We start from the raw sequence: 121,896 nt of genomic DNA, 5'->3' as shown, positions 1-121,896 counted from the left end.
TTGGTTTAAACTGCCCAATAAAAACAGGTTTAAACTGGTACAGACCAATATAAACAGGTTTAAACTGGTTAAAACTGACCAATATAAACAGGTTTAAACTGACCAATATAAACTGGTTAAAGCTCGTACAGACCATTATAAACAGGTTTAAACTGGTACAGACCAATATAAACAGGTTTAAACTGACCAATATAAACTGGTTAAAGCTCGTACAGACCAATATAAACAGGTTTAAACTGGTTAAAACTGACCAATATAAACCGGTTTAAACTGACCAATATAAACAGGTTTAAACTGACCAACATAAACTGGTTAAAGCTCGTACAGACCAATATAAACTGGTTTAAACATGTTTGAACTGATCAATATGAACTGGTTTAAACTTATCAATGTAAACTAGGTTAAACTGGTTTCAACTAACCAGTATATACTGGTTTAAATTGGTTCAAACTGACCAATGAAAAACTGGTTTAAACTGGTGAAAACTGGTACAGACCAATATAAACTGGTTTAAACTGACCAATGTAAACTGGTTTAAACTGACCAGTGTACACTGGTTTGAACTGGATTAACCTGACCAATATGAGCTGGTTTAAACTGGCTTAAACTGACCAATATAAACTGGTTTTAACTGGTTTAAACTGACCAATATGAACTGGTTTTAACTTATCAATTTACACTAGTTTACAATGGTTTAAAGTGGTTTAAACTGACCAGTGTAAACTTGTTTAATCTGGTTTTAACCGACAAATATGAACTGGTTTAAACTGGTTTAAACTTACCAATTCAAACTGGTTTTAACTGATTTAAACCGACCAATATAAACTGGTTTAAACTGGTGTTACAACTGGTAGTCCTCATTAAACATTATCATCATCAGTCCGTTGTGTAGTTAGACATAATTATTTTATTAGAATCTGTTCTCTTTATCATCATCGTCATCATCATCATCATCATCATCATCAGATAGTCCTGTTGTCATTGTTACCAGGCTCCTCATTAGTCTGATTATAATCCTGTTGAAAACAGTCTCAGGATGTGGTGTATGTTATGTGTTGTGTATATTGTGTGTGTGTGTTCTCAGGATGTGGTGTATGTTATGTGTTGTGTATATTGTGTGTGTGTTCTCAGGATGTGGTGTATGTTATGTGTTGTGTATATTGTGTGTGTGTTCTCAGGATGTGGTGTATGTTATGTGTTGTGTATATTGTGTGTGTGTGTTCTCAGGATGTGGTGTATGTTATGTGTTGTGTATATTGTGTGTGTGTGTTCTCAGGATGTGGTGTATGTTATGTGTTGTGTATATTGTGTGTGTGTTCTCAGGATGTGGTGTATGTTATGTGTTGTGTATATTGTGTGTGTGTTCTCAGGATGTGGTGTATGTTATGTGTTGTGTATATTGTGTGTGTGTTCTCAGGATGTGGTGTATGTTATGTGTTGTGTATATTGTGTGTGTGTGTTCTCAGGATGTGGTGTGTGTTATGTGTTGTGTATACTGTGTGTGTGTTCTCATGATGCGGTGTATGTTATGTGTTGTGTATATTGTGTGTGAGTGTTCTCAAGATGTGGTTCTCCCTCTCCAGTTGTTGGTTCCTGTCTTGCAGCTCTCTGATTTGCTCCCTCAGAAGCTCCACCTCCTCTCTGACCGCCAGCATCAGGTGACTCTTTACCAGGTCCTACACACACACACACACACACACACACACATCGTATTAACAGAGATAGATGTGGGCAGATGCTCTGCTCCAATTCAGCCAGCAGAGGGCGCAGTCACACCACAGTAAAGTGACTGATTATTTTAATGTTAATAAAGAATAAAAAGATTTATATATGTACAGTACAGGCCAAAAGTTTGGACACACCTTCTCATTCAATGCGTTTTCTTTATTTTCATGACTATTTACATTGTAGATTCTCACTGAAGGCATCAAAACTATGAATGAACACATGTGGAGTTATGTACTTAACAAAAAAAGGTGAAATAACTGAAAACATGTTTTATATTCTAGTTTCTTCAAAATAGCCACCCTTTGCTCTGATTACTGCTTTGCACACTCAAGTACAATCTATAGTTGTACAATCTGGCACAAAGTAATTTTTATAAATATTTGCAAACAAGGACATACCTTACAAAATTTTTAGAAATGCCCCCTTTAATTACCTTTCTAAGCAAAAGTCATAATAAGAAAATAAAAAACTCGCTGTCAAAAATATACAAAATTCTGGAGAATAGTACGGACGCGGAAACAAACAAAACTCAACAAAAATGGACGTCTGAACTAGGACAGCAGGTTAACAAAGAAGAATGGAAGCAAATGTGCAGAGATTCACAAAACAACAAACTCTAAGTATTGGAAAGAATTTTCATGGAAACTATAAGATTTTTTATTACACCAGAGGTACATTCCAAAATTAACACATCTGTGACGTCGAATTGTTGGAGAAAGTGCGGGGAGACAAAGGCAAACCACTCACATATTTTCTTTTTCTGTCTTGTATTAAAAATATTTTGGCACTCAGTGATAACAACTATCATGAGTATATTTCAAATACAAAAAGCAATTAATCCTGTGCATATTATTCTAGGAAAATCTCCACCTGAGCTGTCACAGGAAAGAGATCAGTATCTCTATAGAATTCTGAGAACTGCAGCTATGAAACAGATCACAAGGATGTGGCTAAAATCTGGAAGTCCATCAATTAAAAGATGGATGTTAATCATAAGAGAGATTTGTGAAATGGAGAGGGTAAATTATAGAGTTAGAAATGAAGAATCCGAGCACAGAAGACGATGGATTAAGTGGACGAGCTATGAGGTCATTAATGAATCAAATGAATTAAATAATGAATTTTATGAATAAGACAGACATGATCATTGTATTGTGAATGGTTTGTGAAGCAGATTCACATTTACACAGGAACACACACACACACACACACACACACACACACCAACCCCACCCCCTTTATTTGTTTTTTGTTTTTTTGTTGGTTTGTTTTTTTTTTTGTTGGTTTGTGCCTTGGTTTTGCTTCTCATCTTTGTATTAAATCTGAATGTGTATACATATGTGCACATTTTTATGCTTATGATTATAAGCATACAGAGGTCCAGATAAGAATGTATGTATGCGTGTATCTGGACAAAGATAAAAACAGTTTGTTTCACTGGGTGTATATATATTATGTATTGGGGGGGGGGGAGAAAAAAAAGAAATTGCAATTAACATGTAAATATTGAATGGAATGTAGTTGTAAAATGCAACATGAATTTATTGCAATAAAAGTATTAAAAAAAAAACGTACGGTAGAATCACAATAAAACTGCAGTAGAATCAAATTAAAACTACAGTAGAATCACAGTTAGATTACATTAGATATCGGGGCACCGGTGGCTTAGTGGTAGAGCAGGCGCCCCATGTACAAGGCTGTTGCCGCAGTGGTTCGACTCCAGCCTGTGACCCTTTGCTGCATGTCACTCCCTCTCTCTCTCCCCTTCACACTTGTCTGTCCTATCAATTAAAAAAAGGCTGAACCCCCCCCCCCCCCAAAAAAAAAGAGATTACATTAGATCAAACTTACCATGGCTTGCTCGATTTTGTTGTCGATGGCAATCAGACTGTTACTGGAACTGCTGAAAGACACAGACAGACAGTAACTGACACTTCAACCGTCCACAGTGTTAACGCTTCAACTTTTTACAGTGTTACTGTTTACTGTTATCAGTGGGCAGGAATTTGAAGTTGTGGTGTCATATAAATATTTGGGCACCATACTTGACAATAAGTTGACTTTTGAGTGTAACACTGACTCTGTTTAAAGCAGTGTTAGTAAACGAATTAATATCAGATAATCAAATTGATTTACTCAGTCTCACTGAAACCTGGCTGTGTCAAGATGAATATGTCAGTCTAAATGAGTCCACTCCTCCCAGTCATAATAATACCCACATTCCTCGAGGCAGCGGCCGAGGAGGGGGAGTTGCAGCCATTTTTAACTCTAGTCTGTTAATCAGCCCTAAACCTAAACTAGATTATAATTCATTTGAAAGCCTTGTTCTTAGTCTTTTACATCCGACCTGGAAAACCTCGCAGCCACTTTTATTTGTTATAGTGTACCGTGCTCCTGGCCCGTATTCTGAATTTGTATCTGAATTCTCAGAGTTTTTATCCAGTTTAGTTCTTAAATCAGATAAAGTTATTATTGTAGGCGATTTTAACATTCATGTCGACGTTGATAATGACTCCCTGGCTACCGCGTTTATCTCATTATTAGACTCCATTGGCTTCAGTCAGGCTGTACATGAACCTACTCATTGTTTTAACCATACCCTCGATCTAGTTCTGACGTATGGAATTGAAATTGATAACCTAACAGTCTTTCCACAGAATCCCTCGCTATCGGATGATTATCTGATTACTTTTGTTTTTTTTTACTCGATTACATGCCACTCAGCAACAGTTACTATACTAGATGTTTATCAGATAGTGCTGTCGCAAAATTTAAGGAAATGATTACTCTGTCATTAAATTCAATACCAAGTCCTTCAGTAACAGAGGTTTCCCGTACCAACTTCATTTTGTCGATAGCGCCGTAGGCTCGCTGCGAACAACACTCGACTCTGTAGCTCCTCTTAAAAAGAAGTTAACAAAGCAAAGAAAGTTCGCTCCTTGGTATAACTCTCAAACCCGTAAGTTAAAACAAATATCGCGAAGGTTTGAAAGGAATTGGCGATTAATCAAACTGGAAGAATCTCGTTTAATCTGGACAGACAGTCTCAAAACTTATAAGAGGGGCCTCCGCAATGCCAGAGCAAACTATTACTCAGCATTAATAGAAGACAATAAGAACAACCCCAGGTTTCTTTTCAGCACTGTAGCCAGGCTGACTGAGAGTCAAAGCTCTATTGAGCCTTGTATTCCTTTAGCCCTTAGCAGTAATGATTTTATGAGCTTTTTTAATGACAAAATTCTAACTATTAGAGGCAAAATTCATGACCTCCTGTCCTCAGATAGTACCTATCTAACCTCAAACACAGCTGTAAAACCTAATATATATTTAGATTGCTTTTCTCCAATTTCTCTTCAAGAATTGACCGCAGTGATTTCTTCATCTAAATCATCAACGTGTCTCTTAGACCCCATCCCAACCAGGCTACTTAAGGAGGTCTTTCCTTTAGTTAACACTCATATATTAGATATGATCAATATATCCTTATTAACAGGCTATGTACCACAGTCTTTTAAGGTAGCTGTAATTAAACCTCTACTAAAAAAGCCCACCCTGGATCCAGAGGTGTTAGCCAACTATAGACCAATATCTAATCTTCCCTTTATGTCAAAGATCCTTGAGAAAGTAGTCGCAGGACCGGATGGCAGCGTGAAACCGCGAGACCACTGTGAGATTTTGAGATTCAACATGGCGGCGCCTAGCTGCTAGATTAGATATCAACAAACTAGCCAAACAAATATAATTACCTAACGGGTGACAACTCCAGCCTGCACCATCAGCCAGAGTGGAGGACCTAGAAGAGTTTATTGATCACTACTACTACGAGTGCGTCATGGAGGGTCCTGCCGACAACCCCAATAAGAGGAAGAAGACCGACTCAGCCACCAATACACAAGACTTATTATCCTCCGAATTTAGCATCTTGGAATCCATCAACAAGAAGCTAGAAGTGCTCGGTATGCTCCACCAGGAGATAAAAGACCTGAAGGTAAGCTTGGAGTTCACTTACCAGCAGATTAGCGACCTGCAGCAAAACAACACTGAACTCCGCTCCACCTTAGCGGCGGTCACTTCAGATGTAGATCTCCTCAAAAAGGAAAATAAACTCCTGAAGGAAACTGTCCTCGACGTGCAGTCCAGAAGCATGAGAGACAATTTAATCGTTTCTGGCATCCCGGAGAGCACACCAGACAACCCAGAAGTCCAGGTAAAAAAGTTCATGGTGATGGCCCTCAAGATCCCGACGGAGACTGTAAACAACATCACCTTTCACCGTGTCCACAGGCTCGGACCCCGAGGAGGTCAGCGTCCTCGTCCTATCATCGCCAAATTCGAACATTATCAGCAGAAAATGCTCGTTAAGAATAAAGGACGAGAGCTAAAAGGCACTTCGTTCGGTATGAACGATCAGTTCCCCAGGGAAATCTACGAGAGGCAGAAAGTGTTATATCCCATTTTAAAAGAGCACAGGTAGAGGGGAAATAGGACCTCTCTTGTGGTCGACAAATTATACATAGATGGGCAGCTGTTCCGCCACTCTACCACCACCCCATGGCTCTTCTAAGTGAGATAAGAGCCCCTAAAACCACAAAACAAAGTAGAACCATAGCTTAATTGTATCATAAAAGGGATAAAAAATAAATAAATAAAAAAAAGACCAAAAGATGTGTGTATGCATGTATATATACAGTACAGGCCAAAAGTTTGGACACACCTTCTCATTCAATGCGTTTTCTTTATTTTCATGACTATTTACATTGTAGATTCTCACTGAAGGCATCAAAACTATGAATGAACACATGTGGAGTTATGTACTTAACAAAAAAGGTGAAATAACTGAAAACATGTTTTATATTCTAGTTTCTTCAAAATAGCCACCCTTTGCTCTGATTACTGCTTTGCACACTCTTGGCATTCTCTCCATGAGCTTCAAGAGGTAGTCACCTGAAATGGTTTTCCAACAGTCTTGAAGGAGTTCCCAGAGGTGTTTAGCACTTGTTGGCCCCTTTGCCTTCACTCTGCGGTCCAGCTCACCCCAAACCATCTCCATTGGGTTCAGGTCCGGTGACTGTGGAGGCCAGGTCATCTGCCGCAGCACTCCATCACTCTCCTTCTTGGTCAAATAGCCCTTACACAGCCTGGAGGTGTGTTTGGGGTCATTGTCCTGTTGAAAAATAAATGATCGTCCAACTAAACGCAAACCGGATGGGATGGCATGTCGCTGCAGGATGCTGTGGTAGCCATGCTGGTTCAGTGTGCCTTCAATTTTGAATAAATCCCAACAGTGTCACCAGCAAAACACCCCCACACCATCACACCTCCTCCTCCATGCTTCACAGTGGGAACCAGGCATGTGGAATCCAGCCGTTCACCTTTTCTGCGTCTCACAAAGACACGGCGGTTGGAACCAAAGATCTCAAATTTGGACTCATCAGACCAAAGCACAGATTTCCACTGGTCTAATGTCCATTCCTTGTGTTTCTTGGCCCAAACAAATCTCTTCTGCTTGTTGCCTCTCCTTAGCAGTGGTTTCCTAGCAGCTATTTGACCATGAAGGCCTGATTCGCGCAGTCTCCTCTTAACAGTTGTTCTAGAGATGGGTCTGCTGCTAGAACTCTGTGTGGCATTCATCTGGTCTCTGATCTGAGCTGCTGTTAACTTGCGATTTCTGAGGCTGGTGACTCGGATGAACTTATCCTCAGAAGCAGAGGTGACTCTTGGTCTTCCTTTCCTGGGTCGGTCCTCATGTGTGCCAGTTTGTTGTAGCGCTTGATGGTTTTTGCGACTCCACTTGGGGACACATTTAAAGTTTTTGCAATTTTCCGGACTGACTGACCTTCATTTCTTAAAGTAATGATGGCCACTGGTTTTTCTTTAGTTAGCTGATTGGTTCTTGCCATAATATGAATTTTAACAGTTGTCCAATAGGGCTGTCGGCTGTGTATTAACCTGACTTCTGCACAACACAACTGATGGTCCCAACCCCATTGATAAAGCAAGAAATTCCACTAATTAACCCTGATAAGGCACACCTGTGAAGTGGAAACCATTTCAGGTGACTACCTCTTGAAGCTCATGGAGAGAATGCCAAGAGTGTGCAAAGCAGTAATCAGAGCAAAGGGTGGCTATTTTGAAGAAACTAGAATATAAAACATGTTTTCAGTTATTTCACCTTTTTTTGTTAAGTACATAACTCCACATGTGTTCATTCATAGTTTTGATGCCTTCAGTGAGAATCTACAATGTAAATAGTCATGAAAATAAAGAAAACGCATTGAATGAGAAGGTGTGTCCAAACTTTTGGCCTGTACTGTATATATTGGGGCTGCACTATTCTTGAAATAAATAAATATATGTATGTATATTTCATTCAAAGTGGCACTCTGACACATTTCTCCTGCAACAGATAATTAAGCATTCCTGCGATTGCAATGCAATTAATTGTGCGGCCCTGGTATATATGTATGTATGTATGTATGTATATATATATGCAGATGTATTTGTATGTACATGTGGATATATGGATATATATGTATATATAATGAACACAACACTGACTTAGTGAAAAGGAAAAAAAAATCTCACAGGGTGTGAATGTACACTTCACATACTCCACCCAGTATCCTCCCTTTCCTCCTCTTTGTTTTTCCCCTCCTTCATCTCCCCTCCCCTCTTCCTCCCCCTATCCCTCTCACTCACTCCCCCTCACCTCACACACAAATACACTCCATGTAACCCCTTTGTCTTTTCAGGTTCTCTAAATACCTCAAGGCGCAGGCGCTTCTGGTTGTTGAACATGCTTGTATTCTAATGCTCTGCTCCATAACTCTACGGTGCTTCACCATGGCACAACGGTTGACTGTAATACATACACTTAACAATTACATATACTCATGCAAAATCCACGCAGATAGAAACTCACTTAGAAACACACACAGATTATTCTCCATACCCACACACAGTATGATAAAACCCCCACTTTGTCAGTGTCACACCTAAACTTGGTTTCCTGGAATGTACATGGCATCCGCTCACAGGCGAAAAAAATTAAAGTGATGGACTTTGTCACAAGATTGAAAACAGATATTTTTCTCCTACAAGAAACCCACTTGCTAAAGTCAGAAGAAAAATCTCTTAAAGATCCAAATTTTAATCAAATTTTTTCATCCTGCTATAACAACAGACAAAGAGGTGTCTCTATCATGGTCCACAAGAGACTACCATTTACTTTAAACAGCACGGTAACAGACCCAGAAGGCCGCTACATCATTATTCAGGCAACAATCTATAACAAATTATATACAATCGTTAATCTGTATGCCCCTAATAATGATGATCCAGCCTTCTTTCACACAATCTTCTCTTTACTATCTAACCTGTCAGACAGCTCGACAACTATAATAGGAGGAGACTTTAACACAGTCCTAAATGCTTCATTAGACCGATCTAGTAACTCAGTACACACAAAGCAATCACAATTGGCTAAGGTAATACAGGAATATATGGATGATTTTGGGCTTGGCGATGGCTGGAGACTCAAATACCCATCGAAGAGGGAATATACTTTCTTCTCTCCTGTGCATCGCTCATTTTCAAGAATTGACTTTTTTCTCTTAAATAACTCCATCTCACAAAAAATGACCACAAAAATACACCCGATCATTATCAGCGACCATGCACCAATATCACTCAATCTGCAAATAGAAACCATCCATAAACGGCCCCCAACATGGCGCTTTGACAAAATGGTGAGACGGGAGTGGGCAAACTTTCTTGAAGACAATGACTCTCCAACTTTATCTCCATCTTTAATATGGGAAACTGGGAAGGCAGTAATCAGAGGAAAAATTATATCATACTCCTCCTACAAGAAGAAACAGGAATTGCAAGCAGAAAAACACTGAGGAAAAATTAAACAACTAACACAGGAATATGCAAACAATCCAAGTGATCAAGTATGGACCCAATTACAGTGTACAAAATCGCAACTGGACAATATTCTATCAAAGAAAACTGAATTTATCATACAGCAACTAAGATATAATAATTTTGAACACAGTAACAAATCAGGAAAATTTTTGGCTAATCAGCTCCAACGCAATAAAGAAAAATCTCTGATACCAACAATCCAGGGGCCGTCCGGAAATTATACACAATCTCCTCAGGAGATCAATCAGATTTTCTATTCTTTCTACCATAACTTATATTCAACAGTAAACAATCCAAACCCAGAAGATATTCAGGCTTTTCTCGATAACCTAAATTTACCTCAGTTATCCACGGAACACAGGAATATGTTAGACACCCCCCTGACTATTAATGACCTGCAGAGCGCATTAGACAAAATGCCAACAGGTAAGGCTCCAGGTCCAGACGGCTTTCCTGCCGAATTTATAAAACATTTCTGGACAATATTAGCACCACTTTTCATCAGGACAGTGACAGAGATCAAAAAGAACGGAGGTATAAGACCTCACATGAATACAGCAGCAATCAAATTATTACTAAAGCCAGACAAAGACCCCACACTTCCTTCTAGCTACTGTCCTCTATCACTAATTAACAGTGATATCAAAATTATCTCAAAGGCACTCGCTTCTAGACTGGAGAAAATAATCGCATCAATAATTCATAATCATCAAACGGGCTTCATTAATGGCAGACACTCAAGTAATAATGTCAGAAGAGTTCTTAATCTGATAAGTAAAGTACAACGCGTTAATACAAAAGCAATTATTCTGTCACTTGATGCAGAAAAAGCCTTCGACAAGGTCAACTGGTCCTTCCTATTTGCCACCCTGAGTGGATTTGGCTTTGGAGAGTCATTTATCCAGTGAGTATCAGCCTTATATAATTTCCCTAAGGCCACAGTCACCACCAACCGGATCACATCTAAAAGCTTCATTTTGCAGAGAGGAACCAGACAAGGGTGCCCACTCTCGCCTCTACTGTTTGCAATATTCATCGAACCATTGGCTATGGCAGTCCGTCAGAACAGCAAGATCATAGGTATCCATTCCGCCTATTCAGAGCATAAAATTAATCTATATGCCGACGACATTTTACTTTCACTTTACTCCGAAATCGTCTTTACATGAAGTATTTAATCTCATAACAAATTTTTCTAAATTTTCGGACTACTCCATCAACTGGTCCAAATCGACAATAATGCCAATAACGGAGAACTCTTGGAATCCTGCAGACCAAACATTTTCTCTCCCTGTGGGCAACATAAGATATCTTGGCATAAATATTTCACCCAAACTATCAGACCTGGTCCACCTGAACTTTAGCCCGCTGCTAGATAAGATCTGTGGTGACCTGAAGCGCTGGAATAATCTTCCCATCTCCCTCCTGGGATGAATAGCCACAGTTAAAATGAAAATTCTACCCCAAATTAACTATTTTTTTCCATGATTCCATTCACACCCCCATCGAAATGGTTCCTGTCATTAGATTCTGCAATTATAAAATTCTACTCAAAGAACAAAACAGCAAAAATTAGCCTAAGCACCCTTCAGAAAAACAAATTGGAAGGGGGACTGGACGCTCCTAACTTTAAACATTACTATTTAGCTAACCAGCTTCAATACCTATTGAAATGGTTATATCCTAACGAAGACTACAACTCCTGGCTTGAACTAGAACAGGCGGACTGCAACAATATAAAACTCTCTGACCTCCCATTTATCACCACTACACTCAGACGTCATAACTGTTTTAAGAACCCAATGATTGCTTCCACCTTATCAGCCTGGTGGAAAACACTAGAAATCTTTTAAAATGGGAAAAGGAGCTGGGACCCTGACTTCTGGACTCAGATATGCAAAAATACATTTAAGATGACAAGACACACCAATATACAACTTATCCAATTTAAAGTACTCCACAGAACACACATCACTCAACAAAAAATGAATAGAATGGGCTTTAGTCAATCTGACACATGCACTCAGTGTACTCAGAACACTGCAGACACCTACTTTCATGCACTCTGGTTATGTTCACCCGTCCAGCACTTCTGGTCAACAGTCACTCAAAAACTCTCCTCCATTTTGAACTGCAGGATCCCATTATCTCCCAACCTGTGCTTAATTGGTGACTGATGACAATTGACCTCCCAAACAGCCACTGCAACTCTCTTCTTGTAGCTCTCGCCATCGCCAAGAAAACAATCCTAGTCAATTGGAAAGATAAACAGACCCTCAACATCAACCATTGGCTGAATCTCCTTGTAGAACACATTTCGCTGGAGAAAATATCTGCTGGCCACAGAAACCAATTAACATACTTTACAGAAAAATGGTCACCATTTATCCACTCACTAAACGTGTCTGTATAGTGCCACTCAGCCTGTGAGCATATGCCACCTGTGCATATAAATATTACAACTCAAGAAAGACTGTTGTGTAATATGTAACGTGTTTCTGTTAATGATGTAATCCCTAATCCCTCTATCTCTCTCACCACAATACACCACAGCGGTTCATCAGAACTCAAGGTCTTAAGCATGTGTTAGGTGCACCTTCTTCCCTTTGAATCCGGGCCTGCTCCCTGGCTCTGTGGGGGATCGCAGGGCCGGGCGGTTTCCCTTGGGGGCGGGTGCGTCTGGACTGCTCGCCCTGTGTGCCTGGGGGGGGCGGGGTCTCCTCGTGCTCCCTGGGCCTGGGGCGGCGTAGCCGGTCCCCCCAGGGGGCTGTTTCCGCCCCTGTTGGTGTGGGGTGGGTGGGCTCCTCCCCAGCCCGGGGTGCTGCGCGCGGGGGGTGTTCTGGTGCTGCGCAGTGTGGGCCTGCCCTGACCGTGGGCGCTGGGGGCCTCGCGGCGCCGGGGCCTGGTTGGTGCCACCATGGTTGGCGCCACCTTCTAGCCCCTCCCATCCATCCCTCCAGCCCCCGGGCCGGGCCCACACTGGCCTGGCCTCCTAAACCACATTTAGTTCACTCACCACACATTCCACAGTTTTAACGCACCACATACACTCACTCCTCGAGGTGCAGACCACGGATGGACTGGGGGGCTACATGATGGGGCAGGCTATGGGACAGTGGTGTCCTGTAGCCCTCCATGCTGCCCCCCGGCCCATCCTTATCTGCTCTCCAATTTTAAAGCACCACATACACCTACATCTTGGGGGACAGATGGGAACAGGTTCCAGGTGCCTTATGGCTGCACGGGCTGCAGGACAGCAGTGGGCTGTAGCCATCAGCCTTGCCCCCACCTGTCTCCTATGTCCCTCAATTTTAATGCACCACATCACACTTATGGGCACTCACATTCACATTCACGGTGTAGGGTTAATGTTTCTCCGTCAGGGATCGGAGAATCATAGTAAGGGGGGGGGTGGTGGGTTTACACACACTGTAGATACGCATGGCATGGCTAGTGGGGCCCGGCCCTCCTGGGCTGAGGGTTGAAGCCAGGGAGCCCATTTACATCATGGTGGTCTGGTCCGGCGTCTGCTGGTGGCCGGCGCCTGGTGCGAGCTCGTCCGGTGCGGTGCTGGTTCTCTCCCCGGGGGCGGTGCCAGGCCCCCGCGCCTGGCTCCTTGGGTCGGGAGCGGTCCCTGGGTGCGTCCGTGTGGTGGGGGCAGTCCGCGTCGGGCGGTGGGTGGGCGGGCCCTCCTGCCCCGCCTGTCTGGGGTGTGTCTCTGGCTCTCTGGGGGTGCTGGCCTTCGCCGCCCTGGGTCCTTGGGCCTGCGTGGTGTCCTGCAGCCTCTGCGGCTCCCTGGTCTTGGGGCCTGGGCGCTCCTGCGGTCTTGGGGTGCCATACCACCCCCCTTCCCCCGCAGGGCTGGCCCTGGACCCTGGTGATGGTTTTCATAAACACATTGGGAGGGTTCAAATACGTGCATGCATGTTCGATACTTCAGCTCCGTGACGCATCGCAAAGAACCGATGGGAACACTCCAAAGGGGCCCACTTGCGTCTCAGACCTACCACACCACGCTGGCAACTCTTCTCTACAATCGGGCTCTCCCCCTCCACCAAGACTCTCACATTTTTGGTGTTCAGTATAGACTCTTTTGTTTTTGTTTTTCAGTACAGTATAGTAGACATGTATATGTTTATTTTTGATAATCTGCATGAAGCACAACCACCTCAAGGCCACAATACATCAGCTACACTGCCTGTTTCTCCTCTGTTTTTTTCTTTCGTTTGTTTATTTGTTTGTTTGTTTTTCCTCCTTCTTCTCCACATGCACTGTCACTATATAACTCAGGACTTAAGCACCTGCCCCCTCCCCCTTGCTTGTTTCCTTACTTTCCCCTTGACACACTTTGGTGTATCACGGCCCTCTCTGGCTCATATTAGGAAGTTTTTCCAATAAAGGCTGTTAGGCTAGTCTCCAGGGAGGGTGGGTGACGGTCACAACCACACATTATGGGTATAAAATACCTGACTGCAAGATTAACAGTGCATCAATCTTCACAAGAAGCTTACACTCTTTAGTGGCGCTAAGCTATGAAGACCAATGCAGACAAGTAGGAAGAAAAAAAAAAAGAGAAAGTAGTCACAGACCAACTGTGTGATTTTCTCCATGATAATAATTTATTTGAGGAATTTCAGTCAGGATTTAGAGTGCATCAGAGCACTGAGACAGCACTAGTTAAAATTACAAATGACCTTCTGATTGCTTCAGACAAAGGACTTGTCTCTGTACTTGTTTTATTAGATCTTAGTGCGGCGTTTGACACAATTGACCATCAAATTCTACTGCAGAGACTGGATCACTTAATTGGCCTAAAAGGTTCTGCACTAAGCTGGTTTAAATCTTATTTATCTAATCGTTTTCAGTTTGTTCGCGTTCATAATGAACCATCCTTACGTACTAAAGTTTGTTTTGGAGTTCCGCAAGGTTCTGTGCTCGGACCAATCCTGTTTACTCTATATATGCTTCCTTTAGGTAACATCATTAGAAATCACTCTATAAATTTCCATTGTTATGCGGATGATACTCAGTTGTATTTATCGATGAAGCCAGAAGAAAGTAATCAATTAACTAAACTCCATAACTGCCTTAAAGACATAAAAACCTGGATGAGCACCAATTTCCTGATGTTAAATTCAGACAAAACTGAAGTTATTGTTCTTGGCCCCAAACAACTCAGAGACTCTTTATCTGATGACATAGTTTCTCTAGATGGCATTGCTCTGGCCTCTAGCACTACTGTAAGAAACCTCGGAGTGATATTTGATCAAGATTTGTCTTTTTATTCTCATTTAAAACAAACCTCACGGACTGCATTTTTTCATCTGTGTAATATTGTGAAAATTAGGCCTATCCTGACCCGAAAAGATGCAGAAAAATTGGTCCACGCTTTTGTTACCTCTAGGCTGGATTACTGTAACTCTCTATTATCAGGTAGCTCTAGTAAGTCCTTAAAAACTCTCCAGCTAATTCAGAATGCAGCAGCACATGTACTGACAGAAAGGCGAGAACACATTTCTCCTGTTTTAGCTTCTCTGCACTGGCTCTCCTGTAAAATCCAGAATTGAATTTAAAATCCTACTGTTAACTTATAAAGCTCTAAATGGTCAAGCTCCGTCATATCTTAGAGAGCTCATAGTGCCATATTATCCCACCAGAAGTCTGCGCTCAGAGAATGCAGGGTTACTCGTGGTCCCTAAAGTCTCCAAAAGTAGATCAGGAGCCAGAGCCTTCAGCTCTCAGGCGCCGCTCTTGTGGAATCATCTTCCTGTTCTGGTCCGGGAGGCAGACCCCGTCTCCACCTGTAAGACTAGACTTAAGACTTTCCTCTTTGATAACGCTTATAGTTAGGGCTGGCTCAGGCTTGCCCTGTACCAGCCCCTAGTTAGGCTGACTTAGGCCTAGTCTGCCGGAGGACCCCCCTATAATACACTGGGCACCTTCTCTCCTTCTCTCTCTCTCTCTCTCTCTCTCTCTCTCTCTCTCTCTCGTATTCTATTACTGCATCTTGCTAACTCGGCCATTCTGGATGTCACTAACTCGGCTTCTTCTCCGGAGCCTTTGTGCTCCACTGTCTCTCAGATTAACTCATATCACAGCGGTGCCTGGACAGCGTGACGTGTGTGGTTGTGCTGCTGTGGTCCTGCCAGATGCCTCCTGCTGCTGCTGCCATCATTAGTCATTAGTCATACTTCTACTGTTATTATACACATATGACTATTGTCACACATGTATACTGCCAGATATTAATACATACTTTCAACATATTGTACCACAGTAACCAGAACTATAACTATAATATTATTACTTTCAATAATGTTGTTGTAAGCTACTGTCATTACCTGCATCTCTCTCTCTCTCTCTCTCTCTCTCTCTCTCTCTGTCTCATTGTGTCATGTGGATTACTGTTAATTTATCATGCTGATCTGTTCTGTACGACATCTATTGCACGTCTGTCCGTCCTGGAAGAGGGATCCCTCCTCAGTTGCTCTTCCTGAGGTTTCTACCGTTTTTTCCCCGTTAAAGGGTTTTTTGGGGAGTTTTTCCTGATCAGCTGTGAGGGTCATAAGGACAGAGGGATGTCGTATGCTGTAAAGCCCTGTGAGGCAAATTGTGATTTGTGATATTGGGCTTTATAAATAAAACTGAAATTGAAATTGAAAGTTTTAACACTTCAGCTGCTGACAGTGTTAACATTTCAACTGTTTACAGTGTTAATATTTCAGCTGTTTACAGTGTTGAGGCTTCAACTTTTTACTGTGTTAACACTTCAGCTTTTTCTGTTTTCAGCTGTTCACAGTTTTCAGCTCTCACTCTTCCACTCCTTTCAGTGTTTACACACCCACTGACAGTTTGCTCAGGAAATGAGGGGTCCGTTTCACAAAGCAGGTTTAGTAAAAACTCAGAGTCTGTTAACCCTGAAATGAGGGAAACTCTGAGTTGTCCGTTTCAAAAAGGGAGGTAACTCAAACCAGAGAAAGAGGGGTAACTCTAGTCTGTTTCAGAGAGAGAGGTAACTTAAGCTCTCGGTCAGTTACCGTAGTAACAGACTCTATGAACCTAACCTGGTCGGGACCAGGTTTTTCTCAATGAACCTTGAGTTTCTCTCTGTCTCCGCCCTCTTTCAGAGCCACACACTCCATCTGATTTCCTCATTCATTCAGTCAGCAGGCGAGTTTTGGCGTAGCCTAGTTCTGCCGTCTGTCATTTTAAAAAATCAGAGTCAGTATATTAGAAGTCCATTAGGCACAGTAGGTGGAGACTTTTTTCACTAACATGGCATGTCCTTTTGATAACGATCCCGTGGATGAAGGTGCAGCATTACTGCGCAGAGAATTAAATATTCGTCGGGAGATGGTTATCAGACCGCGCATAGATGTTCTAGCATTTCCACACAATTATCTTTTTGAGCTGTACCGTTTCACGTCACAGTCCATCATCTACATACACAACCTAATCCGTCCTTACATTTGCAACATTACCAGTCATAGTCATGCTCTCACATCCCAGCAGATATTGTGTGTTGCGCTGTGTTTCTTTGCGAATGGAAGTTTTTTGTACAATGTCGGAGATGCTGAGCACTTGAGTAAGGCAACTGTACATTTATGCAGGGCGGTCAGAAAAGTGTGCTCGTTTTACGGGCATCTGCCTTCTTTCTGTTGGCTGAGTAGAAGTCTGTGTTAGTTTAAATAGGCTTAATTATTTAACAGAACATGATATAGATGAGAAGACATTTATGTGTGTGAAAACAGCATTATGTTGGCGATACAACAACTGCACAGTCAAACAGCCACTTAATATTTACTTTACAATGTAAAACATGATCAAAATGAGGTACCCCCATGAGATTATGCCGAGGTCTTACCTGTTTGAACAGTGTTTTTATATTTCAATCTAAACTGCTGCCAAGTGCGCTTCTCCCCCGCGGGATTGCACCTAAATGAAATAAATTAATAGGCTACCATTCAAGACCCGAGCAGCAATGTTCTCCCACACCGTCTCCCTCTCTTTTGCAGCTGCAGCGGTGTTGCACTTCTTTTTGAAAACGTGTGCAAACTCGCTGTATGAGCGCATTAAGATTTCTAATTCTAGTGGGGTGAAAAACGCAGCCCTCCTCTTCCCCGTTGCCATGGTGACTCGTTGAATCGGGGCTCCATTGATGCTGGCTTTTTATAGTTGTGGTGCACGCGCTTAACTCCAGGTGAAACTACTCCGAGTTGATTAAACTGATTCAAATCAGCTGTTCTGGAACCGGAAACTCAGAGTTTCCTATCTCAGAGTAGATCAACTCAGAGTTCAGGATTAGACTCAGAGTTTGTTGAACCTGCTTTGTGAAACAGACCCCAGATCTATTACACACACAACAACAACAACGACAACAACAGAGGAGTTGATCTCCTCACAGCTCAGTGTATTTTTTATTTACTCTCCTCTGTATCTTTTGTTTGTTTGTTTCACACACAAACACAAGACATCATGTGTTTATAGGGAAATATGTATTTTGTTTACACGTTCATTTACCAGTTTTACTGCACATACACAAACTGGTTTATGTGATTAGTTGTTTGTTTGTCAACATGTTATGAGAACATATTAAGGTAACAGTTCCTGTGTTAATGAATCAGATTCTGTTGTTATTTATGTTTACAGAACGGTGTGTATCAGTTCTGAGGTTCTGTTTGTTTATGTGTTAGAACACAGTCCAGGTTGTTTACACCACGTGTGATGATGTCATACAGGTCAGTTAGTGACTACTATTATACTATACTAGTATAGTATATATACTACTATTCTGACTCTGTCTCTGACTCTGACTCTGTCTCTGTCTCTGACTGACTCTGACTCTGACTCTGTCTCTGACTCTGATTCTGACTCTGTCTCTGACTCTGACTCTGACTCTGTCTCTGTCTCTGACTGACTCTGACTCTGTCTCTGTCTCTGACTCTGACTCTGTCTCTGTCTCTGACTCTTTCTCTGACTGACTCTGACTCTGTCTCTGTCTCTGATTCTGACTCTTTCTCTGACTGACTCTTACTCTGTCTCTGTGACTGACTCTGACTCTGTCTCTGACTGACTCTGACTCTTTCTGTCTCCGTCTCTGACTCTGACTCTGTCTCTGACTGACTCTGACTCTTTCTGTCTCCGTCTCTGACTCTGACTCTGACTGACTCTGACTCTTTCTCTGACTGACTCTGACTCTGACTCTGTCGCTGTCTCTGATTCTGACTGACACTGACTCTGACTCTTTCTCTGACTGTCTCTTTCTCTGACTGACTCTGACTCTGACTCTTTCTCTGACTGACTCTGACTCTGTCGCTGTCTCTGATTCTGACTCTTTCTCTGACTGACTCTGACTCTTTCTCTGACTGACTCTGACTCTGTCTCTGTCTCTGACTCTGACTCTTTCTCTGACTGACTCTTACTCTGTCTCTGTGACTGGCTCTGTCTCTGACTCTGTCTCTGTCTCTGACTGACTCTGACTCTGACTCTTTCTCTGACTGACTCTGGCTCTGACTCTGTCTCTGATTCTGACTCTGACTCTGACTCTTTCTCTGACTGACTCTGACTCTGTCTCTGTCTCTGACTCTGACTCTTTCTCTGACTGACTCTGACTCTGACTCTGTCTCTGTGACTGACTCTGACTCTGACTCTGTCTCTGTCTCTGACTGGCTCTGGCTCTGTCTCTGTCTCTGATTTTGACTCTGTCTCTGTCTCTGACTGACTCTGGCTCTGACTCTTTCTCTGACTGACTCTGACTCTGTCTCTGACTTTGACTCTGTCTCTGTCTCTGACTGACTCTGACTCTGACTCTTTCTCTGACTGACTCTGACTCTGTCTCTGACTCTGACTCTTTCTCTGACTGACTCTTACTCTGTCTCTGTGACTGACTCTGTCTCTGACTGACTCTGTCTCTGTCTCTGACTGACTCTGACTCTGACTCTTTCTCTGACTGACTCTGACTCTGTCTCTGACTCTGACTCTTTCTCTGACTGACTCTTACTCTGTCTCTGTCTCTGACTCTGTCTCTGTCTCTGACTGACTCTGACTCTGTCTCTGTCTCTGACTGACTCTGACTCTGACTCTGTCTCTGTCTCTGACTCTGACTCTGTCTCTCACTCTGCCTCTGTCTTTAACTCTGTCTTTGTCTTTGACCCTGTCTCTGTCTTTGACTCTGTCTCTGTCTCTGACTGTCTCTCTCTCTCTGTCTCTGACTCTGTCTCTGACTCTGACTCTGTCTCTGCCTCTGTCTTTGTCTTTGACCCTGTCTCTGTCTCTGACTGTCTCTCTCTCTCTGTCTCTGACTCTGTCTCTGACTCTGACTCTGTCTCTGTCTCTGTCTCGGTCTCCGTCTCCATCTCTGACTCTGACTCTGACTCTGTCTCTGTGTCTGACACTTCCACACTTTGAGACATTTTAAATGCCTCTGATCACGTGTCCTCCCGTGGTCATTGACCCTAACCCATTGATACCTCATCAATAAAGCATCAGAGTGATTTTAACAAAGACGCCATAACCCCCCAGATTTTCAGAAGGCGTGTCAACCTCCAGGTGAGTCAGAGCCCACCCACCCCCTCCATGTGGTTGCCGTAGTTACCTGTGGCAGAACAGCAGCAGTGACATCATAGTGGCATCTGAGCCCCGTCCAGTGGGTGGAGCTCTAACGGGGACTGACCAATGAGGGTGAGGGGAAGCGGGCGGCAGGCCGGGGCGCGGAGCTGACGGGGTCACCTGAGGTTGTGGTTGGTGGGCAGTTCTGGGTTTCTGACCCCAGGAGGGCGGGGTCAGGGACCTCCGACTCGTCTTGTGTTTGGGCTCAGAGGCCATCAGCGCAGCGCCCGGCCAGGACTCCCTGACACCTGACACCTGACCTTTGACCCGCCTCCGATCCCGTAACACAACAGAAGCCTCTGGTTGCTTAGCAACAAGCTGTAGCGTCTTGCGAGGGAGGGGCGGGGTCGACGGAGGACGGCGCTGAGGACGAGGACAGGGGGTGGGGTCAGAGAGGGGAGAGGATGGCTGCCCTTGCCCCAAAATCATTTTCTTTACACTCCCAAACATGTCCAACCAATCACAGCCCAGCGTCAGTCATGTCCAGTCAGAGCTCAGCTACAGACCGCAGGAACCTGCTGACCAATCAGTAGTCAGATCATCCAACGAGAAGGTGATTCAAAGCAACTGCTTCAATGTCCACCCTCGTTAACGTCCACAGTCTTAGTTGTTCCCCGTTCCTGTCTCCTGTCCTCCAGACTGTCTCTGATTGGCTGCCTCAGGTCCCTGAGAACTTTGTCCAATCAGCAGCAGCTGTCTCAGGACGTCCACATGTTGACTGTTAGACTCTGAGTGTCTCTGAGTGTCTCCTCTAAACAACCCCGCCTCCCACACCCACACACTCTCTGCCCTCTGATTGGCTGCTGCCTCATTCCAGCCCCTGCCCACTCACTGTCAGCCAATAGGAACACTGCAGGGGAATTCTCCTATCGCCCACTCAGAGTCAGTCTGAACACAGAGTTTCATTCATTCATGTATTCATGTGTTCACACAGTCAGACTCAGACAGGTTCAGACATCAGCTGATACTGTAAATAAATAACTGTTTATATATCAGTGATTAATTATTATGAATCAAACTGAAACATGTTTTTACACCCAACTGCTATTATTATCACATTAATTCATTTATATATCAGTAATTTATATAATTTAAGATCCAACATGTTTCTAATCTCCTGGATGCTGCAACATATTAACTACAGACATACACAATATATGAATCAAACTGAAACATACAAACTCTTTATCAGTAATTAATGTTTATGACACAGATTTATTAACTAATCAAAAAGTAATTAACTGAATATGATTCAAACTGAAACATGCTTCTACACCTGCTGACTGAGATCAAATTCACTATTAATAAATCAGAAATTAATATATGAAAAATGAATTAATATATGAGAGTATTTAATATATGAAAATTATTAGTATTTCAGAATTTAACTAAACAAAATAAATAAATAAGATAACAGAGAATAATTAAAATATCAGAGTTTACTGAATATGACAGAGTTGTATTTATATATCAAAAAATAAGAAATATATTAGAAGTTAATTAAAATATTAGAAGCTATTTGACACATCAGAGGTTTTTAAATAAATTAAATATATATGAATTTATTTATTGATAAATCATGAAATAATAATTTTTTCTGATAATAAATATTTACAAATAATTCATCAGAAACTGATTAAAATATAAAAAAATGTTTAATACAACAAAATTCATTATCGTTATTATTATTGTTGTCATTATTATTATTAGTATTGTAGTTGTTGTTGTTGTTGTTGTTGTGTATGGTGGTGTTTACACAGTCTCATTGTTAGTTAATATTTATTTACATTTTTCTGTAAAAGTAAACATCAACATCCACAAAAAGTTTCTGAGGAGAATTTCAGATGTTTCATAAACAATCATCAACTATTTGTTTTTATGTATTTATATATTGTTGCTGCTGTTGTTGTTGTTGTTGTTGTTGTTGTTAGATCAGAACCTGGAGGGTTTCCAGCTGAGGGCTGGGCTGTGACATCATCAGTGGGTGGGTCTTATTCTACAGTTAACAGGTAATCAGTGCGATGCAGCATCTTTCTAGGACCAATCACTTCTGTCATGTCATGCCCCGCCCCCTGTTGATGACACAGCCCTGTTTACATTGGTTCTGATCCAAACTGGTGGGGATGTAGCTGGTTCTCACCTATAAGTTTCTAAGAGTCCTGAAAGGACCGGTTTCAGAACCAGGGTCAATCAATCTGTTGTGGAGACGGCCTGTGTTCGGGAATATTGACCGATAGACGTTTCGCTGTCTCTGAATCAATACGTCCTCTTTGTGTCTTAATCTGGCGTCCACACCATGAGTCTGTTCTCGCTGCTCTGAGATCAGCTGACGGTGCTCTGAGTGTGTGTGGTATGTAGGTCAGTGGCGTGTCACACTGGAGTTAACCTCCGCTCTGAGGGAACTGAAGTAATCTGCTCAGGAAGAGGTCAACGTCCACCACAGAACCCTCAGGGTTCTACAACAACAGACATGTTCTACAACCATAGACACGTTCTACAACCATAGACACGTTCTACAACAACAGACACATTCTACAACCATAGACACGTTCTACAACCATAGACACGTTCTACAACCATAGACGCGTTCTACCACCACAGACACGTTCCACAACCATAGACACATGCTACAACCACAGACACATGCTACAACCATAGACACATTCTACCACCACAGACACGTTCTACAACCATAGACACATGCTACAACCACAGACACATGCTACAACCATAGACACGTTCTACCACCACAGACACGTTCTACAACCATAGACACATGCTACAACCACAGACACATGCTACAACCACAGACACATTCTACCACCACAGACACGTTCTACAACCATAGACACATGCTACAACCACAGACACATGCTACAACCACAGACACATTCTACCACCACAGACACGTTCTACAACCATAGACACATGCTACAACCACAGACACATGCTACAACCATAGACACATTCTACCACCACAGACACGTTCTACAACCATAGACACATGCTACAACCACAGACACATTCTACAACCACAGACACGTTCTACAACCACAGACACCATTCCACAACCACAGACACCTTCTACAACCACAGACACATTCTACAACCATAGACACATTCTACCACCACAGACACATGCTACAATCATAGACACATTCTACCACCACAGACACATGCTACAACCACAGACACATGCTACAACCATAGACACATGCTACAACCACAGACACATGCTACAATCATAGACACATTCTACCACCACAGACACATTCTACAACCACAGACACATTCTACAATCACAGACACGTTCTACAACCACAGACACCATTCCACAACCACAGACACCTTCTACAACCATAGACACATGCTACAACCACAAACACATTCTACAACCACAGACACATTCTACAACCACAGACACATTCTACAACCACAGACACCATTCCACAACCACAGACACCTTCTACAACCACAGACACATTCTACAACCACAGACACGTTCTACAACCATAGACACATTTGACACCCACAGACACATGCTACAATCATAGACACATTCTACCACCACAGACACGTTCTACAACCATAGATACATTTGACAACCACAGACACATGCTACAACCACAGACACCTTCTACAATCACAGACACATTCTACAACCACAGACACCTTCTACAACCACAGACACATGCTACAACCACAGACACATGCTACAACCATAGACACATGCTACAACCATAGACACGTTCTACAACCACAGACACATTCTACAACCATAGACACGTTCTACAACCATAGACACATTTGACACCCACAGACACATTCTACAACCACAGACACGTTCTACAACCATAGACACATTCTACAACCACAGACACGTTCTACAACCATAGACACATTTGACACCCACAGACACATGCTACAATCATAGACACATTCTACCACCACAGACACGTTCTACAACCATAGATACATTTGACAACCACAGACACATTCTACAACCACAGACACGTTCTACAACCATAGACACGTTCTACAATCATAGACATGTTCCCTCAGTGTGTTCATGGTGACATAGAACATGACTCCATCATCCATCAATCATCAGTAGCTGTAGTAATGATTGTTCGAGTTGTATCTGTTCCCTGCAGCTGTCTGTCCACATGTCTCTGTCTGTCTGTCTGCAGCTAACTGTAGATGAGACACCTCCCCACAGCGGCCACACCCACCAGTGAGTCATGAATAACTTACCTGTCATCCCCCGACAGGCTGAAGATGGTTTCGTCCAGACTGAAGGCTGCTGGAGTTTGAATGGGGGTCAGAGTGGGATGGTACGGTCCAGCAGGGGGGGAGCTGGGCTGAGAGTGGGACAGCCTGAGGACAGACTGAGAGGGACAGGTGAGAGAGACAGGTGAGACAGGCAGATGAGACAGGTCAGTATAAAGTATCGAAACTGTTCACTTCATCCAATGAAATTGCTTCGTACCCGTCCTGCAGAATCGACGTCCAATCGTAGAGGTGGAGGGACGATTCGTGGGCGGGGCGAAGGAGGTGGAAGGGTGGATTCAAAACCCTGAGCTCCCATTGGGTCCTTGAGGTCCAGGAGCCGGATGTTGATTGGCTCTTGGTGTGTCGGAGAAGGCGGCCCGCTGTGCAGCACAAGCCCCGCCCCCTCCTTGCCACGGATTGGCTGAGCCAGCAAGTGGGCGGTGTCCTGAGAGTGGACTGCACCTCTGTCTATGTCCCGACCAATCATCTCCAGGGACTCCAGCGAGTGGGCATGTCTCATGGTGTCCATCACCCGCTTGAATACTGCCCCTTCATGACGCTCCACAAAGTCCGTGCACGTCCATCGTCCGCGGTGGTATGGCTCGCCCCGTCCACCGCTGCCGGCCCCGCCCACCGCCAGCCTCACCACCCTGAACCTGGAGGAAGACCCCGCTCCCTGCCCTGAGGCATCGTGGGAGATGTATTTCCTCTTCAGAGAGGGCGTGGTCGGCTGGGAGGAGCTTCCCTGAGCGCTGCAGGAGGAGGAGGCTGCTGATTGGACGACGGTCAGGACCACACTGGGAGCTGATTGGCCAGCCAGAGTCTGGTTGATGTCTGAGGTCACACTGGTGATCTGGAAGCCACTCCTCTTTTTACCACCGCTCATCCTCTTACTCACACACACACACACACACACACACACACACTACAGCCTCACTAAAACACAGAGAAAAAAATGGTTAATGTATGTTATTAGGACATTTCATTAACCCTTTACACTCTATGCAGTAGAAACAGTCCTCAGTGTCTACACTGGGGGTTTTCTTTGTGATGTCATTTCCTGGAGTATCTGCACAACCTGAGCTAAAGTTTGTTTGAGTGAATAATGAATTTTATTTTAAATGTCTTGACTATCACATGAATGACACAAAGAGACAGACAACCACACGCACATTGTCAGCTACGGACAATTTAGAGTCACCAATTAACCTGCATGTCTTTGGACTGTGGGGGGAAGCTGGAGCACTTGGAGGAAACCCACGCTGACACGGGGAGAACATGAGGGAGCACCTGGAGGAAACCCACGCTGACACAGGGAGAACATGTCGCAGCACCCGGAGGAAACCCATGCTGACACGCGAAGAACATGTCGGAGCACCTGGAGGAAACCCACGCTGACACGGGGAGAACATGAGGGAGCACCTGGAGGAAACCCACGCTGACACAGGGAGAACATGTCGCAGCACCCGGAGGAAACCCAAGCTGACACGCGAAGAACATGTCGGAGCACCTGGAGGAAACCCACACTGACACGGGGACAACATGTCAGAGCACCTGGAGGAAACCCACGCTGACACGGGGAGAACATGCAGACTCCACACAGAAGGGCTCGCTCACCCTGGGGTTCAAACCCGTGAGGTGACGGTGCTAACCACTGCACAACTGTGCTGCCTGTACATTATATAGTTTTTCAGCAGTGAAAAAGTGTTCCTGGTTCTTCTGGCATGACGTCACATGTGTGTTTCATGTGGGTTTTACACCTCATGTAATGTGGCATGATAATGTCATTATGAGTGTACAACATGTTGGTGGTGAAGAAGAAGCCTGAACTTCCTGCTGATGAAAGAATGAATGTTCTACCACAGTTTTAATTTCACATCAGTTCAAACAGAATCATGAGAGCAGCGACCATCACAGGGCAGATGTTTTCACCGCCATCAGAACATGTCAGAGCACCTGGAGGAAACCCACGCTGACACGCGAAGAACATGTTGGAGCACCTGGAGGAAACCCACACTGACACAGGGAGAACATGTCAGAGCACCTGGAGGAAACCCACGCTGACATGGGAAGAACATGTGGGAGCACCTGGAGGAAACCCACGCTGAGACAGGGAGAACATGTCGGATCACCTGGAGGAAACCCACACTGACACAGGGAGAACATGTCAGAGCACCTGGAGGAAACCCACACTGACATGGGAAGAACATGTCGCAGCACCTGGAGGAAACCCATGCTGACACGGGAAGAACATGTCAGAGCACCTGGAGGAAACCCACACTGACATGGGAAGAACATGTCAGAGCACCCGGAGGAAACCCACACTGACACAGGAAGAACATGTCAGAGCACCTGGAGGAAACCCACACTGACACAGGAAGAACATGTCGCAGCACCTGGAGGAAACCCACACTGACATGGGAAGAACATGTCGCAGCACCTGGAGGAAACCCATGCTGACACGGGAAGAACATGTCAGAGCACCTGGAGGAAACCCACACTGACATGGGAAGAACATGTCAGAGCACCTGGAGGAAACCCACACTGACACGGGAAGAACATGTCAGAGCACCTGGAGGAAACCCACACTGACATGGGAAGAACATGTCAGAGCACCTGGAGGAAACCCACGCTGACACGGGGAGAACATGTGGGAGCACTTGGAGGAAACCCACGCTGACACGGGGAGAACATGTGGGAGCACTTGGAGGAAACCCACGCTGACACAGGGAGAACATGTCGCAGCACCTGGAGGAAACCCACACTGACACGGGGAGAACATGTCAGAGCACCTGGAGGAAACCCACACTGACATGGGAAGAACATGTCGGAGCACCTGGAGGAAACCCACGCTGACAAGGGAGAACATGTCGGAGCATCTGGAGGAAACCCACGCTGACACAGGGAGAACATGTCAGAGCACCTGGAGGAAACCCACACTGACAAGGGAGAACATGTCGGAGCATCTGGAGGAAACCCATGCTGACACGGGAAGAACATGTCAGAGCACCTGGAGGAAACCCACACTGACATGGGAAGAACATGTCGCAGCACCTGGAGGAAACCCATGCTGACACGGGAAGAACATGTCAGAGCACCTGGAGGAAACCCACACTGACATGGGAAGAACATGTCAGAGCACCTGGAGGAAACCCACACTGACACGGGAAGAACATGTCGCAGCACCTGGAGGAAACCCACACTGACACGGGAAGAACATGTCAGAGCACCTGGAGGAAACCCACGCTGACACAGGGAGAACATGTCAGAGCACCTGGAGGAAACCCACACTGACATGGGGAGAACATGTCAGAACACCTGGAGGAAACCCACGCTGACACAGGGAGAACATGTCAGAGCACCTGGAGGAAACCCACGCTGACACAGGGAGAACATGTCAGAGCACCTGGAGGAAACCCACACTGACACAGGGAGAGCATGTCAGAGCACCTGGAGGAAACCCACACTGACACAGGGAGAACATGTCAGAGCACCTGGAGGAAACCCACGCTGACACGGGGAGAACATGCAGACTCCACACAGAAGGGCTCGCTCACCCTGGGGTTCAAACCCGTGAGGTGACGGTGCTAACCACTGCACAACTGTGCTGCCTGTACATTATATAGTTTTTCAGCAGTGAAAAAGTGTTCCTGGTTCTTCTGGCATGACGTCACATGTGTGTTTCATGTGGGTTTTACACCTCATGTAATGTGGCATGATAATGTCATTATGAGTGTACAACATGTTGGTGGTGAAGAAGAAGCCTGAACTTCCTGCTGATGAAAGAATGAATGTTCTACCACAGTTTTAATTTCACATCAGTTCAAACAGAATCATGAGAGCAGCGACCATCACAGGGCAGATGTTTTCACCGCCATCAGGTACGGTAACACAAGGTAATGACACGACGACACAGAGGACAGGAGTGTTTACGCTGTGTCTGTCACTGTTCTTATTTATATGTACGTATAAACAGAATGATGTAAACACAGGTCTGCGGCCGTCGGCAGGACGTCACAAGGTTTTAAAGGGTTAAAAACTGGAGTGTTCAAATAGACAAAACTTTATTAGTACCATGACGCTGACACAGGTGTACACTCTGACACTCTACCTGCTGTTGTCCCCAAACAGGAGATGAGTCCTCACAGTGTGGTACCTGCTTCATGTCCCCATAACGTATGAAAACAAACACAGTCTGTCTGCTCAGGTCCAGTCAAACGCAGAGTAACGACCCCGTCTCACTACACTTCCTGTCTGTCTGTCCCCTGCTACAGTCTGTGTCTCTCGTCTGAAACTGGTTTTCTTCTTCTGTGTTTCCTGTTTCCTCTGAGTCACCACGCTGCTACTGCTTGTTGTTGCCTCAGTCTGCTGCCTGTTGCACAACCTGGATTAACGTGTGTGTGTGTGTGTGTGTGTGTGTGTGTGTGTGTGTGTGTGTGCGCGTGTGTGTGTGTGTGTGTGTGTGTGTGTGTGTGTGTGCATGCATGCTCAGTTCAGGTTCTGCAAGATCTCAACTGTTGAAACAACAATCACCTTCAGTCTGTACATTTACTGCTACTCTCAGTACTCTGTACTCTCAGTATTTCAGTGTTGGAGACGTTCTGCTGTTCCACAGGTCAGATTAAAGTACATGTTCTTTGTTCTCTGACCACTGCAGGGTCTTCACACTCTCACATGTTTCTAACTGTGTTCCTGTGTGGGACACACGAGCTGCTCTGATTGGACCAATAGATGAACGTCTGCATGCCGATTGGCTAAACAATGATGACACTTCCAGCTGACAGAAACCTCCACTCCTTCATATACAGGCTGCGTTCACAGGAAGTGACCCTACGAGTCCCCCTGAAGTCACGTTCATGTCCTCAAAACTACAAATGTACTGAGAGACTCAAGTTCATGACTTCCTGTGTCGTAAATGTGAGTTCCACATGAACGCAGAAACACAGCAGTTCTGTGTCAACGTGATGATTCTTATTCAAACGTGAGGACACGGAGGAGGTAACTCTGAGATGGACGGGGCCAAAATAACCTCTGATTATAGAGACGACTGGATGTCCACTTGTCCTCCTGTCTTCAGGACACTTTGTCCAATCACAGGACATTTTAGAGAGGCCTTGTTCCTACTGGCTGCTCTACAGATGCAGATGAGCATGCACGTCCCTTCAGATGGTGAAAGTCTGAGTCAGTGGAGGAGAAAGTTTCTGTTCCTGCTGTGACAACAACTGTTTACACTGCAGAGCAACTCAGAGCTAGAGATGGGCGATATGGCTGAAAAGTATATCACAATATAGCTGGTTCATACTGATCGATAACGATAATTATCGATAATTCTTCAATAACCTACATGTATTTAAAATAAGGACCAGGAGAAAATAAATAAATTTTAACACTTTCTTCTGATTTCAATCACAGTCATCAGTCAATGCACACGGAGGAAAATGTATTGTCAACTAGGGCTGCACGATATTGGAAAAAACTGACATTGAGATTTTTATAATTTTTTTTGCAATATATATTGCGATATTAAAAAATACAAGAATTTTCACCAGATGACTTGAATAGCTCTATTTGGAAAGAATTAGGTTGGCCCACCATGACACCATTGTATTCATATAATGCCCTTCTATTAATCCAGGCTAAGGTCAGTGGTTGGATAATAAAATTAATCATTTGTAATTCAAAAACCAAAAAACAGTAAATCTGTTATTTGATTCAAAACAAAAAACGGAAAACTGATTTTGTTGTCAGAACCAAATAATGAAAAACCAATCAAACCCGGCCCGTTTTTATTTTTTGTTAATTCATTTTATCGTTATTCCTTTTTGGATTTAATATTGAACAGGTCTGCTTACATTCAGCCAATTCGTTTTCGCGTTTGAAACCAAAAACGGAAGTCACGTGTTTTTTTTCCTTTTCTTTCATTTTAAACCAAAAACGAAAAACTACTCAAACAAATTTCACTGTATGAACCTGAACTGTGTGTGACCTTTTGGATGTGTAGAAGAACACAGAACATTAATTAACATTAGATCCTGATACATTAGATCCAGATAATTAATGAAGTCAGACGCACTTATCGTTTCTGCTGCGGCCGCATCTCTGCAGGTATTTAATAAACTCAAAACGTTTTTTGGGGAGGGGGTGTTTAATAGTCAGCAACCCCACACCTCCAACTGAAATCATGTTCTCACGGATATATTTCATACAGTGAAATTTGTTTGAGTAAAGCAGCGTCCTCCTGATAAATCCTGAGCTCCATCAGAGCTGTCTAAATAAAAACTTCAGAAGCTAAAAGTTTAATTCCATGTTTCATAATACGGATGGTTGGTTTAAATATCATAGTATAAATGTCCTTTATGAAATTAAGTCTGTGTAACGAGTTAGTATACTGTTCAGGTCCGGCAGAAAATACAACAGTAGCCTACTGCTAATTCTCAAACAGTTTCAGTTGGACGCTGCATCTCAGCTGCTCACATGTGCCACCTGCTGGTTGTTGTTGCGCACTGCAGCTACTCCTGGATCAATTATTTCACCCCCTTCACTGTGGCTGCGGCACTGAAATGAGTAACATCTGTATGTGAAATGGTTAACAAAGGACGACACAGGCTATTTCCACATATGTAATTAATTAGGCTATTAATTCACACTACACAACTAAATAATATATCACACATTTTTTGGATAAAATATATTTCATAGGCATAGCATTTGTGGACCTATTTATTTATTTTGTTAGATCCTGTGCTTGCATAATGTTGGCTGTTACATTTTTAATAGAATGGCCATTCTATCCTCTTGGATTTTATTTTGACGTTTTTATACTTCACTTCTGCTTCCTGTCTGTCCACTGCACTACTGTCTGTCCCAAATGAGAAATGAAAAAAGGAATTTGCAAAAACCAAAATTGCACGGTCTTTTGAATTTGGTTTTCTGTTTTTTTTTGTTTGGAAACATAAAAGGAATAGATCACGTGATTTCGTTTTTCGATTTTTGGTTTAAAAAAAAAAGAAAAAAAAAACAAGTGACTTCCGTTTTTGGTTTCAAACGTGAAAACGAATTGGCTGAGTGTCCCGCAGACCTGTTCAATATTCAGTCCAAAAAGAAATAACGATAAAACAAATCTGCAAAAACAGGCGGGGTTTGATTGGTTTTCCATTATTTGATTCTGACACCAAAAATGGTTTTCCATTTTTTGTTTTGAATCAAATAACAGACTTACTGTTTTTGGTTTTTGAATTACAATGACAATTGCAATTACAAATGAATTACGAATTATCCGATGATACCCGAATGAGTGGCGTACAAGTATTTATTGCGAGACGATATGTTATCGTTTTATCACCCACCACTAGGCTGACAATGAACCACACAAACTGAATGTGAGGGCACATGAATCTGAATGTGAGGGAACATGAATCTGAATGTGAGGGCACATGAATCTGAATGTGAGGGAACATGAATCTGAATGTGAGGGAACATGAATCTGAATGTGAGGGAACATAAATCTGAATGTGAGGGAACATAAAAGCATTAAAGTATCCCAGATCATTTCCTGCTGTCAGGTTTCAGGGTCTCTGTGATTTAATCAAACCTGAACAAGTTTTAATAAAAACATAACAGACGTCTCCACATTGCTCCTGACTGTTTACAAACAACTAACGTCACAAACAACAAACTGCACAAACTTTACAAACAACAAACTTCACAAACAACAGTGAATCAAACCCTCTGACGTCAAAGTTGTAAACAAACACTCACATTCATGCGCTCAGCCGAGGCGCGCTCCCGACAGCCCTGGTTGTGATCTGGATCAGCAGCGCGCACCGGTCCTCCCTCTCTGTCTCTCCAGTGACGTCACCACCGGACCCAGTGACACAATCGGTCCATTATTATTCACCGAAGAAGAAAAAACAAAAACAGCTGTGGAGAAAGCATGCGCGTTACAGCCGCAGGCGGCGGGAGCGCGCGCAAAGTTCAGATAGGAAAAGGTTTGAAGAGGAACTCCTCCAAGTTCTTCTTCTACTGATCTGAGAGTTCTGTGAGTCCATCAGAGACCAGGACTACAGCGGGACGTCTCCTCTTCCTCTTTCTTGTCTTCCTCTTCCTCCTCTTCCTCTTCTCTGGAAAGAAAGAAACTCTTCTTCTTCTTCTTCCTCTCTGTCAGTCCTCCTTCAACCCTCCTCCTCCTCCTCTCTCTGTAAACAGCGCGCGTCACTGACATGTGGTGAAGACACGGGACGCGCGCGTGAACCAGCCCGGACCGAGCCGCGCGCGTGCGCTTGTGCGTTTCCGGCAGGGAGGTGCATGCGCTTAAAAGACGAGGAGGAGGAGAAGGAGTCACTGTTCGTCTGACACGTTGATAATAACGTTTTATTGAATGTAAACAGATTGTTGTTAATCAAGATGTTTGATCAGAGGCTCTGATGACAAATCAATAATCAATCAATCAATCAATCAATCAATCAATTTTATTTATAAAGCCCAATATCACAAATCACAATTTGCCTCACAGGGCTTTACAGCATACGACATCCCTCTGTCCTTATGACCCTCACAGCTGATCAGGAAAAACTCCCCAAAAACCCTTTAACAGGGAAAAAACGGTAGAAACCTCAGGAAGAGCAACTGAGGAGGGATCCCTCTTCCAGGACGGACAGACGTGCAATAGATGTCGTACAGAACAGATCAGCATGATAAATTAACAGTAATCCATATGACACAATGAGACAGAGAGAGAGAGAGAGAGAGAGAGAGAGAGAGAGATGCAGGTAATGACAGTATCTTACAACAACATTAATGAAAGTAATAATATTATAGTTATAGTTCTGGCTACTGTGGTACAATATGTTGAAAGTATGTATTAATACCTGGCAGTATACATGTGTGACAATAATCATATGTGTATAATAGCCATCAAAGTCTCCTGCAGTTATAATGGATACATTTGGTTGTGCTGAAAGAGAAAGACAATGAATGATATTTGCGCAAAGCTTTGGGCTTCTTACCACGTGCAGATCTATTGCTCAGGCTACACTCACAGAAGATCACAGAAGATAATCAATATATTTAAACTCTATTTAAACTCTGGTTCAGTGAAAACTCTGAGTGTGTTAACCCCGAGATTAAGGAAACTCTGAGTGTGTTAACCCCGAGATGAAGGAAACTCTGAGTTTTCAGCTCCAGACAGAGAGGTAAGTCAAACTCTGAGTCAATCACCATGGCAACTGAGTCTGTGAACCTAACCTGCTCGCTGACAGGTTTTCTATAAGAAACCCTGAGTTCTGGGAGAGGATCCTCAGACCACCATCATGGTGGTGTTCCCTGGGCACAAACCTCTGAGGAACATGAAAGAGGAGTTCCACAGGACTGCAGGTAACTGATGGAGAAATCAGACAGTATTCTAAAATCATATTGTGTATTCTATATTATATTTAATATTATGTTAGAGACATTCTGCTGCAACCTCAGACTGAGATCAGTTATTAGCTATTGTTTTAGTCTCATGGTGCATAGATGGCACCCAAACACCCATCACTGCTCCAGCAGAAAATGAGGGGAATGTGTTAATATGACGTCCTTCCACAGCATTAATGTTCAGGTACATTAACTAGCCTTTTATCTTAAAGTGACAGACTATACATCACAATATACAACTAACATGTCATCCTCTGCATGTCAAGATCAAATGTGATGCAACACATATCATCACTAATGTGGAGGCCAAGTGGCCAGGCTCCGTCCATGATTCCCGGATCTGCCATGAGTGTAGCCTGAGCAATAGATTTGCACGTGGTAAGAAGCCCAAAGCTTTGCGCAAATATCATTCATTGTCTTTCTCTTTCAACACAACCAAATGTATCCATTATAACTGCAGGAGACTTTGATGGCTACCTACGTGGGGACCGACGATATTTGTGGCCTCTACTGAATCGAGGTATCGGGGCTCCATTGATGATGGCTTTTTATTGTGGTTGTGCACGTGCTTAACTCAAGGTGTACCTACTCAGAGTTGATTAAACTCATTCAAATCAGCTGTTCTGGAACCGGATACTCAGAGTTTCCCAGCTCAGGGTAAGTCAAGTCAGAGTTCAGGGTTAGATTCAGACTCATTCTTCCTCAACCCCCCCGGAAGAAAATTTTGAACATTGTAAATTGAAATTGAAATGAATTTGTATACAAAATGTGCAGAAAGGTAAAATCATCAAGTTTTGAAAAAGTATTGCAATTTAATTTTGTCTTTAATGTTATTATCTTATATTATCTTTGTAATATGATTATCTTATATAATGTTATTACTATCCTAAAACATTCTCCAGGTCCTCTGTAACTCTGCAGGACTTATTTCCACCCTGCCCAGCAGCAGTACCGTGGCGAACGGTCCCTAACTGCGGGGAGAACGGAGCAGGTTTACCCGGAGGTCCGCCACTTTTCCCGGTCCCTCTTCTCCACACTTTGGGCTCTAGTTCCGCAGTCCGGGCGAGGTGGGGGCACAGCGCACCTGCGCTGGCCAGGTGGATTTTGCAAGTTTGGCACACCGTGTGCGCTGGCGCAGCTACTCCTCTTTCCCACCTCCGTCCCTCCTACCTGCGCAAGTCAGAAAGAGGGAGGAGAGAAGGCGTGGAGTGGGTTTTACACACATCACACCAATCAAATGAGCCCCTCTCCTCGCCCTTAAATGCACCGCGTGAAGGTGTAATGAGAGTTGACTCAATTCGCCATGGCAGAAGAGAGCAGCAGCGTCAGACAGCCAAACTTCTCCCAGGAGGAAACTGATGTTTTGGTCCGGGAGGTCCAAGCTCGCAGTGTCCGAATATACGGAACTGCGAGCAGACCTCCACGGGCTGATGGTGCAAAGGTAGCCTGGGAGGAGGTCACCACAATTGTAAATCAATGTTGTGTTTCTCTCGTGCGCGCACTCTCTCTTTCTCTCTCGCAGTCTCACTCTGTTTCTTTTCTTTTGACTTTTCTAAGATGACAGATGCTGAATATATACTCCCTATCTGATGCTGTGGCTGTTTGTGGTTGGCTGAGAGGGATGTGAACTCATTAGTTTGCAGCTGTGTTAATCAAATCAGGTTGGGTTTCCATTACGCGTGCCAAACCTGCCAAACGGTGCCAATCCCCTTTGATCTGACATCAGATGTGACGGGACAGTCGATATAGAGATACATGTATGTGCTGATTGCAGATAGTTGCATTGAATAGTGGTTTTTGGCTATTTATTGCATCATCAATGTGCCTGATATTCTGGAAACCTGCCTGTGAGGTTGTGGTGACGTGTGTGCACTGTCCGCCGGTCAGCCAAACTTCGGCTTACACCAGCTGCGCTCCACCTGCGCTGACAGTAGACCTGGTTTCAGCTGGTGAGCTTTTAGCGCACCTTCGGCAAAGCCTTTTGGCACAAAACCGTCACTGTGCCAAGCTGGATCTGTCGACCCCTCCCCCTGCTGTGCTGCCACACCCATCTCAGCGCACCTCGGTCTGCCAAACTACCAAACTGAGCGCGCCTCGGGTTGTGCTGCTCGAAACTAGCTCTGCGTGGGGTTCACCACCCTGCACCACCCTGCGCTGCGCCGGGAAACTAGAGCCCTTTGTCTTATCTCCACCCAGCCGACAGTGGGACTTATATTCATTGTGCCGACAGTGGCTTGGAAAACAGATGTTTACTAACAACATGTAAACAGATGTTTACTAACGACACATACACAGAAATTTACTAAAGACACATACACAGATATTTACTAACAACATGTAAACAAATGTTTACTAACAACACATAAACAGATATTTACTAATGACACGTACACAGATGTTTACTAAAAACACGTAAACAGATGTTTACTAACGACACGTACACAGATGTTTACTAACAACACGTACACAGATGTTTAATAACGAGATGTTTACGAACGGCACAGTCAGATATTTACTAACAACATGTAAACAGATGTTTACTAACAACACATAAACAGATATTTACTAACGACACGTTCACAGATGTTTACTAATGACACATAAACAGATGTTTACTAATGACACGTACACAGATGTTTACTAACGACACGTTCACGGATGTTCACTAACGACACGTTTACAGATGTTTACTAACGACATATTCCCAGATGTTTACTAATGACACGTTTACAGATGTTTACTAACGACATGTTCACTGATGTTTACTAACGACACGTTTACAGATGTTTACTAATGACACGTTTACAGATGTTTACTAACGACACGTTTACAGATGTTTACTAATGACACATTCACTGATGTTTACTAATGACATGTTTACAGATGTTTACTAATGACACATAAACAGATGTTTACTAACGACACGTACACAGATGTTTACTAACGACACGTTCATAGATGTTTACTAATGACACGTTCACAGATGTTTACTAACGACACGTTTACAGATGTTTACTAACGACACGTTTACAGATGTTTACTAATGACACGTTTACAGATGTTTACTAACGACACGTTTACAGATGTTTACTAATGACACATTCACTGATGTTTACTAATGACATGTTTACAGATGTTTACTAACGACACGTTTACAGATGTTTACTAATGACACGTTTACAGATGTTTACTAACGACACGTTTACAGATGTTTACTAATGACACATTCACTGATGTTTACTAATGACATGTTTACAGATGTTTACTAACGACATGTTCACTGATGTTTACTGAAGTAAAGACACGTTCACAGATGTTACTAACAACACGTAAACAGATGTTTACTTACGACACGTTCACAGGTGTTTACTAACGACACGTTCACTGATGTTTACTAATGACACAGCCACATATGTTTACTAACGTACACTCGTCTGTGTAAAGTTTCTTCTGATTTTTTAACCTCCCTCACCGTTCGTCTGTTTGGATGGAAAATGCAGAACTTGGGGAAGCGATGACATCATCTCACTTGATGCACGTCCATTGTTGTTTGGTGTGATGAGCTGATGGTACAAACAACAATCAACAACATACAACAACAGACAGAGACAGCTAACAAACTGCTAACAAACAGCTTACAGACAGCTAACAGACGGCTAACAGACAGTGAGTCATAGGCTAATGAAAAGCTAAGAAACAGCTTACAGACAGCTAACAGACTGCTAGTGGAGGCTAATGAAAAGCTAAGAGACAGCTTACAGACAGCTAACAGACTGCTAGTGGAGGCTAATGAAAAGCTAAGAGACAGCTTACAGACAGCTAACAGACTGCTAACAGACAGTGAGTCACAGGCTAATGAAAAGATAAGAGACAGCTAACAAACTGCCAGCAGACTGCTAACAGACTGCCAATAGACTTCTAACAGACAGCTAACAGACTGCTAATGGAGGCTAATGAAAAGCTAAGAGACAGCTTACAGACAGCTAACAAACTGCTGACAGACTGCTAACAGACAGCTGACAAACAGCTAACAGACTGCTAGTGGAGGCTAATGAAAAGCTAAGAGACAGCTTACAGACAGCTAACAAACAGCTAACAAACTGCCAGCAGACTGCTAACAGACTGTTAAACAGCTTACAGACAGCTAACAGACTAACAAACTGCTGACAGACTGCTAACAAACTGACAGACTGCTAACAGACAGCTAACAAACTGCCAGCAGACTGCTAACAGACTGCTATCAAACTGCTGACAGACTGCTAACAGACAGCTGACAAACAGCTAACAGACTGCTAACAGACTAACAAACTGCTGACAGACTGCTAACAGACAGCTTCCAGACAGCTAACAAACAGCTTACAGACACCTAACAGACAGCTTCCAGACAGCTAACAGACTAACAAACTGCTGACAGACTGCTAACAGACAGCTTCCAGACAGCTAACAAACAGCTTACAGACAGCTAACAGACTAACAAACTGCTGACAGACTGCTAACAAACTGACAGACTGCTAACAGACAGCTTACAGACAGCTAACAGATAGCTAACAAACAGCTTACAGACAGCTAACAAACTGCTGACAGACTGCTTACAGACTGCTAACAAACTGCTGACAGACTGCTAACAGACTGCTAACAGACAGCTAACAGACAGCTAACAGATAGCTAACAAACAGCTGACAGACTGCTTACAGACTGCTAACAAACTGCTGACAGACTGCTAACAGACAGCTAACTGCTGACAGACTGCTAACAGACAGCTAACACACAGCTACCAGAAAGCTAACAGGCAGCTAACAGACACCATTTCATTTGGATCTTTTATTGTCACTGTGATATCACATTAGACCTCTGCATGACCAAGCTGTCAATGTTACATCATCATGTAATTATTAAAGAAACATAACAAATACTCAATAACATGTTTACGTCGCTCTTCAACACAGTGAAACAGTTCAACAGTAAACATTATAAACGTCAACAGAAATAAAGTTTTACTTTCAAATCAACCAGCTCCTGTTGTCATGGAAATGTAGTAATGTTTATGTACACATCATAGGGAAAGTCATATGAAGGTCATGTGAAGGTGAGATGTGAAGATGAAGGTGATATGAAGGTCAGGTGTTTATGTGACGGTCATATGAAGGTCATGAGAAGGTCATATAAAGGTGAGATGAAGGCCATGTGAAGGTGATATGAAGGTCATGTGAAGGTGAGAGATGAAGGTGATATGAAGGTCAGGTGTTTATGTGAAGGTCATATGAAGGTCATGAGAAGTTCATATAAAGGTCAAATAAAGGTGAGATAAAGGTCATATAAAGGTGAAATGAAGGTCATGTGAAGGTCATATGAAGGTGAGATGATTGTTAGATGAAGGTGAGATAAAGGTCACGTGAAGGTCATATAAAGGTGATATGAAGGTCAGGTGTTTATGTGAAGGTCATATGAAGGCCATGTGAAGGTCATATAAAGGTCTAATAAAGGTGATATGAAGGTCATGTGAAGGTGATAGATGAAAATAAAGAAGTCACGTTAAAGGTGCTGGTGCTCCTGGAGGCCGTAGGTGTGTTTGTGCTGCTCAAACAGCTCAGTGAGACTCTGCAGGTAAACTTTATGGAGACACTCGATGTCCTCTCTGCTGGGACTGGGAGTCTGGACCACTGAGATCGGCCCTCCCACTGAAAACAGACAACACGTCAGATCCATCTGCTCCTCCCACTCCTCCCATTGGGCTAACGCTAACCTAACGTCAGGCTTACATTAACCTAACATAGGGCTGGGCGGTGTGACAAAATTTTCATATCACGTTTTTAAAAAAAAAAATCATATCGGTTTCACAGTATTTGACGGTATTTTGGTCGGGTTTGGCCCACTTGACATGCTGTTGTGTTGTGCTACTGCCTATTCAAGTGCTGGAATTTGTTATTTACGTGACAACGCCTGAACACAACACAGGCTGCATTAGTGCTGTGCTGCAGGTTCAGGCCGGACTCGGTTATAATTGTTGCGGACTCGGGTCGGCTTTGGTCAGGAAAATGCGGCCCGAGCCGTGTTGTAGTGTGCTCACTTGTATGTGTGTGTGCGCACGTGTGTGTGTGTGTGTGTGTGTGCGCGCGCGCGCATCGGGGCGAAACTCCACCGTGGGAGATATAGAGAGCAGAGGAGAATTGTAAATGCGCGACCATGTAGAGACAGAAATGACATGCCGTCATGTAAATAAGACTAATAAATAGATAACTTAATAACTTAAGGCTATTTAGTTTGTTTAATAAACGGACAAGGTATAGACCTGTTCGATAGGCCTGGATATGAAGCGTCTGTAGCGCCAAATAATATAACGGTACTTTCTAAAGAGCTAAGACGAAAAAAATGTTGATGTTGTTTGGGCTATTCACCTGTATTGCGGTATATGAAAAATTCATATCATAATGAAAATAAATACCGGTTGTTGGTACGAATGGGTATACCGCACAACCCTAACCTAACATTTACCTAACCTTTATCCTAACATCAGGCTAACATTAATCTAACACCAGGCTAACTTTAACCTATTATCAGGCTAACATTAACCTACCATCAGGCTAACATTTACTTAACCTTTACCCTACCATAAAGCTAACATAAAGCTAACGTCTGGCTAGCATTAACCTAACATCAGGCTAATGTTAACTTAACGTCAGGCTAACATAAAGCTAACATCAGGCTAACATTAACCTAACATCAGGCTAACATTAACCTAACATCAGGCTAACATTAATCTAACGTCAGGCTAACTTTAACCTAACATCAGGCTAACATTAATCTGACATCAGGCTAACTTTGGGCTAACATTTACTTAACCTTTACCCTACCGTAAAGCTAACATAAAACTAACGTCAGGCTAACATAAACCTAACATCAGGCTAATATTAACCTAACGTCACGCTAACGTCAGGCTAAGATCATGCTAACGTTAACCCAATGTCAGACTAACATCAGGCTAACACTGCGGTCTTACCGACAGTGTGGATGGGCTTCCTGTAGGGCATCAGACCAAAGCTGTACTGGAAAACTCCTCTGGCGTGAAACAGTGGCATTGCCACTCCCATGATGCTCTGCAGCCGGTTCTGTGGACACAGGATGACTGATGAGTGTGTGTGTCATGGTTTGTGTGAATGCAGTATGAACGTCGGTGTGACCTCTGACCTGCAGCCTCCTCAGAGACGAGCCGCTGGGATTCTCCATCTGATCAAACAACTCGTTTTCTCCAAAGGAAAAGACCGGGACCAGCTGAGCTCTGTGCACATGCATACACACACACGCACGCACGCACGCACACACACAAACACAAACACACACACACACACACACAGAGTTAGTGTACTGATTGAAGCCCCGCCCACCCACCCACCCCCCTTCCATAAGCCCCACCCACCCGTGTTTGAGAGCCAATTTGATGAAGCCCTTCCTGTTCAGGACCTGAAACACAGAAACAAACATGTTCAGTAAATATTCACATAAAATCCATTCCTTTGTTTTTAAGGCAACATGTGTTTGTTTATTTCATGTTTACTGCATGTTTATATGTTTACTTCATGTTTACATTTTTTATTAAATGGTTACTACATGTTAACTACATGTTTACCACTCAGGACGCTGTGACGGCGTCTCTGTAAACGCCACACGTCCATCTTATATTAATGTATTTTATGATTCATTTATTCAACGGTGGTGAAGCATTTGGGCATTGGTGCGTTTAGGTCACATGATGTGAGTGATGTCAGAGATCAGTTACATTATACAACCCTCTGATATCAAAGGCAAGTTGAAGCAGCTGAATGAATGAATGTGTTTATTTCAGTACATTTCAATAATCAATGTAACTGAAAGGGTGTAAGTAGAAGCCAAAGCTACCTACCCCTTTTACCTTCCAAAATTATACTCGTCATAACAATACACATACAAAAGAGCAACATGCAAGAATTTGAAATCAATCATATCAATAAACTTAAATTTTCCATCACAAAATAGAACGAATAGCGCACAGCGCACAAATTCGGAAATAATAGTACAGTCAGTAAACTTAATTGTCTTTACCACAGCAATAAATAATGTAGTTTTTATAGAATCTTTTAAAGATGTGTAATGTACAACATGATTTAATATTTTCGGGACAGTTGTTCCAGATCTTTACCCCTTTCACAGAAACACAGTTATTTTTAACATTAGTTCGGTTCTTTGGTTTATCAAATAATAATGTTCCCCTCAGATTATATCTGGTGTCTCTCATTTTAAACAGTTTTTGAGAGGTGGAGGCAGAAGTTCATTTTTTACTTTGTACGTGGTTTGTATTGGGATGCAATCAACTAAGTCCGTAAATTTCAAAATGTTTTTGCAAATAAATAGTGGGTTAGTTGGCTCGCGATAAGGTTTTTTTTTTGTTTTTTTTTTTTTTTACAGATACTTCTTACAGCTTTCTTTTGCAATAAAAATATAGAAGTTATATATAATTTATTGAATTTATATAACAAAGTATTTCTTTTATATGTGTTTCCCCAGACCTCAATACAATATGTCATATATGGAGCTATTATCAAGTGTAATTAGTGAATTTTGAGAGAGGAAATCATGGGCTTTGTACAAAATTGCAATGGATTTTGACATTTTTGATTTAACATAATTTATGTGGGATTTCCAACTTAATTTGTCATCAATAATATCAATCAATTTTATTTATAAAGCCCAATATCACAAATCACAATTTGCCTCACAGGGCTTTACAGCATACGACATCCCTCTGTCCTTATGACCCTCACAGCTGATCAGGAAAAACTCCCCAAAAAACCCTTTAACGGGGAAAAAACGGTAGAAACCTCAGGAAGAGCAACGGAGGAGGGATCCCTCTTCCAGGACGGACAGACGTGCAATAGATGTCGTACAGAACAGATCAACATGATAGCTCCAAGGAATTTTGTTTCAGATACAATTTCAGTATCAACATCATTTATTGTTAAACTTCTGCTTGAGTTCATGGACTTATTTCCAAATTATCACTTCACTTTGTTTTGCCAAAGTGAAGTGATAATTTGTTTAAATCAAACCATTGTTTGAATTTCTGCAGTTCCTTCTCCACTGTATCCAGAAGCTGTCCCAAATGATCCCCACAACAGAACACAGTCGTATCATCAGCAAATAAAATACAATTCAGTGACTTTGAAACCAAACTTATGTCATTAATATATAAAAGAAACAGCAATAGACCAAGGACTGAACCCTGAGGCACACCACATGTAACCTTCAAGTACTCTGAGTTTGTCTTATTAATATGAACATACTGATACCTATTTTGTAAATAGCTGGTCAACCAGTCATGTGCCAATCCCCTGATGCCATATTTTTGTAATGTGGTTAATAATAAGGTGTGGTCAATAGCTTTCTTTCAAATGCTTTCTGTAAATCAAAAAACACCCCTGCTGTATTGCTTTTTATCAATGGCATTTGTAATTTCTTCAGCAAAGTCCATTAGGGCTACCCTGGAAATCTAGAGTTCTTACGAGAGCACAATTTGAATTTGCTCAGCGAGTCACTCTGGCAATCAGAAATGATGCTCATTACCTATCCCCATGAAACCGAGCTGCACCAATCACATCGGTGTATCTGATATAGGCGGGCCAGAGGCGAGCTAAACAGATGACGACAGCGCTGCGACAACAAAGTCCAGAATCAGTCAGTAAACATTGCAACCAGTTGTATTACACCACGTGTTTGAAACGGCTTTGGCCGCTACAATGAACGAGTTAGACTTGGCTTTTTCTCTAAAAGAGGAACAGTGATATTTACAAATGCATGCTTGATGCCGCCCCTCGAGTTGGGCCATTTGCATTACTCATGGCCAGACCCTGAATCATTCTAGATTTGGGTCTGGATTTCCAGGCTACATGAGAGCTAGTGTTGTTCACAGAGTATTTGGTGCTTTGATAAGAAATCATTTAGCCTCTCCACAAATACCTTTTCCAAAATTCTGGAGAGCTGTGGTAGCAGTGAGATTGGCCTATACATGTTTGTCACCAGATTTAAACAGCAGTATCACTTTAGCTATTTTCATTTTTGATGGAAATTTTCCACTCATTAGAGACAGGTTACAAATATAATTTAAGGGCTTAACAATACAATCAATAATTTTCTTTATCAAAAACGTATCAAAATTATTAGAGTCCGTTGATTATTTTATCTTTTGATTTACGAGCTATATCAATTATTTCTTTTTCATCAGTTTTTTAATAAACATTGAATCCGATATTATGTTGATAGTATTGATGTTTTCCCAGTAAATATTTTTAGGGGATACAATAGAGTTGGCTAGATTTTTACCCACATTAACAAAGTATTCATTGAATCTATCTGCTATAGGTTTATTTTCCTTAATGATTGCATCATTTGAGTAAAAGAAAGATGGGTAATCTTTAACAACTTTTTTTCTTTTTGATAATTTCATTTAGAATCTGCCTTTAATATTAGTTCTGTTTTTTTCTAGTAATTCAATGTAATATAATTTCTTGCTAGATCTCATGATACAAGTTAATTTATTTTTGTATGTCTTATATTTGCTTTCAGCATCCTTAGTTCTAAGTTTTAGGAATTGCTTATACAATAGATTTTTCTCTTCACATGCATTCTGTAGCCCCTTTGTTATCCATGGTTTGTCTGTATACCGTTTGTTACCTGCTTTGGCCACAAGAGAGCAGTGTTTATCATATAACTTTGAAATAATGTAAATAAATTAAGATTTGTCAGTATCTGAAACGGGTGTGGTATGGACCCAAATTCTTCTGAGGCCTCCGTCCCAGCCTCCTCGTCCTCTTCAGAGACTGACCCCCATCTTCCTCCTCAGACCCAGATGCCTCAGATGCAAGAGGGGACTGAGGGTCGGTGTTGTGACCCCCTCGTGCCGAGGTGATGTAGGAGGGCTGATCAGGGTGTTGGCGATGGAACTCCTCAATGAGTCGCGCATCCAGAATCTGACAGGCCGGAACCCATGACCGCTCTTCCGGGCCGTACCCCTCCCAGTCGACGAGGTATTGCAGACCCCTCCCACGACGACGAGAGCGCAGCAGGCGGTGCACCGTGTAAGCAGGGGCCCCGTCAATGATGCGAGGAGGTGGAGGTGGCTGGGAGGCAGGCTGCAGGGGACTCTCCCGGAACCGCTTAATCCTGGAGACATGGAAGGTGGGATGAATCCGCATGGTGCGGGGCAGCTTGAGCCAAACAGCCACTGGGTTTACAGCCTTCTCAATGGGGAATGGTCCAATAAACTTGGGAGCCAATTTCTTCGACTCCACCCTCAGAGGAAGGTCCCGGGTTGACAGCCACACTTTCTGTCCCACCTGGTAAGGGGGGGCCTGGGAGCGGCGGTGGTTGGTGGCTGTCGAATAACGATCTGTGGCCCGTAGGAGAGCGGTCCTGGCCTGTGTCCAGGTCCGGCGGCAGCGGCGGATGAAGGCCTCCACTGACGGGCAGACGGTTTCCTTCTCCTGGGCAGGAAACAGGGAAGGCTGGTAGCCATAAGCGCACTGGAATGGAGAGAGCCCAGTGGCGGAGCTGATGAGGGTATTGTGGGCATATTCCACCCACAGCAGTTCTGTGGACCAGGAGGCAGGGTGCTTGGAAGCCATGCAGCGGAGCGCCGTCTCCATCTCCTGATTCATCCTCTCGGACTGGCCGTTGGATTGGGGATGAAACCCAGAGGACAGGCTGGTGGAGGCTCCCAGGAGGCGGCAGAATTCTCTCCAGAATGCAGAGGTGAACTGGGGGCCTCGGTCGGAGACCACGTCGGACGGGAGGCAGTGGAGCCGGAACACGTGCTGCAAGACCAGCTCAGCAGTCTCCTTGGCCGAAGGGAGCTTGGGCAGGGGCACGAAATGAGCCGTCTTGGTGAACCGGTCTACTACTGTCAGAATGGTGGTGTAGACTCCTGACAGCGGCAGCCCAGTGACGAAGTCTAATGAGATGTGGGACCAGGGTCGATGAGGCACAGGCAGAGGGTGCAGGTGACCGGCGGGGGCCCGTCGCGGGGTCTTGTTCTGGTTACAGACTGGGCACGCATTAACAAAGTCTCTGGTGTCATCATCCAAGGTGCCCCACCAGAACCGCCATTGCAGTACCTCCTTGGTTCGATGAATTCCAGGATGACAGGTGAGTCGGGAACCGTGGGCCCACTGCAGGACCTCAGACCTCAACTCCTGAGGGACGAATAGGCAGTCTTGGGGGCAGGAGCTGGGCCCCGGCTGGTCCTCCAAAGCAGCTCTTAACCGCTCCTCCACCTCCCAGGTGAGAGTGGCCACCAGACGGGAAGCGGGGAGGATGGTGTCTGGACTGGAGGGACCCTCTTCCCCGACCATGAACTGTCGGGACAGGGCGTCAGGTTTAACGTTGCGGGAGCCTGGCCGGTAGGAGAGGGTGAAGCTGAATCTGGCGAAGAACAGAGCCCACCGGGCCTGACGAGAGTTCAGTCTTTTGGCGGAGCGGATGTACTCCAGGTTCTTGTGATCAGTCCAGACGAGGAAGGGGGTCTTGGTTCCCTCCAACCAATGGCGCCACTCCTCCAGCGCCAGCTTCACCGCCAACAGTTCTCGATTACCGATGTCATAATTCCTCTCAGCTGGAGACAGATGCCTGGAGAAGAAAGCGCAGGGGTGTAGTTTCTGGTCCTCGGCAGAACGCTGGGAGAGGACGGCCCCCACCCCCACATCAGAAGCGTCAACCTCCACTACGAACTGTCTCTCGGGGTCAGGGATCAGGAGAATGGGGGCTGAGCTGAATCGCCCCTTCAGGTGCTGGAATGCCTCCTCGGCGGCCGAAGTCCATCGAAAGGGGACCTTGGAGGAGGTGAGGGCGGTGAGAGGTGCTGCCACCGTGCTGTAGCCCCGGATGAACCTCCTGTAGAAGTTGGCGAACCCCAGGAAGCGTTGCAACTGCTTGCGAGAGTCAGGGACAGGCCAGGAGGTGACGGCTGAGACCTTAGTGGGGTCCATCTCCATGCGGTCCTGGCCAATGATGTACCCCAGGAAGGAGACAGAGGAGGCGTGGAACTCGCACTTCTCAGCCTTGATGAACAGGGAGTTCTCCAGCAGGCGTTGTAGCACCGTCTGGACGTGATGTATGTGTTCTTGCTTGGACCGGGAGAAGATCAGGATATCGTCTAGGTAGACGAACACAAACTTGTTGAGCATGTCCCTTAGTACGTCATCGATGAGGGCTTGGAAAACAGCCGGGGCATTGGTGAGCCCGAAAGGCATCACCAGGTATTCATAGTGTCCTGTGGGGGTGTTGAAGGCTGTCTTCCACTCATCCCCCTCTCGGATCCGAACCAGATGATAGGCGTTGCGGAGGTCCAACTTGGTGTAGATGGTGGCCCCTTGGAGCAGCTCGAAAGCTGAGGCGATGAGGGGGAGAGGATCGCGGTTCTTTACCGTGATGTCGTTCAGCCCTCTGTAGTCGATGCAGGGCCTCAGGGAACCATCCTTCTTGTCGACGAAGAAGAACCCCGCCCCAGCAGGTGACAAGGAGGGTCGGATGATCCCGGCGGCCAAGGCATCACTGATGTAGGTCTCCATGGCCTCCCTTTCAGGTGCGGACAGGGAGTAGAGGCGACCCTTGGGGGGAACAGAGCCGGGAAGGAGGTCGATGGCGCAGTCGTAAGGCCGATGAGGGGGCAGAGAGGTGGCCCTCGCCTTGCTGAATACCTCCCGGAAATCGTGGTAGTCGGGGGGCACCGTGGAGAGGTCTGGGGTGGAGCAGGAGCTGGCAGGCGGCGTGGGTGCAACTGCCGGTCTGAGACAGATCTGTTGACAGGAGGGGCTCCGTCCCAGGATGGACCCCGTAGACCAGTCTATATGGGGGTTATGGCGGCGAAGCCAGGGGTAGCCGAGGATCAGGGGAAGGTTGGGAGACCTCAGGATATGAAACCGGATGGTCTCATGGTGTGTGCCGGACAGGAGCATCGAGATGGGGGTGGTTTGATGAGTGACGGTCCCCAGAAGATGACCATCCAGAGCGCTGGCCGGCATGGGACGAGGGAGAGGAACTTGACCAATGTCCAGCTGACGGGCGAGTTCCTCGTCGATCAGGTTGACATCTGCCCCCGAGTCGATGAAGGTGGCGAGGGTGTGGGACCCCCCCGCCAGCAGGAGCTGGACGTGAAACAGTGTTCTTGGGTTGGGGGCAGAGTTCTGGGACCGGCTCAGCAGAATGCCCCTTTTTACTGCTGAGCCCTCCCTTTTACTGGACACCGGGAGACAAAATGGCCGGCCTGACCACAGTAGAGGCAGAGATTTCCCCGGTGTCGGCGCTCTTGCTCCTCCGGCGTTAGGCTGGTGCACTCCACCTGCATGGGCTCTGCCCCCCCATGCATGGGTTCAGAGGAAAGGACAGGGGTGGCTGGAAACCCACGCTGACGGGCGGAAAGCCGATGATCTCCTCCCTCGTGGCGTTGCTCCGTCCTCCTCGCCTGTATCCGTCTGTCTAGCCTCGTGGTCAGCTGGATGAGCCCGTCCAGGGAGCTAGGGAGGTCGAACGAGACCAGCTCATCCTTAACGTAAGGAGCTAGTCCGTTGAGGAAGGCGTCACATTGTGCAGTAGCGTTCCAGTCACTGAGGTGAGCCCGGGTTCTGAAGTCTATGGCATAGTCTGAAACTGTCCGATCCCCCTGCCTCTGACTCATGAGTCCCCCTGTAGCATCAGAACCCAGGGAAACGGGTCCGAACACCTTGCGAAGCTCCTCTGAGAAGGCCTGGAAAGAGGCGCAGGCTGGCGTGCCTCTCTCCCACTCCGCTGTACCCCACAGACGTGCCCTTCCAGTGAGGTGGTTGATGGCGAAGGCGACTCTAGCTCCCTCTGTGGCGAAGGTATGGGGTTGCAGGGCAAACAAAATTGAACAGTTTGTCAGGAAAGGGTTGCAACCCTCAGGATCCCCAGCGTAGCGTTCTGGCGCCCCCACCTGGGGCTCAGATGTGGTGCTTGATGATGGCCCCGGGGTCGGAGCAGGAGGGGCTGGAGCTGAGGCAGAGGCAGCGTGTTGAGTCATGGAGGCCGCCATCTGTTGTACCTGGGTGGCTAGCGAGGTTAGCGCTCGTTCCAGAGCTGACGCTGACTGACGGGTCTCCGCCGCGTTGGAGGCTAACTGAGCCTCATGCTGCTGGAGCATTCCCTCCACCCGGGCTAGGCGAGACTGAGGAGAAGCGGGGTCTGCTGGGTCCATTTCTGGCCAGACTGTACTGAAACGGGTGTGGTATGGACCCAAATGCAATACACAGGCGCTCAGGAACAGTTGGTAATGACCTTTATTTTCACCACAGCAAACAAGGTACGGAGCAGATAGAATAAACACAGAATAAAGTTCGTTCTTCGGGCTGAAAGCCCTCACACAGTCTCTGGGGCTCAGACGAGGGGAAGAGACGTAACCCCGGCTCCAAACAGTTCAGTTCTCTTTTGGTGTGAGGGGAAGAGAAGTAGCTTATTTCAGCCGATGGCGACGAGGAGGAAGCTCCGTGGCCCGAAGAGCCGGCTGCACGTGTGGAGGTGCCGACGGGGAGAGAGCAGAGGAGTGGTCGGAGGCAGGCGGGGGGGTCGTAGCCAGATGAGCAGTCCGCGAAGGCAGAGGCACCGAAGAGGAGCAGGCAGGAGGATAAACGAGGACAGGCGGAGGAGTCGTTACCAGCCGAGCAGTCAGATGCCAGAAATGCTGAGGCAGAGCACGAGGTCAGGGACAGAAGGCAGGTGAGCAGAGTTGGGCTGATGAGGTGGGCGTGGCTGGCAGGTAGAGTGGAGCAGAGGGAGGGAGAGTGGAAAATCACTGCAGCAGAGTGACAGGAGGGGAATGAGAGACAGAGACTGTGACAATATCATCAACATAAACTTTGTTCCAGTTTTGATGCAGTAAGTCCTTTCTAAGATTTTCAATAGTTGCATCTGTTATTTTCCTTGTTAGATGTGCAGTCAGTGCAGGCAAATGGTCACTAACATCACTTATAAGTAAACCCCCAGTTAAGTTCCCTTCAGTGACATTTGTTATATTATCAATAGGTGTAGCTGTGTTCATAGTTATCCTGCTTGGATGGGTAATTGTTGGATACAATCCCATACAACACCCAGAGTTAATGAATTTCGTTATTTGTGATTGATTATGTGGATTTAGAAAATCTATACTGAAGTCTCCACAGACAAATAGAAGCTTATTGCTATTGATTGTGTTACACATTTCTGTAAGTTTATCCTCAAAAAGATCAATGTTTGACCCAGGAGCTCTATAAACACAGCTTATAATTATATTTTTTGATTTTTCACATTTAATCTCAACTGTAACACATTCCAAAATATTTTCTATTGAAAAGAACATATTTTTAACAATTTCACATTGGTGAGTTGAGTTAAAGCCGCTACAAGGAACTTTTAACTGGATATGCAAAAGTCTCTTGTTTCTGCTGATGTCTGTGCGTGACCTACAACATCGGTGTGAAGATAAGCTATTTCTATATAGTGTATATCCATACCTTTAGAAAACTGTCTCCGGGTCCGCCCCAGGTCGCTTCCAGGATGAAGCAATTTACGGCACTCAGACAGCACACGTCATCTTACCTAGCTGCTTACATTTATAGTGACTCTTATAAATAGTCGCTATTCCTCCTCCTCGACTCGACGTCCGCGGGGAGTTAAAATAGCAGCAATCATCGGGTAAAAGTTCTGTGAAAGCACTGGACTCACCAACAGTCAGCCACGTCTCAGTCACACAGAGAAAATCCAATCCTCGGGAAGTCAGGAAATCCTTCAGGATAAACGTTTTGTTCGCTAGCGATCTGGCATTTACCAGCCCAATCCTGGCAGGAGCCGGCGGATCCACGGCGTTAGCTGTCCGGGGAGCCACACACAGAGGCCGCAGGTCTCGGGGACGAGGAGAGCAGGGGCCGCAGGGCTGGAACACCTCATCCGGGCCGATGACAGGTACCAGCCAGGCGTCGACAGTGTCCAGCGAGTGCCGAGAAATAAAGAGGCGAGGCACTGCTCCATACTCAGTCCAAGAAGCTGTGGAAGTGCTCGCCAAACAGGCCTTCAGCCTTACCAGCTGACCACTGCGTTTACCCTGGCGGCAGTGGCGCTTACACCGGAGAGGTGAAGCTGGGGCGCGGCAGAGGTGAGCTGGGATCCCCGATAGGAGTGGGGGCAAAGTTTTCCCGTCTTGTTGTTTCATTCATCCCCAAAACAAACACATGCGCGAGCCAGGTAAGCGTCTTTACGGCAATACGCGCTAGAGCTCATGGGAAATGTAGGCTTCATTCCAGCAAAACACTACCGCTTTTGTCCACAGGGTCGCCAAAATCAACTCAAAATGAAAGTTCCTTGTAGGGGCTTTGACATTAAGTGCAACACCCTGCCCCTTTGATTCAACCACCAATCTGGGCGACATCCTCGTGGTCATCTTTTAACCATGTCTCAGAAATTGCAATAGCTGAAAAAAGTTTGTTGGATGTTTTTAAACAGTCCTAAATTTTTGGAATGTTCACAGAGAGACTCCTGCTATTAAAGTGTATAATTGAAAATGTTCCATCGGTCATAGGGCAGTCTTTAAACTGTTCCTCTGTGAAATATTTACACTGACGAGAAATGTTGTTGAGAAAAAAGTGATCCGGGTCTATATTATATTCAAAGTTGTGAAATCTATGTTCAGTGTTGTCAAAAGTTTTCAGACAGAGCTCTTGTGCAGAGGTAAATTGGATACAGTCAGTTGACGTCATGTAGGCCTAGTAATTCCGCATGCAGGATGCAGTCTATTGGCGTGATGTACAGTAGGCCTAAGCCTGAAGGAAGAATGCTCAGAGTTTGTCCCATGAAAAAAGAGAAAAGTTACTCAGTGTAGGCCTAAACAATAAAGAGTCGTTTTGGGCACTTATGTCCCAGAGGGAGCAGTCACTTGAACTTATCTACGTCAGAGAGCTCTCTTAGCATCATGACTTTCGCTTCCTCCGGAGTCCCATTTAATTTAATTTAATCCAAACTTTACAAGGTCTTGTCCAAGTCGTCTGTATTTTCTTTTGTTTCTGAAGGGCTCTGGCTTGTCTTGCTATATCTGCGTTCTTCTTGATCAGGTGTTCATTGACGTACACATCTGTTCCACTCAGCTTTTCCATTTGCCGCAGCAAATCGTTCTTAACTTTTCTGTTTGCAAACCGGATAATGATGACCGGTTTAGACCTGTTGTCTTTCCTTGGAAGTGGATGGCAATATCACTGTTCTTAATGTGGATGTCATTTGAGGAAAAGAACTGGATGATCTGCTGCTCCAGGGAATTAATTTCCTCCGGGGTGTCATCCTCAGCACTTGTGCTGTCGGCTCCAGCTGCAGTGGCAACCCTCGCCTATGATCTATGTTTGGTGTTCAATCCTGTTACAATGACATTATCCATCCTGGTGTATTGTTCTAATTCATCCACTTGTTTTTCCAGGAGACTGATTTTGTTGTCTTTCTCCTGCATCATCTTCTTAAGTTCACAAACCTCCTTCAGTAAGACAGGCAGTTCTGTCTGTTGTTTGGCCACACCGCTGAGTTCCTCATATAAAGTTCGGTGACTGATCTCCTCCAAATCTTCTGCACTTTTTTGGTCCCATGATGGACAGCAGAGAAAATAGTTGATAGTTTACTGAATATTTGATATTTTACCAAAAATTGCGTTCATCACCGGCACAGAACTCGGTTTACATTCTGCTGAGTCATGATGTCTCTGCTCAGACTGTCCTTCAGGACATGGACTGATGAGACTCCAAAGAGACGAGCTGTCTCCTCCTGACTGTGGATCCTCTGATGTCACAGAGTCTGAGGCCTGTGATGTGTTTCCTGTCTGTGGAAGCAGTTACCTGTTGGACTCAGCAGGTGTCTCTGTTGTGCCGTCTGTCCCTCCCTGGCTGTCCCTTCCTGTCTGTCCCTCCCTATCTGTCCCTCCCTTTCTGTCCCTCCCTGTTTGTCTCTGACAGGATGTTAAAAGTTAATATGTTAACTGAGAGATTGATTTCTGAGCAGAGTTGACTGTCCCCTGTCCTCTGAGGACATGTTGCTGCTGCAGAGACATCACTGAGAGAGGACTGAAGTTTACAGAGAGGACTGAAGTCTACAGAGAGGACTGAGGTCTACAGACAGGACTGAGGTCTACAGAGAGGACTGAAGTTTACAGAGAGGACTGAAGTCTACAGAGAGGACTGAGGTCTACAGACAGGACTGAGGTCTACAGACAGGACTGAAGTTTACAGAGAGGACTGAGGTCTACAGACAGGACTGAGGTCTACAGAGAGGACTGAAGTTTACAGAGAGGACTGAAGTCTACAGAGAGGACTGAGGTCTACAGAGAGGACTGAGGTCTACAGAGAGGACTGAAGTCTACAGACAGGACTGAGGTCTACAGACAGGACTGAGGTCTACAGAGAGGACTGAAGTTTACAGAGAGGACTGAAGTCTACAGAGAGGACTGAAGTTTACAGAGAGGACTGAGGTCTACAGACAGGACTGAGGTCTACAGACAGGACTGAGGTCTACAGAGAGGACTGAAGTTTACAGACAGGACTGAGGTCTACAGACAGGACTGAGGTCTACAGAGAGGACTGAGGTCTACAGACAGGACTGAGGTCTACAGAGAGGACTGAAGTCTACAGAGAGGACTGAAGATTACAGAGAGGACTGAGGTCTACAGACAGGACTGAGGTCTACAGAGAGGACTGAAGTCTACAGAGAGGACTGAGGTCTACAGAGAGGACTGAAGGTCTACAGAGAGGACTGAGGTCTACAGAGAGGACTGAAGTCTACAGAGAGGACTGAGGTCTACAGAGAGGACTGAGGTCTACAGAGAGGACTGAAGTCTACAGAGAGGACTGAGGTCTACAGAGAGGACTGAAGTCTACAGAGAGGACTGAAGTTTACAGAGAGGACTGAGGTCTACAGAGAGGACTGAAGTTTACAGAGAGGACTGAGGTCTACAGAGAGGACTGAAGTCTACAGACAGGACTGAGGTCTACAGACAGGACTGAGGTCTACAGAGAGGACTGAAGTTTACAGAGAGGACTGAGGTCTACAGACAGGACTGAGGTCTACAGAGAGGACTGAAGTTTACAGAAAGGACTGAAGTCTACAGACAGGACTGAAGTCTACAGACAGGACTGAGGTCTACAGACAGGACTGAGGTCTACAGAGAGGACTGAGGTCTACAGAGAGGACTGAAGTCTACAGAGAGGACTGAGGTCTACAGAGAGGACTGAAGTTTACAGAAAGGACTGAAGTCTACAGACAGGACTGAAGTCTACAGACAGGACTGAGGTCTACAGAGAGGACTGAGGTCTACAGAGAGGACTGAAGTCTACAGAGAGGACTGAGGTCTACAGACAGGACTGAGGTCTACAGACAGGACTGAGGTCTACAGAGAGGACTGAAGTCTACAGAGAGGACTGAGGTCTACAGACAGGACTGAGGTCTACAGAGAGGACTGAAGTCTACAGAGAGGACTGAGGTCTACAGACAGGACTGAGGTCTACAGAGAGGACTGAAGTTTACAGACAGGACTGAGGTCTACAGAGAGGACTGAAGTTTACAGAGAGGACTGGGGTCTACAGACAGGACTGAGGTCTACAGAGAGGACTGAAGTTTACAGACAGGACTGAGGTCTACAGACAGGACTGAGGTCTACAGAAAGGACTGAAGTTTACAGACAGGACTGAGGTCTACAGAGAGGACTGAAGTCTACAGACAGGACTGAGGTCTACAGAGAGGACTGAAGTTTACAGATAGGACTGAGGTCTACAGAGAGGACTGAAGTTTACAGAGAGGACTGAAGTCTACAGACAGGACTGAAGTCTACAGACAGGACTGAGGTCTACAGAGAGGACTGAGGTCTACAGAGGACTGAGGTCTACGGAGAGGACTGAAGGTCTACAGAGAGGACTGAAGTCTACAGAGAGGACTGAAGTCTACAGACAGGACTGAGGTCTACAGAGAGGACTGAAGTCTACAGAGAGGACTGAAGTCTACAGAGAGGACTGAGGTCTACAGACAGGACTGAGGTCTACAGACAGGACTGAGGTCTACAGAGAGGACTGAGGTCTACAGACAGGACTGAGGTCTACAGAGAGGACTGAGGTCTACAGACAGGACTGAGGTCTACAGAGAGGACTGAAGTCTACAGAGAGGACTGAGGTCTACAGACAGGACTGAGGTCTACAGAGAGGACTGAAGTTTACAGAGAGGACTGAGGTCTACAGACAGGACTGAGGTCTACAGAGAGGACTGAGGTCTACAGACAGGACTGAGGTCTACAGAGAGGACTGAAGTCTACAGAGAGGACTGAGGTCTACAGAGAGGACTGAAGTCTACAGAGAGGACTGAAGTTTACAGAGAGGACTGAGGTCTACAGAGAGGACTGAAGTCTACAGACAGGACTGAGGTCTACAGACAGGACTGAGGTCTACAGAGAGGACTGAAGGTCTACAGAGAGGACTGAGGTCTACAGAGAGGACTGAAGTCTACAGACAGGACTGAGGTCTACAGACAGGACTGAGGTCTACAGAGAGGACTGAAGTTTACAGAGAGGACTGAGGTCTACAGACAGGACTGAGGTCTACAGAGAGGACTGAAGTTTACAGAGAGGACTGAAGTCTACAGACAGGACTGAAGTCTACAGACAGGACTGAGGTCTACAGACAGGACTGAGGTCTACAGAGAGGACTGAGGTCTACAGAGAGGACTGAAGTCTACAGAGAGGACTGAGGTCTACAGACAGGACTGAGGTCTACAGAGAGGACTGAAGTTTACAGAAAGGACTGAAGTCTACAGACAGGACTGAAGTCTACAGACAGGACTGAGGTCTACAGAGAGGACTGAGGTCTACAGAGAGGACTGAAGTCTACAGAGAGGACTGAGGTCTACAGACAGGACTGAGGTCTACAGACAGGACTGAGGTCTACAGAGAGGACTGAAGTCTACAGAGAGGACTGAGGTCTACAGACAGGACTGAGGTCTACAGAGAGGACTGAAGTCTACAGAGAGGACTGAGGTCTACAGACAGGACTGAGGTCTACAGAGAGGACTGAGGTCTACAGAGAGGACTGAGGTCTACAGACAGGACTGAGGTCTACAGAGAGGACTGAAGTCTACAGAGAGGACTGAAGTTTACAGAGAGGACTGAGGTCTACAGACAGGACTGAAGTTTACAGAGAGGACTGAGGTCTACAGACAGGACTGAAGTCTACAGAGAGGACTGAAGTTTACAGAGAGGACTGAGGTCTACAGAGAGGACTGAAGTCTACAGACAGGACTGAGGTCTTCAGAGAGGACTGAAGTTTACAGATAGGACTGAGGTCTACAGAGAGGACTGAAGTTTACAGAAAGGACTGAAGTCTACAGACAGGACTGAAGTCTACAGACAGGACTGAGGTCTACAGAGAGGACTGAGGTCTACAGAGAGGACTGAGGTCTACGGAGAGGACTGAAGGTCTACAGAGAGGACTGAAGTCTACAGAGAGGACTGAAGTCTACAGACAGGACTGAGGTCTACGGAGAGGACTGAAGGTCTACAGAGAGGACTGAAGTCTACAGAGAGGACTGAAGTCTAAAGAGAGGACTGAGGTCTACAGAGAGGACTGAGGTCTACAGAGAGGACTGAAGGTCTACAGAGAGGACTGAGGTCTACAGAGAGGACTGAAGTCTACAGACAGGACTGAAGTCTAAAGAGAGGACTGAGGTCTACAGAGAGGACTGAGGTCTACAGACAGGACTGAGGTCTACAGAGAGGACTGAAGGTCTACAGAGAGGACTGAGGTCTACAGACAGGACTGAAGTCTACAGACAGGACTGAAGTCTAAAGAGAGGACTGAGGTCTACAGAGAGGACTGAGGTCTACAGACAGGACTGAGGTCTACAGAGAGGACTGAAGGTCTACAGAGAGGACTGAAGGTCTAAAGAGAGGACTGAGGTCTACAGACAGGACTGAGGACTAAAGAGGGGACTGAGGTCTACAGACAGGACTGAGGACTAAAGAGGGGACTGAGGTCTACAGACAGGACTGAGGTCTACAGACAGGACTGAGGTTTACAGAAAGGACTGAGGTCTACAGAGAGGACTGAGGTCTACAGAGAGGACTGAGGTCTACAGAGAGGAATTTATGTCACTGTGAAAACCTGACGATCTCTAATTAGCATGCTAACGTTAGCTCTGTCAGTCAACCGCACTTTGTGTCTATAACTTGTGTTAGCATGCTAATGTTAGCTCTGGCAGTTAGCCGCACTTTGTGTCTATAACGTGTTAGCATGCTAAGGTTAGCTCTGTCAGTTAGCTGCACTTTGTGTCTATAACTTGTGTTAGCATGGTAAGGTTAGCTCTGTCAGTCAACCACACTTTGTGTCTATAACATGTGTTAGCGTGCTAAGGTTAGCTCTGTCAGTCAACCACACTTTGTGTCTATAACTTGTGTTAGCATGCTAAGGTTAGCTCTGTCAGTTAGCCGCACTTTGTGTCTATAACATGTGTTAGCGTGCTAAGGTTAGCTCTGTCAGTCAACCGCACTTTGTGTCTATAACTTGTGTTAGCATGCTAAGGTTAGCTCTGTCAGTAAACCGCACTTTGTGTCTGTAACATGTGTTAGCGTGCTAAGGTTAGCTCTGAGAGTCAGCTGCACTTTGTATCTATAACTGGTGTTAGCGTGCTAAGGTTAGCTCTGTCAGTTAGCTGCACTTTGTGTCTGTAACATGTGTTAGCATGGTAAGGTTAGCTCTGTCAGTTAGCTGCACTTTGTGTCTGTAACATGTGTTAGCATTGTAAGGTTAGCTCTGTCAGTTAGCTGCACTTTGTGTCTGTCACATGTGTTAGCGTGCTAAGGTTAGCTCTGTCAGTTAGCTGCACTTTGTGTCTATAACATGTGTTAGCATTGTAAGGTTAGCTCTGTCTGTAACATGTGTTAGCATGGTAAGGTTAGCTCTGTCAGTTAGCTGCACTTTGTGTCTGTAACATGTGTTAGCATGGTAAGGTTAGCTCTGTCAGTTAGCTGCACTTTGTGTCTGTAACATGTGTTAGCATGGTAAGGTTAGCTCTGTCAGTTAGCTGCACTTTGTGTCTGTAACATGTGTTAGCATGCTAAGGTTAGCTCTGTCAGTTAGCTGCACTTTGTGTCTGTAACATGTGTTAGCATGGTAAGGTTAGCTCTGTCAGTTAGCTGCACTTTGTGTCTATAACATGTGTTAGCATTGTAACGTTAGCTCTGTCAGTTAGCTGCACTTTGTGTCTGTAACATGTGTTAGTATGGTAACGTTAGCTCTGTCAGTTAGCTGCACTTTGTGTGTATAAAGTTTGCTGTGCTGATAGACAGATGGAAGTTTCCACATGGTGTCTCTGTACAGAATTCAACCTGGTTTCACTGACTGACGCAACATGTCTGTCTGTCTCTGTTCCCAGTGGACATTGCTAAATATCTGTAACACCATGGAGGTCACATATTTCCTAATAATTTCAAAACAACAAAATGACCAGAAACATGACACCTGATCAGCTGACTGGCGCCTGCTGTGTTTCATATTTAAAATAAATATAAACAGATATTTCTGTAAATCAGACGAGGAGTCAGATGAAATAAATAAAAGTGCACCTGTAGTTTTAAAGCTCCTGGTCGAGCGTCCAGAGCTTCCGGGGCTCCACCCACTGCGATGACGGCGACGTTTCCTCCTGCAGGATGACTGACGAGGTGAGACAGGCTGGACTTACAGGAGGACACCAGGCCTGACAGACGGGCAGACAGACAGACAGACAGACAGACAGACAGGCTGAACTCTATTATCTCTGAAGATCGATGATGAAACTGGTCCTGTGTGACTGTGCTGGGTCAGCCAATCAGAGGGCAGCTGTTGGCCTCCTCCTGCTCCGACCTGTCACACAGTGTAAACTCACTGATGGAGAGAGAGCTGCTGGACGTACAACTGGTGGACAGACAGCTGCTGGACGAACAACTGGTGGACAGACAGCTGCTGGACGTACAACTGGTGGACAGACAGCTGCTGGACGAACAACTGGTGGACAGACAGCTGCTGGACGAACAACTGGTGGACAGACAGCCATCAGACCTGGACATGGTGCTCTTCAGCTCTCTACATGTTTATGTGTTTACATGTTTACATGTAAACACATAAACATGTTGGTCTGAAGTCTGACGGAACAGAACCACTTTAACATCAGCTGTTTCACTGTTACAGCACGTCAACCACCAACAACGATCCAACACACAGACAGACACACAGACAGGTACAAGTATACAGACAGGTGTGAACCTCCACACATGATGTAGTCTCTGAAGAAGGGGACTCTGAACCAGAACGGCAGCATCAGCAGGTGAGACGTCAGTCCAGGAAACAGACGAGAGAAACCTGTCGCCTCCGTGCAGAAGTTCCCAAAGGCCCCCGCCACCAGCACACCTGAGAGACAGACAGGTGGAGACAGAGACAGGTTATCACTGCCACCACCACACCTGGGAGACAGACAGGTGGAGACAGAGACAGGTCAACACTACCACACCTGAGAGACAGACAGGTGGAGACAGAGACAGGTCTCGTGCCCTGCACGGGCCTATTATCTGGGCCCGGGCCCGGCCTGAGGGGGTGGAGCCTCAGCCCGGCCCGGCCTGAGGGGGTGGAGCCTCAGCCCGGCCCGACAGGTTTTCAGAATTCTCATGCCCGAACCCGAAAATAAGCCTGACTGGTTTTTTTTTTTAAACCTCCCATAACAACATGTAGGCTGTTAATGATGCAGACATTAAAATAGCTTAATTGGGGTTTCTAGCATGGTATTAAGCTACATTCATTATATTTTGATTGAAAGGATAAAGTTAAATATGAATTTATTTAACTTAATGACTGTATTCTCCTATTTAGTGAGAACTGTCAACTGTTGCTGCGCACTGTTGCAGTTGCATCGCGCACAGTCACTTCAGAAAACAAAATAATCAATTAAACAACCGCCAAAATGCTTCAAACACTTTTCTAAATAATCTTAATATTGAAAGGAAACGAAATATACCCAGATAAGGTCAGAGGTCTATATGTGCAGTTATAGACCTCTGACCTTATCTAAGCACTTTTAATGGCATAAGTGGTAGGTTTCATTTCCATTCATTTCGTGTGTGGAGCATGCTGACGAGATCGAGGCTGAACGAGGCTGAACGAGGCTGATTGAGGCTGAACGAGGCTGAACGAGGCTGATTGAGGCTGAACGAGGCTGATTGAGGCTGAGTGAGGCTGAGTGAGAGGAGACAGAGGGAGGCTGCTTAGTGAGAGCGGAGGAGCCATTACATGTTCAAGAGTTTTATAAAGCTGCTCAAACGCCAAAGAGAGGCTATAAGTGAGCGTTTCAGCGGCGACGCGTAATGCCCCCCCCACCCCCCCCCCCCCGCCCCCGGGCGATGACATCGTTCATCAGCGATTTCACTAGATGGCGATAGGACGATAGGATATGGACACGATCGCCAAACTCTAGGACAGACAGTCAGGTGTGTGTGTCTCACCGTGTGGATGAAAACCAAAGATGTAGTTTTTCTTTGGATCCAGATCGACAGTTTTCACCAGCTGCAAACATAAATCAATAATCACAGTGATCAGATCAATAATAAACCTGATTGATCAGATCTATAATAAACTTGACTGATCAGATCAATAATAAACCTGATTGATCAGATCTATAATAAACCTGACTGATCAGATCAATAATAAACCTGATTGATCGGATCTATAATAAACCTGACTGATCAGATCAATAATAAACCTGATTGATCGGATCTATAATAAACCTGACTGATCAGATCAATAATAAACCTGACTGATCAGATCTATAATAAACCTGACTGATCGGATCAATAATAAACCTGACTGATCAGATCAATAATAAACCTGATTGATCGGATCTATAATAAACCTGACTGATCAGATCAATAATAAACCTGACTGATCAGATCAATAATAAACCTGACTGATCGGATCAATAATAAACCTGACTGATCAGATCAATAATAAACCTGATTGATCGGATCAATAATAAACCTGACTGATCGGATTTATAATCAACCTGACTGATCAGATCAATAATAAACCTGATTGATCGGATCTATAATAAACCTGACTGATCAGATCAATAATAAACCTGATTGATCAGATCAATAATAAACCTGATTGATCGGATCTATAATAAACCTGACTGATCAGATCAATAATCAACCTGATTGATCAGATCAATAATAAACCTGATTGATCAGATCAATAATAAACCTGACTGATCAGATCAATAATAAACCTGATTGATCGGATCTATAATAAACCTGACTGATCGGATCAATAATAAACCTGACTGATCAGATCAATAATAAACCTGATTGATCGGATCTATAATAAACCTGACTGATCAGATCAATAATAAACCTGATTGATTGGATCAATAATAAACCTGACTGATCGGATTTATAATCAACCTGACTGATCAGATCAATAATAAACCTGATTGATCGGATCTATAATAAACCTGACTGATCAGATCAATAATAAACCTGATTGATCGGATCAATAATAAACCTGACTGATCAGATCAATAATCAACCTGATTGATCAGATCAATAATAAACCTGATTGATCGGATCTATAATAAACCTGACTGATCAGATCAATAATAAACCTGATTGATCAGATCAATAATAAACCTGACTGATCAGATCAATAATAAACCTGATTGATCGGATCAATAATAAACCTGACTGATCAGATCAATAATAAACCTGATTGATCAGATCAATAATAAACCTGATTGATCGGATCTATAATAAACCTGATTGATCAGATCAATAATAAACCTGATTGATCAGATCAATAATAAACCTGACTGATCGGATCAATAATAAACCTGACTGATCAGATCAATAATAAACCTGACTGATCGGATCTATAATAAACCTGATTGATCGGATCTATAATAAACCTGACTGATCGGATCAATAATAAACCTGACTGATCAGATCAATAATAAACCTGATTGATCGGATCTATAATAAACCTGATTGATCGGATCTATAATAAACCTGACTGATCAGATCAATAATAAACCTGATTGATCGGATCAATAATAAACCTGACTGATCAGATCAATAATCAACCTGATTGATCAGATCAATAATAAACCTGATTGATCGGATCTATAATAAACCTGACTGATCAGATCAATAATCAACCTGATTGATCAGATCAATAATAAACCTGATTGATCGGATCAATAATAAACCTGACTGATCGGATCAATAATCAACCTGATTGATCAGATCAATAATAAACCTGATTGATCGGATCTATAATAAACCTGACTGATCGGATCAATAATAAACCTGACTGATCAGATCAATAATAAACCTGACTGATCGGATCTATAATAAACCTGACTGATCAGATCAATAATAAACCTGATTGATTGGATCTATAATAAACCTGATTGATCGGATCTATAATAAACCTGACTGATCAGATCAATAATAAACCTGACTGATCAGATCAATAATAAACCTGATTGATCGGATCTATAATAAACCTGACTGATCAGATCAATAATAAACCTGACTGATCAGATCAATAATAAACCTGATTGATCGGATGGATGGCGCTCAGCTCACCGACAGAGGGAAGTAGTCCCTGAAGTAGTCCCAGACGCTCCAGCTCCTGACCCAGTGTGACCTTCGACCTCCAGAGGACGGAGTGTCCCAGTCCAACCACAGCCAACCAGCATAGAGGACAGCCAGCATCCACCAATCAGAGAGAGCCAGGAGGACGAAGGCAGCGAGACAGCATTGAGCTGAGGGACAGACAGACAGAGGGACAGCATTGAGCTGAGGGACAGACAGACAGAGGGACAGCACTGAGCTGAGGGACAGACAGAGGGACAGCTGAGGGACAGACAGGCAGAGGGACAGCTGAGAGACAAACAGGCAGAGGGACAGCACTGAGCTGAGGGACAGACAGGCAGAGAGACAGCACGGAGCTGAGGGACAGACAGACGGGGGACAGCACTGAGATGAGGGACAGCACGGAGCTGAGGGGCACACAGACAGAGGGACAGCTGAGGGACAGACAGGCAGAGGGACAGCACGGAGCTGAGGGACAGACAGACAGAGGGACAGCTGAGGGACAGACAGGCAGAGGGACAGCACGGAGCTGAGGGACAGACAGACGGGGACAGCTGAGAGACAAACAGGCAGAGGGACAGCACTGAGCTGAGGGACAGACAGGCAGAGAGACAGCACGGAGCTGAGGGACAGACAGACGGGGGACAGCACTGAGCTGAGGGACAGACAGACAGAGGGACAGCACGGAGCTGAGGGACACACAGACAGAGGGACAGCATTGAGCTGAGGGACAGACAGAGGGACAGCTGAGGGACAGACAGGCAGAGGGACAGCACGGAGCTGAGGGACAGACAGACAGAGGGACAGCTGAGGGACAGACAGGCAGAGGGACAGCACGGAGCTGAGGGACAGACAGACGGGGACAGCTGAGAGACAAACAGGCAGAGGGACAGCACTGAGCTGAGGGACAGACAGGCAGAGAGACAGCACGGAGCTGAGGGACAGACAGACGGGGGACAGCACTGAGCTGAGGGACAGACAGACAGAGGGACAGCACTGAGCTGAGGGACAGACAGACAGAGGGACAGCACGGAGCTGAGGGACAGACAGGCAGAGGGACAGCTGAGGGACAGACAGGCAGAGGGACAGCACGGAGCTGAGGGACACACAGACAGAGGGACAGACAGACAGAGGGACAGCACGGAGCTGAGGGACACACAGACAGGGGGACAGCTGAGAGACAGCACTGAGCTGAGGGACAGACAGGCAGAGGGACAGCATGGAGCTGAGGGACAGACAGACAGAGGGACAGCTGAGGGACAGACAGGCAGAGGGACAGCTGAGAGACAAACAGGCAGAGGGACAGCACTGAGCTGAGGGACAGACAGGCAGAGAGACAGCACGGAGCTGAGGGACAGACAGACGGGGGACAGCACTGAGCTGAGGGACAGACAGACAGAGGGACAGCACGGAGCTGAGGGACAGACAGAGGGACAGCTGAGGGACAGACAAGCAGAGGGACAGCACGGAGCTGAGGGACAGACAGACGGGGACAGCTGAGAGACAAACAGGCAGAGGGACAGCACTGAGCTGAGGGACAGACAGGCAGAGGGACAGCACGGAGCTGAGGGACAGACAGACGGGGGACAGCACTGAGCTGAGGGACAGACAGACAGAGGGACAGCACGGAGCTGAGGGACACACAGACAGAGGGACAGCATTGAGCTGAGGGACAGGCAGAGGGACAGCTGAGGGACAGACAGGCAGAGGGACAGCACGGAGCTGAGGGACAGACAGACAGAGGGACAGCACGGAGCTGAGGGACAGACAGACGGGGGACAGCACGGAGCTGAGGGACAGACAGACAGAGGGACAGCACGGAGCTGAGGGGCACACAGACAGAGGGACAGCATTGAGCTGAGGGACAGACAGAGGGACAGCTGAGGGACAGACAGGCAGAGGGACAGCACGGAGCTGAGGGACAGACGGACAGAGGGACAGCTGAGGGACAGACAAGCAGAGGGACAGCACGGAGCTGAGGGACAGACAGACGGGGACAGCTGAGAGACAAACAGGCAGAGGGACAGACAGGCAGAGGGACAGCACGGAGCTGAGGGACAGACAGACAGAGGGACAGCTGAGGGACAGACAGGCAGAGGGACAGCACGGAGCTGAGGGACAGACAGACGGGGACAGCTGAGAGACAGCACTGAGCTGAGGGACAGACAGGCAGGGGGACAGCTGAGAGACAGCACTGAGCTGAGGGACTGACAGACAGACAGATGGACAGGGGACAGACAGATGGACAGGGGACAGGTACCTAGAGCCAGGAAGGAGAAGACCCACTGCAGAGTCGCGGCGGTCTGCAGTCTCCTCCGCAGCGGGATGTTCAGCGGGGCGAACTCCACCTTCATGCCGCCGGTCGCGCACCCTGGTCCGGCTTGGAGCACTGCGACCTCCCGGTGTCTCCGTCAGGATATCGGAGCTCCTCTCTCCTGCCTGTCTCTGTCTGCCTCTCTGTCTCTCAGTGTGTCTCTCAGTCTGTCCCTCAGTCTGTCCCTCGGTGTGTCTCTCAGTGTGTCCCTCAGTCTGTCCCTCGGTCTGTCCCTCAGTCTGTCCCTCAGTGTGTCCCTCGGTGTGTCCCTCAGTCTGTCCCTCAGTCTGTCCCTCAGTCTGTCCCTCAGTGTGTCCCTCGGTGTGTCCCTCGGTCTGTCCCTCAGTCTGTCCCTCAGTCTGTCCCTCGGTGTGTCCCTCAGTCTGTCCCTCAGTGTGTCCCTCAGTCTGTCCCTCGGTGTGTCCCTCAGTCTGTCCCTCGGTGTGTCGGGCAGCTGTGCAGCAGAGACTATAAAGTATTCAGTAAACTTTGTTGAACCTGTCTCTCTCTCTCTGTCTCAGTCTCCACTTCCCCCAAACTTTACAAACACGCGCCCCCTCCTTCCCCTTTACGCATGCGCACCAGGCACTCCCTTCTGGGTGGAATCCTCTCGGCCAATCAGAGCTCATGACGAAACTTGGGGAGCGCGTGCACGTTGCTGACCCGAGGATCAGTCCGACAATAATGAAACCTGAAGTGAGACTCACCGTGTGTATTTACTTTATATAAAGTAATCAGATTACTCTTTATGTTCACCACATTACGTCACAGTGTGAATATCAGTGAGGAGGTGAGGATGAGTGGGAGCTGTGGGAGGACTCAACTCTGTGTTTCCTCACGTGTCTTTCAACATGTGTGTGTTTCATCACTTCATCAGCAGCCTCAGCTCCGAGCGATGAACACATGAATGTGCTGACAGTTAACATGACCTCTGACCCCTCTCACTGTGTCACTGTCCCTCAGGTTGGACTGAGCTCAGGTGTTTGTCTCCTCAGTGACAGACAGGTAACGTGTTTGTTCATCACGTCTGTGATTGGTCCTGTTTGTTTACTTGGATTCTGTTGTTGTTTGTTATTATTGATGAAACACTGCAGCATGATGCTCATTATGTTTTATCATTTCATATTTACACACTTTTATTTCTCCCTTCTTAACGTCAGCGCGACTCTAACCAATCACAGATCAATAAAGTGTTTATGACTCTGATTTGTTGTTTGGTGAAATGTTGTTCTGTATTTGACTTTTCTCTCACACTAAATCAAATTAATTAAATTAATTAAATGAGCTCAGTGTGACGACAGACGTCTCTGATCTGTGATCTTCACTGAACTCCTCCCCCTGATGATGTCATCACACCACGGTAACATTATGGGTGTGGAAGTTTGTGTTGCTTCCTGTCCGTTGCCGCGGTGACAACTGATAAGGTGTGTGTGTGTGTGCGTGTGTGTGTGTGTGTGTGTGTGAGACCCCGCCTCCCTCCAGCTGTCTCAGTTTAACCCTTTCACAGCTGGTCTGGTCCCAACGCGGGGTTAACTCTGTCATGGTGTCATGTTTCATACCACACAGGCGTCACATGACCTCGTGTTTGAATTCAGATTCAAGGATAAAGTTTCTCAGATGGTTTTTATTGGCTGCATCACAAACAGTCACATGACAACAAGGAAACATCAGTAACAGAACAACATGCAGACACCCGGGCCCAGAACCTGCCGTTACCATGGTTACAGTTGGCTGACGTTACCATGGTTACAGCTAGCCCACTGATGACAAACTGTGCTCTGATTCAACAGGTAAATTTGGTCCCCTGTGGCTCTGGAGGAGTCAGGGGCATCATGGGAAATGTAGGCTGCAGTGCTGTTGGAGTTTGACTCCCACTGAATCCTTAAAGTCCAACAGTGAGAGACGCTGGGAAACGCTGAGACAGTGAGACAGGCCGGGGGACAGTGAGACAGGGGGACAGTGAGACAGTGAGAGAGGCTGGGGGACAGTGAGACAGTGAGACTCTGGGACATTGAGGCAGGGGGACAGTGAGACAGTGAGAGACGCTGGGAGACAGCGAAACAGTGAGACAGGGGGACAGTGAGACAGTGAGAGACGCTGGGAGACAGCGAGACAGTGAGAGAGGCTGGGAGACAGCGAGACAGTGAGAGAGGCTGGGGGACAGTGAGACAGTGAGACTCTGGGACACTGAGGCAGGGGGACAGTGAGACAGTGAGAGACGCTGGGAGACAGCGAAACAGTGAGACAGGGGGGCAGTGAGACAGTGACAGACGCTGGGAGACAGCGAGACAGTGAGAGAGGCTGGGGGACAGTGAGACAGTGAGACTCTGGGACACTGAGGCAGGGGGACAGTGAGACAGTGAGAGACGCTGGGAGACAGCGAAACAGTGAGAGAGGCTGGGAGACGGCGAGACAGTGAGAGAGGCTGGGGGACAGTGAGACAGTGAGACTCTGGGACACTGAGGCAGGGGGACAGTGAGACAGTGAGAGACGCTGGGAGACAGCGAAACAGTGAGACGGGGGACAGTCAGACAGTGAGAGAGAGGGCAGTGAGACTCTGACACAGTGAGACAGGGAGACGGGGGACAGTGAGACAGGGTGACAGTGAGACACTGAGACAGTGAGACTCTGAGACAGGGGGACAGTGAGTCAGGTCTCTGCAGGATCAGGTCTCTGCTGGATCGGGTCTCTGCAGGATCAGGTCTCTGCTGGATCGGGTCTCTGCAGGATCAGGTCTCTGCTGGATCAGGTCTCTGCAGGATCAGGTCTCTACAGGATCAGGTCTCTGCTGGTTTTCTCTCAGGTCGCCTTCAAACCTCATTTTATTAAACTGATTTTAAATAAAGTTTTTTTTATTTAACTGGATGTAGTGAACAGAGCCACAGAGCGCTGCAGTACCAGAGTCCACCAGCAGAGGGAGACACCCTGTCTTCATGTCCACTGAGCATCAGCAGCACTTACAGAAAGAAAATAACTGTGGTACCCCACAGGAAGTGATGTCACAGCATGTTGTTCTGTTACACACAGATAAGGAGCTCTTCTTCAATTTGATTGGCTGACAGGGGGACCAAATTAGTATATAATGGACTACACCTGGACTACACCTGGACTACACCTGGACTTACTCTTAACTACACCTGGACTGACTTTGGACTACACCTGGCCTACAGCTGGACTAAATCTGGACTACACCTGGACTGACTTTGGACTACACCTGGACTGACTTTGGACTACACCTGGCCTACAGCTGGACTAAATCTGGACTACACCTGGGCTGACTATGGACTACACCTGGTCTACAGCTGGACTAAATCTGGACTACACCTGGACTGGTTTTGGACTACACCTGGCCTACAGCTGGACTAAATCTTGGTCAACCTGAACTAAATCTGGACTACACCTGATCTGAACCTGGACTACACCTCGACTAACTCAAAACTACTCCCGGACTAAATCTGGACTACACTTTGACTTACTCTCGGCTACACCTCAACTAACTCTACCTCTCACCTAACCTGGACCACAGTTGACCTAAATCTGGTTTACACCTTGACTAACTCTTAACTACACCTGGACTGAACCTGGACTACACCTGTACTAATCCTGCACTGAACCTGGACTGAAACTGGTCTAATCCTGGACTCGGACCGGCCTCAGACAGGGCTGCACCTGGACAGCACCTGGACTGACCCTGGACAGCACCTGGACTGTAACTGGACAGCACCTGGACTGTAACTGGACAGCACCTGGACTGTAACTGGACAGCACCTGGACTGAACCTGGACAGCACCTGGACTGAACTTGAACAGCACCTGGACTGTAACTGGACAGCACCTGGACTGTAACTGGACAGCACCTGGACTGAACGTGGACTAATCCTGGCCTCAGACTGGCCTCAGACAGGGCTGCACCTGGACAGCACCTGGACTTAGGTCCTGCTGCCCCACTTGGTGGTTGTGTTGAGAGCTGGATTTGATCCAACAGCCGTCTCTGGCAAAGACAAACTCTGAATGTGATCATTTCCGCATCAGTCACAGCTGATCCAGACCTGCAGAGGAAACAACAAGGTGTGTCACTTGTTCTTTGAGGGGAGGGGCATGTTGTCAGGGGAGTGGCTTGTCAGCATGGGGGAGGGGCTTGTTGTCAGGAGAGAGGGGTTATTACCTTTAAGTTTGTTCCATTTGTGGCTTCTGCACGACCACAGGGTGATACCGACACCGAGCAGCAGAACCACAAACAAAAATGGGACTCTGCAGACAGAGGCAACAGCACAACGTCAAACTGGGACCCCACTGGTCTGACTGGGACACCTCACTGGTCTAACTAAAATCAAAATGGCTGCCACTTTAAAGGAGATGAAGATTCTTACGTGACTTTGAGGATGCTCCACATATCAGGAGCAGAGACTGTGAAGAGGAAGAAGAAGAGGAGGAGTTAGCAAGCTGCTGTCGGATGAATAAATGAGCTGATGTCAGGTGAGTTAACAAGCAGCTCTCAGGTGAGTTAACAAGCTGATGTCAGGTGAGTTAACGAGCAGCTTTCAGGTGAGTTAACGAGCTGATGTCAGGTGAGTTAACGAGCAGCTCTCAGGTGAGTTAACGAGCTGATGTCAGGTGAGTTAACAAGGTGCTGTCCGGTGAGTTAACAAGCAGCTCTCAGGTGAGTTAATGAGATGCTGTCAGGTGAGTTAATGAGCAGCTCTCAGGTGAGTTAACGAGCTGATGTCAGGTGAGTTAACGAGCAGCTCTCAGGTGAGTTAACGAGCTGATGTCAGGTGACTTAACGAGCAGCTCTCAGGTGAGTTAATGAGCTGATGTCAGGTGAGTTAACGAGCAGCTCTCAGGTGAGTTAACGAGCTGATGTCAAGTGAGTTAACAAGGTGCTGTCAGGTGAGTTAAAGAGCAGCTCTCAGGCGAGTTAATGAGATGCTGTCAGGTGAGTTAATGAGCAGCTCTCAGGTGAGTTAACGAGCTGATGTCAGGTGAGTTAACGAGCAGCTCTCAGGTGAGTTAATGAGATGCTGTCAGGTGAGTTAACAAGCAGCTCTCAGGTGAGTTAACAAGGTGATGTCAGGTGAATAAATGAACTGCTGTCAGGTGAGTTAACGAGCTGATGTCAGGTAAATAAATGAGCTGCTGTCAGGTGAGTTAACGAGCTGCTGTCAGGTGAGTTAACAAGCAGCTCTCAGGTGAGTTAACAAGGTGATGTCAGGTGAATAAATGAACTGCTGTCAGGTGAGTTAACGAGCTGATGTCAGGTAAATAAATGAGCTGCTGTCAGGTGAGTTAACGAGCTGCTGTCAGGTGAATTAATGAGCTGATGACAGGTGAATAAATAAGCTGCTGTCAGGTGAGTTAACGAGCTGCTGTCAGGTGAGTTAACGAGCTGCTGTCAGATGAATAAATGAGCTGCTGTCAGGTGACTTAACGAGCTGCTCTCAGTCGAGTTAACAAGCTTCTGTCAGGTGAGTTAACGAGCTGCTGTCAGGTGAGTTAATGAGCTAATGTCAGGTGAGCATGAATGAGCTGATGTCAGGTGAGTTTACCTGGAGCGTCAGTGGGTCTCCAGGTGACGGCAGGTGTGGTTTTGTTTCCGCACAGCGAGTCAGCAAAGGTGGAACACTGAAGCAGAGTTTCCCGCTGAGCAGCTGGAACCAAAAATCAATAAATCTGTTTTTAATCAAACTATAGATTTTAAAGAAAAAAGAATCTGAATGAATAAAATCATCACACATATGAAGAGGACTGAAACATCATCAAACTTTATATAACAAGTTCATATAAAATATGAACACTGGGTCACAGCAGATAGTCTCACATATGGTGCTGTTCTATGTGTAAATAATAACAATAATAATAATAATAATAATAATAATGTTAACCCTACAGAACCCATCTGATCCAACAGATATCTTCAGGATGAATTAACGTCACTGTGAAACATCAGAGCGTTGTTTGTCGAACTGAGTCAGCTGCTGTCTTCAGGTTGGTGTCTTTGAGGACAGCGTCTTGTCTCAGTCTGTCTGATCGACAGTTCAGATGGACGCAGGAGAGGACTGAGTCACTTCCTGTGATGTGTTTATTCTCCAAACAGCTGTTTATTCTAAACACTGAAGCGTTTATTTTAAACAGCTGATGAAGGACCAAACAAAGTCCAGCGGTCTCAGAGTCCAAATGACTCTGTCTGAGCTGGATCAACAAACCCTGCAGCCTCAGTCACAGAAAACAGGGACTAGGAAGCTGATTATCAACTCTGTCTGTTTGTTAGGACATGTTAGAGCACCTGGAGGAAACCCACGCTGACACGGGGAGAACATGTCGGAGCACTTGGAGGAAACCCACGCTGACACAGGGAGAACATGTCAGAGCACCTGGAGGAAACCCACGCTGACACAGGGAGAACATGTCAGAGCACCTGGAGGAAACCCACGCTGACACAGGGAGAACATGTCAGAGCACCTGGAGGAAACCCACGCTGACACGGGAGAACATGTCAGAGCACCTGGAGGAAACCCACGCTGACACAGGGAGAACATGTCAGAGCACCTGGAGGAAACCCACGCTGACACAGGGAGAACATGTCAGAGCACCTGGAGGAAACCCACGCTGACACAGGGAGAACATGTCAGAGCACCTGGAGGAAACCCACGCTGACACGGGGAGAACATGTCAGAGCACTTGGAGGAAACCCACGCTGACACAGGGAGAACATGTCAGAGCACCTGGAGGAAACCCACGCTGACACCGGGAGAACATGTCAGAGCACCTGGAGGAAACCCACGCTGACACAGGGAGAACATGTTAGAGCACCTGGAGGAAACCCACGCTGACACAGGGAGAACATGTCAGAGCACCTGGAGGAAACCCACGCTGACACAGGGAGAACATGTCAGAGCACCTGGAGGAAACCCACGCTGACACGGGGAGAACATGTCAGAGCACCTGGAGGAAACCCACGCTGACGCAGGGAGAACATGTTAGAGCACCTGGAGGAAACCCACGCTGACACGGGGAGAACATGTCAGAGCACCTGGGGGAAACCCACGCTGACACAGGGAGAACATGTCAGAGCACCTGGAGGAAACCCACGCTGACATGGAGAGAACATGTCAGAGCACCCAGAGGAAACCCACGCTGACATGGAGAGAACATGTCGGAGCACCCGGAGGAAACCCACGCCGACACTGGGAGAACATGTCAGAGCACCTGAGGGAAACCCACGCTGACATGGGGACAACATGTCAGAGCACCTGGAGGAAACCCACGCCGACACGGGGAGAACATGTCAGAGCACCTGGAGGAAACCCACGCTGACATGGGGACAACATGTCAGAGCACCCGGAGGAAACCCACGCCGACACGGGGAGAACATGTCGGAGCACCCGGAGGAAACCCACGCCGACACGGGGAGAACATGTCGGAGCACCTGGAGGAAACCCAAGCCGACACGGGGAGAACATGTCGGAGCACCCGGAGAAAACCCACGCTGACAAAGGGAGAACATGTCGGAGTACCTGGAGGAAACCCACGCCGACACGGGGAGAACATGTCGGAGCACCCGGAGGAAACCCACGCCGACACGGGGAGAACATGTCGGAGCACCCGGAGGAAACCCACGCCGACACGGGGAGAACATGTCGGAGCACCTGGAGGAAACCCACGCCGACACGGGGAGAACATGTCGGAACACCCGGAGGACACTGGACTCATTCTTTGACTCGTTTGATGAACACACATAGAAAACCTGATGACTGTTTGTGAACCTGAACGCCTCAAAAACAACTCATCCGCACTGCGTTATGAAAACGACAGGAAGTGAGGCAGACATTTGAGGAGCAAACAGGAAGTGCTTCATTACCTGAGCAGTTGGTGCAGAGCTGACACATGACGCCCCACAGCTTCCCGTTAGACACCGAACAGTTCTTCCTCACAAAGTAACCTGCAGGTCACAGACAGGAAGTCACCTTCACACTCAGCTCAACGTCCTTACAGAGCGTCACCCGTGATTGGTCCGTTACCTTCTTCACATGTTCGACAGCGTCTGGGCCTCAGCAGCTGGGCAGAGATGAGGTCAAAGGTCATCTTCAGCAGCACACATACAAAGCTCACCTGGAAAGAAACACACACACACACACACACACACACACACACACACAGGTGAGACTGAACACTTGAATCTTCCTCCTCCTCCTCCTCCTCCTCCTCCTGTTTGTCTCATCTGCAGCTTTAAATCTGAACACTGTCTCGTCTCGTTCGTCTCCTAGCAACAACATTCCACTCAAACACTGCAGTGACCCGTCACCTGCATACCTGAGGAAGCCCCGCCCCTCCCACACACACCTGTCTGCAACAACACACTCCAGATTACATGGTGCGTTCAGGGAACATTCACAGACCACATGAGACCAGGTCCAACCTCAGACCACAGACCACATGAGACCAGGTCTCAGGAGTGTCTCTGAGTGTCTCTGTGTGTCTCTGTGTGTCTCTGAGTGTCTCTGTGTGTCTCTGAGTGTCTCTGTGTGTCTCTGGGTGTCTCTGAGTTTCTCTGAGTGTCTCTGTGTGTCTCTGAGTGTCTCTGTGTGTCTCTGAGTGTCTCTGTGTGTCTCTGGGTGTCTCTGAGTCTCTAAGTGTCTCTGTGTGTCTCTGTGTGTCTGTGTGTCTCTGAGTGTCTCTGTGTGTCTGTGTGTCTCTGAGTGTCTCTGTGTGTCTCCGAGTGTCTCTGTGTGTCTCTAGGTGTCTCTGTGTCTCTCTGAGTGTCTCTGTGTGTCTCTGAGTGTCTCTGAGTGTCTCTGTGTCTCTAAGTGTCTCTGTGTGTCTCCGAGTGTCTCTGTGTGTCTCTAGGTGTCTCTGTGTCTCTCTGAGTGTCTCTGTGTGTCTCTGTGTGTCTGTGTGTCTCTGAGTGTCTCTGTGTGTCTCTGAGTGTCTCTGTGTGTCTGTGTGTCTCTGAGTGTCTCTGGGTGTCTCTGGGTGTCTCTGTGTGTCTCTGTGTGTCTCTGGGTGTCTCTGAGTGTCTCTGTGTGTCTCTGTGTGTCTCTGGGTGTCTCTGTGTGTCTCTGTGTGTCTCTGGGTGTCTCTGAGTGTCTCTGTGTGTCTCTGGGTGTCTCTGAGTGTCTCTGTGTGTCTGTGTGTCTCTGAGTGTCTCTGTGTCTCTGTGTGTCTCTGAGTGTCTGTGTGTCTCTGAGTGTCTCTGTGTGTCTGTGTGTCTCTGAGTGTCTCTGTGTGTCTCTGTGTGTCTCTGTGTGTCTCTGGGTGTCTCTGAGTGTCTCTGAGTGTCTCTGTGTGTCTCTGGGTGTCTCTGAGTGTCTCTGTGTGTCTGTGTGTCTCTGAGTGTCTCTGTGTCTCTGTGTGTCTCTGAGTGTCTCTGTGTCTCTGTGTGTCTCTGAGTGTCTGTGTGTCTCTGAGGACACCTACAGTCAGTCTCCTGTCAGCACTCACCTTAGCTCGGGTCATGGCGGCGTCACTCTGTCGCAGATCAAACTGACACAGCTCTGACTGCAGGAGGATTTTATTCAGCTGGAGCCGCTCCCTGTTCTACAGGAGGAGGAGCAGGAGGAGGAGCAGGAGGTGTGTCCCGGTCTCCTCCCCCCTCCATCTCTCTGTTTGGTCCTGGACGTCATCACACACACCTCTTTACTCTCAGCGGAAGTCAACAAGATCCAAACACAGGACACAGCACTTCAGTTACCATGGTTACACCTCACTCACATCATCATCATCATCTTCATCATCATCCTTTACAGTGACTTTACAGCGGTGATGTCAGAGTAAACATCAGACAGAGAAGAAAACAAAACACAGAAGAAGAACGCTGCTCTGTGCGGCGCAACACACACTCACACATAAACACACACTCACACATAAGCACACACATAAGCACACACACACACACACTCACACATAAACACACACACACACACACACACTCACACATAAACACACACACACACACACATAAACACACACTCACACATAAACACACACATAAGCACACACACACACACACTCACACATAAACACACACACACACACACACACACACACACACTCACACATAAACACACACATAAGCACACACACACACACACTCACACATAAACACACACGCACACAGACACACACACACACATGTTGGTTTGTAGACTCTGGGCGCTCTGAGGCCTTCAGCTGTCACCATCTTGGTTTTTGGAGTCAGAGGTGACCACAGCTGAGTCTGACATCATTCACTCTCTCACTCTCTTTCACTCTCTCACTTTCTCACTCTCTCACTCCAAAGTTGTATAACTGCCTAGAGTTGGTTGGTGTTCTCACGGCAGCATTTACAAGAGGACCAGATCAAATGCCTTGTGTGAGAAAGCTGCTCTTGATTGGTCAGAATTTCCATGTGGGAAAAATCCAGGAAGTAAAGCAAACGTTGAAGAAGAGTACACTTGCAAGATAAATGTGACACTTTCTAATGTCACAATGGAGGGACAACTACGCAGGTTGATTTTAGCGCTGCTCATCGTGGACTATATTGCTGTCATTGTTCATTTTAGTCAAAGCATACAGTTTGAAAACGAGGCAAACGCGGCTCCAACTAGAAAACAATGTTTTGATGCATTGGATGTGCTGAATGTGCATATTAAGGCAGTACAGGAGGAGGTGCACATTAATAATCCTCCAGGACTGTAACATGCTCATGTTTAACCCAAACAATGTGTCATGTGACTGCAGTTGCTTCACATCCAGGTCGCAACACCTTCTCACCACAAACCAACAGGACAGGACAGGTGTGAACACAGCCTCAGTCTGCATGTGTGTGTGTGTGTGTGTGTGTGTGTGTGTGGGTGTGTGTGTGTGTGTGTGGGTGTGTGTCAGCTGTGACATGTGATGACACATGAAACTAGATCTTTCAACAGAAACAATCAGAGTCGATGACATCAGAGGTTATTAATATAACCATGGTCCTAATTTATTTTGTCCCCGGAGCGTCCAGGTCTCTGAACGGGACACTCACAGGAGGCCTCTGGACCGGCCGTTGGTCCGAACCAATCAGCTGTCAGATCAGGTGACAGCCAGGTGTTTCTCATCATGCCCTGGGTCCTGTGGTGGGTGGAGAGCAGCTGCAGCAGCCTCAACCTTGTGAGGTCATCACCGTCCACTTCTGCATGACGTCAGAGCGTGGCGAGGTGACGTCACAAATTAAACCAGTGTACTGAGCAGTGAGCGGCGGTTAGCGGTAGTGATGGATTCTGCGCAGGTCTGACCCTCCTTCAGCCTTATTATCAGAGGAAGTCACTAACAGGAAGCTACAAACTGATGCCAGACACATCTCGCACCTGACAGGAAGCTACAAACTGATGCCAGACACATCTCGCTGCTGACAGGAAGCTACAAACTGACGCCAGACACATCTCGCACCTGACAGGAAGCTACAAACTGACGCCGGACACATCTCGCACCTGACAGGAAGCTACAAACTGGTGCCAGACACATCTCGCTGCTGACAGGAAGCTACAAACTGACGCCAGACACATCTCGCACCTGACAGGAAGCTACAAACTGATGCCAGACACATCTCGCTGCTGACAGGAAGCTACAAACTGGTGCCGGACACATCTCGCACCTGACAGGAAGCTACAAACTGATGCCAGACACATCTCGCTGCTGACAGGAAGCTACAAACTGACGCCAGACACATCTCGCACCTGACAGGAAGCTACAAACTGATGCCAGACACATCTCGCTGCTGACAGGAAGCTACAAACTGGTGCCGGACACATCTCGCTGCTGACAGGAAGCTACAAACTGACGCCAGACACATCTCGCACCTGACAGGAAGCTACAAACTGATGCCGGACACATCTCGCTGCTGACAGGAAGCTACAAACTGGTGCCGGACACATCTCGCTGCTGACAGGAAGCTACAAAGTGGCGCCGGACACGTCTCGCTGTTGATAGGAAGATACAAACTGACGCCAGACACATCTCGCTGCTGATAGGAAGATACAAACTGGCGCCAGACACGTCTCGCTGTTGATAGGAAGATACAAACTGGCGCCGGACACGTCTCGCTGTTGATAGGAAGATACAAACTGGCGCCGGACACATCTCGCTGCTGATAGGAAGCTACAAACTGGCACCAGACATGTCTTGCCCCTGGGGTCAGGTCACAGGTGGCAGGTGACAGGGGACAGAGGACAGAGGAAAGGGGACAGAAGGACAGAGGCAAGGGGACAGGGGACAGAGGATCGGGGACAGAGGACAGGGACAGGAGGACAGGGAACAGGGGACAGGTCACAGGGGACAGAGGATCGGGGACAGGGGATAGAGGACGGGGACAGAGGACAGGGGACACTCCTCAAAATGAGTCTCACAACTACCGTCTTTGGTTTCCGTGGTTTCCATGGTTACGGTGAGACGTGGCGAGCAGCAGGATACATGACTTGAGACAGAAGGTAAACAAACAGGCTGAGACAGGTGAGTCATCGTACCTGTGAGATACCTGAGGACTATCCCAGCGGACGTGTCTCTACCTGCTCACCTGGACTCACCTGGCTGCGCTCCGATCTGATGGGACACATCTGTCGTGGTTTCAACTGTCTTCAGACGGAGACATGTCTGAGGGGGAGGAGCTTAGGTCCAAGAACCTGCAGGACAGGTGGAGGACAGGTGGAAGTAAGGACAGGTGGGGGACAGGTGGAGGACAGGTGGAGGTAAGGACAGGTGGGGGACAGGTGAGGACAGGTGGAGGACAGACGGGAGACAGGTGGAGTTAGACTGGTGGCCCCTGTCTAACCATCCTCTCCTACATGTCCGTCCATCACAGCAGGGAGGATCTGATTGGACAGGACCGGTGGACATGGTCCTGACTGAGTGGTCTTTATAGAAGATGTGGAGCAGGTCCCAGAGGACATGGAGACTGTTGATGTGTCTTCTTTAGGGTCTGTTAGAAACTATCAGCTGTATGTGAGCGCCATCATGTGGCAGCGTGTGGTACTGTCAGACACCTGGTGTGAGCAAGATGGAGAACTGCAGATCAGAAGGAGACAAAGGTCTTTGTCTGTGAGGCTGATCTCAGGCCTGTTACCGATCTGTGAGGCTGATCTCAGGCCTGTTACCGATCTGTGAGGCTGATCTCAGACCTGTTACCGATCTGTGAGGCTGATCTCAGGCCTGTTATTGATCTGTGAGGCTGATCTCAGACCTGTTATTGATCTGTGAGGCTGATCTCAGGCCTGTTACTGATCTGTGAGGCTGATCTCAGGCCTGTTACTGATCTGTGAGGCTGATCTCAGACCTGTTACCGATCTGTGAGGCTGATCTCAGACCTGTTACTGATCTGTGAGGCTGATCTCAGACCTGTTACCGATCTGTGAGGCTGATCTCAGACCTGTTACTGATCTGTGAAGCTGATCTCAGACCTGTTACCGATCTGTGAGGCTGATCTCAGGCCTGTTACTGATCTGTGAGGCTGATCTCAGACCTGTTACCGATCTGTGAGGCTGATCTCAGGCCTGTTACCGATCTGTGAGGCTGATCTCAGGCCTGTTACTGATCTGTGAGGCTGATCTCAGGCCTGTTACCGATCTGTGAGGCTGATCTCAGACTATTATCCTGTCATGTTTGTCGCTCTTTTTAGGAGCTTCATCAGTTTCTGTTTGTGTCTCCACTCACAGTGTCCTGTTTTACAGACTGACATATTTTGTTGTGTATTCATGTAAGTATTGTTTAAAATATAATTATAGACCTACATCTCTCCGTACGGACCATCTACGTCACTGTGCTGTGTGTGTGTTTTACATGGAGCTGCACACTGTGGACTCTGTCTGTACACTTCACGTATTAACAGTTAATCAATCATTATTTTAGTTAATTATTATTTTACTAAATAATTATTTTGATAAATAGTTATTAATTTTAACCGATGATAATTTTCAGCAATAATTATTTATTTTGATAAAAGATTATTTTAATTAATAATTCTTTTAATAATTATTTTAATGTACCTGTGCAGGTGTAAGTGATGACGTTGATTCCCTAATAACAAACATCCTGACATCAGAGCGGATCAATATAACTCACTGATCAGACAGAGTCAATATGTGATCAATACCATGTGACGTGTCTCCACTCCGCGGCAGCAGGTGGCGCCACAGAGCAGGATCAGCTGGTGTTCTACATCATCAGAGGAAGAGGAGGAGTGTGTGTCAGCGGGGTGAGGACCGTTTTAAAGTTGATATTAATATTGATCATCAGTGTGTTATCAGTTGATCAGTTTCAGCTCTGCTCCTCAAACACAACACGATCACAGCTAGCTTCATGCTAACTGCTAACATGCTAATAATAACCGCGATGCTACCGTTAGCCTCTGTCCCGTTAGCCGTTAGCCTTTACTGAGAAGGTAAATACGCTTCCATTATCGGACACGCCCTCCTCTGACGGCCTCCTGTCTGCAGTCTGACCCCTTAAACAGTCGGCGCATCGTTATCGATATGTTTAGTCATCGATCAGTAATCGACAGTCAGTCTGAACTCACTGATCAACACCAGACCACCCTCCTGATGTCGGCTGTCCCGGAGCTAAAATCTGGGAGGAGGCATTGCCAGATTCCATTCAGAAAACAGCTGATTTAGTGTTCGTCGCGCGCCGCTGCATCAAACAGCCCGACTGAAGCTGTAGTTCTTATATTATGTTTATTTTCATTAATTCTGCCATAAATGTAATTACGAATCAGACTCTGTGACGTCACAGTGTGTGGTCATTCCACGGGTCGACCCTGCTCCTTCAGTCCACCGCAGTGTGTTTCATGTAAAGAGGCTGCGCTCATCTCACAGGAGATTCAGCACTGACAGCTGAACCTTTGTCTCATTGAAGACTGTTTATGAAATTGGTTCAGGCCGAATTAACATGTAACAACTGTTTACTTGTAAAACATGTCGCATGTTTTTCTCTGAGGTCTGTTTCTGTGCCCAAAGGTAGAGAAACTTTAAATTGTCTGATATCTGTGTGGAGTCTGGTGTGGCTCTGTGCTGCTGTTTGTCACAGTGCAGCTCCAGGTTCGACCACCAGGGGGTGTAAACACACCTGTAGTTTTATGCTGACCAATTAGAAAAGGAACATGTCCTCTGACATCATCACGTCTGCCTGCACCACGCTGATGTTCACCCGTGTGTTTGATCACAGGGTCCTCGGTTACCGTGGAGACCGCTGTTACCACGGTGAACCAGGCTGAGGTTGCCATGGCGAACAAGACAGAGCTCCACGCCTCAGACCACACCTCTCCTGATGAAGAACTGACAAAGCCCGCCAGCCGCCGTCCCCGCCGACGAGCCGCTGCCACTTTAGGTAGGCGGGGTCAGAGAGGGAAGAAGCGAGGCCCTGGAGAGAAGAGGCGGGGCGCAGGTGATAGGAGGCGCGTCCAGAAGGAGAAGAGGCGGGGCCATGAAGAGACGAAGGAGGGTGTGACGGTGAAGAGGACGTGGAGCGACGGGAAGCGGCGGTGGGATAAGAAGCATTACTGCGTGTTCTGTCGGCGGCCGCAGGTGAAGATCGCTCGCCACCTGCTGAGGAAACACGCCGACCAACAGGAAGTGGCAGCTGCCAGCACGCTGCCAACGGGCTCCAAACAACGCCACCTGCTGCTGGAGCATTTACGCTGCAGAGGAAACTACATGCACAACATCGAGGTTTGTTTACCTGTTTACCCACCTGTTTACCTGTCTGTTTCCTGTATGATATTCACATCTAACGACCTGTCTGTCTCTGTCTCTACCTGTCTGTCCCTCAGGTGATCAGGCAGGGCAGCGGAGAGATCGTCCCGTGGCGTCAGCCGTCAGAGGAAGTGGATGCGAGGAACTACCTGCCCTGCCCGCTCTGCCTCGGCTTCTTCCTTCGTGCTGATCTGTGGAAACATCAGGCCTCCTGTCGTAAGAAGCTGACCTCTGACCCCTCCAAAGACTCCACCTCCACAGCAAGATTGACCTCTGACCCCGTAAAGAACTCGACCTCTGACTCCACGGTGAAGTCGGACTGTGATCCATCAAGCCAAAGGACGGACAGGTCCACAGAGGACACACCCTCCGACCCCTCAGGAGACACGACTGCTACAGACCAGATTGGGTCCAAACGTCCCGTGACCTCTGACCCCGGTGTGGATCAGAATGTGACCTCTGACCCCGGGACAGACCCGCCCAGGAAGCGCAGCAGGGTCCAGGCTGCAGCCTCCCGCCTCCTCCCCATTTCCAGCGGCGCGTCTGAGAGCTGCAGTGAAGTCCTGCACCGCATGAACCAGGACCACGTCTCACATCAGGTTTGTCTGTCTGTCTGTCTGCCTGTCTATGTGGCCACCTGTCTGTCTGTCTGTCTGCCTGTCTATGTGGCCACCTATCTGTCTGTCTGTCTGCCTGTCTATGTGGCCACCTGTCTGTCTGTCTGTCTGCCTGTCTGCCTGTCTGTCTGTCTATGTGGCCACCTGTCTGTCTGTCCACTTGCCTGTCTATCCGCCTGCCTGTCTGTCCACCTGTCTGTCTATGTGTCCACCTGTCTATCTGTCTGTCTGTCTATGTGTCCACCTGGCTGTCTGCCTGTCTGTCTGTCCACCTGTCTGTCTGTCTTGTCTGTCTGTCTGTCTGTCCACCTGTCTGTCTGTCCACCTGTCTGTCCACCTGCTTGTCTGTCTGTCTGTCTGTCCATCTCTCTGTCTGTCCACCTGTCTGTCTGCCTTTCTGTCTATGTGTCCACTCGTCTGCCCACCTGTCTGTCTGTCTGTGTCTGTCTGTCAGTCCACTTATTTGTCTGTCCACCTGTCTGTCTGTCTGTCAGTCAGTCCACCTGTCTGTCTGTCCACCTGCCTGTCTACCTGTCAGTCCACCTGCCTGTCTGTCTGTCCACCTGTCTGTCTGTCCACCTGTCTGTCTGCCTGCCTGTCTGTCGGTCCACCTGTCTGTCCACCTGCTTGTCTGTCTGTCTGTCCACTTACCTGTCTGTCTGCCTTTCTGTCTATGTGTCCACTTGTCTGTCTATCTGTCTGTCTGTCCACCTTTCTGTCTGTCTGTCTGTCTGTCTGTCAGTCCACCTGTCTGTCTGTCCACCTGTCTGTCCACCTGTCTGTCTACCTGTCTGTCCACCTGCCTGTCTACCTGTCCACCTGTCTGCCTGTCTGTCCACCTGCCTGTCTGTCTGTCCACCTGTCTGTCTGTCCACCTTGCTGCCTGTCCACCTGTCTATCTGCCTTTCTGTCTATGTGTCCACTTGTCTGTCAGTCCACCTGCCTGCCTGTCCACCTGTCTGCCTGTCTACCTGTCTGTCTGTCCACCTGTCTCTGTTTGACCCCGCCCTCGTCTCTCTGTCCAGGTCAAATCTGATTGGCTGATCTGTAAATATGGGAACAAGTTGATGGGGAACCAAGATGGCAGCCAGAGGAGGTACGACTACGTCAGTCAGAAGCTGAGGGAGCTGGGCAGGTTCCTGCTCGCTGCTAAATCTCTGGACTCTGACGTTCACACCCTCCAGGACCTTCTGGCCCCAGGTCGCCTCAGCCTGGCACTGGCCGCCGCCAGGAAGGCGTCCGGATACCGCTGGAGCCGCCCTCCACTGGCGGTGAAGACAACGCTGAAGACAGTTTGTGAAATTGCCATCGGAGAGAGTCTGCAGGATGGAGACTGGGAGGCTGCTGCCAAGACCACCGACTTCTACCACCTGCTCGGGAGGGAGTGGGACAACCTGGGGCTGCTGAACCTGGATCCTGACACAGGTAACACCTGGTCAACCTCAGGGACCGTCTGGTCTTCATCACTGATTCATACGGTGAACACATGAATCCACCTGACTGATTCTTCTTCTTCCAGCTGCTCCTGCAGAGGGAGCGAAGCTGAAGAAACGATCCGTCCAATCCAGAAGTGACAAGTGTAAAGAACCGGGTCAGCAGCAGTCTGACCCGAGACCAGAGGGTGAGTCCTCACACCTGATCACACTCCTGACCTTAACCCATTCATCTGTAATGACTCTGGTGGTCCACCAGGTGGTGCTGTTTGACGTCATCATCTGTCTCTACCTTCTGTACTGTAGGTCCATCTCAGAGGAGTAACCGACCGCTGACGTCCACGAGTCCACCAGAGTCCAGACTGCAGCCTCCGATCTCAGGTGGGTTCTCCAGGAGTCCGTTACATGTTAAGGAGGTTTGATCTCAGGATGCCACGAGAAGAGATACCTTCAGTACCAAGTCGATGCCAAAATTAAAAAAATGTGACATCACTCACTTTCTTTACTCCTGTTGATACTGGGGGTTTGATTCTCCCGGTCTGGACAGGGCAGCACGTACGCCTACGGGTTTTCATCTCACGTTAACTGCCACAGGAAGAAGAAGAAGAACGCCGACCACCATGGAAGAACAACACGTGGAAACTGGCGACAAGTGCAGCTTGCCGAAAGGCGAGCCTGTCATACAAACGGCCGCAGTGTGACGAGGCGCTAAGTGTCTATTCTACACTCAACGCTGCACGTTTGCCATTTTTTTGTGGGTCACTGAGACTGAATAAATGTTTAACTTTGGGTAAAAGATGGCGCTTGTCACGGTCACTTTTTACCCATCTGTCCAATCACAGCGGAGGAGGGGCGAGACACATATTATCAACCATCGCGCCATACGTGTACAGGTGCTGATGTATGTTTTAGTATGTGTAAATCTCATGAACCACTCAGACCAGTACTCTGTGTTCGAAGCGGGTCATGTGATTGTTGTGTTTGTGACGGCGGTGCTGGACAAGGTATCAGGACCTGTGGATTTTCACTGGTGCTGATATCAACCGCCACGTTTCTGACATGTTGACATGTCCGATCTGCACTGTCTTACCTCCTGTCTGTCTTTCAGTCCCTGTGGCTCCCAGGAAGGTCCGACGTCGCCCGTGGTCGTCTGCAGAGAAGGAGGCGGTCTGGAGACAGCTGGGAGTCCACGTGCTGGTCCAGTCAGTACCAGGGAAGGAGGTCTGTCAGCGCTGTCTGGACCTGGAGCCCGTCCTCAGAGGGCGACACTGGAAAGACATCAAGAACCAGGTCCATAACCAGATCCAGAGCCAGAAGAAGCAGCAGTTTCACGCTCAGATGGACCTTCAGGAGAACCTGGAGCAACAAGACCAAATCCAAAACCAGAAGAAGCAGCAACAGCAGTACCAGGCCCAAGTGCACCAACAAGACAAGGACCACAACCAGAAGAAACCGCAGTACCACGCCGAGATGGACCCCCAGGACCAGGACAACATTCAGAATCAGAAGAAACAGCAGTACCACGCCCAGATGGACCACCAGGACCAGGACACCGTTCAGAATCAGAAGAAACAGCAGTACCATATCCAGCTGGACCACCAGGACCACCTTCAGATCCACAAAAAGCAGCTTTGCCATACGAGACTAGACCACCAGGACCACCATCAGGTTCATAAAAAGCAGCTGTACCAGATGGGCGAGCAGACCCCCTTGGATCGGGACACTTCTATGCTGACAGGGACACCTTATGGACCTGACGGGCCACATCGAGCCCCTGGACAGTCACTGCTGGAGCGGGACCCCACCATCAGTCCATACCCTCTTCCACATAGGACACTGGGGCCTCACATGGACCAGCTGCTGTCCCGAGCAGACTGGACCGATGAGTCTTTGGTCCAGCACTACTCAATCAGCCGGCAGCTGGACCGGACCCTGCTCCAGGATGGGCCCCCAGGACAGACACCTCACTCTGGACATGTCCACTTCTGATGGACCAGCCCACGGTTTCCCTGAACACTAAAGACTGTCAGTCTCCGCACTTCCTGTACAAAATAAAACACACCTTTTTTTTTTTTACTACGAGAACCTAGAACCTGTTACTGACCCTCCTGAGACCCTCAGTCCTCACCTGGGGACATCACACCTTGTGTCTGCTGCACCTTGTTCCTTGTTCGTGGACACTTTCTGTCCCATCTAGTGGCAACGACAGCACAACAACCTAATCCACGTAAAAACAAGATGGCCGGAAGTACTTGTTATTGTGTTACTGCAGGACTTCACATGGGTCAGCTAACCTTTCGCTAAGCCCCGCCCCTTTGTGGTGGTCCATCAGTCTGTCAGTTAGCCTGTAGCCCACAGTGTCCCTCACAAACCCACAGCAGCAGCCTGGAGTCGATGGAGCACAGCTGTGTTGTTGTTGGAGCTGGACGATGCTACGCTGTGATTGGCCGGTCTGTGTTCAAGGGGCGGGACTTAGTGAAGGGTCAATTCATTGTGACAGACGGGACAGTCCAGCCTTCATCACAAACAGATCTTCAGATGTGTTGTATTATTAGTAATGTCGTTTTTCACAACTGTGTTCAGGTACTGAAATAAACAGGTTTCACTTCATTACACTGTGAGACTGTTGGACATGAACCCAGTGTCCCCGTGTGAGGACATGAACCCAGTGTCCCCCTGTGAGGACATGAACCCAGTGTCCCCGTGTGAGGACATGAACCCAGTGTCCCCCTATTTCTAAAACTACTTCCTGTTCAGACAGTGTTTAGTTTTTATACTGATCCCATTAATCATTAACACCAGACAAAGTGAGGTCAGTTTATTTAACGATGCTGACATGATAGAGGACGTCTGTTCCACGGCTAAGCTCCGCCTCCCAACAACCGTAAAGTGGCCACGTTACTGTACGTTACCACGTTTGTCTCAGTGCACAGCGGTGTCTGTCAGTCACGTGTATCTGGGATGTTGTGATTTAGGGACACACTGATGTATTATGATAAGCTGTAGTCTGTGGTCAGCTGACAGGATGATGTAACGTTCCACATTTCTGGACTGAACACTAACAGGTGTGACTCTTCATACCTGCCTCACTGGCCCCGCCCCCATATGACCCCACACTACAGGTGAACATCATGCACACAACATGACTTTAAAGTGTTTTAAATGTTAGCGGGGAGACAGAGGATGATGATGATGAAGCCCAGTGTTCCTGTGTATGAACTACATCCTACTGACAGCTGACCAACACCAGCAGCTCTGCCTTCAGTTGCTCCGTCACATGTTTATATTGTCACGCCACAGACCAGCCTGCAGCCGCCACTCGTCCAATGAACCTGTGCTGTGACAACAGGAATCATTCAACTAACATGTTAAAGTTTACCGTAATAAACTGAGTATAACTCTGTATATGTTTATATAGTTCCAACAAGGACACACACACACGCACACACACACACACACACAACAAATGATTAAAGACGGCAGTATTTAATGAACATGAAATACAAGGTGAGGACAAGAACAAATGTGATGTGAGTATTATTTCTAAATGATTTATAAACAGTTGCACTGACTAAGAGATCATTTCTCAATCCTTTATAACCGTCTTAACAGTTTCACATCCTTCTGTGAATTATTCCAGGACGAAGGAGCAGCGTATTTAAAAGCTTCTTTGCTGAGTTCTGTTCAGTTCTGTTCTCATCCTCAGAACCACCATTTGAAGAATATTATGAAAGCGAAGGCCTTACTGATTGGGGTTCCTGCACGTGTACGTGGACAGATCAGAGGGAACCAGGCCAATCTGGACTCATCGCTGAACCTAACGTTCCTCCGCATGTTCAGGTTCCAGTGCACGTGTTGCCGACACCAGAGCAAACGGGCCTGACGGCGAAGGGCAGCAGTGGCAGGCCTCCTGGCAGCCATGCTGTGAGACCGGAGACTGGCTGCGTGCGGTCTGCCCTGGATTGTCTGGGCAGAGAGCCGTCGGCCATATCGTCCTGCACACCTTGACTGCAAATCTGTAGCAGACTGCCTACAAGTGCTGATAGGATGAGGAAACGGTCTTCTAGGCACGCTCACTTCTCAGCCTGTCTCTGACATCCTCCATGATATCGAACTTATAACCTTCAGTTTGCAGATGGTACGAGGGCTCACTTTAAATAATGCTGCACCTTGGTTTTGCGGAACACCAGCTTGAAGTTGTCCTATCGCACGGGCCCAATCCAGATCAGTGAAACGTGGCGTGCCGATTGTTGGAGCAGACGCCAGCTGACCACTGTAGCAGGGCCTGTGCTCACACCTGGTGGTTCCAGAAGCGTAAAACAAGAGTCAATAGCAACAGCAAAAGAAAAGCTGTTTGGCATTGGTTGAGAAGATTTGGCAAATTTACACTCAGCTCTGCTGCTCATCCCACAAATGCATGCTCCTTACAGATGTGGCAGCATTTAAAGGGAAATAAACAGGCTTTCCAACGGTGTAAGACTGATCGCCAAGAAGCTTTGTTACAAAGAAATAATTTACCAAACACACATTTCATTACTTTTTGTGCTTAGTTTCTAAAAACCAACCAATGTGAGAGGCTGCGGACACACAGACGAGTCGACCGTGTAGCAGCGCCATACAGAGCACAGTGGTGTCTGTGAGGCCATAACCAGTCATAAGGCCAGAGGTGGAAAAAATACTGAAAAATTCTACTCAAGTAAAAGTACCTTTACTTTGGTGAAGTTCTACTTAAGTACAAGTAAAGCTACCCATCTAAAAATCTACTCAAGTTAAAGTAAAAAGTAGTTTGTTTAAAATGTACTTAAAGTAGAAGTTACTTAGTTACTTCAAGCAGCTTGACGGGGGTCACTCCTGTGCAGCGCAGAAATGGTCCAGGGTCATAAATTCTGATGAACACGAGAATTCAATTCAAGTTAGGGCTGCACAATATCATTAGAGCGTCACCATGGCGATGTGTTCCTGTGCAACAGTCACAGTGTGAGACTGACAGTATGAGTTCATCATATCAATATGATATTAGTCAAAGGCAATATGCCAAACTTATTTCGCTGCTTAATACTTTAGGTTGTGAAGGTCTCAGTTTCCAGAACAGTTTGATTGTAAAATGTGTATTTCATGTAAATACAGACTTTCCAAATCCCAAATGATGACATCTGTCCAAATAGAGCAATTCAACTTATTGCAACACACTGTCTATTGCAACACATATCGCAGTATACAAAATTGTTGTTGCATTGTCAGTGTTGTCTAATATTGTGCAGCCCTCATTCATTTTGACTCACCAACACAACTGTTAGACTGATGATACACAGAGCAACTTTTTGAGCAATGTTGTTGGGCATTATCCTCAGGGATGCAAACAGGTGTATGGTCAAAAACAGAGAGAGCTTGTCGAAGCGAAATTCTGAATATTAAAATACACTAAAACTAATTTGAAAGAATACTGTGTATTCCACAACAGAACAAATCCACTGAGCAACAGTGTTTCCCCTATATGCAACTAGCAGGTGGTGCTCTGCTGCTGAAATATGACCTCTACTGAAATATGACCTCTGCTGAAATATGACCTCTGCTGCTGAAATATGACCTCTACTGAAATATGACCTCTGCTGCTGAAATATGACCTCTGCTGAAATATGACCTCTGCTGAAATATAACCTCTACTGAAATATGACCTCTGCTGAAATATAACCTCTACTGAAATATAACCTCTGCTGAAATATGACCTCTGCTGCTGAAATATGACCTCTGCTGAAATATAACCTCTACTGAAATATAACCTCTACTGAAATATGACCTCTGCTGAAATATAACCTCTACTGAAATATAACCTCTGCTGAAATATGACCTCTGCTGCTGAAATATGACCTCTACTGAAATATGACCTCTACTGAAATATAACCTCTGCTGAAATATGACCTCTGCTGCTGAAATATGACCTCTGCTGAAATATGACCTCTACTGAAATATAACCTCTACTGAAATATGACCTCTACTGAAATATAACCTCTACTGAAATATAACCTCTGCTGAAATATGACCTCTGCTGCTGAAATATGACCTCTGCTGAAATATGACCTCTACTGAAATATAACCTCTGCTGAAATATGACCTCTGCTGCTGAAATATGACCTCTGCTGAAATATGACCTCTGCTGCTGAAATATGACCTCTACTGAAATATAACCTCTACTGAAATATGACCTCTGCTGAAATATGACCTCTGCTGAAATATGACCTCTGCTGCTGAAATATGACCTCTACTGAAATATAACCTCTACTGAAATATGACCTCTGCTGAAATATGACCTCTACTGAAATATAACCTCTACTGAAATATGACCTCTGCTGAAATATGACCTCTGCTGAAATATGACCTCTGCTGCTGAAATATGACCTCTACTGAAATATAACCTCTACTGAAATATAACCTCTACTGAAATATGACCTCTGCTGAAATATAACCTCTACTGAAATATGACCTCTGCTGAAATATGACCTCTACTGAAATATAACCTCTACTGAAATATGACCTCTACTGAAATATGACCTCTGCTGAAATATGACCTCTGCTGCTGAAATATGACCTCTACTGAAATATAACCTCTACTGAAATATGACCTCTGCTGCTGAAATATGACCTCTGCTGAAATATGACCTCCGCTGCTGATTTAGTTTTAGGGTTTTTTTGCTCTTTAGAAACTACCGTTATATTATTAGGTGCTACAGACGCTTCATATCCAGGTCAGTTCACACACTTGTGAGTAAAGCATATGAGAGGAGAGGAGAGAGCTCCGTCTGATCTCTTCATAAACTAAAGTTATATTATTTTGAGCGACAGACGCTTCACATAATAACAATATACTATTGATCGTGTTATACGCTGAAACGTTTCACTTTATAACATGATGACATATTGTTTACATGACACCATGTCATTTCTGTCTCTACATGGTTGCACCTTTAAAATCCTTCGGCCCCTGATGTGCACGCACACACACACACACACACACACAGGTGAGCACACGAGAGCGCGGGTGCATATTTCTGACCCACAGTTATAACGGGCACTGTGCACACGGGGTTTTCTTCGGTTTCGTTTGTTTCTTCGTTCATGTCAATGCTGTGTCTGCTTGTTCTTCTGCTGAAGCGCTCCCACCCTCCTCCAGCTCTCTCTCCAGTAACTCGCTTGTTCTGGGTCAATTCCACGCGAGATTTCCGAGATTCACCCTCATTTAGCCGAAAACTTTTTTTATTTACTCAGTAACGGATGTGATCTCCAGTGTAGCCAAGTACAATACTGCAGTCAAAATGTACTTAAGTAAAAGTAAAATTACAGATTTAAGAAACTACTGAAAAAATTACAAATGACACAAAAAACTACTCAATTACAGTAACGTGAGTAAATGTAATTAGTTACTTTCCACCTGTGCATAAGGCGCACAGCAGCACAGCAGTACCTGGTGTGTGACGTGTGCAGGCACTGGTCAGGAGCACATGACTGTAAGGCAGCAGAGGTGAGACAGGTGCAGATCTCAGGTGTCTTCATCTATGAAGTTAGTGCACCTGAAGCCTCGGCCTGGAGACAAGTGTTCAATACAGAAGACAGGCTCAAACACCAGGCTGCCTGCAGGGGGCGGTCCCTGTCCTGATGAAGCCCCTCTGTGATTGGCGGAGTGAGAGGAGCAGGTGTGACGTCAGCCGGTGTTCGCAGGGAGGAGGAGGTCTACCGCAGTGACACCGTCCTGTCTCTCTGTCTCCGTCTGTCTGTCGCCGTCCCGTCTCACCCATCACCGTCGATCAGTCGGATCGATACTCTGATCGTCTCTGACCGGAACCAGCAGCAGCAGCAGCCGCGGCGGAAGTCTCGTGCCGTCACCGAGGGAGCACACGGACCGACCTCCATCTTCATCCTCTTCATCCCCACCATCATCATCATGTCCGGCACCAAGGAGGAGGACCGCAAAGGCTCGAGCGAGTGGCGGGAATTCTTCTGGAACCCGCGAACTCACGAGCTGCTGGGCCGAACCGCCTCGAGCTGGGGTGAGTCCCGTTCACGCTCCGGTACCTTTTGTCCATCTGTCTGTCCCCGTCCCCGTCAGGGTCTCTGTCCGTCCCTCAGTGTGTGTCTGCCTGTGTGACGTCACAGCAGTACTCTGTGTGTGTTATTGATCAGAATCGATCAGTTCTGATCACTGACAGTGTCACTGTGTGACGTCAGACGTCGGTGTTCTATAACAGTAATATGAGGATGCAGATTAATGTGTGACCTCATCAGCCCTTCATCATCATCATCATCATCTTCATCATCATCATCATCATCATCATCAGATTAGGGACTGTTTGTTATTTATGAGGGGGAGGGGGGGTTAAATAATATTTAATCACTGAGGGGAGGGGCTTATGGTTTTATTCTGGCTGAGGGGAGGGGCTTATGGTTTTATTTTGGCTGAGGGGAGGGGCTTATGGTTTTATTTTGGCTGAGGGGAGGGGCTTATGGTTTTATTCTGGCTGAGGGGAGGGGCTTATGGTTTTATTATGGCTGAGGGGAGGGGCTTATGTTTTATTATGGCTGAGGGGAGGGGCTTATGGTTTTATTCTGGCTGAGGGGAGGGGCTTATGGTTTTATTTTGGCTGAGGGGAGGGGCTTATGTTTTATTTGGCAACTTTTAACTTCCAAACATCAAACATATAAAATGTTGGAGGGTCATGGGACAATATTTATCTGGTAGATACAGAACAGTCCCTAAACTCAAAGTTAGCAGTGGTTAGTGACGTCTCTGTCACACAGACCTCTCAGATCTTTATTGAGACGAGCAGTTTGTCTCAGATCAAATAATACTGATGATGATGATGATGATGACGTGTCACATTAAATCTCAATGAAACATTTCAGTGATTATTGTCTCTGTGTGTTTGTATCTTTAAACTAGTGTCATAAATCAGACAGGTTGTATAAGATAATGTGTGTGTCATGTCTCCAGCAGTGTGTGACAGGTTGTATAAGATAATGTGTGTGTCATGTCTCCAGCAGTGTGTGACAGGTTGTATAAGATAATGTGTGTGTCATGTCTCCAGCAGTGTGTGACAGGTTTAAGGGCTGATTTATGAGCACACACTTACTGATCATCATCTGAAAAGCTCAACATCTCTCTATTTATGCTCTCAACAAATAACTAATGTGAGCCAACTAGGATTTGTCCCCAGGTTCATTGTAAACTCTGACTTATCCATGTGACTGTTAAGAAGCAGAAACATAACTTGTTTCTTCATGTGCAACATGTTAGTCTGGAGGTTTAAACTGGTGTCCTCTCACAGAGTTGGTGATTCAAACTAAACTTTCATCTCTGCCAGAGAAAACTGATCTGAGTTCAGACTGTTTACTTACAGCACAGCTACACTCACAGATAACTGAGCCTCCTACCTGCCTGTCAAACACCATCAACCCACAAACCTTCTCCAGTCCGGACTGAGTGGAGTCCTGCGGGGTGAAGCTGTGAAGGCTGCGAGCGGAGCTAGCTGCTAACAGCCACCGCTGCAACTAACAAACTCCACAAATCCATTCAGCAGCTCCACCATCCACAGTCAGACACACACGGCTGATTATTTACTGCTGAATTACAGCTCACAACTCGCACCAACCCAAACATCCTGGTGCAGACTATTTACTGGAGTTTACCAGCCTGTGAAGTTCATACAAGCACAATCATTCTCGGCAATGTCCACCAGTCCACCACCAACATTTTCAACACGCCTCGTCTTAGGTTTTAATATAAAGATCTACTTGTAGCTCGTCATCGTCTCGTTTCGTCAGTGAAATGAACAGTGATGATTTGACCTAACGTGTGTGTTCAGAGTGTTTCCTGTTTGTGTCTGAGAGACAGAGACCTTCTGTCCTCTGAGAGACAGAGACCTCCTGTCCTCTGAGAGACAGAGACCTCCTGTCCTCTGAGACCTCCTGTCCTCTGAGAGACAGAGACCTCCTGTTCTCTGAGAGACAGAGACCTCCTGTCCTCTGAGACCTCCTGTCCTCTGAGAGACAGAGACCTCCTGTCTTCTGAGAGACAGAGACCTCCTGTCCTCTGAGACCTTCTGTCCTCTGAGAGACAGAGACCTCCTGTCCTCTGAGACAGGAGGTCTCTGTCTCTCAGAGACAGACAGAGACCTCCTGTCCTCTGAGACCTTCTGTCCTCTGAGAGACAGAGACCTCCTGTCCTCTGAGACCTTCTGTCCTCTGAGAGACAGAGACTCTGAGGATCATCCAGATCCTGATCAATGAAGGGATCTGACCAGGACAAGTTTCAGTCCTCACTGATGGACCCCACGAAATCCACCAGACCTTTAACAGTTAAAGAGTCAACTACGACTCCCATAGTGCATTTCACCAGGAGACAGCCAGTCAGAGAGCTGAAAGTGACAGAGACCTCCTGTCCTCTGAGAGACACACATTGGTCCCATTTCCTGTGTGATCCACAGTGTCTCCTTTAAGAGAGACACAGATTATAAATAGAGACAGAGTGACCTTCAGACGGGACACGGCTGACAGAGGACAAGTTAGCATCACTGACACAGAGACAGAGACAGAGACAGAGGTCTCACTGAAACTGAAGACAGGTGGGAGTCACCAGAGGACCCAGGATGCCACTCAGACCCTTAATGTGCTGACATCATGATGACATCACGATGACATCTGCCTCGTCAGAAACTGGGGAGGGATTAAGAGGAACATTGGATTTCTCCGGAACGCTAACTTTTTAGCACGTTAGCTAACGTTAGCTTCCATAGCAAAACAACCACGATTAGCTTCCTGTGACATCATCCGTCCACTGAGTGAGAGAGAGTCTGAGGTCTGCTGCTGCTTTACATAACTGCTGTGTGATGATGTCATATCTCCCATCATGCATCAGGCCAGTGGACGTTTGGCCTTGATGGAGACTGAAGGACACACACACACACACTTACACACTGATGTACACACACAATAACCTGAAGTAAACAGCCTCAGAGTGGAGCTGTGTGTGTGTGTGTGTGTGTGTGTGTGTGTGTGGTCTGTCTGACCTTCATCAGTCCTCAGGACGTGTCTCCAAACAACATCAGGACGTGTCTCCAAACACATTAGGACGTGTCTCCAAACACATTAGGACATGTCTCCAAACAACATCAGGACGTGTCTCCAAACACATCAGGACGTGTCTCCAAACAACATCAGGACGTGTCTCCAAACAACATCAGGACGTGTCTCCAAACAACATCAGGACGTGTCTCCAAACACATTAGGACGTGTCTCCAAACACATTAGGACGTGTCTCCAAACAACATCAGGACGTGTCTCCAAACACATCAGGACGTGTCTCCAAACAACATCAGGACGTGTCTCCAAACAACATCAGGACGTGTCTCCAAACAGCATCAGGACGTGTCTCCAAACAACATCAGGACGTGTCTCCAAACAGCATCAGGACGTGTCTCCAAACAACATCAGGACGTGTCTCCAAACAACATCAGGACGTGTCTCCAAACAACATCAGGACGTGTCTCCAAACACATTAGGACGTGTCTCCAAACAACATCAGGACGTGTCTCCAAACAACATCAGGACGTGTCTCCAAACAACATCAGGACGTGTCTCCAAACACATTAGGACGTGTCTCCAAACACATTAGGACGTGTCTCCAAACAACATCAGGACGTGTCTCCAAACAACATCAGGACGTGTCTCCAAACACATCAGGACGTGTCTCCAAACAACATTAGGACGTGTCTCCAAAAAACAACAGCACGTGTCTCCAAACAACATCAGGACGTGTCTCCAAACAACATCAGGACGTGTCTCCAAACAACATCAGGACGTGTCTCCAAACACATTAGGACGTGTCTCCAAACAACATCAGGACGTGTCTCCAAACACATCAGGACGTGTCTCCAAACAACATCAGGACGTGTCTCCAAACAACATCAGGACGTGTCTCCAAACAGCATCAGGACGTGTCTCCAAACAACATCAGGACGTGTCTCCAAACAGCATCAGGACGTGTCTCCAAACAACATCAGGACGTGTCTCCAAACAACATCAGGACGTGTCTCCAAACACATCAGGACGTGTCTCCAAACAGCATCAGGACGTGTCTCCAAACACATTAGGACGTGTCTCCAAACAACATCAGGACGTGTCTCCAAACAACATCAGGACGTGTCTCCAAACACATTAGGACGTGTCTCCAAACAGCATCAGGACGTGTCTCCAAACAACATTAGGACGTGTCCCCAAACACATTAGGACGTGTCTCCAAACACATTAGGACGTGTCTCCAAACAACATCAGGACGTGTCTCCAAACACATTAGGACGTGTCTCCAAACAACATTAGGACGTGTCTCCAAACAGCATCAGGACGTGTCTCCAAACACATTAGGACGTGTCTCCAAACAACATTAGGACGTGTCTCCAAACAACATCAGGACGTGTCTCCAAACAACATCAGGACGTGTCTCCAAACACATTAGGACGTGTCTCCAAACAACATCAGGACGTGTCTCCAAACAGCATCAGGACGTGTCTCCAAACAACATCAGGATGTGTCTCCAAACACATTAGGACGTGTCTCCAAACACATTAGGACGTGTCTCCAAACAACATCAGGACGTGTCTCCAAACACATTAGGACGTGTCTCCAAACAACATCAGGACGTGTCTCCATACAACATTAGGACGTGTCTCCAAACAACATCAGGACGTGTCTCCAAACACATTAGGACGTGTCTCCAAACAACATCAGGACGTGTCTCCAAACACATTAGGACGTGTCTCCAAACACATTAGGACGTGTCTCCAAACAACATCAGGACGTGTCTCCATACAACATTAGGACGTGTCTCCAAACAACATCAGGACGTGTCTCCAAACAACATTAGGACGTGTCTCCAAACAGCATCAGGACGTGTCTCCAAACAACATTAGGACGTGTCTCCAAACAGCATCAGGACGTGTCTCCAAACACATTAGGACGTGTCTCCAAACAACATCAGGACGTGTCTCCAAACACATTAGGGGCGTGTCTCCAAACAACATCAGGGCGTGTCTCCAAACAACATCAGGGCGTGTATCCAAACAGCATCATGACGTGTCTCCAAACAACATCAGGACGTGTCTCCAAACAACATCAGGACGTGTCTCCAAACACATTAGGACGTGTCTCCAAACAACATCAGGACGTGTCTCCAAACAACATCAGGACGTGTCTCCAAACAACATCAGGACGTGTCTCCAAACAACATCAGGACGTGTCTCCAAACACATTAGGACGTGTCTCCAAACAACATCAGGACGTGTCTCCAAACAGCATCAGGACGTGTCTCCAAACACATTAGGACGTGTCTCCAAACACATTAGGACGTGTCTCCAAACAGCATCAGGACGTGTCTCCAAACACATTAGGACGTGTCTCCAAACAGCATCAGGACGTGTCTCCAAACAGCATCAGGACGTGTCTCCAAACAGCATTAGGACGTGTCTCCAAACAGCATCAAGACGTGTCTCCAAACAGCATCAGGACGTGTCTCCAAACAACATCAGGACGTGTCTCCAAACACATTAGGACGTGTCTCCAAACAACATCAGGACGTGTCTCCAAACACATTAGGACGTGTCTCCAAACAGCATCAGGACGTGTCTCTAAACAACATCAGGACGTGTCTCCAAACACATTAGGACGTGTCTCCAAACACATTAGGATGTGTCTCCAAACAACATCAGGACGTGTCTCCAAACACATTAGGACGTGTCTCCAAACACATCAGGACGTGTCTCCAAACACATTAGGACGTGTCTCCAAACAGCATCAGGACGTGTCTCCAAACAACATTAGGACGTGTCTCCAAACAACATCAGGACGTGTCTCCAAACAGCATCAGGACGTGTCTCCAAACAACATCAGGACGTGTCTCCAAACACATTAGGACGTGTCTCCAAACAACATAAGGACGTGTCTCCAAACACCATCCGGCCGCGTCTCCAAACAACATCAGGACGTGTCTCCAAACACATTAGGACGTGTCTCCAAACAACATCAGGACGTGTCTCCAAACACATTAGGACGTGTCTCCAAACAACATCAGGACGTGTCTCCAAACAGCATCAGGACGTGTCTCCAAACAACATCAGGACGTGTCTCCAAACACATTAGGACGTGTCTCCAAACAACATCAGGACGTGTCTCCAAACAGCATCAGGACGTGTCTCCAAACACATTAGGACGTGTCTCCAAACACATTAGGACGTGTCTCCAAACAGCATCAGGACGTGTCTCCAAACACATTAGGACGTGTCTCCAAACAGCATCAGGACGTGTCTCCAAACAACATCAGGACGTGTCTCCAAACACATTAGGACGTGTCTCCAAACAACATCAGGACGTGTCTCCAAACACATTAGGACGTGTCTCCAAACAGCATCAGGACGTGTCTCTAAACAACATCAGGACGTGTCTCCAAACACATTAGGACGTGTCTCCAAACACATTAGGACGTGTCTCCAAACAACATCAGGACGTGTCTCCAAACACATTAGGACGTGTCTCCAAACACATTAGGACGTGTCTCCAAACAACATCAGGACGTGTCTCCAAACAACATTAGGACGTGTCTCCAAACACATTAGGACGTGTCTCCAAACAACATCAGGACGTGTCTCCAAACACATTAGGACGTGTCTCCAAACAGCATCAGGACGTGTCTCCAAACAGCATTAGGACGTGTCTCCAAACACATTAGGACGTGTCTCCAAACAGCATCAGGACGTGTCTCCAAACACATTAGGACGTGTCTCCAAACGGCATCAGGACGTGTCTCCAAACAGCATCAGGACGTGTCTCCAAACACATTAGGACGTGTCTCCAAACACATTAGGACGTGTCTCCAAACAACATCAGGACGTGTCTCCAAACACATTAGGACGTGTCTCCAAACAACATCAGGACGTGTCTCCAAACACATTAGGACGTGTCTCCAAACACATCAGGACGTGTCTCCAAACAACATCAGGACGTGTCTCCAAACACATTAGGACGTGTCTCCAAACACATTAGGACGTGTCTCCAAACACATTAGGACGTGTCTCCAAACAACATCAGGACGTGTCTCCAAACACATTAGGACGTGTCTCCAAACACATTAGGACGTGTCTCCAAACAACATCAGGCGTGTCTCCAAACACATTAGACGTGTCTCCAAACAGCATCAGGTGTCTCCAAACACATTAGGGCGTGTCTCCAAACACATTAGGGCGTGTCTCCCAACAACATCCTGTCGTGTCTCCAAACAACATCAGGACGTGTCTCCAAACAGCATCAGGACGTGTCTCCAAACACATCAGGACGTGTCTCCAAACAACATCAGGACGTGTCTCCAAACAGCATCAGGATGTGTCTCCAAACACATCAGGACGTGTCTCCAAACAGCATCAGGACGTGTCTCCAAACAACATCAGGACGTGTCTCCAAACACATTAGGACGTGTCTCCAAACACATTAGGACGTGTCTCCAAACACATTAGGACGTGTCTCCAAACAACATTAGGACGTGTCTCCAAACACATTAGGACGTGTCTCCAAACAACATTAGGACGTGTCTCCAAACAACATCAGGACGTGTCTCCAAACACATTAGGACGTGTCTCCAAACACATTAGGACGTGTCTCCAAACAACATCAGGACGTGTCTCCAAACACATTAGGACGTGTCTCCAAACAGCATCAGGACGTGTCTCCAAACAACATTAGGACGTGTCTCCAAACAACATTAGGACGTGTCTCTAAACAGCATCAGGACGTGTCTCCAAACAACATCAGGACATGTCTCCAAACAGCATCAGGACGTGTCTCCAAACACATTAGGACGTGTCTCCAAACAACATCAGGACGTGTCTCCATGTCCCTACACAGACCTGTCAGGCTCAATGTAGTGGTGAGGACACATCATGAGGTCATACCTGTCCAGGTGTGTCTCCTCAGTACGACAGTGCACCTCCCCTCTTCCTCTCTCACACAGTTTTCAGCTTGACCTCCACACTTCCTGTTAACGTCCATTTCTCAACAACATGACCAAGTGACCTGAAAACACTTTGCTATCTTCCTCTAGTCTTCCTCAGGTCTCTGAGTGTTCACAGTGCTGCGGCTGTTTATCTTCCTCTAGTCTTCATCAGGTCTCTGAGTGTTCACAGTGCTGCGGCTGTTTATCTTCCTCTAGTCTTCATCAGGTCTCTGAGTGTTCACAGTGCTGCGGCTGTTTATCTTCCTCTAGTCTTCATCAGGTCTCTGAGTGTTCACAGTGCTGCGGCTGTATATCTTCCTCTAGTCTTCATCAGGTCTCTGAGTGTTCACAGTGCTGCGGCTGTTTATCTTCCTCTAGTCTTCATCAGGTCTCTGAGTGTTCACAGTGCTGCGGCTGTTTATCTTCCTCTAGTCTTCATCAGGTCTCTGAGTGTTCACATTGCTTAGGCTGTATATCTTCCTCTAGTCTTCATCAGGTCTCTGAGTGTTCACAGTGCTGCGGCTGTTTATCTTCCTCTAGTCTTCATCAGGTCTCTGAGTGTTCACAGTGCTGCGGCTGTTTATCTTCCTCTAGTCTTCATCAGGTCTCTGAGTGTTCACAGTGCTGTGGCTGTTTATCTTCCTCTAGTCTTCATCAGGTCTCTGAGTGTTCACAGTGCTGCGGCTGTTTATCTTCCTCTAGTCTTCATCAGGTCTCTGAGTGTTCACAGTGCTGCGGCTGTTTATCTTCCTCTAGTCTTCATCAGGTCTCTGAGTGTTCACAGTGCTGTGGCTGTATATCTTCCTCTAGTCTTCATCAGGTCTCTGAGTGTTCAGAGCGCTGCGGCTGTATATCTTCCTCTAGTCTTCATCAGGTCTCTGAGTGTTCACAGTGCTGCGGCTGTATATCTTCCTCTAGTCTTCATCAGGTCTCTGAGTGTTCACAGTGCTGCGGCTGTTTATCTTCCTCTAGTCTTCATCAGGTCTCTGAGTGTTCACAGTGCTGTGGCTGTTTATCTTCCTCTAGTCTTCATCAGGTCTCTGAGTGTTCAGAGTGCTGCGGCTGTTTATCTTCCTCTAGTCTTCATCAGGTCTCTGAGTGTTCACAGTGCTGCGGCTGTATATCTTCCTCTAGTCTTCATCAGGTCTCTGAGTGTTCACAGTGCTGTGGCTGTTTATCTTCCTCTAGTCTTCATCAGGTGCCCATGGCTGCTGAGTGTTGGGACAAGCTGTCTCACTACTCAGCTGTCTCACTGCTCAGCTGTCTCACTGCTCAGAGGTCCCAGGGTGTGTTACTGTGTGTGTGTGTGTGTGTGTGTGTGTGTGTTAATCTGGATTAAGCAGACAGACAAAGTTGATTGGACTGTAATCTATCCACACACACACACACACACACACACACACAGTAACACACAGACGTTTGTGTATATGTTGTTGTGAGGACCCTCATGTACGTCTTAAAGGGACAGTACCAGGCATTTAACAGGTCACATGACCAGAGTCAGACTGTGATGTCATCTTTAAAGTCTGCAGCAGCACAACACACAGACAGATGTTACCTGCAGTGACCTGTAGTGACCTGTACTGACCTGTAGTTACCTGTAGTTACCTGCAGTTACCTGTAGTGACCTGTACTGACCTGTAGTTACCTGTAGTTACCTGTAGTGACCTGTAGTCGAATATTTAGAACATATATACATATATATGTATGTATGTATATATGGTATGTATATATGTGTTTAAAGGTTAAACTGTTACAGCTGTCAGCCAATCAGAGAGCAGGATTCTCTGTTGCCGGGTAAAAACCAGTTTGAACTGACTGCTGTTAATGTGATAAAAATCCAACATGAGACGGAGCTGAGAGATTATACCCTCCCCTCCTCCTCTCTCCCTGCTCCTCCCCCCCACTCCTCCTCTCTCCCTGCTCCCCCTCACTCCTCCTCTCTCCCTGCTCCTCCCCCACTCCTCCTCTCTCCCTGCTCCCCCTCACTCCTCCTCTCTCCCTGCTCCTCCTCCTCCCCAAACACTGAATGTAGGTCATGAGCAGGGGGCGGGGCCAAACTCAAGAGGATTATAAAGATGACATTCAGAGGAGATGATGTGATGAGCTGCACTGTGTCATAAAATAACTCCTGCTTTGTGTCTCCTCCTGTCTCCTCCTCTATCTCCCCCTCTGTCTCCTCCTCTGTCCCCCCCCCCGTCTCCTCTCTGTCTCCTCCTCTGTCTCCTCCTCTGTCTCCCCCCGTCTCCTCTCTGTCTCCTCCTCTGTCTCCTCTCTGTCTCCTCTCTGTCTCCCCCTCTGTCTCCTCCTCTGTCTCCCCCCGTCTCCTCTCTCTCCCCCTCTGTCTCCTCCTCTGTCTTTCCCTCTGCCTCCTCCTCTGTCTCCTCCTCTGTCTCCCCCCCGTCTCCTCTCTGTCTCCTCCTCTGTCTCCTCCCTCTGTCTCCTTCTCTGTCCCCCTCTCTCTCCTCCCCTGTCTCCCCTTTGTCACCTCCTCTCTCTCCTCCTCTGTCTCCCCCTCTGTCTCCTCCTCTGTCTCCTCCTCTGTCTCCTCCTCTGTCTCCTCCTCTGTCTCCCCCTCTGTCTCCTCCTCTGTCTCCCCCTCTGTCTCCCCCTCTGTCTCCCCCTCTGTCTCCTCCTCTGTCTCCTCCTACTATGTCTCCCCCTCTGTCTCCCCCTCTGTCTCCTCCTCAGGTCTCATCCTGCTCTTCTACCTGATCTTCTACCTGTTTCTGGCGGGGATGTTTGTTCTCACCATGTACATCATGCTGCTGACGCTCGACGACTACAAGCCCACCTGGCAGGACCGTCTGGCTACTCCAGGTAACAAAACAAACACACAGACCATATTCAGCCTGTGACTGGTTAACGAGGCTCAGCTGTGACTGGTTAACAAGGCTCAGCTGTGACTGGTTAATGAGGCTCAGCCTGTGACTGGTTAACAAGGCTCAGCTGTGACTGGTTAACAAGGCTCAGCCTGTCATTAGTTAACAAGGCTCAGTTGTGACTGGTTAACGAGGCTCAGCTGTTACTGGTTAACGAGGCTCAGCTGTGACTGGTTAACAAGGCTCAGCTGTGACTGGTTAACAAGGCTCAGCCTGTGACTGGTTAACGAGGCTCAGCTGTGACTGGTTAACGAGGCTCAGCCTGTGACTGGTTAACAAGGCTCAGCCTGTGACTGGTTAACAAGGCTCAGCTGTGACTGGTTAACAAGGCTCAGTTGTGACTGGTTAACAAGGCTCAGCCTGTGACTGGTTAACAAGGCTCAGCCTGTGACTGGTTAACAGGGCTCAGCTGTGACTGGTTAACGAGGCTCAGTTGTGACTGGTTAACAAGGCTCAGCTGTGACTGGTTAACAAGGCTCAGTTGTGACTGGTTAACAAGGCTCAGCTGTGACTGGTTAACAGGGCTCAGCCTGTCAATAGTTAACGAGGCTCAGCCTGTCATTAGTTAACAAGGCTCAGCCTGTGACTGGTTAACAGGGCTCAGCCTGTCAATAGTTAACGAGGCTCAGCCTGTCATTAGTTAACAAGGCTCAGTTGTGACTGGTTAACAAGGCTCAGCTGTGACTGGTTAACGAGGCTCAGCCTGTGACTGGTTAACAAGGCTCAGCTGTGACTGGTTAACAAGGCTCAGCCTGTGACTGGTTAACAAGGCTCAGCCTGTGACTGGTTAACAAGGCTCAGCCTGTGACTGGTTAACGAGGCTCAGCTGTGACTGGTTAACAAGGCTCAGCCTGTGACTGGTTAACAAGGCTCAGCTGTGACTGGTTAACGAGGCTCAGTTGTGACTGGTTAACAAGGCTCAGCTGTGACTGGTTAACAAGGCTCAGCCTGTGACTGGTTAACAAGGCTCAGCTGTGACTGGTTAACAGGGCTCAGCCTGTCAATAGTTAACGAGGCTCAGCCTGTCATTAGTTAACAAGGCTCAGCCTGTGACTGGTTAACGAGGCTCAGTTGTGACTGGTTAACAAGGCTCAGCTGTGACTGGTTAACAAGGCTCAGCTGTGACTGGTTAACGAGGCTCAGCTGTGACTGGTTAACGAGGCTCAGCCTGTGACTGGTTAACGAGGCTCAGCTGTGACTGGTTAACGAGGCTCAGCTGTGACTGGTTAACGAGGCTCAGCCTGTGACTGGTTAACGAGGCTCAGCTGTGACTGGTTAACGAGGCTCAGCCTGTGACTGGTTAAAGAGGCTCAGCCTGTGACTGGTTAAAGAGGCTCAGCTGTGACTGGTTAAAGAGGCTCAGTTGTGACTGGTTAACGAGGCTCAGCTGTGACTGGTTAACGAGGACGTGTGTTGTCATGTTTCAGGGATGATGATTCGTCCGAAGGGGGACCAGCTGGAGATCAGTTTCTCAGTGTCGGACACTGAGAGTTGGGACGGTTTCATTCAGAACCTCAACAACTTCCTGTCCCGTAAGACGCTGGTTAAACAGGATGTGATGTCACACATCGTAATTAATTCATGTGTACAGTTTGGCGTCTAACTCTCTACTTGTCTGTCTGTCCACCTGTCTGTGTGCCTACAGCGTACAACGACAGCTATCAGGTTCAGACCAATGATAACTGCCCTCCAGATCAGTACTTCATTCAAGAGGACAGTGGAGAGGTAACCTGTCTGTTTGTCTCTACACCTCTCTGTCTCTCCACCTGTCTCACTCTTCACCTGTCTCACTCTATATCTGTCTGCCTCTCTGCAGGTCAGGAACAATCCTAAGCGTTCCTGTCAGTTCAATCGGACCATGTTGGAGGAGTGCTCTGGGATTTCAGATCGTTTCTATGGTTACAGCAGAGGTCAGCCCTGCATCCTCATCAAACTCAACCGGGTACGTCGACCTTTGACCCTGAGACCAAACTGAACCCGGTCTGTAGGCGGACCGTAGTGACGGGTACGTCGACCTTTGACCCTGAGACCAAACTGAACCTGGTCTGTAGGTGGACCGTAGTGACGGGTACGTCGACCTTTGACCCTGAGACCAGACTGAACCTGGTCTGTAGGCAGACCGTAGTGACGGGTACGTCGACCTTTGACCCTGAGACCAAACTGAACCCGGTCTGTAGGCAGACCGTAGTGACGGGTACGTCGACCTTTGACCCTGAGACCAGACTGAACCTGGTCTGTTGGCGGATCGTAGTGATGGGTACGTCCATCTTTGACCCTGAGACCAAACTGAACCTGGTCTGTAGGTGGACCGTAGTGACGGGTACGTCCATCTTTGACCCTGAGACCAGACTGAACCTGGTCTGTAGGTGGACCGTAGTGACGGGTACGTCCATCTTTGACCCTGAGACCAGACTGAACCTGGTCTGTTGGCGGACCGTAGTGACGGGTACGTCCATCTTTGACCCTGAGACCAGACTGAACCTGGTCTGTAAGCGGGCCGTAGTGACGGGTATGTTGACCTTTGACCCTGAGACCAGACTGAACTTGGTCTGTTGGCGGACCGTAGTGACGGGTATGTTGACCTTTGACCCTGAGACCAGACTGAACTTGGTCTGTTGGCGGGCCGTAGTGACGGGTATGTTGACCTTTGACCCTGAGACCAGACTGAACTTGGTCTGTTGGCGGATCGTAGTGATGGGTACGTCCATCTTTGACCCTGAGACCAAACTGAACCTGGTCTGTAGGTGGACCGTAGTGACGGGTACGTCCATCTTTGACCCTGAGACCAGACTGAACCTGGTCTGTAAGCGGGCCGTAGTGACGGGTATGTTGACCTTTGACCCTGAGACCAGACTGAACCTGGTCTGTTGGCGGACCGTAGTGACGGGTACGTCCATCTTTGACCCTGAGACCAGACTGAACCTGGTCTGTGGGCGGACCGTAGTGACGGGTATGTTGACCTTTGACCCTGAGACCGGACTGAACCTGGTCTGTTGGCGGACCGTAGTGACAGGTACGTCGGCCATTGAGAGCCAGACTGAGACTGATTGGTTTTCATGGCGTCCCTGCTGATGGATCCTTTGGTTCTCTGTTAATGGAGACACTGAAACACGTTCTGACCTGTCTGTCCACCTGTCTGTCTCTACAGGTCATTGGTATGTTGCCGGGGAAGGACGGTCAGTCTCCTTACGTCATCTGTGGAGCCAAGGTATGTATCTGTCTCTCTGAATTTGAATCTGTCTCTCTGAATCTGTCTCTCTGAATTTCAATCTGTCTCTCTGAATCTGTCTCTCTGAAATTCAATCTGTCTCTCTGAATCTGTCTCTCTGAATTTGAGTCCGTCTCTCTGAATCTCTCTGTGAATGTGTTTGTCTCCATTTTTTTATCCCTCCATCATCAGAGGTATAAAGTGGAGAAAAATGAGTGGGTAAGAACAAGTGAAGGTTGTGGAACATAGAACCACTGAGTTAGAACATAGAACCACAGAGTTAGAACATAGAATCACAAAGTTAGAACATAGAACCACAGATTTAGAATGTAGAACATAGAACCACAGATTTATAACGTAGAACCACAGAGTTAGAACATAGAACCACAGATTTAGAATGTAGAACATAGAACAACAGATTTAGAACATAGAACCACAGAGTCAGAACATAGAACATGAACAGAAGTTCTCCTGGTTAATGTTCCTGTGTGAACTGCAGGTTACTGATGACTGATCTGAAATATTGATCAGTGTGTGTGTGTGTGTGTGTGTGTGTGTGTGTGTGTGTGTGTGTGCAGAGGGAGGACACTGAAAAGATCGGACCTTTGGCCTACTATCCTCCCAACGGAACCTTCAACCTCATGTACTACCCATACTACGGCAAGAAGGCTCAGGTAACACACCAAGAACACACACACACACACACACACACACACACACACACTAGAGGACGGTGTGTTCAGGAACTGTGATGATGTCCTGCAGTGATGTCATGTCACTCAGTGTGTGATGTGTTCAATGTCACAGGTGAACTACACTCAGCCGCTGGTGGCCGTGAAGTTCCTGAACGCCTCTCTGAACACAGACATCAACATCGAGTGTAAGATTCACTCCAACACTCTGGCCGACGGCAGCGACAGGGACAAGTTCGCCGGACGGGTGTCCTTCAAACTACGAATCAACGACAAATAGACACACACACACACACACACACACACACACACACTCATACGCTGGTTAAAGCTGCACATGTCAACATGTTTCAGTTGTCACACACACACTCTGTCCGTTAGAGCCTCGAACACACCTGTACCTGTCCTCAGTCATGATGCGTTCACTGACCTTTAGTTCCCATCTGATTGTTTCCTGTACCCATCCTGTTGCTTCAGTGCAGCTTTAACTGACCCCAAACCCACCAATCAGCACGCACACACGCTGTGATGTCACTGAGGACAGACTGACCCACAGGAGGCTCTTCAGGTCCTTCATCATCATCATCATCGTCACTCTGCATGAACACCAAATTACTGATCACACAGCTGACGTGTTTACTGTTTATTTATTTATGTCTCCAGTTATTTATTACCTGTTTATTTATTTGTTGACATATTTGTTTATTTATTTATTTATGGTGATGTTTTGTTTTTTTACAACTTTAAACTCATCACAGAGAGCGCCATTAATACTGGACCATCAGGTAAGAAAGGCTCTGATTGGCTGTTTACAGTACACACACGTCACAAACCAGTTCAACAGAAACCAGTTTAACAAAACCAGTTTAACATCAGAAAGCAGTTTAACAAAACCGGTTTAACTAAACCAGTTTAACATCAGAAACCTGTTTAACAGGAACCAGTTTAACATCAGAAACCTGTTCAACAGAAACCAGTTTAACAAAACCAGTTTAACATCAGAAAGCAGTTTAACAGAAACCAGTTTAACAAAACCGGTTTAACTAAACCAGTTTAACATCAGAAACCTGTTTAACAGGAACCAGTTTAACAAAACCAGTTTAACATCAGAAACCTGTTCAACAGGAACCAGTTTAACAAAACCAGTTTAACATCAGAAACCTGTTTAACAGGAACCAGTTTAACAAAACCAGTTTAACATCAGAAACCTGTTCAACAGGAACCAGTTTAACAAAACCAGTTTAACATCAGAAACCAGTTTAACAAAACCAGTTTAACTAAACCAGTTTAACATCACAAACCAGTTTAACAAAACCAGTTTAACTAAACCAGTTTAACATCAGAAACCAGTTTAACATCCAAAACCTGTTCAACAGGAACCAGTTTAACAAAACCAGTTTAACATCAGAAACCAGTTTAACATCCGAAACCAGTTGAACAAAACCAGTTTAACACCAGGAACCAGTTTAACATCAGAAACCAGTTTAACAGAAACCAGTTCGGTAATTGGTCTCGTCGTGTGTTGCCATGGAAGCAGCTGAATCCACAGCCAATCGATGCTCGCTGTAGTAGCCATGGTAGCAGTGTTGGTGTGTGATGTCATATCTTTGTCTGGTTAGTTAATTAGTAATTAGTGATGTCATGACTTCATGTAGTTATCCAGTTAGGAAGTGGTTCAGTGTTTGTTTGTTGTTTTTGTTGATTTGTTGATGTGTGATTTTGTTTACTATCGTCACCATGGGGCTGAGCATGACAACCATTACCATGACAACCAGACCAGGTGACACACAGTCTCTTTACCTGTCCTTCATCCCCCATAAACACACCTGTACTGCTCTCCAACAATCGTCTTCCTTTAAAGAGTGACCAGCCAATCAGATGGTCCTGCTGTATGATGTCATATGATACTTGTTTGTGGTTGGTTGATTTCTCCCGTCTGAAAATTTCCTTATGTTTCACAGACATAGAAAAAATTAAGAAATTAAACAAAAAAAAAATTATAAAAAAAGAACATGTCTGTGTGATTTATGTACTACAAACTGTAATACTTCCTTTTTTTAGGACTACAAACTGTAACACTTCCTTTTTTAGGACTACAAACTGTAATACATCCCGGTTTTAAGACTACAAACTGTAATACATCCTGGTTTTAGGACTACAAACTGTAACACTTCCTGGTTTTAGGACTGCAAACTGTAATACTTCCTGGTTTTAGGACTACAAACTATCACACTCCCTTTTTTTAGGACTACAAAAGGTAACACTTCTTGGTTTTAGGACTACAAACTGTAATACTTCCTGGTTTTAGGACTACACACAGTAACACTTCTTGGTTTTAGGACTACAAACTGTAATACTTCCTGGTTTTAGGACTACAAACTATCACACTCCCTTTTTTTAGGACTACAAACGGAAACACTTCCTGGTTTTAGGACTACAAACTAACACATCCTAGTTTAATGGTGCGTTCGTTTTGTACTCGGAGGTCGGAAATTCCCAGTTCCCAGTCGGAAGTTTAAACTCGAACACACCCTGAGATCGGATTTCCAACTCGGAAACTCGGAGCAACCACATCATCGCTGGCTTACGAATTCAAGATGGCTGCCGGTCACATACGTAGTGAGTACTGTTTATAGCAGCTTTATCTTATGTGTCTCACATCAGGTCAGCCTCATCTGCGGCGTTCATCAGTTGGAGTGCATGATGGTTTTGAAGCTGTCTATACTCCCAAAGTGCACGGGCAACAAAGGCTTTCTTGCAGGCGTCCATGTTTTTTTCCGACTTGTCCACCATCGTCAACTAGAATGCAAAAACTGTTGTCAACTTGGAGGTGACGTCATTCCCACTTCCGACCTGCGAGTACAAAACGAATGCAGCATTAGCACAGGTAAGACACCGTGGAAGTCGTCATTTTCTGTGACATCAGCACCTTGTCTCAGTGTTGCTGTCTCTGCTGAAATCTGTGAAACATGTCAGCTGTTGTGGCATTTGTTATGGGGGTCAGTTGTGGCGGCAGGCCACTTGATGTGGCAGCAGGTCAGTTGTTGTGGCGGGGGGTCAGTTGTGGCGGCGGGTCAGTTGATGTGGCAGCGGGTCAGTTGTGGCGGCGGGTCAGTTGTTGCGGTGGCGGGTCAATTGTTGCGGCGGTGGGTCAACTGTTGCGGCAGCGGGTCAATTGTTGCGGTGGCAGGTCAGTTGTTGTGGCAGCGGGTCAGTTGTGGCAGCGAGTCAGCTGTGGCGAGGGGGTCAGTTGTGGCGGCGAGTCAGCTGTTGTGGCAGTGGGTCAGTTGTTGTGGCGGCGAGTCAGTTGTTGTGGCGGCGAGTCAGCTGTTGTGGCCGCGGGTCAGTTATTGTGGCGGCGAGTCAGTTGATGTGGCAGCGGGTCAGTTGTTGTGGCCGCGAGTCAGTTGTTGTGGCGGCGGGTCAGTTGTTGTGGCAGCGGGTCAGTTGTGGCGGCGGGTCAGTTGATGTGGCAGCGGGTCAGTTGTGGCGGCGGGTCAGTTGTTGCGGTGGCGGGTCAATTGTTGCGGTGGCAGGTCAGTTGTTGTGGCAGCGGGTCAGTTGTGGCAGCGAGTCAGCTGTGGCGAGGGGGTCAGTTGTGGCGGCGAGTCAGCTGTGGCGAGGGGGTCAGTTGTGGCGGCGAGTCAGCTGTTGTGGCAGCGGGTCAGTTGTTGTGGCGGCGAGTCAGTTGTTGTGGCGGCGAGTCAGCTGTTGTGGCAGCGGGTCAGTTATTGTGGCGGCGAGTCAGTTGATGTGGCAGCGGGTCAGTTGTTGTGGCCGCGAGTCAGTTGTTGTGGCGGCGAGTCAGTTGTTGTGGCGGCGAGTCAGATGTTGTGGCAGCGGGTCAGTTGTTGTGGCGGCGAGTCAGATGATGTGGCAGCGGGTCAGTTGTGGCAGCGGGTCAGTTGATGTGGCGGCCAGTCAGCTGTTGTGGCAGCGGGTCAGTTGTTGTGGCGGCGGGTCAGTTGTTGTGGCGGCGGGTCAGTTGATGTTGCAGCGGGTCAGTTGATGTGGCGGCCAGTCAGCTGTTGTGGCAGCGGGTCAGTTGTTATGGCAGCGGGTCAGTTGATGTTGCAGCGGGTCACTTGTTGTGGCGGCGGGTCAGTTGATGTGGCGGCGGGTCAGTTGTTGTGGCAGCGGGTCAGTTGATGTGGCAGTGGGTCAGTTGTTGTGGTGGGGGGTCAGTTGTGGCAGCGGGTCAGTTGTTGTGGCGGCGGGTCAGTTGATGTTGCAGCGGGTCAGTTGTTGTGGCGGCGGGTCAGTTGATGTGGCAGCGGGTCAGTTGTTGTGGCGGCGGGTCAGTTGATGTTGCAGCAGGTCAGTTGTTGTGGCAGCGGGTCAGTTGATGTGGTAGTGGGTCAGTTGTTGTGGCGGCGGGTCAGTTGTTGTGGCGGGGGGTCAACTGATGTGGCAGGAGGGTCAACTGATGTGGCGGGAGGGTCAACTGATGTGGCAGGGGGTCAACTGATGTGGCAGCGGGTCAACTGATGTGGCAGGGGGGTCAGTTGTTGTGGCAGGGGGGTCAACTGATGTGGCAGCGGGTCAACTGATGTGGCAGCGGGTCAACTGATGTGGCAGGGGGGTAGGTAGGTCTGGCAGTGGGTTCAACTGATGTGGCAGTGGGTCAGTTGTTGTGGCGGGGGGTCAACTGATGTGGCAGCGGGTCAACTGATGTGGCAGGGGTCAGTTGTTGTGGCAGGGGGGTCAACTGATGTGGCAGGGGGGTCAGTTGTTGTGGCGGGGGGTCAACTGATGTGGCAGCGGGTTAACAGATGTGGCAGGGGGGTCAACTGATGTTGCAGGGGGGTCAGTTGTTGTGGCGGGGGGTCAACTGATGTGGCAGGGGGGTCAACTGATGTGGCAGCGGGTCAGTTGTTGTGGCAGGGAGGTCAACTGATGTGGCAGGGGGGTCAGTTGTTGTGGCAGCGGGTCAACTGATGTGGCAGGGGGATCAACTGATGTGGCAGCGGGTCAGTTGTGGCAGGGGGTCAACTGATGTGGCAGCGGGTCAACTGATGTGGCAGGGGGGTCAGTTGTTGTGGCAGGGGGGTCAACTGATGTGGCAGCGGGTCAACTGATGTGGCAGCGGGTCAACTGATGTGGCAGGGGGGTCAGTTGTTGTGGCAGGGGGGTCAACTGATGTGGCAGGGGGGTCAGTTGTTGTGGCGGGGGGTCAACTGATGTGGCAACGGGTCAGTTGATGTGGCAGGGGGGTCAACTGATGTGGCAGGGGGGTCAGTTGATGTGGCAGTGGGTCAGTTGTTGTGGTGGGGGGTCAGTTGTGGCAGCGGGTCAGTTGTGGTGGCGGGTCAGTTGATGTGGCAGCGGGTCAGTTGTTATGGCGGCAGGTCAGTTGATGTGGCAGCGGGTCAGTTGTGGCAGCGGGTTAGTTGATGTGGCAGCGGGTCAGTTGTTATGGCGGCGGGTCAGTTGATGTTGCAGCGGGTCAGTTGTTGTGGCGGCGGGTCAGTTGATGTGGCAGCGGGTCAGTTGATGTGGTAGTGGGTCAGTTGTTGTGGCGGCGGGTCAGTTGTTGTGGCAGGGGGTCAACTGATGTGGCAGGAGGGTCAACTGATGTGGCGGGAGGGTCAACTGATGTGGCAGGGGGGGCAAATGATGTGGTGGGAGGGTCAACTGATGTGGCAGGGGGGTCAACTGATGTGGCAGCGGGTCAACTGATGTGGCAGGGGGGTCAACTGATGTGGCGGGAGGGTCAACTGATGTGGCAGGGGGTCAATTGATGTGGCAGGGGGGTCAACTGATGTGGCGGGAGGGTCAACTGATGTGGCAGGAGGGTCAACTGATGTGGCAGGGGGGTCAACTGATGTGGCAGGGGGGTCAACTGATGTGGCGGGAGGGTCAACTGATGTGGCAGGGGGTCAGTTGTGGCAGCAGGTCAGTTGTTGTGGCAGCAGGTCAGTTGTTGTGGCGGGGGGTCAGTTGTTGTGGCAGCAGGTCAGTTGTTGTGGCAGCAGGTCAGCTGTTGTGGCGGGGGGTCTGTTGTTGTGGCAGCAGGTCAGTTGTTGCGGTGGCAGGTCAGTTGTTGTGGCGGGGGGTCAGTGTGTGTGTTGGTGTTGAACTGAGAGAGAAGAAGAAGAACAGGATGATTCCATGTTTGTTACATAAGTCCTTCCTGTTACATCACTACATGTATAATACAGCTGTGTGGAGCCCTCTGCTGGTCACATGAGACACCTGCAGGTGACTCAACCTCTGAGAGGACACCACAGACAGACAGCAGGTACGTCAGTCATCCTGGAGGGTGTACAATGTCTTCTGGGTAACTGTCCCCGTGAGACCACCTCTGTCCAACTACAGTGTCCAAAAAGGACCAAAAAGAAATGTTTGAACTCACCAGACACAGCGTTGTGAGGTGGAGGCGTCAGACGTCCTCTGATTGGTCGTCACAACTCAGACACATCCTGATTCAGATCCATCAGGTACACAACAAGGAGCTGCATGTCTGTCCACTGACGTCTGTCCACACATGTCCTCTGTCCACACGTCCTCTGTCCACACATGTCCTCTGTCCATATGTCCTCTGTCCACACATGTCCTCTGTCCACACATGTCCTCTGTCCGTATGTCCTCTGTCCACACATGTCCTCTGTCCACACATGTCCTCTGTCCACACAGCAAACATTTCTTTTCCCTTTGTTCCCCAGGCCACGCCCCCTCACACCTGTCATCCTGCAGGAAACAGGTGTATCTACAGTACAATACTACAGACTACAGTACTTCATGGTTTAAATACTACAGACTACAGTACTTCAAGGTTTAAATCTACAGTACTTCATGGTATAAATACTACAGACTACAGTACTTCATGGTTTAAATCAACAGTACTTCATGGTTTAAATACGACACACTGCAGTTCCTCATCGTTTAAATACTGCAGTACTTCATGGTTTAAATACTACAGACTGCAGTACTTCATGGTTTAAATCTACAGTAGTTCATGGTTGAAATACTACAGACAGTAGTATTTCATAGTTGAAATACTGCAGTACTTCATGGTTTAAATACTACAGACTGCAGCACTTCATGGTTTAAATACTACAGTACTACATGGTTTAAGTATTACAGACTGCAGTACTTCAAGGTTTAAATACTGCAGACTGCAGTACTTCATGGTTTAAATACTACAGTACTTCATGGTTTAAATACTACAGACTGCAGTACTTCAAGGTTTAAATACTACAGACTGCAGTACTTCATGGTTTAAATACTACAGTACTTCATGGTTTAAATACTACAGACTGCAGTACTTCATGGTTTAAATACTACAGTACTTCATGGTTTAAGTACTACAGACTGCAGTGCTTCATGGTTTAAATACTGCAGTACTTCATGGTTTAAATACTACAGACTGCAGTACTTCATGGTTTAAATACTACAGTACTTCATGGTTTAAATACTACAGACTGCAGTACTTCATGGTTTAAATACTACAGTACTTCATGGTTTAAATACTACAGACTGCAGTTCTTCATGGTTTAAATCTACAGTAGTTGATGGTTTAAATACTACAGACTGCAGTACTTCATGGTTTAAATCTACAGTACTTCATGGTTTAAATACTACCGACTGCAGTACTTCAAGGTTTAAATACTACAGTATTTCATGGTTTAAGTACTACAGAATGCAGTACTTCTAGGTTTAAATACTACAGTACTTCATGGTTTAAGTACTACAGACTGCAGTGCTTCATGGTTTAAATACTACAGTACTTCATGGTTTAAGTACTACAGACTGCAGTACTTCATGGTTTAAATCTACAGTAGTTGATGGTTTAAATACTACAGACTGCAGTACTTCATGGTTTAAATCTACAGTACTTCATGGTTTAAATACTACCGACTGCAGTATTTCAAGGTTGAAATACTACAGTATTTCATGGTTTAAGTACTACAGACTGCAGTGCTTCATGGTTTAAATACTACAGTACTTCATGGTTTAAATACTACAGACTACAGTACTTCATGATTTAAATACTACAGTACTTCATGGTTTAAATACTACAGACTGCAGTTCTTCATGGTTTAAATACGACAGAATGCAGTACTTCTAGGTTTAAATACTACAGACCGCAGTATTTCATGGTTTAAATACTACAGTACTTTATGGTTTAAGTACTACAGACTGCAGTACTTCAAGGTTTAAATACTACAGTACTTCATGGTTTAAATACTACCGACTGAGGTACTTCAAGGTTTAAATACTACAGACTGCAGTACTTCAAGGTGGAAATACTACAGTACTTCATGGTTTAAATACTGCAGTACTTCATGGTTTAAATACTACACACTGCAGTATTTCATGGTTTAAATACTACAGTATTTCATGGTTTAAATACTACAGACTGCAGTACTTCAAGGTTTAAATACTACAGACTGCAGTACTTCGAGGTTTAAATACTACAGACTGCATACTTCATGGTTTAAATACTATAGTACTTCAAGGTTTAAATACTACAGACTGCAGTACTTCATGGTTTAAATACTACAGTACTTCATGGTTTAAATACTACAGACTGCAGTACTTCATGGTTTAAATCTACAGTACTTCATGGTTTCAATACTACAGATTGCAGTACTTCATGGTTTAAATACTACAGAATGCAGTACTTCAAGGTTTAAATACTACAGACTGCAGTACTTTATGGTTAAAATACTACAGTACTTCATGGTTTAAGTACTACAGACTACAGTGCTTCATGGTTTAAATACTACAGTACTTCATGGTTTAAATACTACAGACTGCAGTACTTCATGGTTTAAATCTACAGTAGTTCATGGTTGAAATACTACAGACAGTAGTATTTCATAGTTGAAATACTGCAGTACTTCATGGTTTAAATACTACAGACTGCAGTACTTCATGGTTTAAATACTACAGTATTTCATGGTTTAAATACTACAGACTGCAGTACTTCAAGGTGTAAATACTACAGACTGCAGTACTTCATGGTTTAAATACTACAGTACTTCATGGTTTAAATACTACAGACTGCAGTACTTCAAGGTTTAAATACTACAGACTGCAGTACTTCATGGTTTAAATACTACAGTACTTCATGGTTTAAATACTACAGACTGCAGTACTTCAAGGTTTAAATACTACAGTACTTCATGGTTTAAGTACAACAGACTGTAGTGCTTCATGGTTTAAATACTACAGTACTTCATGGTTTAAATACTACAGACTGCAGTGCTTCATGGTTTAAATACTGCAGTACTTCATGGTTTAAATACTACAGACTGCAGTTCTTCATGGTTTAAATCTACAGTAGTTGATGGTTTAAATACTACAGACTGCAGTACTTCATGGTTTAAATCTACAGTACTTCATGGTTTAAATACTACCGACTGCAGTACTTCATGGTTTAAATACTACCGACTGCAGTACTTCATGGTTTAAATACTACAGTATTTCATGGTTTAAGTACTACAGAATGCAGTACTTCTAGGTTTAAATACTACAGTACTTCATGGTTTAAGTACTACAGACTGCAGTGCTTCATGGTTTAAATACTACAGTACTTCATGGTTTAAGTACTACAGACTGCAGTACTTCATGTTTTAAATCTACAGTAGTTGATGGTTTAAATACTACAGACTGCAGTACTTCATGGTTTAAATCTACAGTACTTCATGGTTTAAATACTACCGACTGCAGTACTTCAAGGTTTAAATACTACAGTATTTCATGGTTTAAGTACTACAGACTGCAGTGCTTCATGGTTTAAATACTACAATACTTCATGGTTTAAATACTTCAGACTGCAGTACTTCATGGTTTAAATACTGCAGTATTTAATGGTTTAAATACTACAAACTGCAGTAGTTTATGGTTTAAATACTACAGTACTTCATGGTTTAAGTACTACAGACTGCAGTTCTTCATGGTTTAAATACTGCAGTACTTCATGGTTTAAGTACTACAGACTGCAGGACTACATGGTTTAAATACTACAGTATTTCATGGTTTAAATACTACAGACTGCAGTATTTCATGGTTTAAATACTACAGTATTTCATGGTTTAAATACTACAGACTAAAGTTATTCATGGTTTAAATACTGCAGTGCTTCATGGTTTAAATACTACAGACTGCAGTATTTTATGGTTTAAATACTACAGTACTTCATGGTTTAAATACTAGACTACAGTAGTTCATGGTTTAAATACTACAGACTGCAGTTCTTCATGGTTTAAATACTGCAGTACTTCATGGTTTAAATACTACAGACTGCAGTACTTCATGGTTTAAATATTATGGATTGCAGTTCTTCGAGGTTTAAATACTACAGATTAAACTACCTCGAGGTTTAAGTACTACAGACTGCATACTTCATGGTGTAAATACTACAGTGCTTCATGGTTTAAATACTACAGTACTTCAAGGTTTAAATACTACAGACTATGGTATTTCATGTTTTAAATACTACTGTACTTCTTGGTTTAAATACTACAGACTGCAGTGCTTCATGGTTTAAATACTACAGTACTTCATGGTTTAAGTAGTACAGACTGCAGTACTTCATGGTTTAAATTCTACAGACTGCAGTGCTTCATGGTTTTAATACTACAGTACTTCATGGTTTAAATACTACAGACTGCAGTGCTTCATGGTTTAAATACTACAGTACTTCATGGTTTAAATACTACAGACTGCAGTACTTCAAGGTTTAAATACTACAGACTGCAGTGCTTCATGGTTTTAAATACTGCAGTACTTCAAGGTTTAAATACTACAGACTGCAGTACTTCAAGGTTTAAATACTACAGTACTTCATGGTTTAAATACTACAGACTACAGTACTTCATGGTTTAAGTACTACAGACTGCAGTGTTTCATGGTTTAAATACTACAGACTGCAGTGCTTCATGGTTTAAATACTACAGTACTTCATGGTTTAAATACTACAGACTGCAGTAGTTCATGGTGTAAATACTACAGTACTTCATGGTTTAAATACTACAGACTACAGTAGTTCATGGTTTAAATACTACAGACTGCAGTTCTTCATGGTGTAAATACTGCAGTACTTCATGGTTTAAGTACTACAGACTGCAGGACTTCATGGTTTAAATACTACAGACTACAGTACTTCATGGTTTAAGTACTACAGACTGCAGTGTTTCATGGTTTAAATACTACAGACTGCAGTAGTTCATGGTTTAAATACTACAGTACTTCATGGTTTAAATACTACAGACTGCAGTAGTTCATGGTGTAAATACTACAGTACTTCATGGTTTAAATACTACAGACCACAGTAGTTCATGGTTTAAATACTACAGACTGCAGTTCTTCATGGTGTAAATACTGCAGTACTTCATGGTTTAAGTACTACAGACTGCAGGACTTCATGGTTTAAATACTAGAGACTGCAGTTCTTCATGGTTTAAATACTACAGTACTTCATGGTTTAAATACTACAGACTGCAGTGCTTCATGGTTTAAATACTACAGTACTTCATGGTTTAAATACTACAGACAACAGTAGTTCATGGTTTAAATACTACAGACAACAGTAGTTCATGGTTTAAATACTACAGACTGCAGTACTTCATGGTTTAAATACTACAGTACTTCATGATTTAAATACTACAGACTACAGTACTTCATGGTTTAAATACTACAGTACTTCATGATTTAAATACTACAGACAACAGTAGTTCATGGTTTAAATACTACAGACTGCAGTACTTCATGGTTTAAATACTACAGTACTTCATGATTTAAATACTACAGACAACAGTAGTTCATGGTTTAAATACTACAGACTGCAGTACTTCATGGTTTAAATACTACAGTACTTCATGATTTAAATACTACAGACTACAGTACTTCATGATTTAAATACTACAGACTACAGTAGTTCATGGTTTAAATACTACAGACTGCAGTTCTTCATGGTTTAAATGCTGCAGTGCTTCATGGTTTAAATACTACAGACAACAGTAGTTCATGGTTTAAATACTACAGACTGCAGTACTTCATGGTTTAAATACTACAGTACTTCATGATTTAAATACTACAGACTACAGTAGTTCATGGTTTAAATACTACAGGCTGCAGTTCTTCGTGGTTTAAATACTACGGACTGCAGTTCTTCGTGGTTTAAATACTGCAGTACTTCATGGTTCAAATACTACAGACTACAGTACTTCATGGTTTAAATACTACAGTGCTTCATGGTTTAAATACTACAGTACTTCAAGGTTTAAATACTACAGACTACAGTGCTTCATGGTTTAAATACTACAGTATTTCATGGTTTAAATACTACAGACTGCAGGACTTCATGGTTTAAATACTACAGTACTTCATGGTTTAAATACTACAGACTGCAGTGCTTCATGGTTTAAATACTACAGAATGCAGTACTTCTAGGCTTAAGTACTACAGACTGCAGTATTTCATGGTTTAAGTACTACAGAATGCAGTACTTCTAGGTTTAAATACTACAGACTGCAGTACTTCATGGTTTAAATACTACAGACTGCAGTACTTCATGGTTTAAATACTACAGACTGCAGTATTTCATGGTTTAAATAGTACAGTACTTCATGGTTTAAATACTACAGACTGCAGTGCTTCATGGTTTAAATACTACAGAATGCAGTACTTCTAGGTTTAAATACTACAGACTGCAGTATTTCATGGTTTAAGTACTACAGAATGCAGTACTTCTAGGTTTAAATACTACAGACCGCAGTATTTCATGGTTTAAATACTACAGTACTTCATGGTTTAAGTACTGCAGACTGCAGTAATTCATGGTTTAAATACTACAGTACTTCATGGTTTAAGTACTACAGACTGCAGTTCTTCATGGTTTAAATACTGCAGTATCTCATGGTTTAAATACTGCAGTACTTCATGGTGCAAATACTACAGACTACAGTACTTCATGGTTTAAGTACTACAGACTGCAGTACTTCATGGTTTAAGTACTACAGACTGCAGTACTTCATAGTTTAAGAACTACAGACTGCAGTACTTCATGGTTTAAGTACTACAGACTGCAGTACTTCATGGTTTAAGTACTACAGACTGCAGTACTTCATGGTTTAAATACTACAGACTACAGTAGTACATGGTTTAAATACTACAGACTGCAGTTCTTCATGGTTTAAATACTGCAGTATCTCATGGTTTAAATACTGCAATACTTTATGGTGCAAATACTACAGACTACAGTACTTCATGGTTTAAGTACTACAGATTGCAGTACTTCATAGTTTAAGTACTACAGACTGCAGTACTTCATGGTTTAAGTATTACAGACTGCAGTACTTCATAGTTTAAGTACTACAGACTGCAGTACTTCATAGTTTAAATACTACAGTACTTCATGGTTTAAATACTACAGACTGCAGTACTTCATAGTTTAAGTACTACAGACTGCAGTACTTCATGGTTTAAGTACTACAGACTGCAGTACTTCATAGTTTAAGTACTACAGACTGCAGTACTTCATGGTTTAAGTACTACAGACTGCAGTACTTCATGGTTTAAGTACTACAGACTACAGTACTTCATAGTTTAAATAGTACAGTACTTCATGGTTTAAATACTACAGACTGCAGTGCTTCATGGTTTAAATACTACAGTACTTCATGGTTTAAGTACTGCAGACTGCAGTAATTCATGGTTTAAATACTACAGTACTTCATGGTTTAAGTACTACAGACTGCAGTTCTTCATGGTTTAAATACTGCAGTATCTCATGGTTTAAATACTGCAGTACTTCATGGTGCAAATACTACAGACTACAGTACTTCATGGTTTAAGTACTACAGACTGCAGTACTTCATGGTTTAAGTACTACAGACTGCAGTACTTCATAGTTTAAGAACTACAGACTGCAGTACTTCATGGTTTAAGTACTACAGACTGCAGTACTTCATGGTTTAAATACTACAGACTACAGTAGTACATGGTTTAAATACTACAGACTGCAGTTCTTCATGGTTTAAATACTGCAGTATCTCATGGTTTAAATACTGCAATACTTTATGGTGCAAATACTACAGACTGCAGTACTTCATGGTTTAAATACTACAGTACTTCATGGTTTAAGTACTACAGACTGCAGTACTTCAAGGTTTAAATACTACAGTACTTCATGGTTTAAGTACTACAGACTGCAGTACTTCAAGGTTTAAATACTACAGTACTTCATGGTTTAAATACTACAGACTGCAGTACTTCATAGTTTAAGTACTACAGACTGCAGTACTTCATGGTTTAAGTACTACAGACTGCAGTACTTCATAGTTTAAGTACTACAGACTGCAGTACTTCATGGTTTAAGTACTACAGACTGCAGTACTTCATAGTTTAAGTACTACAGACTGCAGTACTTCATGGTTTAAGTACTACAGACTGCAGTACTTCATGGTTTAAGTACTACAGACTGCAGTACTTCAAGGTTTAAATACTACAGACTGCAGTACTTCATAGTTTAAATGATGACGTAATAGGCAGGTGGGCGTGGGGGCACGTGGATGGCAGAGGCTGTATGAAAGCACTCGTGTACCAGCTGAGTTCAGGTGGAGAACACCTGCACTGTAAACAAACCCACGTTCCCAGAAGAGACTGAGACTGTTCAAAGTTTATCCAGTTTGTCCAGAACCTCCAGTCCAGAGGAGACGAGTCAGGATGGAGACGGAGCTGCAGCTTGACTCCCGCTGTGCAGTGGACATGCAGTGAAATGTGCTGGGACCAGGACCGAGGTTTCGTCATGGGAGGTGGAAGAGGCTCCGGGTTCCTGGTTAATGGAGGATATTCACTTGAATCAAGGATGTCGCATCGATTCGTCAAGTGAAGTCTTTGTTTGCCGGAGTGTGAAAAGAAAGAAAGGAGAGTCCGCCCATCTCTTTACATCCACCAATCACAGCCCAGGGCCGATGATGCGGATGTGACGGAGTAGAGCTGGACGGGCTTTGGGTTTAGCTGAGGGCTGGAGCCAGGGGTCGTCAGGGACAGTGACCTGGGTGTGCAAAGAATCAGCGGCTGGAGCGGTGGCAGCGGGCAGATTTACCATAGTAATGTACAGTCCACTCATCCGTTTGCCAAAATTCTTAATTCAGTCAAAGGCTGTTTTTAAAAACTACCAGGCTCCAAAAACTGTTTGGTGAAGGCGGCTTAAAACCACGTAGGAGTCAGTTTATGGACGAACAAACCACGGCCTGCCACTTCTGTGGTGCGTCTCCTCATGTGTCTGTACAAGGACAACAGTGTCTCTGCAGGACAACAGTGTGTCTTTACAGGAGGACAGTGTGTCCACAGTGAAGAAGAAGAGACAGAGACAGACAGACAGACGAAGTGCGTTTTTCCTCAGTTTATTAGAAAAGTGGACATCTCTACAGAAGGACAATGTGTCTCTACAGGAGGACAATGTGTCTCTACAGGAGGACAGTGAAACAAAGCAACAGAAAAAGCTCCAGTAAGAAAATAAAAAACAACAACATCATGATGATGATGATGAAGGGCAGGGGGGGTTCCCATGGTAACACACAGGGGTGGAAGTGGGGGGGGAGGTGCAGGGGTAACCATGGTAACAGTGAGGTGGGGGGCGGGGTTTACTCTACTGTCCTCTGGTGACGGACAGTTTAACATCTGATGACCTCTGACACACACGATCTCACACACACACGTTACTGAAAGGCATCACACGCACACACACCATTATCACACACATACACACACACACACACACACACACACTCACACAAACACACACTGCGACACACACTCACACTCTGGTCCTGTGTGTGTGTTTCAGAGCGACCCGTCTGTCAGGTTCAGAACACTGATGATTACTGATTATTGATTATTGATCATATGATCAACGGTTTAAAATCTGATCTTTGATACAGGAAGTCTGATTCAGTCACATGACCTCGTGTCAACTGATCCAAGTGGTCTACCTACCTAAAACCAGTTAACACACTGAACTGAGTAAGTGCCATCATTGATCGATCAGCTGATCGTTAATCAATAACTGATCAAAAGGAAACATTGGACAGGTTCCCACAGAGATGTCTCCACATCGTCTCTGTTAAAACTCAGGTGTTAATGAGATATACAGGTACAGTCTGGTGCAGGTACAGTCTGGTACAGGTACAGTCTGACACAGGTACAGTCTGGCACAGGTACAGTCTGACACAGGTACAGTCTGGTACAGATAAAGTCTGGTACAGGTACAGTCTGACACAGGTACAGTCTGGTACAGGTACAGTCTGACACCGGTACAGGTACAGTCTGGTACAGGTACAGTCTGGTACAGGTACAGTCTGACACCGGTACAGGTACAGTCTGGTACAGGTACAGTCTGGTACAGGTACAGTCTGGTACAGGTACAGTCTGAC

At 46.2% G+C, this 121,896-nt stretch overlaps 6 protein-coding genes and 3 long non-coding RNA genes across 21 annotated transcripts in view; 4 read left to right on the top strand and 5 right to left on the bottom strand.

Moving 5' to 3' along the window:
• Positions 1–1,179: 1,179 nt before the first annotated feature.
• zgc:153012 (uncharacterized protein LOC777626 homolog) lies at positions 1,180–26,489 on the bottom strand. Of its 2 annotated transcripts, none has more exons than XM_049570863.1 (4): positions 24,755–26,489; positions 24,520–24,653; positions 3,580–3,628; positions 1,180–1,676 (listed from the first exon to the last, which is right to left on the bottom strand). In XM_049570863.1, the coding sequence occupies exons 1-4, from the start codon at positions 25,421–25,423 to the stop codon at positions 1,527–1,529; spliced, it is 1,002 nt and encodes a 333-aa protein (XP_049426820.1). In that variant the 5' UTR covers positions 25,424–26,489; the 3' UTR covers positions 1,180–1,526. The 2 variants fall into 2 exon arrangements, with proteins under 2 accessions (XP_049426820.1, XP_049426819.1); XM_049570862.1 differs by having other exon boundaries at positions 3,580–3,631; positions 24,755–26,486.
• On the bottom strand, positions 26,411–30,329 carry LOC125885348 (uncharacterized). Its single transcript, XM_049570831.1, has 6 exons — positions 27,988–30,329; positions 27,900–27,943; positions 27,110–27,373; positions 26,890–26,977; positions 26,637–26,801; positions 26,411–26,493 (listed from the first exon to the last, which is right to left on the bottom strand). The coding sequence occupies exons 1-6, from the start codon at positions 28,019–28,021 to the stop codon at positions 26,411–26,413; spliced, it is 678 nt and encodes a 225-aa protein (XP_049426788.1). The 5' UTR covers positions 28,022–30,329.
• Positions 30,330–38,757: 8,428 nt separating this feature from the next.
• On the bottom strand, positions 38,758–65,519 carry mogat3a (monoacylglycerol O-acyltransferase 3a). The gene is made up of 10 exons (XM_049570861.1): positions 64,905–65,519; positions 62,636–62,814; positions 60,497–60,557; positions 59,268–59,411; positions 58,592–58,722; positions 41,366–41,409; positions 41,137–41,227; positions 40,949–41,057; positions 39,487–39,629; positions 38,758–39,307 (listed from the first exon to the last, which is right to left on the bottom strand). The coding sequence occupies exons 1-10, from the start codon at positions 64,996–64,998 to the stop codon at positions 39,296–39,298; spliced, it is 1,008 nt and encodes a 335-aa protein (XP_049426818.1). The 5' UTR covers positions 64,999–65,519; the 3' UTR covers positions 38,758–39,295.
• LOC125885374 (uncharacterized) lies at positions 53,552–54,358 on the top strand. Its single transcript, XR_007448880.1, has 3 exons — positions 53,552–53,594; positions 53,805–54,146; positions 54,204–54,358. It is a non-coding gene; the product is annotated as an uncharacterized LOC125885374 (long non-coding RNA).
• Positions 61,079–62,328, bottom strand: LOC125885375 (uncharacterized). 12 transcript variants are annotated; one of them, XR_007448883.1, is made up of 4 exons: positions 62,304–62,328; positions 61,654–61,703; positions 61,554–61,603; positions 61,079–61,103 (listed from the first exon to the last, which is right to left on the bottom strand). It is a non-coding gene; the product is annotated as an uncharacterized LOC125885375 (long non-coding RNA). The 12 variants fall into 12 exon arrangements; XR_007448886.1 differs by lacking the exon at positions 62,304–62,328 and adding an exon at positions 62,154–62,178; XR_007448889.1 differs by lacking the exon at positions 62,304–62,328 and adding an exon at positions 62,004–62,028.
• A 13,544-nt stretch (positions 65,520–79,063) lies between the features above and the next one.
• LOC125885377 (uncharacterized) lies at positions 79,064–86,914 on the top strand. Its single transcript, XM_049570866.1, has 7 exons — positions 79,064–79,157; positions 80,126–80,628; positions 80,730–81,251; positions 82,295–82,694; positions 82,789–82,890; positions 83,009–83,083; positions 83,811–86,914. The coding sequence occupies exons 2-7, from the start codon at positions 80,182–80,184 to the stop codon at positions 84,689–84,691; spliced, it is 2,427 nt and encodes an 808-aa protein (XP_049426823.1). The 5' UTR covers positions 79,064–79,157; positions 80,126–80,181; the 3' UTR covers positions 84,692–86,914.
• A 3,147-nt stretch (positions 86,915–90,061) lies between these two features.
• On the top strand, positions 90,062–106,430 carry atp1b2a (ATPase Na+/K+ transporting subunit beta 2a). Its single transcript, XM_049570867.1, has 8 exons — positions 90,062–90,744; positions 101,418–101,546; positions 103,036–103,140; positions 103,254–103,333; positions 103,425–103,550; positions 104,757–104,816; positions 105,395–105,490; positions 105,624–106,430. Exons 1-8 carry the CDS (start codon positions 90,639–90,641, stop codon positions 105,786–105,788), a joined length of 867 nt encoding a protein of 288 aa, XP_049426824.1. The 5' UTR covers positions 90,062–90,638; the 3' UTR covers positions 105,789–106,430.
• Positions 106,402–106,960, bottom strand: LOC125885379 (uncharacterized). The gene is made up of 3 exons (XR_007448893.1): positions 106,778–106,960; positions 106,623–106,716; positions 106,402–106,434 (listed from the first exon to the last, which is right to left on the bottom strand). It is a non-coding gene; the product is annotated as an uncharacterized LOC125885379 (long non-coding RNA).
• A 13,224-nt stretch (positions 106,961–120,184) lies between these two features.
• The window catches only part of LOC125885347 (putative per-hexamer repeat protein 5), a 3,835-nt gene continuing 2,123 nt past the window's right edge, over positions 120,185–121,896 (top strand). The window contains exons 1-2 of the mRNA XM_049570830.1: positions 120,185–120,231; positions 120,756–120,971. Coding sequence (XP_049426787.1) covers positions 120,185–120,231; positions 120,756–120,971 — 263 coding nt within the window. The remainder of the gene's footprint in view (positions 120,232–120,755; positions 120,972–121,896) is intronic.

The sequence above is a fragment of the Epinephelus fuscoguttatus genome, unplaced genomic scaffold (assembly GCF_011397635.1).
Source record: "Epinephelus fuscoguttatus unplaced genomic scaffold, E.fuscoguttatus.final_Chr_v1 AP022699.1".
Taxonomy (NCBI): domain Eukaryota; kingdom Metazoa; phylum Chordata; class Actinopteri; order Perciformes; family Serranidae; genus Epinephelus; species Epinephelus fuscoguttatus.
Note: the sequence above shows the minus strand (reverse complement) of the source record. Positions and strands in the feature narration are given on the sequence as shown.

Excerpts from the sequence above, each read along its gene's own strand:
- LOC125885348 (XM_049570831.1), bottom strand. The coding sequence starts at position 28,021 with ATGTTCTCCCTGTGTCAGTGTGGGTTTCCTCCAG. Across the intron at positions 27,944-27,987 it reads TCAGTGTGGGTTTCCTCCAG|GTGCTCTGACATGTTCTCCC; the intron begins GTGCTCTGACAT and ends GGTTTCCTCCAG. Across the intron at positions 26,802-26,889 it reads TCAGTGTGGGTTTCCTCCAG|GTGCTCTGACATGTTCTTCC; the intron begins GTGCTCTGACAT and ends GGTTTCCTCCAG.
- LOC125885377 (XM_049570866.1), top strand. The coding sequence starts at position 80,182 with ATGGCGAACAAGACAGAGCTCCACGCCTCAGACCACACCTCTCCTGAT. Across the intron at positions 81,252-82,294 it reads AGGACCACGTCTCACATCAG|GTCAAATCTGATTGGCTGAT; the intron begins GTTTGTCTGTCT and ends CTCTCTGTCCAG. Across the intron at positions 82,891-83,008 it reads GTCTGACCCGAGACCAGAGG|GTCCATCTCAGAGGAGTAAC; the intron begins GTGAGTCCTCAC and ends TCTGTACTGTAG.
- mogat3a (XM_049570861.1), bottom strand. The coding sequence starts at position 64,998 with ATGAAGGTGGAGTTCGCCCCGCTGAACATCCCGCTGCGGAGGAGACTG. Across the intron at positions 41,228-41,365 it reads AAATTGGCTCTCAAACACGG|AGCTCAGCTGGTCCCGGTCT; the intron begins GTGGGTGGGGCT and ends GCATGTGCACAG. Across the intron at positions 41,058-41,136 it reads CGTCTCTGAGGAGGCTGCAG|AACCGGCTGCAGAGCATCAT; the intron begins GTCAGAGGTCAC and ends CTGTGTCCACAG.
- atp1b2a (XM_049570867.1), top strand. The coding sequence starts at position 90,639 with ATGTCCGGCACCAAGGAGGAGGACCGCAAAGGCTCGAGCGAGTGGCGG. Across the intron at positions 103,141-103,253 it reads CCTCAACAACTTCCTGTCCC|CGTACAACGACAGCTATCAG; the intron begins GTAAGACGCTGG and ends GTGTGCCTACAG. Across the intron at positions 103,334-103,424 it reads TTCAAGAGGACAGTGGAGAG|GTCAGGAACAATCCTAAGCG; the intron begins GTAACCTGTCTG and ends GCCTCTCTGCAG.
- zgc:153012 (XM_049570862.1), bottom strand. The coding sequence starts at position 25,423 with ATGAGCGGTGGTAAAAAGAGGAGTGGCTTCCAGATCACCAGTGTGACC. Across the intron at positions 24,654-24,754 it reads ACGTCGATTCTGCAGGACGG|TCTGTCCTCAGGCTGTCCCA; the intron begins GTACGAAGCAAT and ends TGTCCCTCTCAG. Across the intron at positions 1,677-3,579 it reads ACAAAATCGAGCAAGCCATG|GACCTGGTAAAGAGTCACCT; the intron begins GTAAGTTTGATC and ends GTGTGTGTGTAG.